We start from the raw sequence: 120,522 nt of genomic DNA, 5'->3' as shown, positions 1-120,522 counted from the left end.
TAAACGCTATCATGCTATTTAGTCGTGTAAAAGAACATTGAAAAAAGATAACATTATTTTTTTCTTTTTTACAATAAATACTAATTAAAATCCACATTATAAAATTAAAATAATATAATTTTTAAGGTAAAATTAAAACCACAAAAAGGTTAAAAAGGTTAAACTCAAGAGAAAGCAGTCCCAGTCAATATAGTCAATTTCACCGTCTCCTAAATCTAAACGACATTTCCTAGAATGTGTAGCATTGGATTGGATTTGGTTCCGTCTGTGAGCGCTGTTATAATGTCAGAGAAAATAAATGCAATCACGCGGCCGTTGTGCCTCAATTACTTTCGTGATTTGCTGCTACACTTATGTCCGGTCGGCATGAACGAAGCATTGGGGGTTTCAACTGTAACACAAAATGAAATATTGTTAATGGGTCCAGTGAACATAAGAAATGATGTGATGGTTATGGGTGTTTCTAATTGTTAATATCTCAATATTTCTTCCCAATTGCTATTTTTCTTTTATATATATATATAGGATATAAAATATTGTTTGAGGCTTATCTGTTCTGACATTTTCTCATGTCATTTATTAAGTTTTAAAACCCATAAAATCACTTCTTAAAATATATTTAATGTAGTTGTTAAATTACTTATTTTATTAGATTTTTTCTAACACTAAGCAATGATAAATGTGGTTTTCTCTCTTACAACTTTTTTCGAAAAAGAGAAAGTTTAAATCATATATCTTTGTTATATGTATAATTGTTTATTCAATGGCTGATTTTTGTAAAAATTTACAAAAAGTTTTAACAAAAAATTTACAAAAAAATGGAGAACGAGAGATCGAGAGAGAGAGAGAGAGAGCGAGAGAGGTGGTTGTGGGTATTTGGGAGGTGGTTTGCCACTCCTAGTGGCATTTGAGAGTTGTTTGACTACCACATTTGAAAAGAGATGGTTCGGCTACCTCAAATTGAGCATTTGGAAGTGGCAAAATAACCCTCCAAAAATCATTAGAGATGGTTCAACCACTCTCAATCGGGCTTTTGGAGTGACCGAATCAATTCTAAAAGTCATTGTAAATGGTTTGGCCAACACAAGAGCCAAGCTGAGGGTGGCCACCCTAATAGTCATTGGGAGGTGGTTTGGCCACCCCCAAATGCTCAATTGAGGTGGTTCCACCACTCCTCAGTCTCCAAAAGTGGTGGCTAAAAGTGATGTGCTGATGCTGACTCAAACATATGCACACATATCAAAATTTGATTAAATATGATATATCTATCCGCCTATGCATCATTGCTTACTATTAAAAAAGCTGGTTGAGAGAATGATTTGATAATGATGTATACTTTTGAAGAGTAATTTTATGCATTTTAAACCTTGTTATAGAGTGGTTTGAAATAAGGTCAAACCAAGTGAAACACTTTCCCCATTTTTTATCCCCATAAGAATAGAGTAGATTGTAGATTGTAGATTGTCAGACCTTGAATCAAGACTGATGAATGCTAATAAAACTAACAGTAAATAAAGGCAGGTTCTTGAATAATGGTTTAATGGTCACTATTAGGTCTTTGTTCTTGGGTCAGGCAGTAATAGATCCCTGAATACAGGAGTCTCTTACAATTCAACATTATGGGCCATGGAGAGAACCGCTTTTTTCTTTCAAAAAATGGATGCCAATCATGAAATATGGGGCCAGCTGAGTCCCATCTTCTTGATAAGCAAATGTGATTGAGAATTTTACCCCAACTTTTATATATATATATATTAAGAGACAGAGTCACTGTTTCTTGATGGGAGAGTCAAGTAAGAAAACGTACAAACTACAAATTTGCAAAGCTAGGGATATTTGAATACGTTGTTGCAACCAAGTGATTGATGAGAAAATATGATGAACAATCTGGACTTTTTTACCCTCACCAATTACACATTGAAGTTAAGTGTGACAATTTTTGACACAATTTGCCAATTCGATACGAACTCAACATAAAATTAAAAGGTTATGATTGAGGAGTTTGAACCATTTAATTAAATAAATCGAATTAGAGTTAACCTATATAGTCTTATATCCATACTTTGATACGATCCGAACCCACATACATACACGAATTACCACTCATAATTGAAGCCAATGATAAGACTTTTTGAAACATAAACTTTGGTAATAGACCCTTGAAATCCTAAGATGATCCTGTTAATAAAAAAATGTGGACTATTTTTGCCGAAAGATTGCTTTGAGGCTGCATATATGATGAATAAGAGGTTCATAAGAGACGTGGGGGTGGGGAGACTTTTCTTCCTTTCTCACTTCTTTTTCTTGGAGACTCTGATTTGATAATAGTGGGTAGGTAAGATATATGTATCTAGCTCTTCAATTGTTTTTCTCGTGTGTTGCCCACCCAGGTGACAAAACCGGGCCCGTCAAAAGCTTGCTGTTGACATATTACCCATCGTCTCTTAAATACAAATGTTTCTATACAATTTTTCTCACTTTAGTAGGTTTATAGCCTATTATTTCAAACAAAGAAAGAACTAAAGCATAATCCATTTAGCTTCATATTCCCACTCCGATCTCTTTTTTTCCACAACCCTTTTTCTTCCTCTAGTTAGATCTAGCTAGAGGGGCTAGCTATATGATACATCTAATACGTGAAAGGGAGTGACCGGGACAAAAAATAAATGACGGAATCACGTAAACAAAAGATTTGAACTCTCAAAAACTTTATATTGATATCGTGTTAAATCGTCAATTATTTTAAAAGTAAGAAATAATTTGAAATGATTAATTTAATAATTTAATTAATACACAAAACAATTTGTTAAAGTCAAAGTCTGGTAGAATTTACTGGTGAACTTCGTATTGGGTGTCTAAACTTTTTGGAGTAACGTAGATATTCAGCGACACATGTTTGAATAAAATGTAGTAATTTGTATATTTCTTTTGACTTAAGATTCAATGGCCATTACAAGTTGATCAGTTTTCACACATGAAATTCAACCTGCGTTTAGAAAACTAGAGAAAGAGTTAAATTAGTGACTGTGTCACGTACGTTGCAGAATCCTAAAGTAAAGTGGTCATCATTTCAAATATTTTCTTGGCATTAATATTCAAACAAAAATTGAAGGTCCATCATATAAATTTTAGACAGAATTCGCTATTAAAAATTTGCTTCTAATTTTTACTATGTGTATAGGATTCAAGGATCCTTGCAGACAAATTGGAGCATGCACACAAAAAGGTCATATAATTATAAACTGGTCCCTCATTTTAAATTGCCAAATAGAACAAATATGTTAATCAAATGATTAAATTAATTAATTTTTTATTAGTTTAAGTTTTTAAGATAAGTGAAGTTTAATTTAGTAGGAATAGAGGTTTTACTCTTATTTTAGTTAAATATTTTACGAATTGAACTTCACTTATCAAGAAAAATGTTAAAATTACTCGTTAAATGACTAAATTCATTATTTTTTATTAGCTTAATTTTTTTTTAAAAAAAAAAACAAAAAAAAAAAAGAAGAAAAAAAGGGAAGTGAGGATTTATCAAATTGATTGTGTGGGCTTATCATAAAACGTATGTATGTGGCACAAATTAAATATACAGAACCTATAATCATTGCACACTTTGTTGTCTCAAGCTACCACAGATTAATTATTTCATAATATTGGCCGGAAAATCGTTGCATGGAGATAAGATAAAGTGACGTCAGTTACATGATATGTTCAAAGTCTCAAACTTGGCCCGCCCAACACATTTTTAAAGCAATGAATCATTGCCTATTTCGGGGAAAAGGTCCCAAGGGATGAAATCAATGTCTTATTCATGAGTTTCGACATCCATGGAATTTGATTTGGAATATTAACTCTAAGACTATGTATAAGAAAGTAATGACAAATTCATCTGGCCGGGCAACCGCCACAAGATACTCATCGTTGGTTTTCTCCGCCGCCGGCCAACCCAAACGCCCCCAATTCTCTGATCAGTATGAGAAGGTGGAATCCAGTGTGGTGTTGTCGCCGGGCGGGGTTTATACATGTTGCGGTTAGAAATGAATTGGGGTTTGATTGTTTGTTGATTAAAGTATTGGGGTTGTACATATTTTCAATTGATTTCTAAGTTCTTCAATGAGCATAGAAAATTTAGACAGTTAACCGTCAAAAATACCTGAAAAACGAAATTTAGACCCATGCAAATGCAATATACCTGTTGGGGAGAAAATTGGCAATTAAGTTTAATTAAATTTTACGCATTATTAAGAGAGGTTTGGCGTTACAAATCGCGGTTGGAACGGTCCCCAAACTCCAAAGAGAGACAGTTGTCAAGGCTAATGGTCTGTCGCACGAGCATTTCTGCCTCAAAAGGCTCACCACTCCAAAACCCTTTGCACGTGACCCCACTAAGCAATAGAAGATGCCCGACCTCGTCTAGTTCGCCCCGGCGAGCCTCGCATGTCCCAACAACCTGCAATGTTGGATAACCACGATAATTACATTGTACGTGACATCCATTCAGGACGTCCCATCAGCCCAGAAAATGTGGGCACCATGTCCACTCGTGCAGAGGGTGGCCCACCTCCTGCAGAGGCCACACCGGACCGGCGTCCAACGGTACATGTGTCGAGACGAGAGCCAAACCCATCCAACACGGATCCCAAGGAAATCGAACGGTGGATAATTAGGGATCACTGAGGATTGTCCGATTGTGTGGCCCTATAAGCTCTTGATCATGTAAACGCATACGTATAAAATGAAGTAAATTTCAATGAGAACATAGAGCATATTCAGAAACAACTGTTCTTCTCCTTTTTTCATGCATTAACTAACTCTTTGTGTGCCCCTATTACACTTGCTTAGTTGCTTCCCGCGTTTTAGTCTTAATCCCTCCGTGATCAGAAACTGTGTTAACAATACCCATAATTATATGCAACAACCAACACAGTTATGCAGGAGAATAATATAATATTAAGATATCAAACCAATATGAAATTATTAATCCACTTAAAAAAAAAAATTAAAAAAAAAAACTGCAAAATTGATCTTACAATGCATCAATTATAAGTAGAAAGATCCTCCCATTTTAAATAAAACTGAGAGGATCAAGTTAGTGTAAAATGATGGGTAATATTGTCTTAACATTAAAATTGACGGATAATATTTACAATATTACTACTCCTTTTACGCTAAATGGATACTCTCCATTTATGAAGAGAATCTTATTTCCAATATAAGTAGAAGCACAATCTTGCAATGCGTTTAATGCTATGAAATTGAACATAATGCTATTGAATTAATTATCATTTAATAGTATCAATTTTCAATAAGATTTGGGTTTATCAGATAAAATCATAATTAAAGATATCAACTCCAACTATTTATGATAGTGAGGACAATTTTTTTTTAAAATTTTCTTTGACATATTCACACAAGAGAGTTTAGAGGGATTCGAATTAGTGAGGACAAATGTTTTTGAGAAATGATAGAGATACAACTTAGAGACATAACTTTGGCCAAATTTTTCTCTTATGTGGTCATTTAAAAAACAAAAAAAAACACAAAAAATATATATATATTTTTTGAAGTAATAACATCCAATGTTGTCCTTTTTTTATTTGGTATTTAAAAAAAAAAAAAAAAAAAATTGTCTTTTTCTTCAAAATAATGACCAATTTTTTATTTTTTTAATATCATACTATAATTGTAGGCCTTAATTAAGAGTATTAACTATAATTAAAGATTTATTTATTTTTTTACGAAATAAATCTTTATTATCCATTATTATTTGGTGGCCTTACACGGTTGTCTAATTGGCCTAATGATCTAGCCGGCCCTGAGAATAATTTATTTATTGGATAACTTTACTTAGGATTCCTAAACTACTACTCGTTTTGAGAAAACCCCTCAAATTTCAAAAACTCTCAATTTCATCCCCTAAACCCAATTTGATGCAACTGACCCCGTCAATTTTTTCCGTTAAAGACTTAAACCCCAATGGAAACCACTCAAAATATCAAATTACCCTTCAATTTTAGTGTTTTTTTTTTTTTCCCCCAATTTGAAATTAAGGGTAAATTTGAAATTTTATAAAAGTTTCAAGGGTATAAAATTCATTTCATCACTTTTAACATCTACAAATTGATGGAGGAAAATTGCATCAAATTGAAAGTTAAAGGGATGACATTTTGAGGCATTTCAAATTGTGTGGTAGTTTAAGGGTCCTTTGTGAATTTTCTCATTTATTTATTTAATGAGCAACTCCCTGCTCCTACCCTCACTCTCCTTTTTTTTTTTTTTTTTTTTTTAAAAAAAAATTATTATTATTATTATTATTATTATTATTTTATATTTGTAGGTGTTCTCCGACCAAATCAGCAACTTTGGCATTTCTGCTATGCGTCCGTCCACCTTCCACCATGTTATACCATTCAACTCCTACTTGGCTGCTACTGTTGCTGCTTGCTGGTTGTTTGTTTGTGTTTTTTTTTTGTTTGAATAAGATGTTTCTTCTCTCTAGATTTGCCCTCATAAGTGAGGAGGAATAATTAGGTGTGAGAAGTTATTTCTCACGGCTTGGATAATTAGGTGTGAGGGGTTATCTCTCATAGTCGGTTTAAATAAATTTTGTTAGAAAATTTGGCTACCAATATCTTAGATCTAGTCTGCTCGGAGCATATCTGTTCTTTAACTGTATTTATATATGGATTAGCGAAAAATTGAAGTCATAGATAGCACCTAATTGTAAAATGATATAATTTTTGAAGAGCTTTATGCTTTGTACTATAAAATTTTTTTGTTCTCGTGGCATCATTGTAATCCTTCATAATGCGAAGATTGTTAAAAGGTTCTATGTGGCTGGCTAGCAGTTGATACATGGGGACATGTTTTGAAGCTAAAGAGGATAACAATCTTTCTCTTGTGGAGTATGAACTACTTAATGTCTTTGAAGAATGATTGTATCTTATGGAAGTCAATGTTTTGACATTAGGGGTTTGATTCCTGTTTCCTGAAATTCTGTACAATCTTGTTGATTTTTTTTTTTAATATGTGATAAATGCAAGTAATTGTGAATTTGGGATGCATTTGGAGAAGTTGGTCAATGATGCAGCTTTGTCCTATCCATTGTTGTACTTTGAAAAGTAAATATCACATTTTCAACAGAATTGAGTGAAAGCAACTTTGACTACTTGTTTTATAATATTGTCGATTTGGGTTTATTAAACAGGTGAAAAAAAAAAAAAATTGGTATAATATTGAAATCCTAAATTCCCATAGAAGAGGAAAGAGTAGTAGTATTAACTCTTCATACTAGAAAGTAATTCACAAATTGATTTGATTGCAAAAGATAACACATCGATTATGATAATAACTTTATAAATTTATAAACTTTAAATTTATAAATTTATAAATTTTATTTATCGATTAAGAGAAAACATTTGCATATCAAGAACCCTTCCCTGACATATTAATTACCAGGGCCACCGAAACATAAACAAATGGTGTTGTGATTAGAGCAAGAAGCACTCGCATATTTTGCTTTAAGGATAGCCTGGCATGAAGCAATGCATTGAGGAAGAGCGCATGGATTCATCAACACGCCGAACACTGCTTCAGCTGTGTTGGGCCCAGCCGCCATGAACATCAAGCCCACAAGAAGTAGCACCATTCTCCATTGGATGCGTTCCATTGAAATTTGAAAGGGTTTGAAATCTGAATGATTTTCAATTAGTCTCCATGCAATGTATATATAGTAGTAAAAATTATAGGCTAACGACAATAAAATCGAAAAAGAATTAATAATAGTAAAGATATCAGGGTACCATATTTGGAAGGAAATCTTAACGAATCACCCTAGTAAATGAATAATTTACTTACCCAAAAGAAACGGTTGTCAGTTAGATTAGATTTATACCGGCTAATTTAATACATACATATCCCGGTAACAAATATGCTATTTACTTACCCTACGCATTATTTCTTTCTCACTCTCTCCTTTTGTTTTTGGGTTTTTCTCTAAAGCAAAATACTTACTTGACCATTAGAATCTGAATGTTTTTTCTTATTTTGCAGGCAACCCGTCGACCAAATATGGTCATTTGGTGGATGACGCCAAGAGTCTTCGCCAACGAATTCAGTTTTGGCGTTTTATTCATGTGAAGAGGGGGAGGCTAACAAAGCTACACACCGACTTGCGAAAATGGCGCTCTCCATCTCGGAATATATCAGCTGGAGGGAACATATACCCCTATGCATTATGGATATTGTAATCACAGACCAAGTCGGCTTGGAGTACTGAAATTTTGGAATCCCACCTCTAAAAAATAAAAAATGAAGAAGAAGAAGAAGAAGTAACCCGTCGACTGGTCCAGTTATCCAAAAATATGCTTCAACATACCCTTTATTTAGATCATAAAAAGGATTCCATCTCATATGACATGACAAAGAGACTTTGCTAGTTAAGCTAACTCATAAACAATTAAATTTAACAAAAAAATAAAAAATAAAAAACTGTTGTGATTCAATAAAAGGAAGAGATTCACTTTCAAGAGAAATATAAAATAAGTTCGCAATTTTAAAAGGTTTAAAACTGGGGATAGACTAGGATCACCTCTTACGTTAGGTAGAGGCCCAAAAAACCTCCAATGCACTGCAATTAAGTTTTTTAAAAATTTATTTCAGACAATCAAGTGGAATGCTATCAATAAGACGTTTGTTTCCCTTTTATCCCCTAAAGTAATGGGACTTTCAAAATCACTTTTAAATTTTAGCCCAATAATAATTTAAAAGTCACATCACTTTGTCAATGGGTGCCTATAACTTGTTAATAAATTTTATACGACATAGAATGGGAAGGAATGGATACATTTATAGCAATTCCCATGTTCAAATAATCCTAAACTTCTATGTTCTGGCATAGAAGCAACCAAAGAACATGCTAATACACCGAAAAAAAAAAACCATTTTCTTCCTTTCTGGATTATATTTGATCGTATCACTAATTTCACACTCTCCATCTCCCTTGGACTACATAAATTTGGCGCACCGTAACGAGCAAATAAGTAAAAAGTTTTATGCTCCCTCTTTCTTAGAGTCATTGATCTACACCAACATCACCCCACCGGACTTTGTATCTTGCTGCAAGATAGTGTGCACCGACAGGACCCCGACTCCCATGTGGATAATACTCCGGGATAATCTTCTTCTCTTCTAGCTCTTTTAACAGAGGTGTGAAGAGCGACCAAGCAGCATCCAGTTCATCACTCCGGATAAACAGCCTTCTTTCCCCTTCAACAGCATCGAGCAGAAGCCTCTCATAAGCATCTGGAATCTCCTTCGAATATCTACACATAATAAAGGAGTTCGGTTGAAATTGATAAGAACACTCATGAAGTAGCACTACAGTCGAAGCCCATAGTCAGAGCTGACTTTTTTCAAGATTTGTCAAATGAACAACAGAAAACAACAATTGACCAATTTAGATCTCTGGGTTGTCTCCAGTTCAGCATCAACAAAGACTAAACATTCAAACAGGAGTGACACTTGGGGAGAGACTTGAATAGAATAGTTTTGAAATATACAAGACAAAAGCAAAAACAAAAACCAAAAAAAGGTTGTACCTTGCTGCATAATGAAGATTCAGATTACTTCGGTCCAGTCTCATTCCCAAACCAGGAACCTTGTTATTGATCTTTAAATAAATAGCTTCATCAGGCTGCACTCTAATAACAAGCTCGTTTGTAGCTCGATCAAGATCTGTCCCAAAGTTTCGATTATATAAATTTCCCGGCACATGCCTAAACTGTACCCTTATCTCAGCCCTGTGGAAAGAGTAAGTAATAAATAATATAGAATGAAGAAGACCAAGACAAACAAAATATGACTAAGAGGTTCCTCCTGAATTCTGAATACCTCTTTGTATGTAATGCTTTCCCAGCCTTCATTAGAAAAGGCACCCCATCCCATCTTGCATTATCTATGAAGAGGGCAGCTGCTGCAAATGTTGGAGTTAAGCTGTCCTTGGGTACAGTCTTGTCATCGGTGTAGGCCGGGTAAGTAACACCACCTTTTGTGTGGCTCTTGTACTGCCCTGTGACCACGTTTTCTAGCTGTAATGGCCTCATTGAACGTAAAACTTTGACCTAGAAACCAGTAAAAGAAATCATTTTTCTAAGTAAAAAAGAACACAGAAGAACATCTTAGGAATTGCCAGAATTGAGGTTCATCTTTGGACCAGGGAAAACCTTTTCATTTCTGATATCTTCTGCGTCCAAAGTAACCGGCGTTTCCATGGCAAATAGGGCTAGTATCTGAAGCAGATGGTTCTGCATTATGTCTCTTATTATCCCATAATTATCAAAGTACCTAGATTCAGTCAAAGAAAAAAAAAATTGTAAGTTCTAAATCATAATTAAAATACAAACGTCTGTTAGAAAATTACCCTCCACGTCCTTCAGTGCCGAAGTCTTCAGAGAATATCAACTGTACATTCCTTATATACTGCCTTGACCATAATGGCTCAAAAATGAGGTTAGAAAACCGGAGTACGGATAGGTTTTCCACAAGCTCCTTTCCCAGATAGTGGTCTATCCTGCAAAGGAAATTGTCCATACAATCAGATTTATAGTCAATATATGCGTGATAAAAAACCAAACTTGGTTGGAAAAACTCACCTGAATATTTGATCCTCCTTAAGGTACTGTTTGAGACCTTTTGTCAACGCGGCTGAGGATTCCGAATCTCGACCAAAGGGTTTCTCCACAATGACCCTGGTCCAGCCATTACCAGATGAAGCTGACGAGCTTGCACATCTTACAGCATCTATGAATATATTTGGAGGTATTGACAGATAGAAGAGGCGATTTGAAACCCTTCCACCCTGCAGAAGCAGCTCCTCGTTGTCAAATAAATGTACTTAAATACATGTGCAAATCGTGGAAAGAGAAGAATTTCATTAGAGACAGAGAACAAAAGCTTCTTGTCCTATCTTGATCTTGAAGAAGAAACAAGACAGTCAACAAATGAAATATTTACAGCAGTGCCATTATGCTAAAAGTCCTGACAATTTTTACTACAATTGGATATAATGTAAAGGAATAATTCTTATGAGGGCTTATTTAGGGCCATTTCCTGATAAATATATCTCTCGTTTTGGAAGACCATAAATTGTGAGAAGACCAAAAGTGTGGTGAATGCATCACAGGGAAGTTAGGATCTTAACATCCAAGATAGACACTCCTATTGATGAAAGTGAAGTCAGTAAGCATCATCAGCAAGCCAGATTTTGCTATAACTTCCCTCTAAAATAATATAGCATCACCACTGTAAGTTAAATGACCATGTAACATTCTATCACGTGCAGCCACACACAAATTACCTCATGTTCCTTCAGCTTCTTGTCTAACTCTGCAAAGTTTTCTTGCGAATCATACTGCCCAGAATGGTAGAAACACCTTCTAAGAAATTGCTCCATCTTTTCACTGCAGTTCTCTCTGAAAATTCAGCAGAAAGAATATATATCACAACTGAAAAACTAAAAAAAAAATCCTAAAGCACAATAAAATACACCATGCATAGTATGGAATACTATATAACCAACTTCCAGTGGAGAAACTACATTGATACATGTATACCAACTACGCTTCAAGTGGCAAGCAAAATGCAGATTGATTTACCTCTTATCAATTCTGCAAGTAAGGGTCTTGCTAACCATGTTTCTGAGTTCAGCATCGGTCATCTTACTCCGAGCGTAACCACACACAGTAAAGTGCTGCGGAGAAATACTTCCATACTTTAATGTCAAGCAACAAAATATTGAAAATACAGTAATACGAACCTGACCATCAATAAAAGAACATCAGGAAAAGAAGTTAAAAAGAAAGAAAGTAGAAACCTTAGGAAGACAATCCTCATAATAGAGTGCAAAAAGTGCAGGAAATATCTTCTTCTTGGCAAGGTCCCCAGAGGCTCCAACCACAGTAATACTAACAGTGGAGTCATTTTCATTGATGCCAAATCCCACTGCATCTTTACATTCGTCCGGAGATGGAACCGACAACAGCCCATCTTTCAATTTCTTAAAAGGAGTCTCATTTTCAATTGGGGTTATTGTAGAGGCCACCGCACCTACACCCAATTTCCATCCAAGTTAACAAAAAATTGACAATTCCAACTCTTGAAATAGACAAAGTAGTGAACATGTTTAATCATATATTAAAATGGACCAAATGAGTCAGTAATTTGACAATTCCCATCTGGTTACTCAGAAAACTGAGAAATGGAAGTAAAGATATGAATCTTATGACTCTTCTTTGTTATGTTAACCATGCCATATCAATCAGGTTGAACTGAATAAAACAAGAAAAAATCTAAATATTCAAAAAAATTATTTCCAAATGTTTTTTCTTCGATTCTGATTATAATATTTAGACAAAACACAAGTCGTTTCAGAAATCAACAAGAATAATCGTAACTGAAACACTAAGATATATTCCTAAATGGGTATCAGCTAATTGAAAAGAAAGAGAGAAACCAACCATCTTGCATGCGGGCCACAGACTTCGTTTGGGACTGTAGGGAATAGACCTTGGCCGCGAGAAAGCGCTTAGGAACCGAAGAGACCGACACCCTTTGAAAATGGCCGAGATTAGACGATGACGATGACGATGAGGAAGACGAAGAAGAAGAAGGTCCAAAAGACGACGATTGTAATGGTGAATACGAACGGCAGTGTGTTGAAGAAAGGGCCGCCATCTCTGTCTCTCTCTTTGCTTCCTCTGTTGGCTAATGAAAGAATTTTTATATAAGAGTCAAGTCCAATGATGTTTCAGGGTGCGAAGAAAGAAGGCGAGGGTCACGGCAACTTAGGAAACACCGAGGGTTAGAAGGCCCTTGAGATCTCCGAAAGGCTGCTTTGTCCTGCCAACAAATTTTAAGAGATGGAAAATAGAGAGAGAGAGAGAGACAAAGACCAAGTGGAATTTGATTCTTGTTTTAGGTTAATTATGTAAATAACAATAATGTTTACCAGATTATAATGACTTGTTTTGTAGCCCGACTCTGTAACATGATAATGGGCCTAACATTATGCATGTTAAATGTGCCTCCATATAAGGTTTTGACTTTGTTTTTTTTTTTTTTTTTTGGTTTAAGCAATGGCAAGAAGAAAAGTTACAATTAATTAGGTGGGTTGATTAAATGGTTGAATGAGTCAATGACACTGTTATATTAATAATATGAAATAAAAATGTGATTTTTAGTATTACTCAATATAAAGAGTAACTGATCTGCTGTCACGTCAATATTATAAAATAAAAATATAATTTTTTAACATTTCTTTATCTATCTTGAGAACATGTAATTTTTTGTAGTAAAAAAAAAAAAGTAATTTTCATATAATTTTTTAATAAGATTAATAAATATTAATTTTAAAAATTTTGTTTAAAAGAATTTTGGAAGAGAATTTATACTTGTAAGTAAAATATGCACATTGCGGAGTGTGGAATAAAAACATCGAATTTGGTTTATATTTTTTTGTTTTTCTTCTTGCTTAGTAGTCAATTTAGTGGATACTTTTGAGGTGGAATATGCGCTAACCCAGAATAAAGTCTAGAAAAATAGAGTAGAACACTAGAACATCTTACATTCTATTTGCCTTTCTATGGAAGAGAATTCAGGTACGTGTCCTAGACACCCCCACTAAATGTCAAAGTTAGTCATGCTATACATCACATTTTTGTCTTTTTTTATTTTTATATTTTGTTGATGAATCAATTAGCCATTAAATTAATTATTATTTTAAAAAAATAATATAAAGTTTAATTAGCGATGTCACATTAACAAAGTAGGATAAAAATATTGTATATAGCATTACACCACACTTTTATTTCATTTTGTTGATATGATACTGTTAACCAATTATTTTTTAAAAAAATATATATAAAATAATTAACAATACTATATCAATAAAATAAATAAAAATATGGGTGTATAAGATTACTCAATGAGTTGGGTCAGAGCTCTTTTATCTTAAATCTAGTGGCTTAAATAGGAAGTTGGGCTGGGGAGGATTGATTTAAGAGTTGGGCTCTGGGCTTTAATATACTACTACATCGTGGAGCGCTATAGGGCCAACGAGCACACACTGAAGGGTTCACCATGAATCGGCCACTCTAGGAAAACCCAATTTGATTTTCATTACAAACAATTTAATAATTCAAAAATCAAGTTTGGCCCAGTTCGGTGAGGCCTTTACACACGTAATTTGCGGCAACAAACTTTCTCTTTACTCCAGACTCAACCCAAACATTGAAATGGGCTAATGCATGCCCTCTTTGGATAAAGTACACGTTCAAAATTGTCCGCCAAATAACAAATGTTAAAAAAAAAAAAAAAAAAAATCCCATATTGGAATGATAGGAATCTTTTATAATTGGGTGTCCAAATCATAGCTTACAAAGAATTTTGATTTCGAGTAATTTGTTGTAGTATTGTCAGTAATTTGAGTAACAAATATAAGAGAGTTTTTATAGAATCTATCTAGCTAAACATACAGACAGGTAATCCAAAACTTATTTGAGCATTTGGGTCTCATATTAGTTATTTCATTCTAAATTGTCCAAAACAAGTGAACTCTACAACCCCTATACTCTCGATTGCCCAAGATTCCAAGTCTCTTCCGGCTACGGCTGTGATTTTATACAGCAACATATTTAAATATTTAATGATTTAAAGTCACAAGAAAAACCTACTCTACCCTCCCCCAGTCCCACCAAAACCAAGAATTGGGTATACTCAATAAATAAGACTTGTGTACACAATTATTGAAGGATTTGAATTTTAACAATTTGTTGTTCAAACATTATGTGAGAAATCGCGTGAAATCTGCTAGCTAAAAAAAAATTTAGATTGTTCGGTCACTTAATCGGTTAGATAAATTCATGTATACTCTCTCAAATATGCTGATCAGATTGCTAGGCAATTGGGCGAAAATACTTATCAATGATTGAAAACCTCAAAACATATGGACAATTGACATTATTGTTGCCTGCAAGGCTGCACTCACTTAAAAAAGAGAAAGCTTTTTCCCTTTTGTTTTTTCTAGGTAGAAATACGGGCACGAGTTCGTTAAAGATGATCAATTTGGGCACGGAAATAATGCATTTTGTCACCAACTCATGTTCCTTGTTTTTAGCCCATCTCTTCGGTGCTAAGGAAGGAATTTTAGCAGTGAAGAGGTCAAAGGTCAATTTATACACGCTGGCCCATCTCAGTTGAACCTCCCGAATCCCTGGCAATAAATCTCCTTCCCATGCCCCACCGCACAAAGGGCTTCCAGCTTCCGAAACTAAGGAATCTCTTTAATTCCTTGTCACGGGTCACCAAAAGCAAGTGGCCATCAAATCTAATTGTAATATTGAAAAAAATAAAAAAATAAATCCTTTTTATATTTTCAGTCTAAAATCTAATTAATGATAATGTTAAAGTGTTTTTTTTTTTTTTTTTTAATAAGTAAGTAACGTTAAAGTGTTGATTAAATGATTAAATTTATATATTCCTATAAACTTAAACTCTTGAGGTAAGCGATGATTTGACATGATATTAGAGACAAAAGTCTCGAGTTTGAACCGTCACACCATCAATTCACCGCCAATTTTAATTACAAATTTGATGTGTTGGACCTCATATAAGTGTTATAATATAATTAAATTATTAAATTTACCTTTTCATGTAAGCTTAAATTTTTAAGACAAGTGGTGATTTAACATGGTATCTTACCTATTAAAAAATGTAAAAATATTTATTAAATGTTTAAATTTAACTCTTTCTATAAATTTAAACTAATGGGATAAGTGTGGATTTAATTTTTTCAAGCTATTCGGTGGCATTAAAATATTTAAACTATGGTCTCGACGTAGTGTACAGTGTATTTTTGAGTACATGTTTAATTATAATATTCATTGTGGGTCAGATATAGACCTCAGCATTCACTCTTCAAATTATTTAAGAATTCAAAGATTTTCACTATATATATATATATATATATATATATATATATCTCGGTTTATATCTCGGTTTAATTATAATATTCATGTGTTTAATTAATTCTATTATGTTTTAGTTTTAATGTGAAAGGGGATGTGATGTCACCATTTGTCACAATCTCATATATCAAAATTCAAAACTCAAAAGTGTACGAGTTTTTTTTTTTTTTTTTTTTTTTTTTTTTTTTTTTTTTTTTTCAGTTGTTCTTATACACCTCTATATGTACTCACAATCTCATATATCAGAAAGAGGATGATGGGGGAAGAAGATGATGAGTTGAGTTGGCATTTGGATGATGAAGATCATGAACTATGTCCCTTGTTTTTTGCATTTTGTGTATTACTTTCAAAAGAATGCACTGTGTACATATTTTTCAGGTTAATTATAACTTAATTGTTATATGATAACATGACATCAAGCTGTTCTTCAGAGCACACAAACTGAGCATCTTTCGAGATTTCTATACCTAAAAGAAATGATAATTCCACGGTTTATTATACTAATTTTCTCTTCTTTTTTGGCAGGGTGTTTATTATACTAATCGTGCATGCTTTAATTAGTACAAATTAACCAATCATTTGGGTTCAAGCCACATTTGTTTGTTGACCCTCGCAATAAACTCTTCAGCTCTTTTCTTCAGCTCCTCAGCAGGCAATCCAGCCTCTTCCTCTTCCTCTTCCTCTTCATCATCACCTTCTGCTTTAACAACTTCTTCTTCTTCTTCTTCTTCTTCTTCTTCTTCTTCTTTCAGTACTTCTTTTTCTTCAACCATATTCACACCGTCCTGATCAGTGAATTTCCTCTCTTCTTTTTGCTCAAGAAGTACTTGGGAGTCTCCATCATGATCAGCTTCAGAACTCCTCTCCTCTTTTCTCTCTTGAAGTTGAAGAGTAGTGGAGGAGTGTCCCCTGAGACTGCGACTCCTCTCGACATATTGGTCAAGAATTTCATTGACAGGGGATGAGTTTGAGCCCACAAGCTTTGATTCCCCCACGAGGAAGACGACAATGACATTGACTACTATGAACAAGCACTTGGGGTTGACGAAGAAAGCAGAAATATTTGGGAGAGAGATAAACAGAAAATGCTTCATTGAGCAGCATAGAGAAGGAAACCAGTACGGATATGAACATATTAAACTGCATGTTAATGCTGTGATAGAATGAAGAATTAGATCGTAAAGAAAATGACTTTTATTGTAACTATTCATGGCTCCATATTTTTCTGCCTTGATTGGATATTCCATATTGTGGAAGTGGGAAACAAGGAATTTTCTATGTATATATGGGTTCAAAAGCACTTTTGGCAAAAAAATACTGAGAAGAAAACTAGCTAAGGAGAGAAGAGTGGAGGGCTTGAAATTGCTGAGAGAGGCTAGCTTCACATGGCTGAAAATAGAGCAGTGGAAACAATGAGTTATATATAGTGAGAGAAAGCAGGAGGATATTTTGGTGGATTCCAGGAAAGCTAAGGTAGCTACTTTATAATTATTGTAATGCATGAAAGGGTTAGCTTTTTGAAAAGCCATGGCAGGTTGAGAATGTGTGTATGTTTAATTAGGTGCTTCTGTATTTTTTTTTTTTTTAGCCTCCATTTCCTTTCCACTCTCGCTGTTGATGGTTTTGAATTTTCCCCAAATGAGCATTTAATAAGAGACATTGAACATGCATGTATATAAAATAAAGTAAAAACATTCATATGGCACAAGAGATCAAGTAGTTTAATTTTTAAGCCCATATATATATATATATAACCAGCAGCGGAGCTAGGCGGGCTATGGCTCCCCTTCGCCCCTAGTTTTGTCCATGATTATAAATATCATTCTATATATGCATGATTGCATGTTGTTATTGGTCTTTTTTTTTTTTTTTTTGACATGTCCACACAAGAGAGGAAAGAGAGATTCGAACTAGTGACCTCCGCTTCATAAAGCGTGGTCTCTAGCCGATTGCATGTTGTTTTATTATAAGTTATATGTACATATATACAAAGACATATAAATCTTATATTCCATTTTCATGATAATTCAAAGAAAAAAAAAGTACCTAAAAAAAACTCAAAGAAAAAAAGTGTCAACCTTGTTCTAAATTGTGGTTTTAAATAATAATTTCAAACGAAAAGAGTGATTTTAAATAAAATGACAAAAATATGTTTTTTGAGAGTACCTTTTTTTTAAAAAAAAAAAAAAAAACTGTGGTTTGAAAACGTAAAAAAATTTATATTTTTAAATCGCAAGTAAATAGTGAATTTTAAAAAATAATATTTTCAAATCGTCCATTTTAAAATGCGCACATTTTAAAACCGTAAATTTAAACCACCCTATTTTAAGGTTAATAAGTTTAAAAAGTTACCAATAGAAAGCGCCGGCCATGTATTCCTACTTTTCTTGGGTGCATCATGCATGCGCATTGGAAGAGAAGCGGGTCCTCGTATTAAATATATGCCAAACGTTATTTCTATGCTTTTTCTAAGGCCCGTTATAATTGAAATGGCACGTGTGTTGGATTTAGAAAAAAGAGGTTGTAAAGTAAATGCACATTCGGTTTAAAAAATATTTAGTGTTGATGGAAACACCGAGAACAAGAACATCATGGTCATTGTCAAATAATATAGTTGGTTGCTTAGAACCAAAAATAAATAAATAAACTCGGTTTTCTTTTTCTTTTGCTGAGATAATCTAGTTAAGGGTTAAAGTAAATTTACTCACACACTTTTTAAATCCAACTTTTTATGCATGCCCATATATTCTTTTGGCTTGGCATGTTAATGTCCTCATGTTTAGATGGAAATAATGTTTAAACTCAAGATTTTTATTTTAATATATGGTTAAATTATGATTTATGTTAAAATTTCAAATTGATAAAAAAAATAATTAATATTCTAATATTTTCTTAGGTAATAAATTAGACTTGTTTGAGTAGCTAGCATGCATTATTTTGACTACTCAGGTTCAACGAATTGGCATATGCTTTTTGTAAAATGGACGGTTTATTTAGATTCCCCTCCAGAAGATGGCATCTTAGTAACGTGTTTGAAGCTGAAGGATGTTTCAAAGAAGGGACTTGAAAGTGACGTTGACATGAACAAAAAAAAAAAAAAAAAAAAAGGCATTACTTTCTTCTCCAAGTAGATTTGTCGCTATTTGTGGTGGTTTTAAAAAAGTATGGGTGGATGCGTTTCTTCGTCTGGGAAGAAAGTAAAAGAGAAATGGCGGTGGTATGATTTATGAGGGCGTGTTTCTATTCTATGTGCTACTCAAAAGAAAAGGACAGCTTCATTACTTTGACACTAGATATTTTTCTCCATATGATTTCTTTTTATTTGTTTATTTGTTGGGATTTTGGTCTAGAAATCGATCAACATAAGCTACATTTATTTTTATTTTGCTCGACTTTCCATAATAGTAGTAGGTCATCATCAATTCCTGTTCTTTTATACCGCCATTCTTATTGTTTTAGTTAATCAACAAATAGTACTTTTTTGTTAGAACAATTTTGCACCTGCAAAAAAAAAAAAAAAACAAAAAAACGAAATAAGCTATAAACCCTGTCAAGAGGGTAATAATTCCGATGCTGAAGAAAAAGAATGATATTTATCTTCAGAAAAATGGCAATTTAATAAAAAAAATAGTCATTATTACTTCAGGGTTTTTTATTTTTTATTTTGTTTTAAAAAAAAAAAAAAACCACATAAGAAAAAAATTGAGCCAAAATTTTGTGTCTATCATTTCTCAGTAATAAATGAGTAATGTTAGAGACTCTCTTTTAGTCTTTTTATCCTCTTAAAGCTGATGTGCTTTTAAAATTACCATTAAATTTTACATAAATCATACTTGAATTTTTGATTCAATGACGATTTTGAAAATCAAATCAGCTTTAGAAGGATAAGAAGATGGTTCTTAGCATTAATCGTAATAAATTGCAAAAATAAGCAAAATTTAGAGAAGAGACCACAAGTGCTAGTCAATTGCCCTTTATGGTGACTTAACTTTAGTTGCCTTGTATTGTGAGTTAACTTTAATTGCCTTTTATAGTGACTTAACTTCAATTGCCATGTGGTGCGGTAGTTATCACGTATTCGGTAGACCCGGGTTAGTGGAGCAATGCTTGATTTAAATGGGTTGGTGTTTCAGTCATATGGGCTTGTCAGCCCATAAACCCAACATTTAAATATATATATATATATATATATATATATATATATATATATATATATATATATTTCATACATGAGGAAAAATGTATAAACCGGACAAATATGAAGGATTAAAGGAAACCTTTGTTCAATTTAGAAAGAAAAGGATGACACCATAAGCAAGCTCTCAACAGTAAACCAGAACCTGGCAACCAGTCTTTAAAAACTGAAAAGGTTTTAGTACAATGCATTGTGCCTATTGGGCTTCCAGGCATGCAAATTAATATATAAGCCAAGTGTCCGCAATCGCAATGCGACTCACCAAGTCAGACAAATGTTTTACAATGGATCAGTCAATGGACTGACAAGAAAATGAGTCACTTCTATCAATACAACACAACGGCACTATTTTTCATCTTGGATAAAAATAGAACCTAGCTAGACGATACAAAGCACTCTAAAGAAAACTCAACAACAACAACATCAACAACAAAAGAAGCCCGCAAAAACATTACTACAGGTTGCTCAATTGCAGGCATAAGACCTGCTAGAGAGAGTCAAAGATGGTCGACTCTAGCTATTGCTAACAAAAAAGAAAAGAATTCTATGCAATGAAATTCTCCACCCAGAAAGGAATCAGGAGAACTAGATTGCGTGCGAAACATCACCGGGGAAAAAAAATAAATGAAACAACTACTTCTACTTAGCCTCTACCCCACAAAAATGTAGAACTAATATCCTCAAAGTACCACTGCAACCTTCTCCTGAGAAACATACGAAGAAGGATGGGCGATCAAGGGCTCGTAGTGATCTGCTCCAGCACCACACCAACCTGTAAGTAAAAATGCTCAGAAATGTAACTAAAGATCCTACTGGTTGGTTGTACCCCAAAGCATTCATGGGAAATTGAGATTTGTAAGTGAACAAAAGTTAATCGTCACCCAGTGCTTTTATATAAGCAGAAATGAAAAGCTCCATTACCTGTTCCTTTCATGAAAAGGAAAAAGGGAGGTTCACAAATTTGACTCCTTGGACGATGTGGGAGGAAGAAAACACAATTCTCTTCATCAACCATTGCATCTGATCCATGTGCTTGCACCTGTAAGAAATGTAACTAGGAAACTCAATGATACATCATTCTTAGTGTAAATGTCCAAAGACTTAACAAAGCAAAAATTCTTCTCCAAAGTTAAAAGAAGATATATTATTTACAACCAAAGAGTGGTTACCTACATCCAATCTACTAATTACCTCTCATTATATTATGGTTAATCACCTTTCGCATTGAGAAGTATATGCACCCCATAAAGAGCAGATTTAAAATAGAACATATTTTCCAAGATGACCAGCAATAGCTACTTAAAATGAAGACTTTTGCGAGACAAGTTGAACTAAACATTCCTTTTACTATTCATTAGGTTGTTTTCAGATGAAAAATTTTCAATGTTTGGATGAGTATATTCAAAATTAAGAAATTAAAGTATTAACAGTGGTTACAATGCTGATGGTAAATTAGTAATGGTGGTTATAATAGCATAGAGATGGTGGCAGCAGCCGATGGAGATGGTGATAATGATAAAGTGAAGTCATGGTGACAACAATGATGGTGATTGTGATATAAAGAGTAATGGTTGGTTCTTTGAGAACAGTAAAATTAGTAGAATTCGGACGTGTTACATGACCTTGGGATTTGGATGCTTAAAAATATTTAGTTCAAAAATTGCATAGAAATTTTGAAATGATACTCTTGTCAAGAGAAATCAATATTGGGATTCACAAAATATAGCTTCAAGAAAATCCAACCTCAACATTAGTAAGCATGAAAACTGATGCGTAAAACCCATAATAATGAAAGACAAGTTTATTACAATTACCAGATAATATCATACAAAATCTCAATATTATCAGATATACCCCAGTTAAAGTACACCTAAAAACAGTTATATAACCAACCACATTACCAAACTTTATTAATCAGACAAAGTATGAATATCCGAATCAAAATGCAATGAATCTAAGAAACAGTGTTGTGCTTACCACATATATCTCCCGCTTGAACTCCGTCGCAAGACACTCTATCGCTATATCGTCTCCGAAAGCCGCAGCATGGCCTTCTCTGTTCTCATCTACAGATAATAAACCCTCCTCAGTATACTGCAATGTGATGATATCAAATTCATCATCAGATGAACCAGAGATCGACATGTACTTGGCCCAACTCGGACCATCATCCACCAGAATACACCGCTCTTTGTATATAGACTCCGCCGCCGTTTCTCTTCAATCACAAAAATAAAAATACAAACCAAATAAACTACAAATCTACAATGCCACAAAAATCTGCAGTAACATTGGACCATTAAACCCTTAAAAAATTAAAAAATAAAAATAAAAATTGAAACCTTTCAGATCTGAGAATTTGTTAACAAAGAAACAGATCTAAGAATCAAAAAGAAAAAGAAAAAAAAAAAAAAACCTTTGCATGCCGAGAAGAACGAGCTCGTCAATGGCGGAATCCAAAGCCAAGCGATCGGATTTCTTGGCCAAGAGCTTGACTTCTTGGACGACGTGAATGCCCCACCCGCTCGTCAGATCGGGAGCGTACATGTGGCGGATCGCGTCGTCGATGGCCTCCCTCTCCCCCCCTCCGGACGATCCAAAGTCCTCCAGGAACCGCCACACCGTCCTCCGCCGCAGCTCCCGCGCGTCGAGCCCACGCGCTGCCATGGCCTTCTGCGACGCCGTGAAGAGGCAGTTCCCGTCGGCCGAAACCTCTCCGCCGTGGGAGAGCCGGAAGAGCAGCGAAGCCGAGGGGGACTCGTCCTGCGGGTGTTTCCACAGCACGCCCTTGGCGTGCAGCCTCTGCAGGCGGCTCCTCTGCTGCTCCTCCAGCCCGTGAACATCGTCCCAGGCGGCGGTCGTCGTCTGGTCAACGAGATCCACGGCCTCGATCGCATCAAGAGCGTCTGGCAGTGGCGCTGACTTTGTGTCCCTCCACGGAACGGTCGGTGATGAGGTTTGAAATGTCTCCGCAACGGTCGTCGAATCACAGAGTAATTTCCCCATTTCCAAAATCTTTTTTCTTTTTTTCTTTTCAATAAATCCTTTTTCTTTCTAATCTTGACTTTTTCTGTTCTTCTTCTTCTTCAACGGGGAGAGGACGAGTTGCAGAGAGAGAGAGAGGAGGGAGGAGGGAGAGAGAGAGAGAGAGAGAGAGAGTAGGGTTAACGGATAGATGCACGAAGCGGGAGAATTTAGACACGTGGCGAAATCTGTGGCGTTTAGTGTCTCTAGGACGCCCAGTCTGACCGTGTTGAGTCTGTGGACCATCACCAGCTAACCTGAGCCAAGATAATAAAATAAAAATAAAAATATAATTTAATAAATATTCTCAACTAGACGTTGCTGGTGTTAGATCTTAGTTGGCAATAATATGCTTTATGCCTTCAAAAACAATGTGGGGTTGGTCGACCAGTCTCTCCCCTCCAATAACATCTCGATTTAGTACGTACAATTACCAATCAGATCTTCACTGAAATATAAGGCCGGCGATGGTCGAACCCCATTTGACGACGTCCTATTGTTCCATTAAAAGATTAATTCCTGTAACCGTTGGAGAATAGAAAGCCATGGAAATTATGACAGTATTCTATTCAGATGAGATGACTCTCTCATTTGAGTTTTTTTTTTAAGGTAAAAATTTTATTTTGTTTTATTGGGTGAAAAGCGTTTTTAAGCTCTGGTTATTAAGAACGTAATTATGATTGTAAATTTTTGGGAAAACAATTCATAATTATCATTAATTACTAAACATTGATGATTATTTCCTATTCTCAGTTTCTCAAATAAGGAGACTATAATTAATACAGCATAACATCTCCAAAGTTGGTTGTTATATATATATATATATATATATAACATTCAATTCTTGCCCATGTCCCTCTCACTCCGTGGATTTGGGTTTGGATTTGGACCATTTGGTGATATATAGAAAGTGTAAAAGTCTAGTTTTGACGTGATTGCAATGGTTCTTTTTCAATGAACTATATATCCAAGTAATGTTCATGAAAATGAAATTTAATTTATCATGTTAAAAGAAATTGATTACATTATCCTCCATCAAATTGGAGGGAAGTAATTTCATTCAATTTAGTCTAAAAACATATATCAGTTTAATGCATTGGATTTTAAGCAATTTTTTCCAATTTAATTTAAAGGAAGACTTTGTTCACGAAAATCAACCTCTAATGGAAAGTAGCACTTCTTGCAATATTACATGTAGAAGAAAAAAAAGAAAAAATTGTGAGTTCATTATCCACCAAAACAAATGAAAAGAGAAATAGACAAAAAAAAAAAAATTGCCTTTCACACTCTCACTCTCTCATTAAATTATAGACTCATATATATATTTCACATTATTGAGCATGAAAAAACGTTTTCATCACTAAACATTTGGTTGGGATAAATATGTTGGGTTGAGTATTGGGGAGGATATTGGAAAACATTTCCCCCTTTTTCCCCTTCTGCATCTTTTTTGTTACTCTTGTCATGTGATCCTTTCTCTGCATGTTCTTGCTTCACAATCTCTACGTGTTTTCCAAGTCGCTTCTTGATGATTTCAACGAGTTTTGGTGGGTCGAACACTCCCCTCACCGTCACTCGTGAGGTTTCCATATTTGCTTCCACTGTTAGGATTCCTAATTTGCAAAATTTTCCGGGAAAAAAAAATAATTAAAATCTTATTTTCACTCTATCATATTCATTCCAAAGAAAAATTGAATCAAATATAGATTTACCTTTCATTCTCTCTATATTTTTCTTGATATCATTTGCACAACCTTCACAATGCATGTACATTTTGAGGGCCACAACCTTCACTTGGACCTGCAAAAAGAAAATCAAGAGTAAGAGAAAGATTTTAATTTGCTTTGTGCACAAAACGCAAGCTAGAGTGTAGCACAATCCCGAACTATTGATGTAACACCCTCAGTTTGCTTCCTGTGCGCACAAGACACAGGATGAATTTCTTTCTTTTTTTTTTTTTTTTAAAAAAAAAATGTTTTGTAGGTAATTGACCTCCTCTTTCTTCTTTTCGGGTTCTTTTTTCTTTTCATTATTGGATTTTGGCAGCGGAGAGATAAGCTCAACGTTTCTACTATACTTGTTCCGAAGCCTTTGCAAGGCTTTCTGTGGATCGGCTCTTTTGCCCTTCACAACCACCCTGTGATTTGCAATATCTATGGTGACATCTTCAACGCCTAATCATTCGAATGCACAAATTAATTTTATTATCAAAACAAATAAACTAACGAAGATATATAGACAGAAAAATTAATATAGATATCGTCAAGCATTACCATCAAGACTTTTCAAGCATTTGGAAACTTTTTTACAGCATCCTTCGCAGTGCATGTATGCTTTCAACACAATATCTTTGCCCGACTTATCTGTCTTCTTCTCTTCCTTTTGTTCCTCTTTTTTGGTATCAGCCTTCTCTTGCTTCTTCTCCCCATCACCCTGGTCGTTTTTCTCTTCCTTTTGGGCTCCATTTTGTGTCTTTTGATTGTTTTTTCCCTAGCGAAAAGAATAAGATTTAATAATACCGTTAAAATAAATGGTTTTTGAAGTATCTATGAGGTGTTTCAGTACCTTTCCCATGGCTTCTATCTCTTCAAGGTCAGGTTGGATTGATGAACAAAAATTGCCAAGTTTTACATGGAAGGTACGTACCTCAAAATGACATTTAAATGAGGTTGTCTCTGATCTCTCTCTGGTTCTATTTATCTCTTGAGGAATTGCTCCAATATTTGTCTACTCTAAGTTGTATCTCACAGATTTTATAAATATGTTATTGGACTAATTATTAGCAGTTCAAGCAGATGAAAAATTTCTAATTTTTTCATTAACTCTGTGACTGTAATTGCATTGGATATAGATGGGGTTACTATGTTACCTAATTAGCCAATATCGTTTATATGTGGTAGTTTTTTAATTCTCATTAATCTTTGACAAATTAATGCAATTCCAACTATGGATCGAGTTGATAATTCCAAACTGTTCATGAAACAAATGATTTTAACATCCGAAAATTGTCATTGAAATATAAGACCTCAAAAGTAATTTTGGGTTGCCCAAAGTTAAGGAAATTTATACAGCATTACCACTCATAGAGCCTTGGATTTATTGGTAATAAATTTGTAAGGAATAAAAGTTCAGTTACAAGAACATGTATACCTAGGCGTTAAGAAAAGTAAATTCTCAGCTTTAATTTGCACTTATTTCTGTTTTCTTATAATTATAATAATTGCACTTGTAAAAGAATTACTGCTTTTGGTTATTTTTTATTTACCTCCTCTTCTTCTCGTTGTGAAATTAATAGTGTAAATAATTCTTCTAGTTTTTTTTTAATATAATGGATTTCATTAATCAATCATTGACAGAGTAATTTTTCTATCAAAATAATATCACAGATACATTCAAGAGTTTCCTCCGGCCAAATTTTATCTAGTCTCCTTTGCGGACAAAGCAAAATAGGCAGTCATATTACACTTTCTACTAATAAAAACACACTGCCATCCTTGAAAGGTGTCGAGAGTCTTTCTGGTGCCATCCACAATGCGCACAAACCGAGTGCCATTGCCTTCGAGTCCCGCCACAACCTTCACTATAACTTGAGCATCTCCCTCCAAAATTAATCGTCGAATACCTATTTGTTGCTAGAAAGAAGCAGCGAATAGAGCTCCCATAGCTTCAGCAGATGTTGGGTCAGGAATCCCCGGTCTCGTTGTGCAACTGGCTATGACTATATCTCCCATCTGATCACGCACCACGACTCCCATTCCAAAACGCTCAGGTTGTTTGTCAAGGCCCAAGTCCCAGTTAGCCTTGCACCAACCAGGAGGTGGTACAATCCATCTCAATGGCATGCTACTTTCATATACTCTTTTTCCTTGCACAGTGGCATTTGCTTGACAGTATTCCTCTATCGCCTTCTTATTTTCACCAACAATTGCGTTCGGATGAGAGAACACTCCCCTGTGTATCACCTCATTTCTGCGGAACCATATTCGTCGAGCCGTGTCCACAAAAACAGTCAAAGCTTCCTTTCCATAATTATTTAAAAAACCCTCTACAACTCGTAATATGTCAGGGTCGTGCAGAGAACTTTTTTGGAAACATCTCTCACTAGCCCCCCAGACATCCACGGCTGATGGACATGTCCATAAAATATGAAGCACCGTTTCTTCCTCCATGTTGCAAATGGGGCACAATGAGTTCGAGACCACTTTGCGCCTGAACAAATTACCCTTGGTAGGCAGCAGATTATGGCAAGCCCGCCACATGAAGTTTGTTGCCGCATTTTGGAAGCTCCATTGCCATTATCATCCTCCATATCTCACTGTGTTCAACCCATGATGAGCTTCCTGGTTGATGCCTTTCCTCTCTTTCCTTAGCAAGATAGTATGCACTTCTAAATGAAAAAAAAAAAATACCCGAAGCCATTTTCCTCCAAATCTGAGTGTCAGGCTGGCTAGTGTAGGTAATGGGGATTGTTTTGATCGCTGCCACTTCATCAGGGCCCATGGAAGGGATTGTATCATGTATGTAGATGGTATAGGAACCCATTTTTCTCCCCAAATCCTCACCTTGCTGCCATCTCCAATTCTCCAGACAAGACCTTCCCTTCTTAGTTCTCACGCCACTTGAATACTTTTCCAAGCAAAAGAAGGGTGATTACCCTTTTGTGCCTCCAAAATGGAACATCCGGGATAGTATTTTGCTCTCAATATTTTTGAAGGTAAACTGTTCGGGTTTTGGAAAAGTCACTAACATTGTTTTGCTAACAAAGCCTTGTTAAAGCATTGGAGGTCCCGGAAACCCATCCCACCTCTATTTTTTGGAACTCTCATTCTCTTCCAACTCATCCAATTGATACTTTTTGCATTATCCTTTTGGGTCTACCAGAATTTCTGCATTAAAGAATTTATGTCCGAACATAGGCCCTTTGGAAGCATAAAGATGCTCATACTATACGTCGGGTTGGCTTGGATAATCACCTTTAGTAGGATTTCAGCTTCCGATCTTGCAACCTTTTCCATACACGATCTTTGATCCCATTAAAAGCTTGGCTCCTAGACTTTCCAACAAGAGCTAGGAGGCCCAGGTATTGATCGTAACTTTGAGACGCATATATCCTCGAACTCTCCAAAAAAAAATCTTCATTGCTTCAGTGGTATTTGATTCCGATTGAAAAAATGGGATGTTTTATCCTTGTTTAGTCTCTAACCCGAGATAGCCTCATAGATACTTAGGATTTTTGTCATCATTTTTCAATCCTTCCGCACAAATAATAAATAAGTATGGAGACAAAGGGTCCCATGCCTCATTCCCCTAGAAGGGGTGATCCTCCCGGTTGGGGTTCCGTTCACGCATAATTTGTCATGTTGGCACACATCATCATTAAATAATTCTTCTAGTTGGTTTATCTTTCATCTCTGGATGTCCAAGCTTGTCCATTATCGAAGCATTTGTATGATTTCTCAATAATATATAAAATGACACAAATATCATTTGTTTTATTGAGGCCATTATTCACATGTACTACATATTAATTCATTCTTTTCCAAAATTTCTTAGTCTTATAACTTGGATTAGTGATGACAACGAAAGCAGATTTCCCGAAATTAATCACAATTCCAATGGTTTCTTCTTTTCCCCCTTCGAATGATAGTAGAGTTTCATGGCTATGGAGGCATGGTTTATGATGTTATCACTTACCAGGAGAGAAGCTAGGGCAACAGAGGTAGACCTGCCCTGGCCTTGGGAGACGGTAATCCCCTCAAAATTATTATATATAAAAAAAAAAAATCTATAAAATTTTAAAATTCAACTAAATTTTATATTTTTAATGAGTTCATCCCTTTGAAAATAATTTTTTACTTTTTACTTTTTACTTTTTTATTTTTTATTTATTTATTTTTTAAGTTATGTTCAGTATCTTCTTCTCAAATATTGGTTCCACTATGACAAGCCCATCAATCCAACTCATTAATTTTGTGTTGAATTTGTATCAAGTTCACGAATTGTGTTAAAAATTGTCAGCCCTATTTAAAAAGAATTTTCCTAAGATAATTAAGTATGGTCTCTAGCTTCTTTAACATTGAATATTTCGTGATTCTATGTTAATCCTATTAAGAATATACGTGAGAAAAAATATATATATAATTTAAAGAAAAAATTTATTCATATTAAAAATTATTGTAAAAAATTGTTGAAATAATGATGATGCGAAAATAATTGCATATATTCTAACAAAAATCATATAAATGCAACTTTCAATACAATATATGGATCATTCACAAACGAAGTTTTCTTCATCCCATAATTATTTTATCTCCCCTCACAATAATCCAATATTTATTTGCTTTCCCTTCCTGTTTGTGCTTGTTCAACGTACGCTTCCTTCATTGCTTGTGTCAGTCAACCTCCTCTCCGTGATCTTGTTGAACTTCGCAATTATTCATCGATATCTCGGCGATCGGAGAAGAAAAGATCTCATCATCATCGTCGTCCTCCACCTTCTCTTCCTCCTCCTGTTCAACACCTCCTGCTGCTGCTGCTCCTCCTCCTATCTTTTCTTCCTCGACAATTCTTATCACTTTGTTGTATTGGTTCCAGAACCATTTCTTGAGTTTTGCTACGCTAAACACACCGGTCAAAGCTACTGTGCATTCCCTCTCATTAAGATCATCTACAAGATCGACTTTAGAAACACCTAAGAATTTATAGTAGCTCGTATTAGATATATTTAAGGCTCATAAAATATTTTCAACAAGAAATAAAATATATTTTTAGTCCTACCAAATACTGATAAATAAAAAATAAAAACATTTTTTGAAAATTATTTTGTGCCGAAACAAACCAAGCACAAATCTCAAAATACTTATATGAGAATCAATTGAGAAAAAGGATTGATTTGGATAAAGTTGTACCTGGCATAGCCTTACAGCGCTTCAAGAGACGACAAAAACAATCGTTACAACACTTGTTGACCCCGATGACCACTCTGATCCCCTGAAGCAAGAGGAATTAAGGGCACCAAAGTTAATAAGTTATTGAAGCCATATATGCAAAATGATGAACAAAAAACAGACAAACAAACAAAATGTTAACAAGCAAATTAAAATATGATTAGATTCTTGCACTTTGATCCTGTACATTAACATACATCTCGTTCTAATTCTTCCTCCGAGGGGGGTTTAGGATCATCAAGCGCTTTTTGTGCTTTTTCAATTTGTTTAAGTAGACACCGCTTGAAAGACATAGTTCAAACTTTTGACATTCGCTTATTCCTATTTTTTTTTTTGTTTTTTCTGTTCACTTATCTTTTATATATATATTAATTAAGCTTGCATGGTAGCCTTAAAATTAAGAAGGAAGGGAAACAACAAACAAACAAAAAATAGTGCATGCGAGATTTGATGGCAAGATCTAATTAGTATCGATGGTACAAGTACATGAACCCAAAGTTAATACCTATTTATTAGTTGTTTAGTATTATGCTATTCACTTCGATTTAAATTAAATTAAAAAAGAGTAGATTTTCCAAGTTGAAAAATTAACAAGTTAAGTTTTAATTGTCGTTATCAAAATATTAATTAAATTATTAAATTCATTATTTCCTTTAAGTTTAAACTTTTTAGATAATTAGTGATTTAACATGATATTATAACAAATGTTTTGATTTCAAACCTTTACTCTATAACTTACCCCTAATTTCAATTAAAAGTTGCATGTGCGTATCAAATCTTTTATTAAGTGATGAGTACCAAAATATTGTGTAACTTATAAGTCTACTAATAGTATAACATTTATTTTTATTGATCATCTTTAATAAATAAGCACTCCATCTATTGGTAAAAAATTTGGTACTTGCATTTCTCTAAATAAATAATTAAATTCACAATTTCTTATCAGCTTAAGCTTTTAGAATTCAAGATAAAAACAAAAAAAAAGCAAAAAAACAACTTTAAGATATAATAATTAATTTTGCTTTTGAATGATGTATCTTTTTAATATAGTACGTCGGATTATATGGAGATATCAAAAGGCATCCAATATATGTGGGTGTGGGTGTGGGAGTATCGTGCTCCCAATTTTCTATATGAACCGTGAACTCGAAAGGAACAAAATATGAAATTAGCATATTAGAGTCAAAATAGATCAAATCGACGACGATTGGACACAATTACTGAATTTCCTAATCTCGTGTTAGTTTGCATAACCTATATAAATTTAAATTACATTTCAATTCTATCTACTTCTCATTCTATTAATAATTAGTGTTAATGCATAGTGGGATGGTTTTATCATGTTATTTGTTACAATGTAGTATTAATTTTTTTTTTTTTTATTGCTATGAGAAGTTGGATTATTTTTATTAATTATGATTATATATAATTAGATATTGATTATTAATTGATTGTCATTAATCTAGTTATGAAAATGCATAATTAACATTATTTATGCTTCTTCTTTTTTTAAAATATAATTTATTCTTATCAAAACTTACTTCCAAACTTGTTTTAGTCGAATTTCAAGAGACTAAGCAGTTTCCAATTAAGGTAATGAGTTCCATTTTTTACAAACAGTTCATCTCTAAAAGAAATTGACCAGTCTTTCCCATCTTTAACGATCTCTTATATTTTCATGCAGCGATTTTGGTTAGATATTTTAGGCTTGGTAAAAACTTTGATCGAACATTACAAATTATTGAACTCTAAGTTAAAACAAAAAGGGGAAAGTCCACATAACCTCCTCAAACTACCACTCAATTTACAATGTCCCCCCCAAACTACCAAAAATTGTCAATATTCCTTCCAATGAAGAAATTATCCTTAGTAAAATTTAAAAAAAAAAAAAAAAGTAAATAAAACTTCTAGAAAAAACCTAAAACTAACCAAAAATAAAAAATAAAAAATAAACGATGGCCAATTTTTTTTTTTTTTAAAAAAAAAAAAAAAAAATTGAAAATTTTCGTTTTTTTTTTAAAAAATTTTGTTTTTATAATTTTATTTAAATAAAAATTTACGTTTAAAAAAAATAAAATTTTCGTTTAATAAAATGAAATTTTTTGTTTTTTAAAACTAAATAAAAAAATAGTTTTTTTTATTTAAATAAAATTTTTCGTTTTAAAAAAAAAATTAAAAATTTTTGTTTAATTTTTTTTTAAAATAAAAAATAAAAAAGGGAAAAAATATACTCTACCCTCTCAAAGTTTGGAGCGATTTTCAATTCAACATATTTATTTTTTCCCTTTTTTTATTTTTTTTATTTAAGGATATTTAACATTTAAAAATAAAATATTTCATCATATTTATCGAAATTTTTTTAATAACTATTAATATTTAACAAGCTTTTTTTTTTAATTTTTTAATTTTTTTTTTTAATTTTTATGGGGTTGCTTCCCGCTGCTATTTAAAGGCTTTTAGATACTGAGATCTCAAGATCTTGAGATCTAAAGTTCTCGTATCTTGAGTTCTCAATATCTCGTGATCTATAGATCTCAATTAAAACCAATAATGTCTATTAATATTTAAGAAGTTATAAGATATGTAATTTTGCTAATTTGGTCATACCAATAATTTAGATCAATTTAATCCATTAAATAGGCTAGAAAGGGTTTAAATGAGTAGTTTAGATGGACGTGTCAACAATATCCTTCATGATGCCGAGGATGTGCTTGATGAAATGGAGTACCAAGCTTTAGGGAATAAAGTGGTTGTCACGTACATGGGCACTTCTACAAAGGTACACCATTTCTTTTGCATCCACTATTATACGTACTTTCCCCTTTTAAATTGGCTCATAAAATCAAGGCCATTAGAGAGAGATTAGATGAGATTGCATCGGATAAATAGCAATTTAATGTTGTCAAAATAGGATGTGCATGTCATGCACCGGTTGACTCACTCTTTTGTTAATCCATTATTTGTAATCGGTAGATACGAGGACAAAGAATATATCATAAATCTTTTGATGCACCTAGACCCATATTGTAGCAAAAATGTCCATGTGATTTTAAAAAACGTGTGAAGAATTCCAAAATGCTTAGACAAGTTAACAAAGGTTTGCACCATTATGTTCACAGCCAAACAACCCATGTTCTCATTTCAAGCAAGCATTTCAATATTGAAGTATTTGCAAATGCTTAATTTAAGTAATTTGTCTTTTGAGGTGTTGTCAAATTTGATCGGTACTCTGAAACATTTAAGATATCTCAACCTATCTTAGAATAAATGAATCAAGAAACTTCTTAATTTCATATGCAAACTGCACAATTAGGAAATATTACTACTTGATGGATGTAGGGAACTTGAATAGTTGCCCAAAGATATAAGGAACATGATCAACCTAAGGTATTTGGAACTAACAACAAAGTATATGTGCTTGTTGGAGAATGGATCATTAAATTCGCTTTGGTTTTTGTCTGTATATGGTTATCTGAGACTATAAGATTTGTTTCAAGGAATGGACGGGTACCTCACCAACCTTCGGTCATTGGCTATAAGACAATGTAAAAGTTTGACCTCTTTGTCACTCAATATGAAGCACCTAACCACCTTAGACAACGGCAGAACTGTGTAATCCTTTAAGGGGACAAATTCCCCCCATAAAAACTAAATTTTTACCACTAAATTGTTATTTTTAAAATTTTGTCCCCCCACTCTTAATTGTTTAGTTCTGCCCCTCGCCTTTGATACTATGTAAATTGCTAATTGTCTAAAGCGTAGTTTGATGGATATTGATCTGGATCTCAAGCTAAGCCGTCAAAATTTGTTGATTGATAATTTACCAAAGTTAAAGGTTCTCCCCAATGATACAAGGATCTACTAATATTTTACAGTGGCTATGGATCAACCATTCTTTTCACTTTATGGCCTTGCCTCAGTGGCTTCTAACTTTCAAAGAATCATTATAGGGACAAGTATAATTATTGAATTAAAGACATGTAGCAACTAATAATATAAGGAAAACCTGATAACAACATGAAGATCTTAAAGCAAAATCTATAATGGCAACCGTACCACTCTTGGCTTCTAAAAACAAGGTCCCTATCAAAATAATAATCGCGTAAGTCTAATGACCTAGTAAGTAAACCTCACAATTGGGTATGACAAGAGCTCAACATTATTAGGTAGAAATAAACGTGCAATCATTGGTAAACTTTGAAATGAGGTGTTGTATCCGTTAATACATCTCGAAAATATTGTTTGGTTGATAAAAATGTGGTGTATTCCAGGTGGCAAGCGCCTAAGTATTTTAATGCAGAAAACTAATGCTTTATAGGACATAACTATCATATATGGTCTACCCGAGATATTACCCCTTCTCAGTAGGGTTGTTACTACCTCGAGGGACTTGTAATACAATGTCGGTGCCTCGACCATTGTACGCTATCATCCATAACACTAGCAACCCGATCGAATCCGACCTTGGGTGGCCCACGCTACTAATGATATACGTACTGTAGTGACCGCCCATTAAGACTGCGCCTATCACTAAACAACCATTAGATAGGCCCATATAACAACACACACATTTGACTATAGAATCAAGTATATATAGTAAGCTCATGACCATTATACTGCACGTACCGGTGTACTATGTCATATAATGCATCTTATCAACCAATTTTTAAAGTTGTTACCAAGTTATTACAAAAATGTAGACATGCTCATATCATACACGTAGTTAGTCAGCTGACATATCCCATATTTTTAAGGAAAATGTTGGTAAGTGTTTACTTACCTCGTTCGTTTGCTCAAATGCTTCGACATCACAAAACCCTACTATAACAAAATACGACACATTATTATGCGCAGTACTAGAGTACTTCTACGAGTATGGTACTAAGTCTTATCTAACAAAGAAAGGGGTTGCTGAACCCTAATATTGCACAAGTAGAGCCAAGGGGCAGACGGCTTGCTCCCTGGTCGTACGTACGGCCTCGAGAGCGTACGTTTGGCTAGTGAGTTAGGTGTTTCAGCCAAAAGCTCTAAACTGTGTTTTGAGACTTCTATCAAATCTATGGGCTAATTTACCTCCTTCTAGGCTACTAAATAAACATATGTAAAGCAAATATCATATTATCATGCAACTCAAAGCAATAAAAGAAGGGTTTAAAACTCTTTCAAACATACTTGGCTTTTGCAAAGAAATGGGTGTAAAGGCTTTACCAAAACATCTTTAAAACATAAAACATCAGAGTCACAACAAAAGATCATGGAATGGGTAAGAAGAATACCTTAGAAGGTGGCAAGAACGCCAAATTTTGTTCCTTCTCCCTCTCCAAGTCACTTCTCACATTAGGGTTAGAGTTCTCAAGGTTGGGGGAGGTTGAAGGTCGAAGTGAGGGGTTTTTATAGGGGTGGAGGTGTGCCATACTCTAAAAAAGTGGAGAATGGATTAAAATTGATTTTCAGGGTGTCAGCGTACGTACGAGTACTAGTACACAGTGGATAAAAGGGTTCAAGCGTACATTCTAGGGTATTACCTACTGGGTCAATGACTGGTCAACGTACGTACGGGTGGTCCCTTGGGCTTACGTTCTCACTAGAGGTCAGGTGTGTATGTATGGGTGGTTCCTTGGGCGTACATACGGTCAGAACCGAGGTGGGTCTGGGTTTTGCCTTAAAAGCTTTTAGGAGTTTTGGTTATGTGTAAGGGCTTAGGCCTTTTGTTTTAAAACTATGTTTTATGAAATCATTAATCGTTTTCGTAGTAAGTCATTAATCTTTTCATAAAAACAGTTGTTTTTATCGTGATATTACATACGCATCTCACTATGCTAAGAAAATTGACCATTGGAGATTATATTTATAACTTTTCTTTAGTAATAAAAAATTTGTACTCGTTTAATTCTCATATTATATTTATATGTCTCGAGTGTAAAATCCATACAACGAAATCCTTTTTACCTTATTCGAAATTGATGTATGGAACATAATATATAATATTTCCCATATCAAAAGCTTGTTATGTTTATTAACTTTTCTTTAGTAATCAAAAATTTTTACTCGTTTTATTCTCATATTATATTTATACATCTCGAGTGTAAAATCCCTACAACGAAATCCTTTTTGCCTTATTCGAATTTGATGTATAGAATATAATATATAATATTTCCCATCGTATCAAAAACTTGTTATGTTATATTTATTAACTTTTCTTTAGTAATCACAATTTTTTTTTTACTCATTTTATTCTCGTATTAGATTTATACGTATCTGCACATTTGTAGTAAGCATAAGACGCTAAAAGTGGAAGCCTGTATGTAACCAAGTTTAAAGTTATATGTTCCTCCATTCATTACACAATATCAAGAATACTAATTACTTTGAAAGCTTGAATTTAAGCATATTGTGTTTTATAGTTTGTTTGAATAATTGTTGTCTTAATTGGTCGTTGGAGATCTATGTTGATGCCTTTCTAAGTAGTTAATGGGGTGGCAATTCGTGTTCGTAAGTCGTGTATCAAGTTCAAGTCGTGTTGAAACATGTATATAAAATTATATTAGGTTGGTTTTAATATGAGTTATTTTCTTAGTGTAGTGAGAATGTGAGATGTTGTGTCCCTCCAAAAGAAATGACAAGTGACGGCAATTGCCAATCTCAAGTGTGTGAAGTGATTTGAGAGTTGACAACCACTCAGGTAAGGCCATGAGGTGAAAACAATAGTTGATGCGTAGCCAATGTAAAGTATTAGCAGATCCTTGTATCCATTGGGGCAGAAACTTTAACTTTGGCAAACTATCGATCAGCAAAATTTGAAAGCTCAACTTGAGATCCGGATCAATGTCTATCAAACTAAGCTTTGGACAATTAGCAATTAACATGGCCTCTAAGGTGGTTAGGCGCTTCATATTGAGTGACAAAGAAGTCAAACTTTTGCATTGTCTTATAACTAATGACCGAAGGTTGGTGAGGTACCCGTCTATTCCTTAAAACAAATCTTTTAATCTCGGACAACCATATGCAGACAAAAACAAATGAAAATTCAAGGATATGGAATTAGGGAGTTTCTTGATTCTTTTATCAATAGGCTGAGATATAGCTCATGATTCTTGATATAAGGCAAGCGAGCAGCGACAATGTAAATTTGTAATAAACTTACAACTAAGGAATAAAAGTTCATTTACAAGAACATATATAGCGTTAAGAAAAGTAAATTCCCAGCTTTAATTTGCACTCTTATCTCTTTTTTCTTTTCATTATAATAATTGCACTTGTAAATGAGCTAAATAGAAATGATAGACTCAAGAAACAAGTGCATGCGAGATTGATGGCAAAATCTTGCGTTTCGATGCTGCATGTGAACCCATGTTAATACCTACCTTAGCTACCTAATACCTACTGCATGTTTAGTATTAATTAAGCAATTTAAATTCGGTTTAATTTTTTTTTTTTTTTTTTTTTTTAAAAAAAGCTTTAAGTTATAATAATTAGTTTTGCTTTTGAATGCATGCATGTTATATATTTTGGTCCTTTGGATATATATATTAGCTCCGATTATATGGAATTACGTAAACCTCGTGTTAAGTAGTTGTTATAAATTTATAATTCACGAGTCGAAATGGGTCACCCAACCGGTACTCATCAAATTATTCATTGTTTTTAAACCTTTTAAGTAACAGATTTATGACATTGGTCCTATCCGGCCATATCTACCGTGGAAGTGTATTTAGGGATTACATTTATCGAGACATTCTAAGAAAGGAATAATTTGTGTATATATATATATATATATATATATTTTATCTCATCCTATAAATTCAATAATTAATCATTAGTTTTGTAAATTCACATGGGCTCTACACAAATTTAATAGCGAATTCATCCGTTTAATATTAAGATGGTTGAAAAATAAATAAATTCTCTTCAACAACCTATTAACAAAGCAAATTACAAATTACAAAATAATATATATATGCAAATTACAAATTACAAATTACAAAAAATATATATATATATATATATATATATATATATATATATATATTGCTTAAACTGACTCCACATAAATAAAATAGTTTGGGCCTAAATGAATTTGAACGAAAGCTGGGTCAAGATAGCCCATATACATAGTAAGCCGATTCGCTCTGGCCGTCTGGGAGTGTCCACGTGCACCTACAAACTAACGTTGGACTCCCAGCGGTTGAAGAGAAGCTGATAAGCCTGGGAGATAGCATTATAGCCAAGTGGGCGACACGTGTGGGACACATATGACCACACGTGGAACTTTACACACGTGTCAAACCGTTTATAGCACCACGTTCATATTAACTTCATAGCGGTGGTCGCCCCATCACCCGATTCTTTGCCGTCTTTTTTGGCAATTCAGGAGGTATCGGTTTTGAATGCATCATCTGTGTTCCCCCACTCCTACTTCTTCCCTTCTTTCCTCTTCATTTTGATAGCCAATCTTTTACTTTAATGAATATTTCCCTTAATTAAGGATACAAATGTGTTTTAACATAACATTGTTGTTTCTTTCTGATATGATGTTGCTAAATCTCTATTGAATGTTGCAGCCAATCGAATCAAGTACTGAATTAAAGACACAAGAAGCTAGTGAATTAATTAAGGAAGAGCTAGATGTCGGGAGTATCCCTTGCTGTGGCTCCTCGGTCGGAGCCAGACCAAACCAGCACTTCAGCCACAAAACCACCGCAACATGTACAGCAGGAGCAGCAGCCTGTGGTGGGTGGTGTGATGGGATCACTGCGCGTGATAGAGCTGCAGCTCGTGGCATTCATCATGGTTTTCTCAGCCAGCGGTCTCGTCCCACTCCTCGATCTACTCTTTCCTGCCTTGACCACTGTCTATCTTCTAGCCCTTGCGCGCTTCGCCTTCCCTTCCCATGGCACTACAGTCAGCTCCGGCTCACAGGAAATTTTCCATGGAAACAAATTATTTAGGTTCTACGTGGTCGTGGGAACAACAATAGGGCTCTTCTTGCCGCTGGCATACGTCCTGGGTGGGTTCGCCAGGGGAGACGACCAAGCAGTCCGGTCAGCCACACCTCACCTCTTCTTGCTCTCTTTTCAGATACTCACCGAAAACATTATTAGTGGGTTATCTTTGTTTTCCCCACCGGTGAGGGCATTGGTGCCATTGCTCTATACAGTTAGGAGGATCTTTGTTATCCTTGATTGGGTAAACGACGTGTGGGTTACCAAAACGCTGCCTCCAAATGCACTACTTAAGGTAAATATATATATACGTGGAAATTAATTAACTTTTTTTTTTTCCCCCCCTCGTGTGTGTTGATATATGATACGATTGATTGTGTGTTTTGTAGGACATTGCATGGTGTTGGTTTGGGAGGGGCCTTGCAGTTGCCAATCTAGTGTATTTCTCGATCAATCTGTTTGGATTTTTGATTCCAAAATTCCTTCCGAGGGCTTTTGAAAGGTACTTCAGGGAGAGGGATGAGATTCATGCCAAGACTGCAGAGGATAAACACACTGCTACTATTAACAACAAGTCCCAACCAAGAGATAAGAAGGCTGATTAGTTCCGCTGTTGTTTGTGCTCACCTAGTATGTTATCCATAGTTTTTGGTACTAGGACTTTGTTCTTGAAATGAACAAGGAACAACACTTTCTTTTCCACTGAATCTAAGCACTGTGTTTTATAGTTTGTTTCAATATGTGTTATGTCTTAATTGGTCGTTACAGACCTATCTTGCTTATAAACTTTCGTTCGTTTGATAAGTAATTACTAATTTTGGATAGTTTAAGATTTATTTGGGTAAATTGTTCCATATGAACTCTGGCGGGAGAGCCTTATCTTGGCCAAAACTAGGGCTGGCAATTTTGACACGACCCGCGAACCCGACACGAACACGACACGAAGTTAACAGGTATTGGGTTTGGGCTTATCGGGTTCGGGTCTTAATCAGGTCTACCCGGTTAAGACACGATTAAATTCGTGTCTGGCGGGTCAACCCGTCGGGTCCGCGGGTCGACCCGCCAGACACGTTTAATAAATGGGTCTGGCGGGTCAGTCGGGTCAACCGGGTCTGGCGGGTCAATCGGGTCTGGCGGGTCTCGGGTGACCCGCCAGACCCATTTAATTTTTTTATTATTTATTATTATTATTATTTTTAATAAAAAAACCTATGTCTAAGTTCTAACTAAGTTAACCCTAACACTTACTGACTCACTCACGGCTTCATTTCACTCTTCACTTCACGATTTCACAGTTTTCACTTCACTGGCCTATTCCTTGTTTTTCCGTTACTTTTTCTATGTGGGTCTATATATTAAAACATTATCTTTTAAATCATTATTTATATATTAAAACATTATCTTTTAAATTTTTTTATTCTTCTTGGATGGTTAGGATAAATTTGACTAGTTATTTGGCCTAAGAGATCCCTTTATTAAATTATTTTTTTCAATTTTGATTAAGGTTTTTTTTTTTTAAAAAAAAAAACGGGTCGGGTTGGGTCGTGTCGGGTCGTGTCGTGTCTACTCGATATGACCCGATTATGCTAAACGGGTTAAGCGGGTCGTGTCGGGTTACCCGGATATTTTTCGTGTTATAATCGTGTCAGACCCGCTAACCCGTTTAGCTAAACGGGTCGTGTTCATGTTTCGGGTAATCGGGTCGTGGGTCTTAACGGGTCCTAATCAGGTCTACCCGATTACCTGTTTTGCCAGCCCTAGCCAAAACAGAGCCCTTGCTGAAATTTTCATTCGTAGAGGAAATGTATAAGTTTAATCATAAATTGAGTGAGCTCTAAACATATTATACTAGATTTTTATTTCAAGACTTTTGCAGGTATTTATTATCTCCCCAGATAGGTAGTGAGGGAAGTGGATGCGGAAAAGCACGTGGGCAGCTGCTGCCGAAAGTATGTGTGTTTGGCAGAGGTACCCAACAGTGTGGCAACAAAAGACTCTTACCAACCATATGAACTTCCAAATTTAAAATTTTTTTTCTTTAATTGGACGTAATCTACTATTTTTATGTTAATCCCTAACAAAGACAAATAAAAATACCAAAATACCTTCTGAAAATTTTGAATCATCTTGTGACTCATTGACCCACGACTAGGTTACAGCCAAACTTAGCCATGGGTAGGTGCAACCCTAACTTATGCTAGGTCACGGCTAAGCCGTGTGGGTTAGCAGTTGTGTCCAAACTTAGGCCAAGTCTCATTTATTTACTTGTTTCTTACAAATAAATTCAAAACTCATTTTTCCTTTATATCACGTTAATCAATTTTTATTTTATTATCATACAAGTTAAAACTTTTGACTTCACATTATTTAACTTTTTTTTTTCATTTCTATCTTAAAAAAAAAAAGGAAAAATATAAAAAAGTCCTCCAAACTACCAGCCGTTTTTTATTTAACTCCCTAATGTTTTAAAAATGATAAAGTAGCCTCTCAAACTACCAAACTATTGCATTTTGGCCACTCCGTTAGTCAAAATCGTCAGTTTAGACTGAAACTGAAAAACGATGTCGTTTTGTTGGGGGTTACTTTATCACTTTCTGAACATTAGGGGGCTAAAATGAAAACAACTGGTAGTTTGTGGGGCTTTTTTATATTTTTCCCAAAATTTTTTTTTTTTCATAAAAGGGCATTATAGTACCTTACCCATAACAAAACAACATCGTTTTGCAGTTTCTGTCCAAATTGACGGTTTTGACTAACGGAGTGGCCAAAATGCAATAGCTTGGTAGTTTGGGGGGCTACTTTATCACTTTTGGAACATTAGGGGGCTAAATCGAAAATGGCTGATAGTTTGGGGGGTTTTTTTTATATTTTTCCCTAAAAAAAAGTTAAATAACTTTTTGCCCCTATGATTTTACAACTTTATTTTTTGTTTCATAGGATTTAGTTTTTATCACATGACATGAGGTACATCGGGGTATACATAAAGATGGAGATAATACCTCCGTCTAAATTTCGTCCAAAATTTGACGAAAAGCCACGTCAGCACTATTAAAAAATTGACATGTGTCCATATACTTAATTAAAAATAATAACTTTTTTAAAATTAAAACAATTAAAATTTTTCATTTAATTAAATTTTTTTAAAAAAAAAATCCATTTGGGCCACCCATTTTGGCCATGGGTAGCCTTTTTTTAATTTAATTAAATATAATTTTTTTATTTTTTTAAAAAAATTAATTAGGTATAGGGACATGTGTCAATTTTTTAATGATACTAACATGGTTTTCGTCAAATTTTGGACGGAATTTAAACAGAAGTACTATCTCAATTTTTATGTAAACCCAAAGTACCTCCTATGATAAAAACTAAACCCTATGTAACCAAAAATAAAATTGTTAAACTATAAGGACAAAAAGGTATTTAATCATAAAAAAAATTCAATACTATTTCCACTTTTATATGCTTGGTACAAAAAAATTCAAATCTATTTTCACTTTTATATCAAACACACCGTTAATTATTTTCAAAACACGTTCTCCAAATGGAGCCTTTCCGCAGTATCTAAAAACACACTTTTGCCTTGTAAAATGACGGGGTTGAATGCACTTTATAGTGATGCCTTTTACCATAAGGGTACAAAACTGCAGTTTCTTATATTAAAAAAAAATTCTTCTTTCCAGTCACAATTTCTTTTAGAAGTTGTTAAACAATTACTTGGGCTGAGAAGGCTCAAGAGTCAAGATTCCTACAAATCTTAAGTGAAAGTCATGACTCCTTGGCACCGTATGGAACTGTCTAGGAAGGATCCGACCAAAAACGCAGAAGAAGGAAAAGCACAACACCATATAACATAAATATATGGATATTAATATCAATTAAAATGTTCACACTTGATTACCTTTGACAGGAGCATTACTGTTCATATAATTACAACTTAGAAAATGGCAATCTTTTTGATTCTTTTGTGCCAAATAACGAAACAAGGACGCTCCAATTCAGCTACTTTTACATGTCAAGCACTTCTGACACCAGCGCCCATGGTTGTGCTTTATCAACAAAAAGGAGAGCTTATCGCAGGTAGCAGATACTATGTAATCTTTGTTGGAAAATAGGTGTGGGAAATTAGAAAAAAAAAATATATATATATATATATCCTAAGAAAATACGTACCCATTTCCAAGAAATCATTATATAAGCTTTATGAAGAAATGCAAAATAATTTTAATTTACTGATTTCATCAAAAGAAAACCAAGCCTAAAGTGATATAAAGGTGGATGATAATTGATTGATGGGGACCCTAACTATTAACAAAGGAGTTGACCATGACTAGAAAAATTAAAACGAAATGAGAAAGAAGAGTGATGCTTGCAAAATTGTTTCTAGTCTTTAGGGTCTTGATAATGGTATATTTGTAAAGAGGGCTTTTTAACCTACCCAGAAGTGACGTGGTAACCAATATTAGTTGGTTTGATAGGGTTGGATGACCTTCAACTGCAAGAGGAGAGGCTTCAAAGTCCATCACTTGGCGTTTTCATCCACGGGCAGAGATGGTTTTTTTATAACTCCCTTTTTATTTTTTTCTTATATATATATATATATATATATATATATTAACTACATTATATTACAACAATTCTTCAAATAAAAAAACCCTCTAAATAAAAATATTAACAAACGGAGTTGTCATGGATGTTTCACCACTTCAACACCAATTTCGCTTGTTTTTAAACTTTATATTAGTTGATTTTCAGTTAATTGAAAGTAACCCTACGTTTATAGAGCAAGATACTGAGTAATCTTTCTAATTGCTTTCATGCATTGAAAAGCAACTATTTTTTCAATATTAATTAAATAATTAAATAAATTGTTTCTTATCCACCTAACATTTGAAGCAAATGATAATTTAATATAGTATCATAATAAAACTTTTGGGGCATAAAAAATAAAATTAAAAATTAAAAAAAGAGAGAGAAGCTTTTAATCCTATGAGATAAACACAACAAAACAAAAATGATAAGGACAGTGATAGAATTAGGATTTTAGATGTGGGTGGACAAAAAAAAAAGGTTTAAAAACAAAATTATAAGAATATTTAAAATATATATATATTAAAAAATATTTTGAGGCTTGGAATACCAGTTCCGCCCCCTGAATAAAGATGATCCGAGTCTACTTGAGTTGCTTCCGTGCATTTGTTACATGTAATACAATATCAATAAGAAATCTCACTTGTAATTATAATAACACCCCAAAAAAAAAAGTAGTAAGTCAAAAATTGTAGGAGTGTCACTTTCAAAATTGCATCTACTTGTGGGCTGGCAAATGTAGGAATCTTTTATGTCGCTACAATTGACATTTGAGTACATTGGTCGTCAAATGAATGTGAGCTTTTCTATATTACTTCGGGTAATAAATGCCCCTCCATGAATTACAATATTCGTGGCCCAAATCTCCTGTTTCTAAAAATCATTCGTACTGAGAAGTAACTCATTTTTCAACACTCGTCCATATCACTTTCCCTATTAAGTTATAGAAAAGTTAATTCATTAGTGTTACAAGTGTTGAATCACTATTTTTTTTACTCTTAGAATAGGCAGTGATTTAACATTCTAACAATTTGATTGTGTTTCTCTTTGTGAAAATATTAGGCAATTTAAGTTAGTTGTGTGTGAAAAATGTTAAAAAGTATATTTGACCGGAATAGGATTCTCTTCGAAATTGAGAGAAATTATTTTATAATCTAAATTTTATTTTGTTACATTTAATAATGTACATGATATAAGGTCATTTAAATTTATTTTTATTCCACTTGAAGAAATTCTTATCCGATTATGATCTTTAGCAATTTGTAGGATTGCTTAAATAAATTTTAAATTATTCGGATGTTTAGTTGTGCACAAATAAATCTTATGTATTTTCAAGGGACACCTCAATTGATTATGAACATGTCAAAATAAATAAATAAATAAATCTTATGTAGACTTTTTTAAAAGCAAATTGTTAAGATTTCAATCAAGAATAGCGTGTATTATTATGCTTATATTAAATGAACTTTGTTACCAATACTAAATGCCAACGGTGTCCCATCATCCTCAATTGAAATTATAGAATGCAAATAAAAGATGCTTTTATCAAAATTGTCTTTTTTATAAAAGAAGGTTTAACAATGTGGTTGGTAACCCTGACATAATCAATCAGAAGTACCAAGAGCAAGAGTCAATTGGATTAATAAAAAAAAAAAAAAATCAAATTTTCTGTTTTCCCCTCTTAAACCAATGGTTTCATCGCATATCCTAAAGCTTATATATAATATATATATATATATAATTATTTTCACCCCACCTCAAATTTGACACCGCTTTCTGTGCTTTTGGTCGGTTGTCCTTATCCATGATGCCTTATGAAATGACAATATTAGATCTCAAAATCAATTTAATCCCGGGAACCGTACCTGTACAGTGCTGCACTCTGTCCATGATGTACTATCTCTGCCCTGCTCATCACTAAAGCAAACAGCCGCAGACCACTTGCAATAGGGCATTACAGACCTTTACTCCCTCCCTCCTCTCCTCCAATGTGCCCATCTCAACCAATTTTGCACCTTCCTCTCCTTAATTACGTCTCATTCTTCCTCTAATTTTAATTTAAAATTTCATCTTTTTTTCTTTTTTACCTCTTCACCTCTTGAAAACAGCAAAACATATATTTTCATTTTTGCTTCACATAATTATTTTTACTTTCATTTTATTAAAAATATTTCTAAATTTTTTTACACAATCTCAAACAAACACTTAATAATTAATAATATATTTGGTATATCTTTGGGTTAGTATTTTCAAACACAAATCATTTTTTCTCCTTTTTGTAGTTATGATGTTGTTTTTATTTAGTGACATCTTTCCCCAACGAAAGAGACTAATTGAAGGCATTAAATGTAAATTGCTATCATAGATTTTTTTTTGTTTTCTAAGTTTTTCATATGAGTAATTATAAATATTGAACTCCACCACACTCTTCTTTGACTGAGGACATCAGTTTCGTGAGATGTGAATTTAATATATATTATTATTTTTTTATATTATATTAAGATTTTAATTTTTTCTAAATTTTTTTAAATATATGGACGCATTGCATGCAATTGCACTGATTTCATCTAGGTAAAAAATAATTCTGATAATTAATTGGCATTTACTCATCAATTGATTATGTAATGCGTGCACCTATTTACAAATCAGGTTCTCATTGACGTAACAAAAGAGTTAGATGTCAAACACCGAACACGTTTACTGATCAATTAATTATGTTATGCATACCTAATTTATTGATCAATCTTAACTTGAGCACAAATGGTTTTAACGGAATAAAATAAAATCTCATGCGAAATTTATTATTATTGGATGATTGTGTGATTTTCTCAGTAAAATGACATGCCACTTAATTTTAAAAGTAGGTGAGATTTTTTCAACTGAGATGGTTTAAGATTTGACCATCAACAATAGGCTAGCGATTGAGACAGGTTAAATCTTATCAAATTCTCCTCTACCCGATTATTTGAGTGAAATTATTCACATATAGGCATAAATTAATAGATCAAGTAATGCTATTACTCTTTACATTTATTTTACATTAATTTGTGTGACTTATTTTAAATAGTTGATATTAAAAGTTACTTAAATTTTTTTTATAAGCATCCACAGGTTACTTGATTAGACGATGACACTAGTATATTCTTTCCTTTTTAATGGTTGGAACAATTTTTAAGGAAATATTTCAACCTAAAACACCTCTTCTGGGCATCTTTCAGACCCTGCCAAAACCTTACAAAAGAGGTAATTAGCACCAATCACCCTCACAAACCAGCTCACTGTGGCAAACACGCACCAATACCAGAGCGTGAGCCTCGTCCTCTGTAAGCAACGGTGACCCCTACGTACCCAGAAGCCTTGTCTGCCAAGCAAAATAAAAACCCTACCACTGTTCCTCTCTCTCTCTCTCTCCCAACAAAACCCACTCTTAATCCCTTCTCTCTTCCATCAAAACCTGTGAAGCAAAGCAAAGATGAAGATAAAGAAGAAAGGTAAAGTATACCCATCTCCATCATCATCATCATCATCATCATCTTCATCTTTTTCTTCCTCTTCTGCTGGGACTCAGTGCCCTTCCGATGGAGATTTTCTCGCGGTGTTGAAGCTCCTACCGGCGGCGATTCTGGCTCTAGCCTCTGTGCTCTCCCTGGAAGACCGTGAAGTCCTGGCCTACATGGTTACATGGTCGATGAAACCAACAAATCCTTCTCCGATTACCCACAAGAGAAAGCCGCCCCAGAAAAAGTTTTCTCCGAACAACAACACCCACAAGCCGGTGTTCGATTGTGACTGCTTCGCTTGCTACATGAGCTACTGGTTGCGGTGGGACTCCTCGCCCAACCGCGAGCTCATCCACCAGGCCATCGAGGCCTTCGAGGACCACTTGGCCCACGGCGAGCAGTCAAAGAAGGTCAACGGCCGAGGCAAGCGCAGGGAAAAACCCACGAACCGCCGTGTGCCGGAAAAACCCTCCGATTTCTCGGAGACTCCGGTGTTGCCAGCGGAGACCGAGGAAAGTTCACCTTTTTCTGTGACTTCGCCGGAGATCGACGCCGTTTCGGTGAGTTCGAGCGACAAGGTTGACGGGGTTCTGGAGGATAAAGCGTACGAGGTTGTGGTTGAGGAAGGTAAGGAAGAGAAGGAAGAGGAGGCTGAGTCGGTGGTTGGTCGGACAATGGTGGCGGCGAGCAACGACCACCACCATAAGGGTTTGGCCAGAAAGGTGCTGCCGGACGTGTTGGGCTTATTCAATTCTCGTTTATGGAGCCTTTGGAGTCCGAATGTGTAGGTCAAAAATTCAATGTCTTTTTTTTTTTTTTTTTTTTTTCTTTAATTTTTGGGGTTTAATTTTTATCTTGGTTCTAAGTTCTCGAGCCCCCAAAAGCAAATGTTAAGAGATAAAGAAAGGAGGAAATATATTTTTGGTGGTGGGTTTTATCTTTTATTCGTACTCGAATATAGATATTATGGTCCTCAATGAATCTCCTTTTCTTTTCTTTTTTCTTTCTTCTTCAACTTTTAAGGTTCTCTGTTTTTTGATGGCTCACTTCCCCTGGACTAGAAATACTGGCCGGCGGGAAGTCATTGTCTCTGCGGTGAGGTTGGAAAATTTTTAAATATCTTTTTTTATTTTATGATTAATAAGTTTTGCTTTGGAACTAAGTTTTGTGATTAGGTGAGGATAATTTCTGAAGTGGGCCTATCTATGAGAGCTCTGCTAGTTAAAGGGGATTTGATTATCTTTTTAAAGTTTAAATTGGGGGATATAATATAGTACTTTGCTTTAATTTATTCGGTTCTCCTTTTCTCGATGTCAATTGGATGCGATTTTCTATGCCTCTTTTGATTCCTTTTGGCTGGAATGCTCCCCGGTAATAATAATGTTTCTGTCTTTAATTTATAGGTTTTTTTCTTCGCAAGTCCACTAATTTGGGTTTGGGTACCCTATGTTTCTGTGACTTGTAGAGACAGTGCCCTAATCAATGGACAATTGTCCAATAAAGCTCGAGAAAACCCATGAGTGGCACAAACCCAAAAAGTGCCCTTCATATGGTCTGTGGGCTATGGTCACTAAATAATAGCAGCAGAGGGTTTTTGTCTGGGCTATGATGATTACCTTATCTCTATTGTTTTTGTCTGGGCTATGATAGATGGTAACTCATTACTGCCGTAATAGATTTCTTTTGCTGTTTGTACCTCCGGTACTTTGTGTGGGGTCCGGGGGAATGGTAAAGTTTATTTTTTGAGCTTTCTCCAACATTATGCAGTTCAAGAGATCATGCGTTTTGGTCCAATTTTTTTTACAAATTTAATAAATTAACCATTAGGTTTGTGAGATTTACCATTGACTTATGTAAGATTCACACAAGTTCACAAACTATTTAATGGTTGATTTGTATTAACCCTTATAATTTCTCGTTTTAGAAAGAGAAGTAATTTGGGTGAAGTGTGTTATGTGGATCATGGGTGTTTTCATGATGGTAATTTGTGTTCGCATATAACATGTTGGGTATAAAAGTTTATAAGTCAATTTTTACTAATTGAATAGGTCGAATTGCTTAATCACAATTCGTTAATTTTGTGTTGGATTATGTTGTGTGTTAAATTTAAGTCGTGTCAAGATATGGGTATAAGATTATATAGATTAATTTTAATTCAACTTAATTAATTATATAGGTCAAATCTTTTAACTTTATCTCGTTGAGTTCGTGTTTGTTAGTGTTGAGTTTCCAAGGTGTATAAAAAATTATTAACCTTAAATAGACATAACAAGTGTTCTATTAATTGTTACACAGTTTGTAAGTAACTTGTAAAAGCATATGCAACATTCAAACAGTTGGGGGGAGTTTTTATCTTTTAAAATTCCAATGCATCTAAGTCCATGCGTATGTCCAAGTGCATATTTTCTTTACATGATAAAAAAAAATCCCTAACCCTGTAAAACTTAAAAAGAAAATATAAAATAATCCAAAACTTTATCAATGCCATAATAGAAGCACAAGGCATTTAAGATCCGCTTTAAATTGTCAAAACATCTACAATTATTGCCATGGGGCCGATTTTTAAATGAGTGATTTATTTATTCAACCTAGTGGAAGCTAGCAAAGGTTAACACTGTAGTCTGTAGATGGAAAAAAAGAAATGGGGACCACTATAGCGAAAAATAAAGCATATTTGCAATTGCAATATATACATGAGTTGAGTTCTCATATATAATATAAGAGAGAGTGAAACTCCGCGATTTTGTTTGCCAAACGAACATTTTTAAGGGCCCCATTGATCCCATTTTCGTTTGGGCATTGGGGAATATTGCTGAAAAGCCTTGGTCTTATCCATGTAACAGGGTTACAGGGGGCAGCACAAACGCAAACGTTAAATTCCTATTGACATAAATTGTCTGGTTCCATTTTGTTGGCAATGCTATAGACAAAAACTAGGCCCATCAGCTTCAGCTACGTGTAGTGAGTCCGTGAGTGTGACAATGGCAGGACCATTATCGCGCTAGATCTGCAGGAGAATCTCAAGAATTTTGGGACCTGTAAATTCAATGAACCCCTTCCAATAACTTTGGTTTCACCTGCAAAGGATTTCTCAAGATGAAATAAAGTTACATTCAAAGTGTTAAATAATTATATTTTTATTTTTATTTTTTATCGGTTTAAATTTTTTAGTTAACTTACATGACACTACTGCTAGTCTGCTATTACTTTGAACAAGCCAATTTTTTCTTTTTTCTTTTTTCTTAAAAAGAAAAAAGAAAAAATCTATGTATAGGCATTCGAAAGAGATATGCTTTCGTTCGAATGAAGCTAAGTCAAACAAATTAAATACATGTCGAGTTAGCATCACATCACACCGAACAAATTTTGTCTCGTGGAGATGTTGCTTCGTTCGAACAACACATGTCATATGCGTCAAATTGGGCTGCATTTCACCTAACCCGAACAATGGTTGACAAGCGGAGATGTTCTGTTCGAACAACACTTTCTTCCATTCGAACACTATCAACTCAAATTTGATCTTGCTCATTTGTTTTCCCACGCTCGCCAGCAATTGACACGTTGAACTAGGTCTTGTTCAAACGAGACTACCTTCCATTTTTGGTTCTGAAAATTTTAGAAGTTTTAAAATTAGATCTCTATCCCTATTTGATTCAACTTCCCCTAGTGAGCATTTCAAATAAATTTAACATGGATATTTGATTGTATTACCTTTTAGCCGAATGGGTTATTTACCATGTTGATTTGACTTGGGCTACTAGGCTTGGCCTTTGTAAAGGCTGAGCTGCACCTTGGGGTTAATATGTGTAGCTTGGCCCAAAACGAGAGTTCAAGGCTGGGCTACTTTTCCACGTGGACTCCGACTAGGGAATACAAAAGAAAGAGAGGTAAAAGCAATTGGGAGGATAAATAGATGCCCAAGGCCGAAGCCCAACAACAACTCATTTCTCTTACAAAATTATTTAATTTGTCACTTATTCTCCTCCATTATTTTGTCTAGCAAAGTGTTTCTTTTTCGAATTAGGTTAAAAAAAAAAAAAAAAAAAAAATCAAATTTAACTTATATATCTACTTAAAAGCACATAATTCTTATAATTCTTATATGTATTTCGAATTAGGTTGAAACAAAGAGCACATCCTCGCTCATTATTTTAATCCAGTACATAAGTTGCCTTATCCGCCCATGACGTGGTGTTTAGTATTTAATATAAATTTTAGATAGAACTCACTATTAAAAACCACCTTACAAGAGAATGGTGTTCAAAAGTTTATATACACATATATAACACAATACTAACCTAACTAGCTATCTCAACTAATCATTAGATTAGCCTTTGTTAAAAAAAATTAAATAAAAAATTTAAGAATTGATTGAGAATATGGCGTTAACGGTGTAAGATAATTGAAAGATATAAAAGTAGTATATAGGATTACTAAAAAAAACAAAGAAAGTAAATCCAAGGATTAGTTCATAGTTGGGATTACCACATTATGGTTGTGGAATAACAATGTGATTTTTAGCAATTTTTTTTTCTTCAAAAAATATATATATATATATAGTGTTTGGGTGTGTGAGAATCACGTGGATTAATTAGATTAAAAAAGATTAAAAATGCATCTGGGAATCAGATTCTTGAAGAAGAACAGTGTAAAAGCAGATATGTTAGTGGATGGAGGGACAGGCCATTTGAGAGGTACATGCACTGAGGATGGAAAACCAGAGAGAAAGTGACAACAAATGGAGGAGAAAGGGTGGGTCGTACGTGGAGCGAAAAGTCATTCTCATAGCCATTGGTTTGGCGAGGTTTCTACATCTACCCATTTCATGACGAGTGGCGACCATACAATTATTGTGCGGTGTGAATTAATTAAGCACCACCCGGCCACTTTTATCCACAAGCAAATTAAGGCGGTGATGAATTGAAGGGGGTTGGTTTTTGCTGCAACGTAACTCCCGGGGCTGGGGCCCATTAATGGTCCTGGAAGAAACTGTAGTACTGTGCCTGGGTTAGTTTGTGCTGGCCGCTGCAACACAGAGTAGTTGTTGAGCGATGAGAAGCAAGAAATGAAGAAAGGGTAAAACTTAAAAGCCCAGCCCCCCACCCACCTCTTCAACTTCCAAGTCCCTTAAAAAGTAATGAGGATATATAGAAAGAGATCAGTTAAAGGGGTTGAGACAAAGAGCCCCAAATGCCCCCATAACATAAATGTCCAAAAAAACCAAGACGTAGTCAAATCATAGTGGGGGATCCAGTGCTTCCACGTTTAATTCATCGGTATAAAATCTTGGGTGTTCCCCGCAGAGTCGGCTCCCCTCATGTCAGTGGTAGAAAATGTCACATTACTTCGTATTTTAGTTTCATGTTTGCTTCCCAAAACAGGCCCACACGGCCTTAAGTTTATCACCATTCTCTCTTAATTCAATGTAACCTTCTTTTTATGGTCAAATGTCAGTGTAGCATCATTTACAGATCACCTTTGCTTTGCCGGCATATATATATATCTATAACTTAATTAATTAATTATATTCTTGTCTATCACCATTTTCATACAAGGCTTTTTCCTTTTTATTTTATTTTATTTTTAACAAGAACTCATCAGCAATGTGTGATTAATAACATTTACTAGTAGACTGTACGTAAATTGGTTAAATCTGTTTAGTGAATAGGTGGATTGAAATTACTCTCTGCTATAATACCGCATATTGATAATTAACTTACCAATTGTTCCAAAAATTGATGTTGATGAAACATAATTTAATTAAATTATTTAATTAATATTTTAACAGTTTCGAAAGGGAAAGTATAAGATCAAAACCTAGCTAGTTCATTTTCCATTTGTCTTTCTTCTGGTTTTGGCTAGATCATCGGACCTGTTTGTGTTTGTTTGATCATTTGATCAATTTCTATTGGACCTGAAGGCGAGAGGGGGTTAAAGAATCAACGTCGGTAGATAATATGTTATTCTTGGGATACTTGGACATTATCAAAGCTTGCCTAATTCGACAGGCTACACACGCCATCCATACTCATCACATGATGCAAAGTTTCATGGTATGTGGTCCAATTTAAAATATCAGCTGCCTCTTGCTATTTTATTAAATCATATCAACCAGGAAAGTAAACTATTTGTCAATCATATATAGCTGAAATCCGTAGGCCAATCTATCATATTTATGGGGATAAAAAAAATAATAAATAAATAAAATTAATTGGAGCAGGCCAATCTATGATCAGTACGTAGTACAATTATTAGTGTTGAAATCCGTCCTTTTTTAAGCACTATCTGTTTATCTTAAGCTCTTAAATTCTCATGCATGCCATAGGATATGGAATATATAGTTGAAAAAAAGGAAAAGTATCATTGAAATAGAAATTCATGATAAGCAGCTTCTACCGACCTTTGTGATTCATTTCTCTCTAAACCTTCGAGTGAAACATTCTTGATCTCTTTTCTCTCCCTTTTTTCTTTTTTTTTTTAATCAACTTCCTCTCAAAAATAGATAAGAAGCATTTGCTTCATACGTTGGAAGATCATCCTATCTCACTTGGGTTTTCTTAAGTTCAAGATATATATAAAGATTACTTTGGACTCGAAATTAGCTGATTAAAGTTAAAAAATTTGACTCATTTAATGAAATGTATTAAATTGTAATTTACTTATATAATATTATATGTATACGATCAGCACGATCCAAACATATATAGGACCCCCTACTTGAAATAAGTCTAATTAGAAACATGGCCTCCAAATTCCAGGGACCAAATATCATGGAGGCAAAGGAACTTTTAACAGGACCAGGTTTACATGCATCCAATGTACGTTATCCAGAGTGTATGTGTGTATGTGTTTGTTTGTAAATCATGAAGTTTTCTCATGGGACCAGTTTTACGTCCATTGTCTTTCCAAGCTGCATGTGTCTAAATCAAGATTGTTCATTGAAACGTGGGTTACTACGTGAGCTGTCTTTTCAATATAATTACTTTAATTTGCTTGAATCGCGTGGAAGTATATATATATGTTTCTCCTCGTCAAGGATACTGCCTGCGTCACCTTATTGTCTCTAAGCCTAGAACCCTTTTCTCTTTTGCTGTGCACTTTCTGTTGTTGAAGATGCTCGTGGGCACACTTGCTTAAGTTCTCAAGGCCAACAATCCTTCTCCACCAGATCAACGAACTCTTCACATAAAGAACATATTTCTGATGATAATGATGGCACTTGTACCATTTGAACATGAATAATGGCTATAACAAACGAAGACTGCTTCATCTCATCTAGCAACTTTAATTACAGTCCACCGCAGAAAGCTTTGTAATTTACAAATGCAGTAGATTGGGACAAATACAACTGTTAGCCAATTGACATGATATTAAACTCGAGATCTTAAGTTTGAACCTTGACTTCATAGCTTAGCCTGATATCAAAACCGTGTTGTCTCATTCTACATAACACGAAGAAGAGACAAATTGTAATTAAAAGTCTTCTTTAAAAAAGCACTAATCAATTTATATTGCATTCATGATTTACCAGTCAAAAATTGAGAATATTTTACAAGGAAAGTAAAAAAATATTAATTAAATAATTAAAATTTATCTTTTTTTTTTATATATATATATATATACAGCTTAAAATTAAAAATAAATAGTGATTTAACACGATATTTGAGTTCAATCGATCATCATCGATGCTTACACATACATTATATATAACAGATGAAATCAGTACCAGTTAATCTGCTGAAACAAAAGAATACCAGATATTCTGGGAGTTAACCGGCATCCAAATTGCTTGTGCAGGATTAAGATGGTTGCATACCGTCCAAAAATATAATAATTCAAAGAAATATTTAGATTTGACAAAACATAATCACAAGTGATTATTTTTAATCAAATGGGTTCCTTCGGTTAGAAGTACATGGTTGGACCTACTGGAAAAGCATGGGCAGTCAAATTCAAACTTTTGTGTCGACCCAAATGAGAAAAGATCTACTTCATTGTCGTCTGTTTATCGGCCCGACAAAATATTCTCTACGGTCCCCACAATCCAGTGTAGGATAGTACTCCCACCAAATACCCTACGAAATAATCGTCATTACCCCATACAGAAAGTGCATGTGCACCAACATGTTAAAATGGCAAGTTTTGGTCATATACATTACCTTACTTTAAAAAAATATCCACATTCAAACGTGCTTCCTACCTTTTCTTTTTCTATGCCAAGTTGTGAATAAATTAAAAAAAATATTTGAAAAATATTAGTGATATTCTTCGCTACTAATTACCAAAATGGGTCATAGTATATACTGCAATGCTAATATATTGTTACCATTCTAAGTGTTTCGAATGATCGTAGTATTAAGCTTTCATATCAAATTGTTGAGGTTTAATAATGTTTTTCTGCTCACAAATGATACAAATTTTTAGATGAGGTGATCAAAGGACCAATCCAACACAAATGATACAAATTTTTTTCTTAAAAACCAGTATAAAAGGGGATGGTATTCAAAAGCTTATATACACGTATTCAAGATTATATTTAAGTCATGTGGGTCACTTTAGTAGCATATATGCACTTGCTAAAAAAAAAAAAAACCTGATATTTGCACTTTTCGGTGCTTAATTGCATGTATATATATATATACAGAGAATGTGATAAATCTGAGTAATGCTACTGCATTCAAGAAACATTGCCACCAGGAATTTGACTGATGCTTCACCATGCATATTTGCAATATTCCTCAGATAGGATATATATGATGAGCAGCTTGGGGAAGGGGGTGGAGGACCCACAATGTATTTTTTGGCCACTTGATTTTATGATCTGGACAAAGCATTGCCACCAGGAATTTTGTAACCATCTGTGTGTTTCTCTCTACCCACCCCTTTGTCAGACCACTGGAGGCTTTCATCAATTGTTTGACATCTTATTCATTAACAAGCCTATTTCCTCATCACCCCTCTCTCATAACGAAAGTAGTGATCCAAACTCCAAGTTTCTGAGATACAAACCACTGGAAGATGAAGGTAAAGTAGTCCATTCTCTGTTATCCTTGGGAGAAGAAAAAACTTTCTCCATATTTTTACATGTGCTCTTCTTGCAGTTACTAGGTTGGATGCATCGTAAGTTCCGCCAAAATAGCTGCGACCCCCTCAAGGATTTTGTCACTGGTAAGAGTAATAAGAGTACTCTCTGATGACATCTTCCAGCTGTAACTTTGAATGATCTGCTACTTTCCACAATCATAAAAAGGAAAAACTCTAATAAAAAACGTGTACTATAATACTTCGGGAAGAAATGATAATGAAAACAATATAGCTAGCAGGGTAGTTCACGTACCTAATAACAGAATTTACTCCACAACTGCATGACACAAAATGCCCCAATAGAATCCAAAGCCAACATCATAGAAACAAACAAGTTGCTAGATCTACATTTGTTTTTTTTTTGTCTTTCAGGGCAGGCGTCGATTGAAGATCAACAGTTTAACCACCTAAAGCCAAACTATGGCACGAAACCCTTCAAACAAGGCCCAAAAGACCACCACCTTCGGAAGTCTTTCACTGGTCTAGAAGCAGCAATAGTAGAAGAAGAAGACTACGGAGAGGAAACATCAGCTGCAATATCTGAGCTGTTCCACGGCTTCCTCGCAATTGGTACTCTTGGAGCTGACCAAGCAATCGCTGATCCCTCGACACCAACATTCGCCATCTCTGTTGAGAACATAACTGAGAAAGAAACAGAGGTGACAGAGAACGATCTGAAGCTGATCAATGATGAGTTGGAGAAGGTTCTGGGAGCTGAAGTGAAGGACGATGGTTGCAATTTTTCATCTGGGAGAAACAGTCATGTTAGCACTGGAAGAAGTAGTCATGGAAGCACAATTACACTTAGCGGTAAGCCAATTGAAGGCGCAGATCAGGCAAATGCAGTCTGCCCACTCCAAGGATATCTTTTTGGGTCGGCAATTGAATTGTCGGAAACAACACCAGTAGCAAAGAAGGAACACAGGACATCTCTTGGTGAGCTGTTTCAGATGAGCAAAATGGCAGAGGAGAATTCCGGAACCAAGTGCGAGAGGGAGGAGAGACGATCGGAGAAGGAAGCAGATAAGTCTGCCATGCACTTGATGAAAAAGTTGCTCAAGAAAAAAATGCTCCATGCTTCTTCTCGAAGCTCAACAGATGCTGCTGGTGGACCTCTTGATTCTGCTTCAGCAGAGAAAAAGCTGCATAAGGTTCCTTTTAATTCTAAGCAATTTCATTCCAAATTAATGTGTGACTTTGAAACTTAATTAGCAGATGCATGTCAATGTGTTTTTTGGTTGAATTCTTAAATATCCTATAATAGTATAATGCGTGGCTTTTTGTAGATACTGCAAATGTTCCACAGGAAAGTTCACCCTGAAAACTCAACAGCAACCCAAAAGTCTAATAAGCCCTACAAGACTGAAAACAAGAAGAAGATAATCAACAATGGGGATTACAACTATGGAGATCAGGTGTTCCCAGATGAAGAAATCATTTCATATCCTAAACGAGCCCTTTTGAAGGAGAGCATACGACGCTACAAGAGCCAATCTAACCCGCCACAGTTCACACTTGGCAGCGGTGATTCGAATGGGAACAGGGAGCACTGGATCAAAACAGATGCAGATTGTAAGTACACATACATCCTCCTCCTCCAAACTCTCTATTGGGAACGCCAAATGGATCGATCCATGTTTCATAACTTTGGTGCTCTTATCATATCCGGTTCATTTGAAGTCGTTTATATCACAAGGCTATAATTGTCAATATATATATATATATATATATATATATATATATATATATATATAATGACAATTCTAAAAAAATGACGGTTTGAATAGCAATTTTAGAGGTCACATTGCAATTGTGCAAAATGCTTAATTAAGTTTTTAAAATTCGCGTGTCTATTAATTAAGGTGTGTTTGACATTGCGATTTTATAGACAAAAAATGTGAACTTTTTTTTTTAAAAAAAAAATGATTTGAAAACACAGAAAAATCACATTTTTTGCCAAATACTTGAAAACACAAAATTTTAAAGGCTAAACTGCAATTTTAAAAGTCAAGCCGAAATTTTGCCAAACACTTAATTACATTTTATTTAAATTACGTACTTTTTAAAATCACAAACCCAAACAGAGCTTTAGAAATCAAAATATGTCTTATATTGTGATGAGTAGCTATCCTGATTTTGAGTTATTTGTTTGCATTAATTGTAGATCTTGTGCTGGAGCTCTGAAAGGCAGAAGAAGCAATTGAGCGTGATTCGTCACCCCTGAGCAGTTAGCAGTGATATCGTCTTTGTAAGAATCTCCTTGTTGGGGATGGTTGCTAATAGCATAGCAATATGTGATAATGAGCTTGGGTTGAACAAATAAAATAAAAAGAGGCACACCTCTGGTATCCGTGAGTGGGCAATGTTAAATGTAAGGTACATCATGTGTTTTTTTTAGTAAGCAATCATAATTCCGCCTTTTTGGCATTATCCCTTGCATATTTCAGATGTTTATTAGAAACACCTCATTTACACATGAATTGGAGCTCCATTTTTTCCTAGGCAGAGATCATCAAAAAAAGACAATCAGGGCAGTCTAGCTTATAGATAATCTCCACCATGTGAATGACAATATTGATTATTTTCTATGAATTTTATTGATTCTTTTGGACATCATATCTAATATAGAAAGAACAAGCAAATTGAGCCAACCGTCATACCTGAAGATGAACCCATTAAAGATGGTAAATGGGTGTATAAAGGATCCATAATAATAGAGAAGCTAGACTGTCATTTTAACCTTATATTTTTTTTTTATTATTATTATTATTTATTTTAAGTTAAATATTTCATAGCATACCTCAAAACTCAAAACAACGAAGTTAAACAACATACTTTCAAGGATTTTTTTTTTAAAAAAAAAAAAAATCAGACGGCAGTTTTATGGATATTTAAAGGAACACGTATCATAAAGTGTATAGTTTTAGTCAAAGATCCAACTTTTCCATTATACTGTTTTATTTGATGTATTGTGGTTGAAGTATATTTATCTTAATTTTACGTCTTTGTAATTCTTTGATATTTGTTAGTTTTTAGTTTTTTACTAGAAAAATATAAAGAGTGCATAATATGTCTACAATGTTAGCCCAAATCCAACCAAACCACCTTGACCCACCGGGGATTACAAGCAAACCCAAACTCAACCCGAGCCCAAACTTTTTTACACTAACTGAGCTCGGGCAGAGTTCTTTGGGTTGAAGGCCTCTAATTTATGTCTGAAAGGTGCCTCAATTAGGCTCTAGCCCACACCATAGAATATGTTAGCAGTTAGCGCCACAAATACTTTTTCTTTTTTCGTAAGTACTAAAGCTTCTTCTTTTTTTTGGTGAGTTGTACTAAAGCCTTCGAGTCTATTTCGAATTGCGTTTAAAAAACAAAGCTTTTAAATCAAAATGAACTTTTGAACAAAAACTTTATTTTTAAGTTTTTGTCAAAAATATATTTTGACCATTTTTAAGCTCTTTAAACCCTTAAAAGCGCTTTTAATTTTTTTACCAAACAAGTATTTTTTTCTTCAAACGAATTTTTTGAGTATTAAAAGCACTTTTAGGCCTCTCAAATGCAATCCTAGACAAGCCCTTAGTTGCGCTATCTTCACACTATGCAGTACTGAAACAATACCGGATTCCCCCAAACTGATCAAAACATAGTGGATGTTTAAAATGTTACTCAAAATTACTGGATTCTGTGCCCACCTTGAACCCTTTTTTTTTTCTATTAAATATGGAAGAGGGGTAAATGAAAAATTACAACAAAACATAAATAAATAAATAAAACCACATAAAGGGTGAGAAACTCAAACAAAAGCCCCAAAGCAACTAAAAAACAAGGCAATAATCAATGAACAAAGAACAAGCGGGATTGATCAAAGAAATGACTCAACCTATTAAGAGAACATGAGCGGCCACAAAGGGCTGCTAGCAAAGGCAAAGCAAAGAGTTACAGAAGGGTAACGAATCTCAAAATGCCCAATACATCAACAGAACAAGCACTAAAAGAGGTTAAATCGGCGCCACTAACGAAGAACCACACCACAACGAACAAAACCAGCAACAAGATCTAAGAATCTCTATAGCCCAAAAGAGAAAATCAACTATGGAGAACACACTGGAAGCTGAGGCGCAGCCCAAAACAAGGTGGAGATGGAGGTGGGGTGTGCAACACACCCATGCCAAGGAGGCACGTGTAGAAGTGAAGAACATCTATTGGAGCGGAGGAGGTCAGTGGAGACGGAGAGACGACATGCGTGCTAAGAAGGAGAACAACACCCAGTAGATCTGACCAAGTTGCAGTCGAAACCCAAAGAAAAATAAATAAAGCAAAGAAATAAAAAACCAGGGAAGGAGACAGTAGGGAGAGGGAGGAGAAAGAGGGGGGAATGGAGACGAGCTCCGTACCTTCTCCCCCAAGAGTGACTTACAAAAGAGTAGAAAAATCTCACAAGAAGATGGAGAGAAAATCACAGAGGGTTTAATGAGAGCTTCTATATCTTAAAACCAGAGAGAAGTGCGCACACCTTAAACTTAAATTCATAGAAAGAATACCAAATAGTGAAAGTTTTATTATCATAATTTTTTTATACTTTGGCCAAGAAATTCTTGCGGAAACCAAGGTATAGGAAATGCCACTAGCATGTACTGTCCATGTAATTAACCAACAATTCCTGGACCATGACTCTATCTGGCATTCTGCCCGCAGCACCATATATGGGAGCTAGCCCTCCACTTACTGGACCTGGATTTTCTTTTACCTGAAAGATAACATGAAATTAAAAATTATAGTGAATACAAATTAGTGGGTGACACGAAACACATAATGGATACCGACCGCCCTCTCTCCCTGAGATCAGTAGATTCAGTACATCATGTGCTTACTCAATAATGGGCTCTGACCAAACGGCAGAGATGGTTGAGTATTTCTTTTTTTTTTTTCTTTTTTCTTTTTTTCAGGTAAGAACAACTTACAGTCTTCACAGATTGCGTCAAATCCCCGAGGAATTCCTCAGCTATTGGTACATGTTGAAGTGTCACACAGATATGAATGCTGATTCAAGCCAGAGTGATAAAGATTCAGTCTTTAGAAACAGATCGAACTCCAAGCTTATGGCATGCATCTACCCTATGCCTCAGTTTCATTCTTTTCCTGTGTTCAAAAAAAAAAAAACAACAACAAAAAAAATACGAACCTGTTGGGTCTTTGTAGTGCATTCAAATGCCAGCCTTTGGATGACATGATATCATTGACTTCAAATATATCTACAACATTAGATCCAAATGCAACAATTGTCATGTCTGGCCTTCCAATAATAAACAACTCCGGAATTTCCTCTATCCTGTACATAAAGAGGCTGTTACTTTCAGAATTGAGATAACTTCCTCCTCCAAAACCAGAGAGGAAAAAAAAGAGGTTTAAATCATGAAGACAACAGATACCCTTTCTGTATTCTCTTTGATACTTCCATGATCTCTTTTGTGCTCTCCAAGTACCCTAAAGAATGTTGAAACAATAATCAGTCCACGAGCTAAGCATTTAACATAATGTCTGGTTAGCAGTATTAAAAAGCATTACATCTCATAGTTTCAGTATTATTCTCTCACCTTCTTCCCCCAAAGACATCATTGCTGCCCAAGCCCCAGCAATCAAACCGCCAGGCCTGCTCCCTGCAATTGTTGGAGATACATACAGCCCTCCAGACCACTCAGTAACTGCAACATGGACAAAATAAAAAAGGAGATGAAACACGATAAGCACAAAATTCAGAACCAAATAATCAGTAAGGGCAGTTGTACTGGATTTATAAATTAATTCCACCAACCAAAAACATGTTTCCCTCCAGTACTATACACTCTTTGAAAGAAACATCAATAATGCTAAGGCCTGGTAAGTTCTCCACAATGTCTTTTGCTTCTGAAATGTACAAGGCCCTCATTCTTTTTTTTGTAACAAAATGGCCCTCAATATTTATTAAATTTGCATGTTATACTTATATAATCATGCAAAAGTAAAGAAAAAAATGCTTTTGGAACGCATGTATGATGGAGATACCATTACAGTGTAGTTTGCCATATTCACAAATTGTTTCCATATTATCATGCAAGCCAAAAGCATATGTCTAGTGTGATGCTGATCTAATCAGTACATGGCTGTGAGTCCTATTTCAACACAGATTGGTTCAGTCTTCCAAAGAGAAAAGCAGGAAAAAAGAAAGCAAAAAATATATTATTTATTGAATAAAGGAGCGTATACTAACCAGCAACAAATTGATGCTGTTGGAAAATAGGAAGCCACAAAAGCCAGCAACCCACCAACCAAGATGCCATGGAAGAAAAGTATATTAGAAAGATTTTAAACCAAGCAGTAAAAAAAAGAGTGACAGTACTCTTTCAAAATACGGGAAACTAGATACCTTTGAAATGTCACAAAATAATCTAATAAGGTAACTTTTAAATGTGCCATCTACATATACATCCTAGGAAAAAGTACAATTTGGAATTTCAAACCGAAAAAATGAGTGAAAAAACTCGGTCTACTTCCTGTTCCAGATGTAAAATATCATTAACTAGACAATTGATCAAAACCAACAGGTTACCTTTCTTATGTCATGATTTCTGTACAGAACTACACTTGTTCCTTTGGGAGCCAAGCCATATTTGTGCACATCCACTGATATTGAGGTCACTCCTTTGACAGAAAAATCATAAGGTGGAATTGAATACCTGAAATTTAGAGTTAAAAATGTGAACCCATTCCAGTCTGAAGAAACCCAACAAATACCAGACAATCATAGCCAGGCATTTTGAGAATATTAAACACAATCTTTTTAAGATCTCGTCCTCTGTGAAATATGTATAAACAAACATACACACATCACATCTTTGTGAGTAAAAAATGTGGGCATAAAAGAGAGTGAGATAGAGAGTTCACATTGCAGCATTATATGTGCAATAATTGCCCATAATATCAGTGGTATGTACGTGCCAACCTGGACAGATGAAATGATGAACATTGTTTGCTAGCAGGTACTCTATAGTTGAGTGTCAATTTTATGATATAATAGGTGGCAGCATAACAAGCAACCAAAAAGAATACTTCACAAATTAAAAAGAAAAGAAAGAAAGAAATAAAGAAATAGGCTGTCATACCCAAGTTTACGAGCAAAAGGTAATACAAAGCCACCAAGACAAAGGTCTACATGAAGACAAATTTGGAGGCTCGTAGCTAATTCACCAAGCTCCTATTAAAGAAATTGTCAAAAATTGTTTAATTATAGCAGTTACAAATTCAAAGAGACAGCAAATTTACATGAACGAGTTAAGGTCTCATGCCTTCCTCACCACATTACCCATAAAGAAAGTTACGATACCTCAATAGGGTCAATGATGCCATGAGGATACCCAGGTGCAGATCCAACAAGCTGCAGGATAAAAAATCTGGGTCAGTTCAAGTAATAAATGAAATTTTTTTAAGTTGGAATAAGCAGCCTCAACAACACAATAGGGTGAACCAAGATATTTTGTAATTTTGAGTTCTTTCTCTTTGTCAGAGTGCTGCCACCCGGGTTTTCGCCCGCGCGCGGGGGGGGGGGGGGGGGGTGGAGTTTGTTTTTTATTAAAATGTGCTACCAAAGATTTATGAAGGAACATGCAAGGACAAATGAAGTAAAATCAAAGCTTAGTAATACCAAAATGGTGTTTCTGTTAATACGTCGTCTAATTGCTTTAACATCTGCTTGAAAATCTTTATTTACAGGGACACGCCACAGCTTGATGTTAAAATATTGTGCAGCCTTGTCATATGCTGAGTGTGCAGATTCAGGTATTATCCTGAGCTCAGTAATAAATCACACATATAAATAACTTCCAGATCAATAATAAAGTAGCAAATACCAAAGAATTGAACTGTTGGGAATCAACATACATTTCAGGTTTTGCAATTCCCTTCTTGGTTTTCATGTAGTCACGTGATGATTTCACAGCTAATAATATGCTTTCAGTCCCACCTGATGTCATATTTCCACATATTTGTCCTCCTGAACCCTTTTCTTTACTGCCGAGCAGTGCAGCTGTCATTGCAACAACTTCTGCTTCAAACTGCGCTACACTCTTAAATACATCCAAATGCAATGGATTGGTGTGTGCAAACCTGAAAAGCAACTCAAACCAAGTTATGATGAGAGATAAAATATGTCTACGCAAAAAAATGGTGGGAAGAAATGGATATTATGAGGGTCATCAATGCAAATCATATGGAATCCTCCCTGTGAGGAAAAGAAAAAAGGGAAACACACCATTAACACATTTTATTGGGAAAAGTAACCAGGATGGTGTCAACATAAATGGCAATCCTGATTAAATCAAAATGTTTGAAAAATTCAATTTTATTTTTATATCCAAACTGCTTAAATTTTTCGTTTATACAAAAGAGAAAATCTGACTCGGCTTGTCCAAACACTTGCGAAAACCTGTAATGCCCTTGTGCAAACAAGAAGCCCGCTTTTACAGAGGCAACCACTCAACAAAAAGTGTGTTTGGATACATTCATCTAGCCAGCACACATTCCAAAGGTATAAACACAGTACATACAAACTATAGAGCCTGACAGTTGTACCATGCTTGATGTTTGAGTTCAAACCAATTCTTGGTATAGATTAGTCTCAAGACACTGGCATGACTGACAGCAGAGAAGTCACTCAGTTTTAATAAGTTAAGTAACAAGTATGAGTTATCACACCCACTGGAGACTCTCTAAAATTACATCCACCCTTGTTTGAAATTATCTATCAGTATTACCCATTAATATCTTGTCTAAAATAATTTGCAAATTATAAGGACTTTGCTTGTTCCTTCTTTATCAGGATCACCATAAGTGTAGCACATTACTTCCGTGCTCACCCTCTCACTTAGATTGAGAGAGAGAGAGAGAGAGAGAGACTTCAAAGATTTGTAAACTACAGATCACGGATGTGCAATATCTTACTAACATTGAACATGCCTCATTAATCAGAGAAAAATGCCCTTCCGATTCAGTTCCTCCAATGTAGCTGCAAAAGAACCCATAACTTATGAAGCACAAGACCAGCAGAAAACAAATTTTAACGTTGAATAGTTTTGTGTAAAAGACCCATGCCAATGGTTATTAACATACACTGTACCAGAGCATTTGCCTTGCCAAACTGCGTCGTTTCTTTTCTCATTCTTCAGTTTCTCTATGACTCCAACTCCTAACCCTGCCCTCGGCAACTCAGTTCTCCAACCCTCTCGCTTAGATTTACCACCAGAGTTCAACTTATCCACAACCTGCTCGTTCAACCAACCATAACATCCACAAAAATCAATGCAATTGTTTAACGTTTTATTATTCCAAAAAAAAAAGAACACAAGAAACGCTGCACAAAGCTACATATATGAATTAAAAATGCCTCTACATTGATTCACACACACATTGATGGTAGTCAATAGGGAAAAAAGTCAGACGGTCATTTCCGATCCACTCCTCCCGGCCCTACCACTATTACTTAAGAAGTTAGAAAATAGCTACACATCAATAACACCTAAACAAACAGCATTGAATGCTCATCTTGCGAACTTCTCATATCTCATAGTCGCACATCAAATTTCTTCTTGTTAACTGTCATTTCATCATCGCAGTAAAAAAATTTGTGTAATTTTCGTTTCAAAAACAAACTAAGACCGCGAATCCAAAATACACACGCTGACGGAAATTTGAATAGATATAAATGTAAGTATAAAACAAGTCAACAAATGACTTGGTTGATAAAAATTCTAATAATCCAAATAAATAATTCTCTGACCTTCTGTTTCTCGGCATCGATGTAATTCTGGACACCAGGAACCAACCTGTTAATGTATTCTATTTGAATCAATAAATATATAAATCAAAATCAACAGTGTCTCTATTATTAGATCAGCTTTATGTTGAAGTATTCGTAATGCTTAAAACAAAATTTCCAGAATTCGATGACAAATGAAGAAAGCGAAAATTACTTGATGAGGCTCATGAGGAACCCTAGGAAGGTCGCTTTGAGTCCCCGTTCATGAACGACACTGAGAAACGACTGAAGCGTCCGAGCGACGAGGAGAGCGAGGAGAGGAGCTAGAAGCAGAGCCAGAGGCTCATACTCCGATAAGAACAAGTTCGCCGAAGCTCTGAAATGAGTCAAGAACGACTTCACAGAAGAATCCATTGCCGGTGGTGAAGGATATCCGAAGGACGAAAGCAGCGCTTAAAACAATAGAGATTAGAGAGAGCGAAATTTATTGGGCCTTGCTTTTAATCATCGCGTGCAAGTTATGCATTGGATTTTGGCGGGGTGGGCTGCGTTGCGTTTGCGTTGCGTATCTTCATTCTTCACTGATCTTCTTATCAGTCAAGGCCGGGGGGGGGGGGGGGGGGGGGGGGGGGGGTGCATTTGCAAATTGCAAGTGTGAACGAGCATCTTCTATAATTTTTTAATTAAATAATTAATCGTATCAACACTTATTATATTTAGACAGATCTAGATCTAAATTCATATCTAATCTCTTTGACCTTATATCTAATTGTTTTCTTTGGCCAAAGCGTGTCTTCCGAAATGATGTTTACGATGACGTGCTCCTCCGCTCCTGCTTGTATTTTTTTTTTTTTTTTTTTTTTTTTTTTTTTTTTTTTTTTTGTCTTAGCCTTCAGACTGAGGATGGAGTAGATCGATGTAGGAGCTTAACTCTCAAAGCCGGATTTTTAGTTTTTAATTTTATTTTTTTATTTTTTTCGTATTTGGACTACCCATGTTCTAAATCTACTTTGCACGAAACAGATCAATTCTTTAAATGTAATTGTACATGGATTAGCAAGTTTGAAGTTATTTTTATGATTTTATAACCTTCATATGATTTTTTAGAGATTTGTGTTCTATGTTGTAAAAGCTCTATGCTCATAAAATTTCATCAATGGAAGTTTCATATTTTTCAAAAATATATATATATATTAAGTAATTTATATATAATGTTGGTTTCAAATTTTCAATTATTGCAATGGTCCTTCATAATATCATTCGGATTGCAATTTTTTTTTTTGTGCAAAAAAAAAAAATGACAAAAATATTCTTGCTAAAAAATTTAGAAAAAAAAAAAAAAAAAATTAAAGAAGACAAAATTTTCTGACAAAAAGCAAAAAATTCAGAATTTTGTCATCCGAACTAAAAGTGTAAATTAATGAAAATAATCAGTTTATTTATTTAATTATCATTTTTTTAAGATGTCATTTAATTATCATTTTAGTATTTTTTTTATGTGATTCGTGCTCTCTCTTAATGAATGACGCCAAAGTACTATATTAAATTACTATTTGTTTTATAAATTTAAACCGATTACAAATGATAATATTTGATAAATTATGAGCTAAGATGAATTAAAATTCCAAAAAAAATTATAAAATAATATTTAGAGTTGAGTTTTAAAATTTAAGGGAAAATTACAGCATTTTTTAATTTGAACACCAAAGTTTAAATTTTTGCAATCCACCCCCCTAAAGTTTCAATTTTTTGCAATTTGACTAATTATATCCAAAACTTCCTATATTGTCCTTAATTTTTATTTTTTTATATTTTTATAAAAAATTAAAATAAATAAATAAAAATCGAGGTGGCCGTAACCACCCCTTTGGCCATCTGACCATTTTTGCACCCCTAAATTTGTTTTTCTTTTTTTTTTCATAACAAATAAAAATTATGGGCAATATAAAAATTTTGGGATAATATTTGTTGAATTTAAAAAAAATGAAACTTTGTGGGGGATGAATTGCAAATATTGAAACTTTGGTGTTCGAATTAAAAAACACTATCAACTTTGGGGGGATAAACTGTAATTTTTCCAAAATTTAAACATGATAAACACTGAGATGAAAAATAATTAATTTTTTAATTCAATCATTAGGATCCTAGGAATCTTATTACATAATTAACTTAATAAAGGGAAAAATTATATTTAAGGCCTAGGTTTTTATTTGATATGGATCATTGGGTTTTTAATTTTAGAAATAAGATTCGTTAAGTTTTTTCAAAATTTTAAATAAGTTTTTTGTCACTTTACCATCAAAGTTAACAAATTGTCATTTACCACGTATCTTATTTAACACGTATTTTATATCATTACCTAATGTTAATGTCTCATCAACAAGTTTCAATTATGTTGAAAGCCTTTTTATTCTCTGATGGAGAATTGGAGCCAAAGGACATAGTAAGTAATACTACAAGTCTATATTGCGTTCCTTAAAAAATTATGTGACTCTTAAAATTACTATTGAACTTGTGATTGATCATTATTAGATTTTGATCAAATTGTAATTTTAAGAGATACGTCATTATTGGATGAATACAAGAGTGACACAAGATGAAGTTCTATAATTACTCGGCCATGGTTGATGGAACGGAATTACACGGTGGCTTAAGCCCCCAAGCGGGCCAAGCCCCATGTATTTTTTTTAAACAAGTGGTCCTATAAATTTTTTAAAATTAAATTTATACCCTCTCAATTTATTTAAAAATTTAAAAATTTTAATTTCTGTATAGCGTGCGGCTGCATGGTATCCCAATCCTTTTTAAGTTTTTAGTCTGATTGAATGCCGAGACAAAACTCCATGTGCGTACTTCTCACGTGCGAGAGCTTCTAGAAGGTAAAGAGGCTGATGAGGCCGGTTCAGTCGTGGTCACACGTCACACCTTCAGCGTTTTCCAAGTTCCCACACCAGACTGATAATCCCATCAAGTTCAACAAAGAATCCAACGGTGGTGATTCTTGAAAATGAACAGTCGCGGTCGCCACCTAAAATGAAAAAGACAACCACCATTCTAAATTTCTACATTAATGACTTTATTATTTTGATAGGAAATATCCAGCTTTAAAAATTAAGGCTGCAACAAGTGGGAAAACAAAAAAAAAAAATGCCATGCATTTTCAGCTTCATTCACACTTTTTGATATAATAATAAAAATTACCATTAAATTTTATATAAATTTTTATTATCACGTCAAAAACTTGCACTTAAACGTGCGATAATGAGAAGGGCAGCAATTCTCGTAAAATAAAACCAGGACCATTAAAAACAAACAATGGGCCGTTTGGTGATCTCCAGACCACCGCAACTAGGGCCAGTCCAATGGTTTTTAGGGCGTTAAATGAAACTTTTAAATGGAGTTTTATTTTTAAAAATATTTAAATATTAATTAAATAATATTTATTTTAATACTATTGTTATTATATTTTTATTTAAAAATCATTATTCTCTCCAAAATACTCTATCTAAATCTTTTGAATAAACTAGTCATTTTCTATTATGCTTCTCCTCATTTGATAATTTTTTGGTATAATATGTACTAAAAAAATGCTTAGAGTTCTCATCTTTAAGAAAATCTATATTACTATCTTATTGGACCCATTTTTTACTAATAAATCCCTTACTTTTGCATAAATATTTTTCTATTAGCCTGTGTCATAAATATTTGTAACAATAGAGCTTTTTTTTTTTTTTTTTTTTTTTATCCTATTCAAATGAGGAAAGGGATAGAGTTAGATACTATTCAAAATATTTGCACCAATAGACTTAGATATATCAATAGTATTTTCATTATCTTCTAATTCTTTTTGATGAATTTCTTGTTCATTTACAAATTTTTCACCTAAATTATCTTGAATATTTTGTTTATTGCTAATAACAAATTTATTTAAAGCTCATCTTTAAGATTCAATCAGCTTTTCTGCTTCTTTTTTTTTTTTTTTTTTTTTTAAGTTTTTCATATCCAGATGTATATTTTTTGGTTGAAATATTTGATTAAAAATATTAAAAAATTAAACAAACGAGATTTATATATAGAAAAAAAAATAGAACAACAAAACTGAGTTGTGGTTTTATTGTTCTATTTTTTACTGTACAGCCAATGAGGCATGTTGTAGGCCTTGTGAGTTGTGATTGTTGTGTAGCGAAAGCATGGTGAGGGCCTCAATATTATAAAAAAAATAAAATTATTTTTTTAAAGCATGTTGAGGGCCTCATTATTATAAACAAATAACATATATATATATATATATATTAACATATTGAGGGCCTTGTGGCCAATCTGCAGAAAGCATGCTAGGACCTCCAATTTATAAAAAAAATAATATTATTTTTTTAAAGCACGTTGAAGGCCTTAAGAAAGCATGTTAAGGGCCTCATTATTATAAACAAATAACATATATGTTTTTTTTAACATGCTGAGGGCCTTGTGGCCGTTCTGTAGAAAGCATGCTAGGACTTCCATATTATAAAAAAAATAATATTATTTTTTGAAAGCACGTCGAAGGCCTTAAGAAAGCATCTTGAGGCTTTGATATTATAAACAAGTAATAATATTTTTTTTTTAAGCATGTTGAAGGTCTTAAATTTTTATGCAATTTTTTTTTTTTTTTTTTTGGCCTTAGAAAAAATAAAAATAAAAATTGGGGCTTATGAAATCAGGGATCTAGGCGCCGACCTAACTCGCCTAGCAGCTGGGCCGGCCCTGGCTGCAACGTACATCAACTTTCGGGCCCATGATCTCTAAAAATTTTCTTTAATTTTCAGAAAATAGTTTATATTTTTGAAAATCGTAAACTATTTTTTGAATTTAAATACCTCATTCTCAAATTGACAAGCCTAGGCAGGACGTTGCCGAGACCTGCCCGAAACCCATGTGTGACCCGCCCAAGATTTGCCAAGGACCCTACCGGGACTGCCTGGACCCAACTGGGACCCCGCCCACACCCAAATTTCTGATTTGTTGTACACTCCAAATACTAAAAAAAAAAAAAAACAATTCAGAAAAATATTTTATGCTAAAATTATTTTTCGACGTTGGGTCCCATGGACCTATATACATAGTGAATTTTCGTGTAAAATGTTTTCTAAAAAATCATTTTGATAAAAAAAAAAAAAATGTTTTCGCTGAAAATATTTTTAGACGCCGGTTCCTTGACGAGTCCTGGATGGGTCCGTGCAGGGTCCTAAATGGGTTCTGGTCGATTGGCCGATACAATCAAACAATTGTGCGGCTGCATGTGAATTTTGCCCGCAGGCCACAAGCCCACAACTATGTTTTGCGGCAGATGTTACATCAAAAAAACAAGCACTTAAAAGTTAAAAATATAAAAATGAGAGTGTATAACATTCTCATAAAATAAAGCCATGATCATTAAAAACAAACAACAGGCCGTTTGGTGATCTCCAGTCCACCGCAACGTCAACTTTGGGCCCATGATTGTTGCCAAGCAGCAGCTTCTCAAGTCCATTAATATTGCTGGCCGCAATGTCAATAACTTTGCTGGCCCAAAGTTGGCAGCGTTTTATATTTTTTAGGAGAAAATTTTCTTTTAAATTATGTTGAATTTTTTTTTATATTAAATTGATATGTATTCAAAATATAAATTACATTCGTAGACTAAATTTGAAAAAAAATTCTTTCACAATTGAAAGAAAAAAAATTATCACGTTTTGTTTTGTTTTGATTTTTTTTTTTTTTTCTATAATAATTTATAATTAATTTTTATCAACCTACAAAATTACGAAATATTGTCAGGTTGTGAGGTAATTTGCATTTTTATTTTTGTATTAAAATCCTTTTTTTACACTCGTTTCAAAACTTCATTTATACGTTTAATCTATCGATCAGTCACTCTCATGGGCCGGGCACCACTGGATGAGGTCACAGAACTGTAGACCAATCTCATGGCACTGTAAATTGGATTGGGCTCCGAAGATAGTCTGAAAAAAAAAAAAGATTGATGTTGGTTGACAGGTAAAGATTTCAAACTTAACATTGTAGATAATTCCTATTTTGCCCCTTTAACATTGTAAATAATTTTTATTTTGTCCCTTCAAAACACCCACACAAATATACCAAAATTTGTCTTTTACTATCAATGGGCTTCTCCCATACATACGGTTTGCAGCATGGTCAGACTTCTTCAGTTGAAGAACAGTGTTGTGAATCTTGAAAAAAGTACTGTCACTTAACAAACAAAGCCGTAGAATCGTGTCATTTAGAAGATAAATGTTGCAAAGAGGATGGTAGCAGTAGCATGTAGCCTGTAGCCTGTAGGTGCAGTTTTCCCAACTGTTTTCCTAAGCAAATGTCGTTTTTACCCATAAGAGTTTTAGACCGGCAACTGTATATAAATATATAATATAATCTACCAGATGAACATCCCGAATAGCATTAGCCAGACACTGTTTTCCAGAAGTCTTGACTGGAATTGGTACGGTCGAAGCTTCCTGTGGAATCCATAGATATTAACAATAATATATTAGCCCAACCAAACAATATAAGGTGGTACGAAAGTTTGAACAAGGGAGAGGGATGACGCCACCAAATTTCTAGATGTTGACCAATATTCAGGCAATCACCATCTCTATAATGTACAAGCTAGCATCATATATTTGACTGCTAAATCAAACGTATATCTTTAAGACATAATTTTTCTAACTTCAAAGAATTCATGCGCCACGTTTGTTAACCGGGACGGAACAGAATTTTTTATGAGATGGGCCAAAGTGGCCAAACATGAATAAAAGACTAAACCTAATTTTTACAATACCAAATCTAATTATTAAGTTTAAGTATATATATATATAAAAGTAGGTGAAAGGGAGCATTCCTTTTACCTATATAGCCTATAGGGAGTATGCTTTAAATTTAGAGCACTAAAAGCTAAAAGTTTTTTTTTAGAAATGTTAGGTTTACAAATAATTTTTATAGAAAAAATTTTATAAATTGATGTGGCACAATATGATTGGATATAAAATAAGTTCAAATTTTGAAAAACCTAATCATATTATGTAACATCAGTTTGTAAAAATTTTTGTGTAATAAGCGTAGCACTCCTCTGTCTCTTTTATGTAATGTATTAAAGTTGTTAATGCCATGCTGTAGACTGGGTTACAAAGCTCCTCCTTGTTAGCCTTTTCTCAACTTATTCTTTGTCGCTCTCGCTCCCTCCTCTTCTCACCATTTTCCTTCTTTTTTACTTACTTACTTCGGGTGTGTTTAGTAAATATTTTTGTTGTGATTTTTTATTTTTTTAGTTTTAGAGTATTAATAAGAAATTATTGAAAGATGTTTCTTATTTTTGGGAGAAGTTAAAACAAGGGGAGTGAGACGTAGAATCATTTACCAAGCTGAACCTTCTATGTTTCTATTCCTTATTTCTATATATGATTTCTTGGATTTTTTTATAATTGGACTTGTGTTTTGATGGCATCCAAATCCTTCTAAATTTCCTTCTCTAATTATTTCATTGTTTGTTAACATGTTTTGAGGGGTTTTTAATATGAACAAAAAAAAAAAAAAAGTTATAACATGACATAAAAAAAGAAAAAAGAAATGGTAGGTGTTTTTCTAGTGTTCTCTTAATTGTGATGTGACTTTTAAAATTATGTTAAATTTGATATTATCATTATTGATTTTTAATTTATTAGTAATTTTAAAAGTTACATCACATTTAGAATGATACCAGAAGAATACCTAATTTTTTTCAAAATAAAATTTGTTTAAATTATTTGATAATATTTTTGTTTTAAAAAAATACCTGATTGGCAATTGATTTTGAATACCCAAAGGCAATCGAGTGGACATGGAGATGCATCGGATACCGTCATCTATTACGTAGAACACCAGGGGACAGCTGACCAGAATGCATTTGAATTGTACGTATGAAGTGTGTGATCCCTAGCTATATAGTTTAATTTACCCATTATTCTTAAATTTTTAATTCTGCAACCTAAATTCACAAACAATTGAAAGTAATTAACTTCGAATCTTCTAGAGTCGATCAAAATTGGTCCACCACTATATCCAATGCCCAGGCTATTTATTGGATTTTTATTTTATAATTATTGCTGCTAATAACTAATCTTTGAATTTGTTTCATTTTTTCTAAAGTTTGTTTAGCAATGATTGATCTAATGTTTGATTGAGGCTAACACATCAATATTGTGAGATAAAAATATAATTTTTACCGTTAATCTTATTTTAATTTTAGGAAAAATATTGGGTAATGCTATATTTATTATATTTTTATTTTACAATGTTAATGTGACACTCACAATAAATTTTTGATTTATTAAAAATGATTAATCAAATAATTATTTGCGCGTAATTGACATATCAACACAATAGAATAGTTGTGGAATAAAAATTTCAAAACGACTTTGTACATTTTTTGGATTTTGTGTTTTAAACTTCAGTTTTTAATTTAGTCAATTTAATAGAGAGTTCACAAATATTTAACTCTAAGACCTCCGATCAATTTTCTCCTTTTTTTTTTTTCTTGAATAAATGGAAAAAAAAAAACTATTATGTCATTTTTATTAAAAAAATAATAGGTGTAACTCGCAGGCACCCTTGGTCTGTAAGGGTGGTTGCAAGTCGTTGGAGTTGACCGCAAGCCACTCCTGTCCAATTTTTTCAATAAATTTAATAAGGACATCATAGAATTTTGATGTGTTTGACTGGAAAATGGTTAAAGGTTTTGAATTTAAAATCTCTGTAAATTTGGGTATTAAATTAAATAAATAAAAATTGAGGGCTAAAATGTAAAATCTTTAAAAATGCGGGAGGTTTTCAAATATGTTAACTTAGAACCAATTTAAGATTGCGTTAAGAAGCTTAAAAAATGCTTTTAATACTTAAAAAATTATTTTTAAGGTATTTTGCATTTTAATTGTATCCAAAGAGTCAAAGATAATGTTCTCAATGAGTAGTTCAATCGGTTAGAAATTACGCCTCATGAAGTAGAGGTCACTAATTCAAATTTTCATTCCCTCTTGTATGGACATGTTAAAAACGAGTTGAAGACAATGATTTGAATTGCAACAAACAATGCCATAGGAAAATACAAAAGCTATTAACTATACATTGATACAAATTAAAGCATGAAACACGATGAAGCTTCGAACTTTGAAACCTATTTTGTTCTTGCAGCTCCAAAAGCGACACGAAACCATGTTGTGCCTAGCTACGTAACAAAAACACACCTATATGTATAATATTCCAACTGTTCCCATGAGAAGCAACGTGATTATCGTCCATGTTCAATAAAAGTTATGCTGCATAACTGGGTGGATACACATCCTTGGTCAGCATTTGGGAACACTTATGTTTAGAAATTTTGTCAGGCCTCTTCATTTATTTCAAGGGCCGGCGACCATATCAGTGATATCACACACGTAGAAAGTCATGACCAGACCGTTTAAGGTTTTTGTGGTATCAATTCAATGTGGTGTACTGGTGTGTTTTAAAATTATTAATTAAAATTTAATAATGAATAATTATAAACTTAATAGCATTTTTAAAAGTCATATTATTCTTTGACCCACACAAGATGAAAGAATATTAGATATGACCCTACCTAAAGGACGGAACCTAAATTCTGATGGAGGGACAAATTTATTTATTTATTATTATTATTTTTTTTTAAAAAAAAGGGAATTTCTGATGGAGTCACATTATATATATATATAAAAGGGGAATTTCTAAAATTTTGGGAGGCTGTGCTGTAGCCCTCCCCCAACCTAATAAGTTAAAGCAATAGGCCTGTGGTCAAGTATGCGGTCTAAGGGTGGAATTAAATGTTTTTGTTTGAGGCCAAAATTCAATTGTTTGGGGGAGAAAATTAGTTTTGATAGGACACTTCGTAGGAAAATATGAAAACACTTTATCGTGTTTCGGATTATATATATATATATATATTTGAAAAGTTTTTTTTTTTAATTGTATAAGAAAAAAGGTTACAAGAAATTTGAAAAAGGGTTTTAATGTAACATAAAAATGAAAACGATTAATATTTTGTATTCTTTGTTAATGTTTAGAAAAATATATAGAACAACAATTTTAAACCAAAGATAACACAAAATATTTGGGGAAGCATATGATCTCTCCTATAGTACTCTATAATTTTTTTTCTTCAACAATTTAGATTTAACTTCAACATCTCCTATAATATTTTAAAGCACATAAGCTAAAAGACTTGAGAAATTGAGTAGACCGTAACTATAGCAGATTTGATTGATGTGAAAAAAAGTAAATATATTTTGTATGAAAAAAAAAAATAAACAAGTGATTGATGTAATGTAAAATGTAAAAATATCGATATTAATTTTGAGAGTAAGTCCGCCTTTCCAATCGTAGCCTAAAAGTCAGGTTTCTTGATCAGTACTCAATAATCTTGAATGGAAAACAATTCGGCGCAGACTTGTCTTATAGGGAACCATACCAGCAAAAGTTCCAAAAATAGGGGTACGTGGCAATGTTTGAGTGGCCACGGTTCTATCTACTCAAAAAGCAATTGAATGAGTTTGTTTGGCAGCAGAGGCTGCGGCAATCTAGTCACCATTCACCAACCAAAGTTCAAACCTCATGTTACGATGATGAGCTTTGAGAATATTATTCAAACTCACATGTTCATTATCTCATCCACCTTTATTGAAGCCATTTTAGTTGAATTTTGTTTTCTAGTAAATTGATTACGACCACAAGACGTCATCAGCCCATTCAAAATCAAATTCAAAACAAATTTTATGTTTCTTGGCTTGTGAAATTAGAATCCTGCCATGTTTCCTCTCTCTCTCTCTCTCTCATTTAGTCAAACACCATGGACTATGAATAGTATTAATTAATTAGCTTTATACTTTCCACATCCATTGAATCACGACATTCAATCTCAAAAGATTGGCTCAAATATGGAAGACATGTGAAAAGTTTTAGCTTTTCAGTTTCCACGTCAATTAAGTCCCATTAGATCTGGAAATAGTAACCCATTAGATCTGGAAATAGTAGCTCGATCAAAATATGTTGAATCCAACGCAGAAACACACACAGAAATTTGTCCAACCATTAGCATGTACGTTATGTGGGTTGGTAGTTGTAAAATTCCTTATTTCCAGCTTAGATGATCTAATGGCAAATGTTTTAGATCTCTCATCTCATGCAATATTAAATTAAATAAGGATTCATATATAATAATGTATTGAGTTGTTAGTAATTTGAAATGTTTCATAAGAGATGCACTTGTTAAATAAATTTTAGGTTGTACGGGATCTCTGTCAAAATTATGAACAATTGTTATGGATTTTAATCCAAATAAATCATCAATTGTCTTAAATACTTAATTAATAAAAAAATAATTCTTTAATTAACACTTTAAAATAATAAATAAATAATTTTATCGCAAACTAATCTAACAAGCCCTAATTAAACGAAGTGAAACGTATATGAGTATGACTGTCAGATGGAGTTTATCTATATGCATCGTCACAATCTCCAGCCGACATCGGCGACATGCGCAAATCGAACTACACGTGTACTCCATGGATACAACTTTTGTATGTCAGATGTTGAAGAATACATATATATATATATATATATATATATATATATATATATATATATATATATATATGTCATCCAACTATCCAAGCAATTGCACATGAAACACGCAAAAATTGTGAAGACATTCGAACACCATATATGCTCTATCAGAATTATGTGATACTTCCAATTCAATGCTATGGATTTAGCTTAGGTGATATAAAAAAAAAAAATAAAACATATTTGATGTAGTTTTCTGAACGATTGAGATTTAAATTTATTAATTTTTTTCTGGACTTTATCCAAATTCAAACGGTGGAACCCACTGAACACAGATGTCTTCCATTTTTCTAAAGCATTAATGCTTGTAGTATTCACACTCGGCAAGCCAAAAGTTATTTTGACTAGTGAGGATGAAAATTTAAGTAAAAATGTAGTCGAGAAATTGGTGAGCCTCCATTTATAATTAAAACAGGGTACGTAGACTAATACCTACCACATTAATTATTTCTCCAGATGACTTGACTATGATCATCATTTGGAAGGCCTTTTCCGTTTGTGCTATTGAACAGCTACATTTAACTTTTGACGATGCCGATCGAACAAAAGTTTGCATCCAATTGGTCTATGCGAAATGTTTCTCCCTTGTATCCAACAGCAAAATCACCAGCATTTTTATACTGATCACAAGTATTCCTTTCTGCGTTGGCCAATTTTATGCAAAACACCCTGATAGTCACAGCATGCTAGCTAGTGAGAGCGCACAGGTGGGTTGAACTTTGGCTTAATTCTTTGTTTTTTTTGCCAAGTAGTTTTTTTTTTTTTAAAAAAAAAAAGATAATAAAAGATAAATTTTATATGTATACTTAGAGCATGTTTGAGATTACGTTTGAGAAATAGAGTTTTTAAGTAAAAAATAACTTTTGGGCAAAAGCTTTATTTTTAAGCTTTTGTCAAAAGTGCGTTTTGACCATTTTAAAATTTTTTGAACCCTTAAAAGTGCTTTTCATTTTTTTTACTAAACAAGTACTTTTTATTCAAACGGATTTTTTTAGCATTTTTTTTTTTTGGATAAAATATTGGATTTCATTCTCATTCAATCAAGTGGTAGAGCTACACTGCTCAGCGACAATAATCGCAGCAATACATTCTGGGGGTACCCCAATCCATCTCCTCTCACTACCTTGCTTAATTAGCAGCAGCCCTTGCCAAAACATGGGCTGCTTTGTTCCGGCTAAAAAAATTGTTGTCTTGTTACTGTTCATCTCTTGCCCCGATGCCGCCTCATATGCTTGTAAAATATTCACCAAATGATTCCATTGTGTGGCACTCATCTTACAAAACAAAAGACTATCATCTGTGAAAAAAATATGACTTATTCGGAGGGCCTGCTTGAAAGTAGGAACCCCAGTTAAGTATCCATTATGATTAGCCTTTGTCAACATCGAACTTAGGGCCTCAACACATAAAATGAACAAATGTGGTGAAATGGGATCACTCTGCCTTATGCCCCTCGTAGAAATAATATTTCCGCACGAAACACCATTCACGAGAACTAAAAATTTCACCGAGGTAACACACATCATAATGAGCTTGATCCTCTACTCATTGAGACCCATTTGTATCATCACAACTTCTAGAAATTTTCACTCCATCCTATCATATGCTTTGTTCATGTCCAATTTTACTGCCATAAAACTCTTGTTTCCCCTCATCCCCGTATGCATAGTATGGAGAGTTTCATACGCCGCCAAAATGTTATCCGTGATCCACCATCCCGGAATAAATGCACTTTGGGTCGGGGATATTATATGGGGTAAAATCTTCTTAAGTCTGTTTGCTGAGACTTTAGAGATTATTTTATACAAAACATTGCAGAGTCTAATATGGCGAAATTCATTTACACACATCGGGTTTTTCTTCTTGGGGATAAGTACAATATGTGTCATATTCAAATTGGCAGGCATAACGCCAGTGTTTAAAATATCCAAGACAACACCATATATCTCAGTACTCGTGGTGGTCCAATGAGTTTGAAAAAAACAAGCATTTAATCCATCGGGTCCCGGAGCTTTGAGAGGGGGCATTTGGTAAAGAGCTGTGTTACCTGTGTACCTCGTCTACATTGAATTCCCTCAACAATTCGAAGTTCATATTCGGGGTAACTGGACATTTTTAAGCCATAATTCAAAAGCACACGTTTATCTCCTGTTTTTCTCTCTAGAAACACTAGGAGAGAAGGAAAAGTTTTCCATGTCTTTTTGTGGCGGTGGAAGATTAAACGTGTTCATCTCCTAGGTAACACTTTGCTAGACATTTTTTAGTGTTAAAAGCACTTTTAAGCCCCTAAAACGCAATCTCAAACATGCCCTTAATCCCTTGAAAAATATATATACTATATATGCTAACGCATTGATAAATTCCAAACACTAATTCGATCAAGAAAAATATCCACTTACCAACTAAAGGCCAGGGCGATCCTCAAGACAACTTACTTCTTATTACTGGAAGAAAAAAAAAAAAAAAATTGCATCAACTTTGAACAAGTTAAGCTTGAAATCATTTTGACAGTATTCACATATGATTGAACAAATTATCTTTATGTTTTAGTTAAAAAATTACATTTTTTATTTTAGCTAACCGTTTTTTTAAACAACTTACATTTAACCCTTTATTTCAGGCTTTTAGCTCTCAAGTTTCACTATTCTATTAAATTTTATTTTTCAAGAATTTCTTTACTTATTCTTGCTCACCAAAATTTTCTTTTAATTACTTAGCTGCAACTCTTTTTAATCACATTTTACCATTCTAATTAGCCACAATAATATATATATATATATATATATATATATATATATATATATATATATGGGAGAAGAACAGAAATCTGAGAACACATGGTTTGACCAAAGAAACAGCCCCACTAGGAGACAGAGTGGGCTATAACATTACGATACAGCCCACCATCTGAAAGGGGACCAGAGAAGGACATGGCTCATAACATACTCGTGTGGAGCTAGCATCTGTATGTGAATGAGCACCTGTTAAATTATAAAACCATAATTCAATTGTTCAAATTTCAAAGAAACTTCTGCTGCTATACGAAATCTGAGCGGGTCAAATAAACCAAATTATACTAAAATTATATTATTAAAATAATGATAATACAATTACTTTCCCCACCTCAATCATTATAGCCTCCACAATTTCCACCCTTTGTTGATATGGGAGTATATTCTTTGTTAAAATAATCAACACTAATTTACGTGCCGTTTACGACATCAAACATAGGATAAAGATGCTGGAGGCTAGCCATCACGCCGCCTCCCTGTTCAAACTTTAATCAAATTCCCCCACCTTTATAACCACATTAATCTACCTTTCCATAACCAAACATCCCTCTCTCTCTCTCTCTTTCTCTCTCTCTGTGATGGAGAACTACACAACATTATTTTCTTGTTCATCGTCTTCAACGCCACCGGTTTCTTCCTTGTCACTGAACATGGCAGATCATTCTCATGCTTACAATGAATTCCAAGGTAGCAAGTCAAATGGGTTCTTGGGACTGATGTCGGAGATGGATGCTCCTGTTTCAAACATGAATGTTCCTCATGGTAGAAGCTTTGTGGGGTCCGAAACTGATGCGAAACTAGGGAAGAAAAAGGGAGAGAAGAAGATAAGAAAACCAAGATATGCCTTTCAAACAAGGAGCCATGTCGATATACTTGATGACGGCTACAGATGGAGGAAATATGGACAAAAAGCTGTGAAGAACAACAAATTTCCGAGGTACAATATGGTTCAATTTCATTTCATATATGTATAATATCTAGTAATTAATTAAGAATACTACTTTGATCAGATCGGACATAAATTGTTGTTGCTATCATCTTTTTAATTCCTGCTTTGCCTGCAAATGTGACTGAGATAACTTCCAAACACAACTAAAACCCAGTTGAGGAAATATACTGCAAATTTTATAGTTATCCCATTATGTAAAAATATTTTAAAAAAATATGGAAGGAGAAAATTAAACAAAGGTATATATATTGCAAAATATTGCAATTACATCTTCACGCAAACTTGATGGTGGATTTATTTTATTTTATTATTATTATTATTATTATTTTATATATATGATTTATTTTATTTTATTATTATTATTATTATTATTTTATATATATATATATATAAAATAATAATAATAATAATAATAATAAAATAAAATAAATCCACCATATATATATATATACGACTAAACATGCAGTCTCATGATCAGTTGATCGATGCATGAGATCTTACAGTGAAAATGGAGCATTAAAGAATGCATGAGATCATCTACGTGCATGCCTAAACTAAGAAACGCAACTCTTAAAGCATACACCCTATATATCTGGAGTGCTCATACTGTGAGATGGGCTAGATGATTGCAATTGTGAATATTATGTGTGCGCTATATATATACATATATTTGTATTCATGAACAATATAAAGGTATCTTCCCTTTTGAAGAGGGAAATGTCTGGTTCATCATTGAGTGAAGGGAGGGATTTGGAGGGGAAGACTACGTATACGCGCTCCCAGCTAGTATTAATTGTTACTGTTTATGCTTCTTTATTAACGCTCCTTTTATATATATATATATATATATATATATATATATATAGTGAAACTAAACAGAAGGAACTTGGCGCAAGTGAAGATTGAGTGTCTATATATATGTGCTTGGGCTAAGAGATTGGTTGCCCATTTTCCACTTCAAATAGAAAATAAACAATGAGATTAAGGACCGTCTTCAATGTTCATCTATCACCAAAATAAAAAAAATAAAGTAAAAAATAAGAGGACAACAAAACTAGAGGTCTGTTGGAGTAATTTTTTACTCCTGCATGCAAACGGTTTGGATTCTCATTATATATAGGAGATCATCCAGGATCTAACTTTTTTCATATATATAAGCAACGGGGTGTGATACAACTACAACTTAATTAAATTCAACTTTGGTCTAACTTCTAGACCAAATTTTTCTCTCTTTAATTTAAAGCTCTCTCTCTCTTCCACAGACATTTTTTTTTTTTAAAAAAAAAAAAAAAACTTAAGAGAAAAGTTTGGCTAAAGTTGGGTTTAAGTTGTACTTTTATTATTTTCCATAAGCAACTGCCTCATTCTCATATTGTTTCAAATGTAGTATAATATTTTGTTTCATTTAAAGGTGTAAACAATATTACCACATGATCAATATATTATCGTATATATCAATTTAAATGACTATTGTCGGATCCATTTAGAGAATCTTCTTATACCTTCTCTGATATCTTTATCTATGTGTGAGGACGACTTTCTCAGGGTAAAAAATTATACAAAATCATCTTCAAATTAGTTCAATTAAATCGAAAATGATTAAGTTTAGATGTTATTGGAATCATAATGCATAAGATACAAGCATTGATGGTTTAACTTGTTACTTTTGTCCTCCATCGGATATCCACTCTAACGGGAGATTCCTACAAACAAGATCATACGTTCATATTCTATCAAGCTTGAGAGCTATTTATTTGAAGCATGGAACTAACCTTAAAATTGTTTTAGTATCTATACATAATGATTATGTGATATATAATATCGAGTTAACCTGTTGTTTTTTAATTATCTACAGAAGCTACTACCGGTGTACACACCAAGGTTGCAACGTCAAAAAGCAAGTTCAGAGACTAACTAAAGATGAAGGGACCGTCCTAACAACTTATGAAGGAATGCATTCGCATCCAATAGAGAAGTCTACTGATAACTTCGAGCACATCTTGACCCAGATGCAAATCTTCACATCCTCCTATTAAGGGCTTAATTAGAAACTGCAGAGACGATGACGAATCTTGTAAATTCTGTACTTTTAAATAAATATTGCTCGTAATAAGAAAGCCATCGATCGGGGATTACCGTTAGATCCTTTTTCTACTGTAGCTGAAGCACGTACAGGCGCCGTTGATGAAGTGAAGGACGACATACGTATTTGCATCATGAGGCCAGATTAGGTATTTGCACTTCCAAATCACATATATCAAAGTGTGGTAGTGCCTTTTAATCATCTCTTTTGTGAAAAAAACCTTTCCATTTTCTTTACAGTATCATGTGCTTGGTTTTTATTTATTACCACTGTACCCTCTCGGCCATGCCATAATATTTCAATGACAGTCAAGAACTGTACGTTTTACAATATTGTAATTTCGGCAAAATTCAAGAATGATTAATTCAAAATTTATTAGTATTTTTACTGTTAGGTCAGAAAACAAGCACTTGCATGAAAGTGCTTATAGTATTCTATCATGGAAGAAAAAGAAAGGAGTGAAAATTCTTCAAAAAACATGAAGGGAAAAAGCAGCCCATTTTAGTATAACTGTTTATAAATAATACCAAAATATTTTAATTAAGGTTATAAGTAGCTAGCCTAATTCCTCTCTAACTGATATTCAAACTCGATTGTAACGTGGTGCATGCTTTGGTACCAATTGTTAATAACCTAACAATTGATCCAAAAGTTTTATGACTATTAGATGTGTTGATCATTCAATTAATTAAACCCTTTAACTCTTGGGATCATAGCAGCTTCATTGATAAATGAAACTATAATTTCCAAAACCATTCAAATTTTACGATGAAATTGTGCTGTATGTATCTGTAGTAGTTTTACAAATTAAGAAGTATGTCTGAGCTAGGATGGATGCTTACAGTTAGAAAAAAGGCTTAGAATATTATGAGTTTTTAATGGAATTCATTTTGCAATCAATAGATTAATTACTCGTGAGACCACCCTTTTGTGGCCGCAACGGCGTGACCGCCAGAGTGCTAATGCTAGCTCAGCTCCTTGGCTGCTCAACGTGTCACGTTTGCTCCCACGAGAATGGTCAGAAGACTCGGAACGTGACAATGAGATTTAACTATCTATAGATATTTAGCCATGATAGATTATTTATCATTGCGTATGAAATTACACTTATTATCAATGATTTAGCTTGAATTTTTTAAGTATCAAATTATGATTTAAAAGGTTGCATTTTTTTAATCTAATACCTGTATTTGGTGTTGATTGACAAGTTTAATACATTAAAATTATAATGAGATTGGCATTATTATTATAATTTATAGCTATTTATAGCTCAATCGGCTGTGAACTATGCTTTATAAATTGGAGATCACCAGTTCAAATCCCCCTCCCTAATTCCTTGTGTGGACATGTCAAAAAAAAGAAAAAAAAAAAAAGAGAAAGAATATATGTGCAAATTAGGTGGAAAAGCATAAGTTGATAGAATTTCATGATATACGAATACTTCCTAGCTAGTAGCATTCGGAGAGGGAAAAAAAAATAAAAAAAAATTAAGTTTTAAGTACTGATGGGTAATGAATATAACGATCATACCTCTAAAATTTATTAAAAAAATATCTGTATTTAATACCAAAGTGTTTAATCTGTTGGCAAAAATGTCTAACAATTCAAGGAGCATTATATAATAGATATTGGATATATAGATATCGAAAATAATGATCCTGTTAAATTGGTCTATGTAATACAAGATTGAAGAAGTAAAAAGACTTTATATACAAGAGATCTGGCGCATATATATATATATAGAGAGAGAGAGAGAGTTCTTGTAATATTCACCCTATTAACAAATGGATTTTTGTTGTTATTTATAAAATCGATCGATTCCTTTCAAAAAAGAAAAAAGAAAAAGAGGTGAATTAATTTAAGATAACCAATAAGGGTTAATCACAAGATTATATCTTATTAATAATGTACGAATAAAACTTGAACAATTAATTAGAAAAAAAAAAAATTGAACAATTGAATTGTACTTCATCCAAATACTGTGTTACCAATTACGTGCTTGCATAAATTGCAAGAATGATGGGTATTAAAAGAGAAAATTCATGAAATTATTGTGTTACTGGCTGCGCTATATGTAAGGGTATAAACGAGCTAAACTTGGGCGAGCTTTGCCTGTCCAAGCTCGGCTCATATAAGTTTTAGTCGAGCTATATGGGTATTGAAAGAGAAAATTCATGAAATTTTAAGATTAGAAGGGGTAATTCTTGATAGGGTAATTGGAGAAAAGAAAAGGGCATTTGTGTAACTTTAATGAAGAAGAGAAAGCATATTCGTTAGTGCCAAGGTTCTACTGATATACACAACGCCACCAGGCTCGTTTTGCTACCAAATTCGCAAATAGGGTTGCTGTTGGGCTGCTAATTGCTAAATCTATTCACAGTTTAGAGAGAAAGAGAGTGAAACAGCGAACTTTTCTTGTCCAACAATCTTCCCTCAACTCGACGCTTGCCTCTACGATTTTCAGAGGAGGGTTCAATGCCGTGCCGTCGCTCTTAGCAGTCCCCAGCAAGACCATCTATATATCTCTCTATATATAGATATCGGCAGCGATGGCTCTCCCTATTGGGAAGCTGACCATCCTCGTCGGCGCAGGTCCGTCTCCGATTTTCCCCAATTTTATTTGAACTTCGAATTCGTTTCGATCCTTGTGTGTGTGTGTGTGTGTGTGTGACAATTGGTGTGTATTTATTTATTTGGGGCGGGGATATTGTAAGTGGAAAAAAGTTAGGGTTTATGATAAACCCTAGGCTCATTTTCAGTAAATTTGAGTATATGTTTTAAGTGGGTGATCCTATTGTGTCTCGTTGACTGTCGCATTGAACAAAATGCGTGTTACTGTGTTATTGCTTTGGTTGAGAACTGATGTTTCGCGGCAAGTTTTGTGCCTTCATAATATGGAGCAGTTACTGTACACTGCAATGAGTAGCGGTTTAGTTATTTTTGTTGGATATTGAACACCTGATTTGTCTATTTGAAACGCAATTAACAACTAAAATTTCCCAAAAGCATAATTCAAATGAGGTGTTTGGTAAATAGTTGTGTTCCCAATTGGAATGTTTGGGTTGGAATTAGTCCGATTGAAACTGAACTTTTTATTCTAGAAATAATCATACTGGTAATGATTTGGTTGGAATCTTATCGTTACTATAGAAATCTTAGGGTAGATGCGGTTCAGGCATTGTCGCTGTACTGAATATTGAACAGGAGGAAATTTTGAATTATTGTGGAACTCTAGCAGCATTAAGTGGTATTTGGATCGATTCATTTATAGTTGCATAAGCTCCTGAAGTGTACATATTCTGGAGGCAAAATAGAATGTCAGATGACTTTTTGCAGAATGGTGGTTCCGTTATTTTATGTTTTTGAAGGAACATACCCTAGATGTTCGTGGGGTTGGAGGTGTTTTACTCATAACTTGATGTATTTACATGCAAGTTTCAACAAATATCAGCTGGTAAGGCATTTGGCTCTGTGGGTTGTGAAGAAAAGTTTGTCAAACCTCGTGGCCAAACACATGGATGTGAAGGGATAGGAAATCATATGGGCATTAAAAGATAATAGTTTAGGAATTGATTGATTGTGTACGAGTATAAAATCATTTCAATTTTCACGTCCTGCTCTCTTGCGTGCCATTCCCTTTTTTATAGCAGATGTATGATCTTACCCAGAGGGTTGCTTTCATTTATGTGTTAGTGAATTATTTGAAGGTCTCATATGCTCTAGCCTCTGTGCACTTGGCGGTAAATAGTGAACTGAAGAATTGATGTACGATTAGCCATACTAGTTATATTTTTTTGTTCTAATATTTTCTTGTGACATTGCTTTCTTGAATTATTTAAGTGTTATTTTAGATTTATTTTAGCTCTGTCTGAAATGAAAGGAACTCCTTGTTAATCAAGTACTTTATCTTATGTCTTTTAGGTCTTCTTGGCTCAGTACTTGCAAAAGAAGGACGTGTGTCAACTGTATCTGATTTTGTCTCTGGTGCTTTTAAGGTATTTTCATGACTACAAATGTGCCAACTTCTTGTTTTTGTTCTATATCTTAGAAACTGCGCTGGGGTTGCTCAATTTAGATGTGACAGGGTGATGTACTTTTCTTCCTAATCAATTATGTTATTTTTTATTTTTTATTTTTAAATGACATTGAGACTGCTATCTTCCAAGTACATCTTCAAAGAATGCTATTCCATTTTTTTGTACTTTGCTTTCTTTGGGGGAGGATTGCACATATTTGCTAGATGAACTGACTTTTTAAAGCCCTTTCTTTGTTAGAGTATGTTTCGTGACATGTTGCATTCAAAGTATTATGTCTTGGTTCTGGTATCGGTATTTGATGCAGCCCTGGAATACATACAGATTTGGTGTACTTCAAAAAAAAAAGCAAATTTGGTGTAGGAAAATGGATCTTTTATAGTTGTTTGGTTCTAAGTTCGAATATTAACCCAGGTTAATACTTATCAAAAAAAAAATATTAACCCAGGTTAGCTGCGCTTGTAGGTGGAATATTAGTAGGGAATGTCCTAGGAGTTCACCTCCTTTATCTGACCTTGTCGGAGTATCTGATCCTGTATGTTCAATTTCTTGTCCTTCAATTGTTTGGAGTCTCACAATGAAGAAACAATTTTCCTGATAGGAAAACTGATCCTTTCCTTCTTAGGCTTAACTGCATTCAAGTAAGGCCTGTCAATTGTTTGGAACTCTTGGGACTTATACCAGACTAGCATGCATAGAACCTGAATTAAATGACTGTGGGTCTTAATAATCATACATAGACCGCTTAAATAATCATAGATATTCCAAAACCAATTGACTAGTCCTTAGACCTACTAATCTGAGGCCCAAGTCAACGAACCAGCTGCTTGCTTTACTCTTCTGAATTGGGATTTTTACTTCCAGGATCAGTAATGATGCCTCTAAATATTATGAGGGAATTTTGGAACATTCTGCGAAGCTAATCATAAAAATTCTACATTAGAATTTGAAAGTAGGCAAAGTTCTAGCCATGATAATATATGCTTGGTTGATGTTATGGTTTTTATATTAATGTTGGATTTCATAGAATTCCATAGTTTTCAGATGTGATTGAGATCCCATATACATGATGCTTATAGGTATTAGGATATTCCAGAGCCTGTCTTGTGGTCTCTGGAGGCACAGACGCTCCAGTTGTCAGTCTTGACCTTTGAAAGCCATTTTCCCTTTTCAAATAATGTCGTTTTTACCACTCTACATTTTTCTTTGTTGATGTCATTAAATCAACTTTTATGCAAATTATTCATTTTAAGGTTCTAATGATTTTCCTTTTTAATGCAGATTGTTTTGAGGCAAATTAGACAAGATGATTCTCCCCCCTCTGTTAATAAGCCACGAAGTGACTCTCTAATGGCTCAGGTTTGCACTTGAACTTCTATAAATGTAGTTGTTGAGTATAATGGGGCTCTTTTAAGCTCAAGAATGGCTCTTAACTTGTATATTCCTTATCAAAAAAATTCAGTACTCAAGTCATTTATATTGAACTTTCTCCCCTGAATATGATTTTCAACCAAAGTTATATTTCTGGCTGTTTCATCGCTACACCCGAGTAAACTTGGCTGGTGAAATTAAATAGAAAGTTACGTACAGATTGTCTTGTGTTATTAGAATGGTGTCTGGAATTGCGCCTAAAAAGGTGGAGAAAAAAGAACTCACCTACACTTATATTTTAGGGGAAACTTCACTTACCCCCTTATACTTTCGCGGTTTTTACAGACACCCCCCCATTGTTCAAAAACTCACTTTGATGTATCCAACTTTCGTTTCCTTCCACTTTGCCCCTTCCGTTAAGATTTTGTTGTTAAATCGAACGGTCAAATGAGTAAAAGTCCTTTATTCCCTTAATTTTTTTTTAAATTTCAAATTTACCCTTATTTATAAATAAAAATTATTATTATAATTATTATATTAAAAAAATAATAATAAATAAAAGATAAAAAAGTGACCCACCGGGAGCGGGTCACAAGGTGACCCCCGGTGGGTCTTGTGACCCCACGTGACCCGCCGGTGGGTCACAAGACCCCCGTTGGGTCACACCGGGGGTCACAATGGTGGGTCACACACGGCACACCGTCACTAATTTTTTTTTTTAATATATAATAATAATAATATGACCCGTGGATCACAATACGGGTGGGTTAGATCCACTAGTAAACCCACGGGTCAAGATTTTTTTTAATTTTTTTTTTTTAAATAAAAAATAAGGGCAATATTGGAATTTCACACTCCTCAGTTAGGATTTAACAGAAAATCCTAACGGAAGGGGCAAAGTGGAAGGAAACAAAAGTTAGATACATCAAAGTGAGAGTTTTTGAACAATGGGGGGGTGTCTGCAAAAATCGCGAAAGTATATGGGGGTAAGTGAAGTTTTCCCATAAATTTTACCTGTGACTAACATAGGGGGAAGGGAGCGAGAGAGATGAAAATAGATGGTCAACGCTACTTCTCGGGACCATGGAGATAGCAGTTGTTCTTGTTTCTTTGTAACAGGTCCTAATTGTATCCCCTTGAACAAGAATGGAGAAATTTGACTTATAAAAAAAAATGTTTGAAAGGAAATTTACTTTTTCAAAGTGCTTCCATTTTAATACATTATAGGAAGAAGCAGTTGCTCTTGTTTCTTTGTAAGAACTCCTAATGAGAATGGAGAAGTCTGCCTTTTCAAAGTGGTCAACTATCACTTGACCCACCTTCCCTCTTTTCTCTCTTCTTCCATTTTCCCCTCTTCTCTCTCTCTCTCTCTTTCTCCATCTTAAAAGAAACAAAAAATCACAGCTGTGCTGGAGGCATGTCTGCGCGTGTTGTGTTATTTGAGAGGCTAGTGTGTGTGTGTATACATACTGTTGTGTTCACGTCTTAGTTTTTTGAGCATTTTTGTTTGCACCCATGGCATCTATAGCATACAATTTGTGGTTAATTATGCTCAATTTGCTTTTGGATTTTAGCCATTTGATATATTTTTTTTTCCTGGTCTACCACCTAATAGATCCAAGGCTGTTTTTTTGTTGAACTGCTGGAGGACCTTATTCATTTTTTCTTGTACACTCTCTTCTCTTGGACTGCTGGTTGGCTAGCGCCTATAGTAATCAGCTTCCAAGATTTTCTTTTGATGTTCTCTTCTTCTTTCTCTTCCTCTTAGTCGCTCTCTTGTATACTCCCGGTGTACTAGGGTTGCGCCCCTCTGCGTTTTTCTATATATCTTTACTTATAAAAAAAAAAGGCTGTTTTTTTGTTGAACTAGCCTGCACACTTTCTGGCTTGATTTTACTGGTTCTATTTCCCTCAATGGGAGAGCTCCTGTCTGTAAATTTTGTGATTGTGCACATAGTTTGGGTTTCAACAGTATTTCTGATCTATTCTTTTCCCTTCATTTTGGTTTATGATTTTTGTAATTCACTTATTTTTTTTGCCATATCTAGTGCTCATTTCAACATATTAAAGTTTTTTTTGTACTCTATTTGTATTTTGTTGTGTACTTTCAGGAATTCCTACTGGGAAGACTGATAAGAATTTAAGTAATTTATAAATTTAAGAATTTCCATGTTTTTGTTGCAAATTGTATGGACACAACATGTTTATTATAATTGATATTTTTTCAGCTGGGTTTATTAAGCTCAATATGTTCTTCTTGTTTGTCAAATAGATTACCTTGTCCTTCTTGGATCCTTGTTTTTATAAATTGAATATGTGGTTCATGACCAAATATTTAATTTCTACAGGTTAACAGCTTGCGGCAGGAGTTGCAACTGTTGGCATCAAATACACCAATTACAATTGTAACTGCGAGCGGAAGAGGTTGCGGTTATACACCTTCTCATACATTCTAATAGAGATTGTTGTTATTTACCATCTAGACTGGCAACTTATATTTCAACTTAACTGTTGTCAAGATAATTTATGCCGCACATCTATATTATCTCTTATGCCATAAAATGAAGCACAATTATGGGGATGGACGATGAGTGTCAGATAGTATCTTTCTTGATAACCTAAACTGGAATTCCTTTTGTTGACGTGCATTAGTTTCCATGTTTCTTGAGTTGTCAGCTAAAAACTTCCAAAAAAAAGTTTGGTGGAAGTCTGAGTTAGCTGTATCTGGACCATCTGTCATATGATTGTGGTTACTGCATATTTTGAGTTTTAACTCTGTAGTAGTTCATGAGCATCATTTGACTTTTTTTTTACTATGTGCAGGTGGTGCCAAATATGGTGTAATTGTCGTTGTGGTAGTTTTAGGATATGGCTATGTTTGGTGGAAGGTAATATTTTTTGTTCATTGTATAAATATGGTAATAATGGTTATGATGCTGCAGCTATCTTACTATATGCCCGTGTAAAAAGAATCTTGATGTATCCTACTTTTTTAAGGATTGTCATATTGGCATATCTGTGCAGTATTGTACCATGTCCCCTTCTGTCCTCCCTCTTCTCATGAAATATTTGAATGCTATTTTGATTTGCATGTCTTCTGTTTCCTTGTAGTTACCAATGAAGTTATGAGTGCGTCTGTTGTATGATTGCAGGGCTGGAAACTCCCTGATATGATGTTCGCGTCAAGGCGTAGTTTATCTGATGCTTGCACTTCTATAGCTAAACAGCTTGAGACTGTTTATTCATCAATCTCGGCAAGTTTTGCACTTATATTCTTTTTGTTTTTCCTTCATAATAACGTCTAGACTTGTTCAATGAACATTAAGAATAGATGATTGTATTTTGTACATTGACAGAATCATGGAACTATATCATGTATAGGGAAAAAATGTCAAATTTTCATTGTTCCCGATAATAGTATAATCTATTTCTTTTGTCGATATTATTTTTATTTAAATGAAAATTTCTGTTCCTATGACCACAAAAAACTTGAGATGGGGAGCTTTGAGGGCTTTTTTTTATTTTTTATTTTTTTATGGTGATTGTTCTTAGTCATATATTTTTTGTTTGTTTGTTCATGGTACACTTGATGGTCCTCAACCTGGTTGGAAATTCTTTTGGACCACCAATGCCATCAAATAGGCTTGTTTTTTTGGCTTTTGATGACTGAATGAACTATTACATTTTACGTTATGCAAATCACAATGAGATTACCCCGGAACTCACTAATGCATTGAGGTCAGATTGTGAAGTTGTACTAGTACTCCTGGTTTAAATGATGGTTTTTCTTTTTTAAGTTTCTCTGCCAGAAAAATTTCTTCTGTTTTCTGCCTTTGTGGGGTTGATCATTGTCTTTGTACTTGGTTCAAACACATATTAAACGATACTTTTGCTGAACTATATTGCGAAGCCAAGTGTAACCTTTGAAAAGATTAAGTGGATTCTGTTGAACTTGATTATGCTGGTGGAGATACTTCTCATTTTCCTATTTTTCCCCTAAGCAATACTTCTCATTGTCAATGTAAGAAGTGTAGAACTTTCTTAATGGTTCTAAGTATTGTATTTAAGGAAATCCCTGAACCTGTCATGTATTTGGAATATCTTGTTAATTTCTTCTATTATGAGAAATAGAGACATGAAAAATTTCTTATATAGTGGTGATTTGTTTGTTTTCCAGGCCACCAAGAGGGGACTATCTTCAAGAATGGATGTCATGGATTCTACTATGGATGAATGTGCAGCGATTACTGCAGAGACACAAGAGGAGGTAGGCCCAGCTTAAAGAATTAGCTAGTAGTGTTTAGGTTGTCCTATGGTTTCTGTTTCAACTTTATTTACATGGCCATTTATTAATTAACTTAGGTTTCTGAACTACGAAAAAGAACGGATTTTGTTGGTGTGGATGTTATAAATATTCATGATGCAGTCCAAACGCTGGTGAGTCATCTTCACTATTATATTATATATATATATATAGAATCATGTCTGCCAGTTTACTACTGCATGTGAAATTGAAGTCTAATTCTTTTTGGTTCCTTTTTTTAATTCCGCAGGAAAATAAGATTAGTAGAATAGAAGGGAAGCAGGTAGTTACTGAGTGACCAAAATTAATTACATTCCCTTTATAAGTAATGTGTGTATACTGATGATTTGTAGCGAGTTATCTTATGCCAGCAAATCTGATTTATTGTGATGGTCATGGCTCTTGTGCTTAGGATCTTACAAATGAAGGAGTAAGGAGGTTGTGTAATTATGCCTGGAGCATGGAAAATGGCAGAATAACAGAAAGTATTCAGGCATGAATTGAACTTTTCCATATGATATTGACAGATCCATTTTCACATGTTTGGTGCTTCAACAATTATATGTCAAGACTTGCTCAAAGTCAAACCATGTCTGCATTGAATGTTCAGTATCTAAATTTTATTATTGTTAACCAGAATCTCTTTGCTTTTATGGTTTCAGAGTTAGCTTTTCAGCTGTATATTTCTGCCCCATATTAACTATGATCCTTAAAATCTACAGGCATCACCTTCAAGTTCCTCTAGGCCAGCTCTGGAACCACCCATTACTCCCTCTTCAAGGGTATATATTGTACCATCCGAGTTTATATACATTGGTTCATTGGTGCTTTCTTAGTATGTATGCATGTTTATGAACGTGTGTGTATTCCATATACACACAAAGACTCAAAGCTTGATTTTATTTCAGATTATATAATCCATTTGTCCCATATTGACTATTTTCTTAAAACTATGTAGGTGGCTCCATCCAGTTCTTTCAGGCCAGCTATTGAGCCACCACCAGTTACACCCTCATCAAGGGTAGAGTTTGTCTTCCACTCTCTTGATAAGAAAACTTTTAAAATAGTCTGATGCTTTAGAACTCATTTATGTCAAGTCTTATCTTAGACACGCATGAACACCCATGTTCATTTGTACATGGGAATGCTAACCTCCTGCTGTTTTTCTGGATATAAGCATTGCCCCAATTTTACTGGATACATCTTCTGTCATGGTAATTTTGCAAAACGAGGTTTAGAAGGGAGGTCTCCTTGGAAATCTCCTCCTTCTACTACTGCTTTTCTAGCCTACCGGCTACCACGACAGTTTTTGGTTTTCAATTTTGATCGAGCTGTATTTTTCATTGTCTTTGCTTCAATTTTAGAATTGCAAAAAGGTTTGTTTCACATGTTTTGATCTTTTCCTTTATTCTGGCTATAATAATAATGAAGAAGAAAGAACTTATCAAAAAAAAAAAAAAAAATGAAGAAGAAAGAAGAAGTAGAAAATCTGTTCAACAGATGTAAATATATGAAAATGATGTCAACTACATTGTTCACTTGTCTTGCCCTAGATACTGTTCAATCTTCAGCTGCTTGTTATGTTCTTGATATTAATCGTTCTGACTACATTCTATATGTGTGCTTTAGCAGGCTGGGTCTTTGCCTCCTGTTTTATCGCTCAATCCACTGTCCTCTGATTCTGGTGGATCTCAGCAGGTTTGTAAACTTTCTACTCGAGTATAAAGCAAAGGCTCAAAGAATGAAATTTTATTGTTAAGTTTCTGTCAGCCAAACGGCACCTCCAACCCCATAAGTATGGGGTGGTGGCGGTGGCGGGAACCGTCCGCTTAAGTGCGTGAGAGAATTTGCCAAGCAAAAGAAAAAAAAAAAGATAATAGAAAAGAAAAAGGAAATATCTTTAGTATTCTATAAAGTGGTCCTAGAAAAAGGTATGTATTTGATCATTTGGGTAGGCTGATTTTTAATTTTTAATTTAAAAAAAAAAAAAATAAAAAAAAAATTCAACTCATGTTTGGCTTTTCCTCTCCTTGGAATTGCTCAACAGAGAGTTGCCTCTGGCTTCCTATCGCCTTGTATGGAACTCCCAAGTGTTTCTTGAAGAAAGACTTCAGTTTTTGTTCAAGTCACTCAAAAGTGCCTTGAACAACAAAAAGAGTTTTTTAGCTCTTTCATGACTTAAGTTTCTGCACCCCTCACGAGTTGTGTTCCTTTACAGGTTAAACGGCCTTTGCAGAATGCTGTCTCATTACCGGGTCTACAGGTTAAACCTTGACTTCTATTTTTGGCTTTGCGTTCTTCTTTTCTTGATGCATCCACCGTCTAAATGTTTCCAATCGGTTTTCAGAATATTGATGGAATTTCAGAAGTGATTGAGGCCTCAAGCAGTGGTGAGGTTACTAAAGGGGTTCATACTCTCAAAGACACAAGTAATGGGGCTTCAAGTTCTGGTCTGTTCGGGCTCAGGCTTCCTGGCTTTAGTGCTTCATTTCTAACAAGAACACGCTCAGCAACAAGTGCAGTAGTAGAACAATCTCGCTCACGTACTCAACAGTCGTGAGGGTGAGGATCATTCGTGTCGATCGCAATTAGAATATCTATATAATATCATTGGACTCTGCTTTGGGATAAAGCTTTCAGAGATTAGTTATGGCTGGCCTCAGGCCCTCCAGTAAATATAGGTTGTGCCCATGCCAAATTAATGGATACCGGACTGGGTACTGAATTTTGTAGCGCTGCTATTTCTGTTGTATACCATTTAGTTACGAGTATTTTTTGATGTGTAACTAAAATTATATTGGGGATTTTTTTCTTTTTTCCTTTTTCGTCTATAGAATCCATTGGTCGCTGCGAAAGATGGGTTTTGGCAAATAAAGAGAGGTTTCTAGAATTAAGCATAACTTGTCTGTTAATGTAATTTTGACCCCCTGGGATAATGATAGTAGCCTGTTACAATTGGTCTCAGTTTGATGTGAGGACTACGTAGGGTACGAAACCAAATAATAGGTTAACTGTCGCAATGTTTGTTAATGCGTTTGCTTTGCGGGGTGTTTTGTTTTTTGTTTGAAATTGTGTTTTTGATGTGGTATAAAAGATGAAAACTATTTGTGTTTTTAGGAGTATTTTGGTGTTTACGTCATTTATTGATGTTTTTGTAAACAAATTTTTTAACAAGACACCAAGTTAAAACAAAGGGACAAAGAAGGAATGATAGACAAACTCTCAACTCTCTTAAACCTGGATGTCCATAGACTTGAGGTCATGACTCACTATAATATATTTGATGGCGGAAAAATGTTGTACACTACAACTTTATTTTACTATAGTGATGTGGCAGGTGTAGTAGATGGTAGTCCTTGGATCAGTCTTTCTTGAAAAAAAAAATTTAATGGTTTCAACACCTACCACGTTAGCAGATAAAAAGTACGATAAAAATGTGGTGAAACAAAGAATCCTTGTCTTGAATATGAATGAGATTAAACCGATAAAAATGTAGTGAAACCAAGAATCCTTCTCTTGAATATGAATGAGATTAAACTATGTACAACCTTTGTACCTATCATAATTATGGATGGTTTTACCGAAATTGAGTTGTGGGGAAATTTTTTCATTCTCAACCCAATTTGCAAGAAAACTTTATCTCATAATTATTCCACAGTATAGTACTTAATCCCTTATAGATTCATCAACTTTGTAATATTTTCTATAGTCGTCAACTTCTGTAATACTTGTGCTATATTCCTACACACCCAGTCCAGGCCCAACTTTGGTGAGTCCTGGGCCTTACGTTGAGCCCAAATATCGGAATGGTTTCCCGCCATTTTGTCTTCCCCCTTCTTTAGCGCGCGTCGTGTGGAGATCTGAAACTATCGTCGCTCCGTGCTCACTTTGCGCGCTCGAGACTCAGAGAGGGTCTAAAATGGAAATCTATGGATATCAGAGAAAAGCTCTACACAGCGACGCCATTTCGACCCTCCCTCTCTACCGCTCCGCTCCTCCGCTCGATGTCAGGCTCGAGGATTTCGAGCTCTTCGCCATCGATCGCCTTCGCGGTAATCGATTTCTCTTCGTCCTTTTTTATTTATTTTTATTTTTTTAATAACTTGTCCACTTCTTTAGAATCTCTGAAATTCGTCTCCGAGTGATTCTCGTATGGAAATTTGAGGAAATATGTTTTATTCAGATTTATTCCGTGTGGATTAGGCTTCGTTTCTTTCGTGAGCAGCTGTCGTAGAAGCAACAGATCAATTTGTCGAATTTCAAACTTTTCCTCTTCACTAACTAAGCAATTGATTGAGATTCTGGGTTTTGTTCTTTGACCTGTATTTCTAGGCTTGGTTCTTTTGTAAGCTTCTCAGTCAGGGTTTCATTTTTTTTTTTGCTTAAAAAGTTCACCGATACGTTTGGCTGCTAAGAACGTGTAGGAACTTCCAACGGCTATTTGGCTCAGTTTTGTTAAGTTCTCATCCTTTGTAAAAGCAAACAACAGAAATATAAATATCAAAATCAGTGTTACTTTTATTTTTATTCAATTTTTCTTGTTTGCCTTCTCATCTGCGTTTAAATTTTCAAGATGCATTCTTCAAATTTTGTGGTAATTTTCGGCTATTGTTTTTGGATGCAGTACTGAAAGGGATTTCTGACGGTTTATCCCGTGGGAAGAAACCGGAAGAAATAGATAATTTGGTAATTTTATCGTTTAAAATTGATGATTTCTCCATTATAGACCTTGTATCGATTTAACTTAGATGCTTTGCACAGGCAAAAGATCTGTGGAAAGCAAATATGAGGCATCCGGAGGCATCCGAGGTTGTCAACAAGGATATAATATCCCACTTTGTTCTACGTCTTGTGTACTGCAGAACGTGAGACTTTTATTTTTCCTTTCATTTTCTTTTTTTCCTTGGTTGTTATTTTATGTTTGTATAGTTTCGACCTTTTTATTGTAATTTTCTTTTGTGGGTCTTAGGGAGGACTTGAGAAAATGGTTTCTTTCCATGGAGACTGCCCTATTTCGTTACCGTTTCCGGCTTGAAAGTGCTGAGGCGCAGGTAGGATCTGCTTATTCTACATAGCACTGAGTTCTTTATTCAAGTCCGTTAGTGATCCTTTGCTGGATTACAGAGAGCACTCATGGCAGAATTTGACCTTCCTTACAAAGCAGTTAGCAATTCAGAATTCGAGGTAATTACGTTAAATGACTTGCTTTCTCAAAGAAAACTTTGCAACACATGCAATCGCTTGTGAAAGTAAGATATCCTTGTGATTCGTAAGATAATGTCCTAAGCCCATACTGCCTCTCATATCAATAGTTCCCTAGCCTTTTAGAGTTTCAACTATCTTTTAATGATCATCTTAACAATTTTGTTCCACAGAGTATGAAGGACAATTTGGGCCAAGTTGCACGTTCCATTGGTCAGCCTTTAACACCTGGTACTGACATCAGTACCCTTTAATCTTCTTAATAAACATTTTATTTCTCTGTTTTGTTCCTAATTATGAGGATTTCCACCATTTCCTTGAGTGAATGTAATTTTCATCACTTCAATAATGATTCTATTATTTTCAGTTTGAGTCAGTGTTGTAAGTTCTATTTTCTGGGTCCTGGGATCTGGAAGTAAATCCTCTTTTGTATGGTCAGTAAGCCTTCACCAATTGGATGGTTTGAAAGTTTATTTTGGTGGTAATTTTGGTAAACTTTAAATTAATCTTGTTGAAAAGAATTCAATTTGCCTGCTTGTTTGAGAGTACAAATATTGAGGTTGAAAATACTTGTTATTTATCTTGCCACTTCAATTCTTGTTTTGCTACATGGACACTGGTTGCTTAGAAAGAAACAAAATTTATTATTCTGGTGAATTGTAGTCCTCCATATTGAGGTTGAAGTCTAGGTTCTGACCATGAAAGTTTTAGTTTTTGCAGTTATTATTCACTTCCTTTGTCCTTTTTTGTTTCATTCTAATGCAACCCCTCTTTGTTTGTGCCCCTTCTTTTGCAGCTGATACGAAATTCTACACGGTTAGTTTATCTTTGCTTTCTTACTTCTCATTAGCTCATTTTTTTATAGATATCCTGGGATAGGATAAATAAGCCTCCTTACTGCCTTGTGTCTGGTATGATCCATAGTGGTTATGACTTCTCTTCAGATGGTTTTGACCATTGCCTGTGTTGCTTCACTGATGGCTAAGATTAACAAAAAAGATATTGTAGTTTTCAGAAGAATTAAATACAAATTCTTGCCATTGTGCAAATGTGGTTGTATGCTTGAAATATTTGTTGATGATTTTCACTTTATTAAACACAACTATCGAGCATTGTTTCAGATTAGTATCTAATCTGTTGTTTGCTAGTTTTATTTGGCTTATGTATATTTGTCTTTGCCCTAACCCCAATGAAGGTACCATTTGAAGAAGTACCAGAACTTGTAGCTGGTCGTAGAGTATTTGTCCATAAAGGGCATGCATACGTTGCCATGAATCAGGTTATTAATGATTTTTGTTATTAATTCTCTCACTTGCACAAAATAAAGGCCATCAGCCATCTTATGATGTTTATTGGCTCTTCTCTCCTAACCTGTCTCTTCATAGGTGGTTTCCCTTGTTGCCACACAATTCCGTAGTCATCTATCGAAGGCACTCATTCTGACCAACAGGTTGTTAGCTATTTAAAGTTCAGAAAGCCTTTTAATACTATATATTTGCAATATCTACATTGATCTTTGTTTACCAGTGAATGGTTTTGCAATGTTGATAGGATATCTAGAGTCACATTATAAAAATGAGCTGCATAACCTTTTTGCTTCCATCAGGAGAACAGTTTTGAATATGCATAGTTAGGACAGAATCATTGTGTATAGATAGTTTTACTGGAAGAACAGTTCTCAACTTCTGGACTATTTGTACATATTTTAGTTGTGCGTACTTTTGTTTGATCCATATCAATTGTTAATCTTTTGACTATTATATGTGGGCAAGAGATGCATTTCAGTTCTGTATTCTATTTTTAATTTGATTTTGTAGAATCAATGCAAGATCTTTCTGAATCTTTACTCCATGCCAGGATGGTAAATTTCTTCAAAATTCTGGCTTATATCAATTTCACCAATAAGACAGGAATTTTTTTTTTTTTTTTTTTTTTTGAATAAGAAGACAGGAATTGAAGCACTTTGATAGTTGTGCCTTTCCTATTTTGGAAACATCTCCTTTATTTCCTAAATTTGTCCACATCATGGCCATGGTTTGGTTGATGAACTAGTCATATATTTCCATAGCATTTTTCTTTATTGTGAAAACAAGGGTCTAGATTTTCAGATTGATAGGACTTGCAGTTTCTGCTTGCAGAAAGTGGACATCGTCCATCAGAGAACAAGAGAAGGATCGGTTGACCCCTGTAAGTATTGGATTGTAAACCTTTTAGGTTGAATAAGGGCTCTTTGTTTCAAGCATGATACTTGACATTTTTTGTGATAATGTCTAGATTGTAGAAGCCCTATGCACAAGCTACTTGGGCCCTGACTATTCTGAGGTACTTTATTAACTATATTAGCTTGTCCCATTACTCTCAAATTACATACTTCTGAATTGATTGTGACTAAATTTTGTTAAATACCACTTTAGCCAAGAGAATTTGCTGAGATATCAATTAGGGACATTGACCAAATAGCTATGAGTTCGTTTCCTCTATGTATGCGCCACCTATTTGAAAAGGTAAGGCAATTGTTTATAGAATCGGGCTTATTATTTTTCCTAATTAGTTATTTATCATTTCTATCCTTCATCTCTTTTTTTCTTTAATGTCCTTTTCATGTGGTTTATTTATGCCACTTATGTGCAGCTGAGAGAGGATCATCATTTAAAGCATGGAGGGAGGATGCAGTTAGGCCTCTTTCTCAAGGTTGTATTTCAAACCTGTATGAATGTGCATTTCTAACTTTCCAGTCTATGTTGTTACACATGTATTAGCAGTTCAATCAGGTGAGGCTATGGATTTCAGATGCATGATTCATGAAACTCCTTTTTTTTTTTTTGATAAGTAATGAAGTTTATATTATTAAAAAGCGTAAGGCACTCCTAAGTACACAAGCAGTATACACAAGAGGCTCCAAACGAGCAAGAAACCCAAACGAAACAGCAAGACTACCCACAAAACAACAGAGCCCAACGCCCCCGGAGGCGCTCATCACTAGAAAGTGTGTTTCATGAAACTCCTGTTATAGCATGTTTTGTCTTGCTGCACATGCAATGCATATGCATGTTGCACGCATCATGCATAATCACCTGTGTGCAGCCCTGCCTTGTCAGTCACAAACACTTGATCTTTTTTTCTTCCTTTTTTTTTTTTTTTTTTTTTTTTTTTTTTCTCTCTCTCTTTTAATCTTTTAATTTCATGCATGTACAAAATATAGGTGTCTATGTACACATGTCATTAGGTTAGATTGGTTCTGTTATTGCTTTCTCTCTCTCTCTCTCTCTCTCTCTCTCTCTATATATATATATATATATATAATCACATCCAATCTATCATATTGCGTGCATAATGTTTTGCATATTTGGATTGCCGGTTGCGTGCATCTAAGATATGCAAGAAAAGTACTTCCGTTTATTATGGTGAAGATTTAGGAACTCTAAATAATTACTTTTGGTAAAATTACATCTGTTGCTGGACCTTCTAGTTACTAGTTGTTATACTTCTTTCAACATGTGTGTTTTTTTCTTCCGAAAAATGTTCCCCATGTACAGGGTGTTGGGTTGAAGCTGGATGATGCCCTCGCATTTTGGAAAGCTGAGTTCTCCCAAAAGGTAAGCATGGTGCTGTAGAAGTACTTTGTCAATATGTTTTCATTTTCCTTCAGTTCATATGCATATTCTCTGCATCATCAATTACAAGTTGGAAAAGAACATCAATTCCATTTATAATTAATCACCAAAAACTTGTACATGGTTTTCATCTATGTACAGATATTTTGGTATGTCATTAATGAGTTTATGTTTTGGCATACAGTGCCAAGGTCCTCCCGAACACTATTTCATAGTCATCGTCTCTCTCTCTCATATGTGTATAGAAATTTTGGTATACAACTAGTTATATGATGCTTTGGTATGTAGTACCTTGTTCCTTGCAAATACTATTCAATCTAATGCTTAGTGCTTAATCTTTCCATTATAGGTTGGTGCTGAAAGGTTTGACAAAGAATATGCATACAGCATTCGACATAATTATGGAAGAGAAGGGAAGAGAACTGTAAGACATCAAACTTAGCCCCATAAAGAGAGTAATTTTAAATGCTATATTCTTGATAGCTTTTAAGATTTTCAGAATGAGGATTAAATATTTCCTCAGTAGAGTGTTTGACATCAGATCCATTGATAGGATCAGGATAAATAAAAAAGCAGTGTAACATCTAATGAAGAAATAAATTGCTAGAGATATAACAAGTCTTAAGATAGTTTCTCGCTGATGTTATTATTAAGTACTGACCTCTTGTCAGAAAAGTTCCTGATAGGAAGTTGTACTTCCTCTACTTGCTTGTATGAATGTGTTTATGACACATCTAAATGTTGTTTATGTATGGATGTATGCAGGATTATACGCCTTTTTCTTGTCAAAAGATCATCTCTTCAACTCCTGGTGTAGGAGATCATCACGGGTGCCCCTATCGACATTTCAGGTTACTTCTATAAACAATTCTGGTCATCTTAAAAGCATGTTCAAGCCAGGAATGATAGAATCAAGTCTCTAAACTTGAATAGTAACTGAAGTTACTAAACTATACAGAAACATTTTGCAACTCACAACCTTGTTCACATCCTGTTTGGACTTCTTCACTATATCCTCCTAGTCCCTGCTACTATGAATGCATTTCTTACGTGCTACGCATGACTGAAGTATTTAAATGAGTTGTTTTAATCTTTTTAATAATTTGTGGGTTTGTTCTTTTTTTTTTTCTCCTTTTTAACTTCTCAAGAATCCATCACCTAATTCCATATGGAGTTTCATATGACACTGATGAGTGATGACTGTTTACAGTGTGCTATCACCATGCAGTTATTCTACAAAGATGCCTCAAATATACCAGAAATTTTACTCTTTGTGGTTTATAAGGTTTTGTGGATCTCAAAATCCACACCGCTTTAAAAATACTTGTGAATGAACTCTATTTGATGATTCCTATTGGCTTATTAATTATGTAACAGTGAAGAGAATCTAAGAGCTGCCCTTGGTAAAATGAGAGTAAATAGCAGGGCAGTTGAAGATGTAATGGACAAAGTTCGAAATAGACATTATCAGGTTGGGATACTAGCGGCTGCCTATAAGTTTTCTTCCAAGTGGTTTTCTATTTTTCTGACACGGTGTTTTAACATTTGTGAACAACTTGCTAAAACATATGCAGTTGGCATGCACCTTGACATTTGAAGCTGTACATGGGACATCATGTGATGCAGGGATTAACCATCCAAATCAATACTTCAGTGAGAGCCAAAAGGTCGTGCAATCGAAGGTAGACCCTGTTGTGTGAATCCTAATCCTCTCTGATAGTCATAATATGACTGTATGGTCACTGTTGCAGGAATACTTAAATAAAAGATCTGCATGAACAATCCTTGTTAAGTGTCCAGATCCATTTCTGCAGCACAATTAGTGCTACCACGAAGAACCTTATATCCCACTATTCACTTGGGTCTAATTGTTGAAACTGGTCAAGTACTCCCATCATTCTCCTGTTCCTTCTGCAGGCTTAGTGTAGCAGGGTCATAGCGAAAAGCACAGAGTTAGGACCAATCTATAAGTTCTTCCACTTAATTCCAACATGCGTTTCTGTGATCTCACGTCCCAAAATTAATGGGGCTGCAATATAGGTTAAGTTCAGTTCGGACCCAAAACCCTGGCTTGAGTTTTCCCAACCCATTCTTATCTCTTGATCACCACTCATCTTGTTTCTGAGGAATGAATTTTAGGAAATTTAAATCTGAGGCAGCTTTGATACTTTTTTTGGGTCCTGGAATGGCTTCAATACTTGTGACCTTGGATATCAATTCTACACTAATTGGCCATATAATTTATTTTTTATATGTAGCATTCACGTTGAATGAACTTGTTGCACCTGCCCATACTTTTTCATGACCTCAACTGTGAGACCAAAATCATACCTGAGTTCCAGCCTAAAGTAGTGATAATCCACTCAGTTTGGTCCAAAGTGTATAAGTTTGGATTGAGCAAGATTAATAAGTTGGAAGACCTCTTTTCTTTTGTTTACTCTTATTAACAGGATTTGCTGTTTGTTTTCGGCCTTTAGCAGGTAGAAGATGTGTAAAAAATATTGGAGGCACCCAACATATTAGTTTTTGGAAAATGCTACATATTCAGAGTTGTTTAACAAATGCAAATCAACTGATGTAGCGTTTGAGTTACTTTAGCATGCGTATCCTTTGTGAATTGGCAAGCGTGAGTTGTCACATTAAAACTGAATGGCTTAAGTCATTATTTTTAAGTGCGGTTTAAATTTTTAGTACCTGAAAATCTTAGATAAATACTCAGTAAGTAATAGGAACACAATTTTGGGCATCTCTTCTTTGGTTTCTTTTTTCTCTTTAAGCCATGCATTTGCATGGGGTCGTTGCTTGTACTTTTGTATGTATTTATCCATTTTTTTCCTTTTGCAGAGCCACTCTACAGTATAAAGAGAATTTAGGGCACACTAGGGAGTGAAAGATGGGGGTCCTCAGGTTCGCCTTTTTTTAAAAATAAAATAATAATAATAAAATAAAAAATTGTACCAAAGCCCACATCAATCACTCTTTCTCAAAATAGTTTATATGGTGATGTGGTTGTGTTAGGCAAGGTACAGACCCTCTTAGTTCTAATAATTGAGCATTTGGCTGAACTGAATAATTAATCATTTTTATCCATATGTATTCAAGGAACCATAGCTTTTGAATGTGCTTCTCTGCCCCCAAGTAAAAGATGCCAGGGGCATTTCTACTTGTGGCAACGCTACTTTGTCGCTCTACTTTATACCTGCCTTAAAATGTGCTTATGTTTGACTTTGAAAAGCATGTGGCTTTATTTTACTCAATTTTATAATCTCTTGTTCATAATTGAAAATTGACCAATTGGGTAACAATGGCACACTGGTGTTGAACCTCCTTTTTCTCAAAAAATTGGTTGGTTGATGGGAAAATATCTCATCTGGTCGCACCTGGATTGTAGTTATAGATAATCCAAAATGGAAAAATTTTCATTGATGAGGGGTTAGCAACTTGAGACCAGCTCTCAAATTCATCAATCTGGTTGGTGTTCATCTTGGAAAATATTGTAGGTTAATTAATCAGATTGGTTGGGCTGATCTGAGGTTTGTTGTTAATAGGACCAAAGAAGCACCGAGGCATTCCCTTTATTTACGAACTAACATTTTCTCATTTCAAAATATTGCTTATACTGAGTAATTATTTTAAATGGCTTTACCAAAAAGAAGGAAACAAATCAATTGCATGCTATGGAAGAGAAACACCATGTCGGTTTATTCTAATTCTTGGTGATATTGTACCATGGATTAACTGGTTTTAAATTTCCATTGCAATGCCAAATTAGTTTTGTTTTCTCATTATCCACATTGATTATCAGTCTTTTATTGCTCATATATATAACAGGTGGTTTGGCAAGTGGTAATATGCGGTAATATATGTTAATCATAATGGAGGCTTTCTATTTCTATGCACATCTCTTTAAAAATTGTAATGACATTAAAAGTAATAGAGTTTGTGGACCATTTTACATGTTATTTTAAATTGTTGATCTTTTTTTTTTTTTTTTTTCCCCCTGTTCAGGTAAGTATTTAGGAGCATGCAATCATTATATCCACATGGAGGTATTAAAACTTATTCTGTTGTATTAATTGTGTATATGTATGTATGTAGCTAAGCGTGAGTTCCATGGACAATTATAAAACGTGAAAATTGATAAAGATTCTGTATTGCAGTATGAGAATTTTGATGTGGTTTCTAGCATTTGTTCTCGCTGTCTTTTTTTTAATGTGAAATTTGGGGAAAAAGAAAATACCCTCCGGCTCCGGGGTTTGAAAAATTAGTAAAGATGTGATGAAATCATTGAAATGCCTGGTACTGGTATAGAAAAGTACGTTAATGTTTTTTCCACATCAGTATAGCGTCTACTTCTGTTTACATAATCTTTTTGTAGGTCTTAAAGCCTAGAAACTAGAATATATTTTTTTTCTTCTTTTGGAAGCTTGTTTCATGCAAAACATTGAAAATACGATATTATAATGGATGATACTTGTATAGAAAGGGTACTAAATTAAAAAGCTGTGGTGTTTGGAAATGGGAGGCTCATCTCATGAGGTTAGGGAAAAGGAGCACTTTTGAGACAGGAATCGTTATTATTTAATGATAATCTAATATTTTAGTGAGATGATCATTATGAAGCATAAGACATAACATAATTTAATGGAGTAAGTGAAAGTATCATTGGAATATTCCTTCTAAAAGTCGAAAAATGAAGGTGTGGCGCTATTATGTCTATAAAGCAACTTTCCGCACACTTGAGGAAATAGCGGATGGCTGTCATGCCTCATGAAAGTGTTGAGAGTATTTTTAGGGCCTATTTTACTCTTCCCTAGGGGCGGCCATTGCCTTTTTGTAGGGATAGTGGGCACTGGAATTAAAGTTTGGTGTTTTTCTTGGCTTTTTGCTCCCAAAAATTTTGGGTGGGGACGCCCAAGATTCCTTCAAGTCCCGATTCCATTAGCATTAGCTCGTCAAAAATAAAAGAAACGTGTTTTTTTTTTTTTTTTTTTTTTCAATTATTAGAACTATATTTATCTTTTATATATAAGGAGAACTATATTTATCTTCTTCAATCTATAATCTCTATTGCAATTTTTTTTTTTTTTTTTTTAAAAAAATTATTTAAAATATCCTAATGCAAAATGACAAAAATACTTTTTATAAGATACAGATTTTGAAAAAAACTTCAGTCTATTTTGATTTTACTTTTTTATTTTAATTTTAATGCAGTGTGTTTTTGTCATGTTGAGGGCTAAAGGGGGACATTACAATTCTAATGATAAATTGATACATTAATTAAATTTAAAAAGTTGGGAGAACATTACAAATTGAATGGTAGATCTAAGAGGATAAGAGCACTTTTGCTTTCTATATCAGCTAGTGGAGATGGACTTGCTATGCTGGACCATTAACCAAGTTTCCATTTATGTACCTCAATGTCATCGGCATTCCATGATAGGACTCCATATTGAAAAAACTGAGAAGAAAAGTACAAAAAGATAAGTTATATCATGTTGAATAAGAAGAAAAAAAATGCCTTACTAACGGTATTTTGGACGACAGGTCATCATTCATCGCAGTGTTGGGAGTATTCATTCCTAGGCTACTCTATTGGAGGGATAGTACAGTGACTAAGGACTTCCAAAGACAGATTTTTAACTTGAGATTGGAACTGTCGAAGTGATAGTTACGTGTGTGCCTCCCAAAGTTAAGAATAATAGTATGTTTTCAAATAAGTTCCCATTTATTTTTGGTCAGTTACGTAGGTGTTCTAATGATTGTTGAAACTCAATTCCAACCATTACTTTATAACTTTGCTATTGATCTTGTCCTATCGGTCACTCTGGGTAACTACTCCCCCAATTCCATATCCTTCAAGGGTAGATTTTACAAATTTACTAGTATATATATTTTATAATTTTAAATAATGTGACATTATGTACTCTAAAGTAATATTATATACATCAATAAATACAATAAAATAAAATTTAATGTAAAATAGATCATTTTCATTTCACTAAAAATGGATAACATCCTATTGCAACTAGTGCCCACCCAACCCTCTAAATGAAGATTGGAACATTTATTGGCAGCCCACAACTACCAGATTGAGATCTCAAGCAATACTTAAGGTATTGTATGGGGTGCAATATATATATATATATATATATATATATATATATATATATATATATTTGGACCATTCATTTAAATGATGATATTGCAAAAAGAAAGAGGAAAAAAAAAAAAAAATGAAATGTGGCATTTTGGTGTCAATTGGGATTGGGTAGTTCGGCCACCCCAAAAAGAATGGTTTTGGGTTGGTCACAGCCATCTCCGAATCCATCGAGGGTGGCAACGATTGCTCTCATTCTCATTGGAGTGATCACACCACTCCTGAAACATCGTTTGAAGGATACTTCGACCACTCCCAACCTACATTTTGTGCTATCGCCCTTTTTCCTTCTTCAACCTTCTATTAACCAATTAAATTAAAATTAATGCTATCAAATACTGAATTTCACTTTCACGTCATTTCAGTAATCTGGAAATTGTATAATAATGCATTTCTCTTTAAATTAAAGTTTTTTTTGTTTTTTTAAATGTTCGCACAAAAAGAGGAAAATGAAGAAAATAGATTCGAATTAGTGACTTCCGCTTTATGAGGGTACGGCCTTAAGCAGATTAAGCTATTCCTTGAAAGCCACTTTCAATTGAAGTTGAGCAAAGGCCTAGAGAGAGTTTTATCAACAACAATTAATGATGAGGTGACAAATACTAAGAAAGGAGGCGCAACTGGAAAATGATCCTCTCTATTTCAAAATCCATCAATTTTTCTCTATTTAGTGTATTTTGAAGTATAAGGACTCAATAATCTAACGCTATTACTTATTTTTACGTCAATCGAAATTTATTTCCCTAAACTATAATCGGTTAGAATGTTCCCCGATTAACTTTTTATTTTTATTTTTTAAATCACTCTTCAATTACAAGATGTGACAAGCTGTACCATAAACCTTAACTAGGACAATTATCTGTAGAATGTCTCCTGGGTGGATGCAAAACAAAATGGAATGACACATCAACCAATACTGCTTAATGGGAAGGGGTTGCAAACTTGCAACTAGCGAAAGGAGACGAAATTTGAGAGATAAATAAAAGAATTCGGAGTGTCAACAATTGCAAAAGGCTAAAAGAGGTCGTGGCAGGCCATGGTCCATACAAGTACGAGTAAGGTAACAAAATAAATTTTTCTTCTCCTATTTTGGTATTTAAAGTGACTTCGCCTTATCTTCAGTGAAAATATTACTGAAGATGTCAATATTGTTTTAATGAACAAATAATTAGAATTCTCTCACAATAACCCTTATTTTGCAAAGATCTCTAGTAATTTTTTGTACTCGAGGTAAGCCAAGCTCAAATTTCACAAGTTTTGAAAGCCATAGAGTGGTAAATTAAACAACTTTATTAGATAATTAAGTTTGTGTAATATTAATTTGTTTTCAGTAATTTTACTGTTTAGTTTGGTAATAATTTAAACAGTAATTTTTTTTAAAAAAAAATCTTTACTGGGTTTATCAATTCAAACAAATTTCAGATAACACATTTATCTGTTTGGACAAGTAATTCTTGGTGCTAGCAATCAAGACAATAAATAACTGAGAGTTTAAATCTAAATTTGTGACTCATGTTATAAGTGCCGATTAATTATGTATCCACATTATACCCGTGAAACACCACTAACATGATCATAAAATTCACAATCGTTATTGTAGGAAAACTGTGGCCACCGGTTATTAGCAAGTAGAAAAATACATATACCCTATCTCATTCTCTTTTATACTGTTCCCCCATCTCATTCATTCTTAAAGCACTTGCATCTTATCTTGACTTGTATCTTTGATATGGGTTGACTTGGGATCCTTCAAATTCTCTTATACACTCGAGATCCAATGAATACTTCTTCTTCTTTTTTTTTTTTCTTTTTTTTTAGGAAATAATTTTTATAATTATGATATTTTAAAAAAATTAGTCAAAATCTGATTTAAAAAAATTTAATCATTTTCTTATTGTCACTAAAGAATGATACATGTTATATAAATTGATATACCGTATTTTAAATGGTTTGTACTTTATTTTTTTTAAAATAGTTAATATTGTAAATTACTTAAAATATTTTATATCAATAAGTAAGAAAATAGTGTTAAATGAGAGTGAAGGGTACCATTATTGTTGTTGGTAATAAATAATAATACCTATTTCCTTAGTATCAAACGTAGCCATAGAGAAAATCTCATTCTCTTTTATACCCCAATATCATTCGTTAATGGAGGCACTCCGCACTCTTATCTTATCTTGACTGGGTATCTTGATATGGGTTGACTTTGAGATCCTTAAAAAAAATGAGTACAATGGAAATCCAACGGATAAGAAAAGGAGTGTAAGTGGAGAGTGTGGCACAATAATAGAGTTGGAAAACCCAATGAGGAATTGAAAGAACATCTCTTTCTTGGTAGGTAGTGAAGGACGACCATGGAATGTGAAACACGAGAGACTCTTACCTCCCATGTCGTTTCCACTCCTTTGTACTTCCAAAAGTTGAAAGCAACTACACCCTGTCCCTTCCCTCACCACTCGTTTTTTCTATTTCTTTTTTTACTTTTTCTCTTTTTCTTTATCGTTATTTTACGTATTTTTCTTCTCTTCATACAGTGCAGCAAAGCCTAAAAAGGAAGGAAAGACACTCGGGAAGAACAACTTCTACACTTTCATGCTCTCTCTCTTTACCATATTCAGTCTCTCTCTGTGTCTCTTTTCCGGAGTTCAATACATTATCTATTCTCTTTGTTATTACTCGCGATAATTCCACGCGAACAGTTTCATTCTCTCTCTCTCTCTGTCTTGCTCTGTCCCTGCTGCTAGGCACAAAGAAAGCTCACTCTCTCTCTAGACCCTTTTTGTAGAACTGTGTGTCAGAGAGTTTAATGGCTGGGAAGCCCATACCAGGCATCTTCCCGTTTATTTTTCGCAAAGTGTCTACAGAAGTTTTCTAGTTTACCATTTTTCTTGCTTCACTATACTCTCAACTTTGCAATTTTTTTCCCGCCTCTTCTGAAAGATTATCTGCAATCGGACAGCTTCGAAGTTACCAAAAGACAAGATTTTTGCCTCTTCAGTGCTTGTTTTCTGGGTTTTCTCTGAGGTACCGGTTATTTTACTTTAGCCTTTTTCACACCTTTTTTTTTAAAAAAAAAAAAAATCTTTTTGTCTTTTTTTTTTTTTTGGGGGGGGGGGGGGGGGGGTGGGGGGGGAAGCTCATCTCTGCAGTTTTATGAAATGGGCTTGTAATTTCTTGTGTTGTTTACCCTGTATGTTGCAATTTGCAAAGAAAGTAGAAAACCATCCCCTTCTTTCTTTTTCTGTCTTGGTTTTGGGGGTAATGGTTATTATAATATTTGTTAAGCTTATCTTTAGAAAGAAAGTACAAAATTTTGTGGACTGGGTATATTGTTACTGGTTTCTTTACCCTGTATGTTGCAATGAAAATCATTTCATGGGAAAGAGGCTTTACTGGGAAAGTGGCTGCACAACAGTAATAATTGTAGTGATCATGTGATTCTCGATCTGTCCCTTGGAAAAAAATGGTGGCAAGTTGGCAACTTGTCATCTTTTTTTATTCCAGGCTTTCTATTAAAAATAGAAAAAAAAAAATTATTTTGATAGCGAAGATAAGCTTGTTTAAGGATCTTGAAGATTGAATAATTATGGAGGAAATTGAAAAAAAGAAAAAAGAAAAGAGAATTCTTCACGCGGCTGCCTGTGCTTGAGACGAGATTGCTGACTGCTGTGACGTGACAGTTTATGAGCGTTTGAATAAGCTTTGGTTTCACTTTAATTGCCATAACTATTAACACAGTATATATATATATATATAGATATATATCTGTGTGGAAATTTTGTAATTTAACTTGACGTATACGATGGCTGTTCAATTCAATTTCAGGGGAAAAATAAGAGAGAAATCTCAATATTGCTCTTGAACTCTTTTTTATCTTTTTTCTAGGTTTGAAGACCTTGATTTGATTCTTGGATGAATAGTAATTTTCAAGATAATTGTGACTTGCAAAAGGAAAATTTTCCATGCCTTAGGAATTTGCTGAGTTGAGGTAAGAAGTTGTTCCTCACATTGCTTCAATTATTGGTTGTGGCAGCTCAGGAGTGTGTAGACCATAGAGGCTGGCTCTCTGTATGATGGAGTCATCATCATCATCAGGATCGACGAAGAGGGCTCGAGCCACGAGCACTGGAGCCCTAGCCCCTTCATGCTTGGTTGATGGCTGCACTTCAGACCTTACTAAATGTAGGGATTATCACCGACGCCATAAAGTATGCGAAAACCACTCTAAGACCCCAAAGGTTACAATTAGGGGTCAGGAACAACGTTTCTGCCAGCAGTGCAGCAGGTAAGAATTACAATGCTCCTTTGTGTTTTGCTTATTACCTTTCTGTGACTTTTACATGGTATGTTGTTTCATTCATTGTGGTGATCAAACTAAATTTTCTAAGCTTATATTATGTATTCTTAAAAAAATTGTTACTAATTAGATGTTTAGGATAGTGTGAGATGTATGTAGCATCTGAATCTATCTCCAACTTCACACCACATTTCAAAGTCTTTGTAGTCAATTTGAGCTATTTTCAATCCTCTGAAGAATCAGATGGGGTAGTTTTGGGTTAGTACATGCTCTGTCCTTTCCATGTATGCTTGGTTTATTACAATCTCTTCAACACAATATTTAGGTTCCATTCCCTGGGAGAATTCGATGATGGAAAGCGCAGCTGCAGGAAACGTCTTGACGGACACAATCGACGCCGTAGGAAGCCTCAACCGGATTCTCGGCCCTCAAATTCAGGAAGGTTCCTCTCCGGTTATCAAGGTTTAAATTCTTGATTTGGTGCTGTGCTTGTACAATTTCTTCCATTCCCTTGAGTAGTACTTTTATGTTTTGAAGTATATGAAAAACTTCATAATTATCCCAGGCACCACAATCTTAACATTCAGTAGTCCACAAATACTTCCGCAAGCTGCTGTAATGAGCTCTGCTTGGCTTGGACCTGTCAAAGCTGACACTGATGCTGCTGTGATTTGCAACAGCTATTCGCAGATGAACTTTTGTGACAGAAAAAACTCGGTTAATCCTGGCTCTTTATCCCACAATTACAAAGGAGGAAAGCAGTTCCAATTCTCACAAGCCTCTAGTTCCTCCCTCCCCGGAGCTTCTGTCAGCTGCCAACCTCTTCCAGAAGCTAATTTTGCATACAGCAATGCCGGCAGCAGTCAGAAAGTGTTTTCTATTGATCGAGGCATCGACGACTCTGACTGTGCTCTCTCTCTTCTGTCATCAACACCAGCTGAGGCTCGGCAGGTTGGTAATTTGGGCCACATGGTGCAGTACTTCAACCCCATCACCCCACCTCAGTCCTTAGTCCCCAGTCTGCACTACAACAATGGCTTGAGAATGGAGGGTAAGCCAGTTTCTTCTGCATTAGTTATTGATAGCAGCAGCAGCAATGCCAACCTCCATTGCCAGGATATGTTTTCCATTTGGCCTGATGGGTCGTCTGCAACCGGGCCTCATCACCATACACATTCCTTCTTGTGGGAGTAGTATTATGCCATATCCACCTCCTAGCTCTCCCTTTGGTTGAGCTTTATTTTTAGCAGATGAAAGCAACTGTGAGATATCAAACGTGTTTAGTAAATGCAAGAATTTATGGTCGCTTAAAGAAGGAGCTACTCTATCTTTATTGCTATGTGTGATGAAATAAATCTATATATTGAGTTTGGGGAGCTGTCCAATATTGACAAATGATATATAACTCACACAACCACATGTGACAATACAATCAATATCCATCAAAATGTTGGCTAATAACGATATTATTTTTTCCAAAGTTTATTATATCTCATCTAATAATAAATATTGAGGTCATAAAATCTTAAAAATTAGTGGTCAATACTTTACCCTAAAAAATGAATAGCAACTTGATCGAGAAAAAATATTGCTTTTTCTACTATGATCACGTTCAAGTAAGATCTTTATTACTGATTCTCCTCGCTCCCTACACTTTTTGTTTATGTGTTGTAGATTTTTTAACGACCCATATCTAAATGCACATGTTAAATTTAAAATTAAGGAAAAACATCATACAACGCATTTTGAGAAGATCTCTCAAATTTCATAAACTCTCAATTTCACCCCTCAAACTTTTAATTTGATGCAATTTACCTATTTTGTTAATTTTTTCCGTTAAACCCTAACGAAAACCCTTAAAAGACCAAATTACCCTTCGTTTTTTTTTTTAATAAAAGAAAAAGGAAAAAAAGGGTCACAAGGTGACCCAACCGTGGGTAACCTTGTGATTTTTTTTTAATAATAACTTTTATTGTTTTTAATTTTTTAATTTGAAATTAAGGATAAATTTGAAAAAAAAATTTTAAAAAAAAAATCAGGGGTACAATGGTCATTTTATCACTTTTAACGTTTAAAAACTAATGGATGAGGTACATTGCATCAAATTAAAAGTTCAGAAGATGAAATTAAAATTTTTTAAAATTAAGAGTTTAAAGTGAAGTTTTTCCTAAAATTAAATATAAGGGTTAAAAAACTATGGCCCAAATTCATTCCGTACGACCGCATCCACGATTGGACTAAGGGGTCATCCTTTAATAATCGTGGCCCAATACCTGTTGGCCGGACCCGCTACGCACAAGGGCTGTGCCATTACTAGCTCTACGCCGCCCGTACATCGTGATCCGAGACACACAGACATAAATACACACTCACTCTAGGCGTCTCTGCCTCAACAATGGCGACGGTTTGCAGAAAATCAAAGATATCGAAGATGAGGTAATTGTTTCCTATACCTCAAGCACTTCTTACATTTTGTATAACCCTAGAACCATCTTCTCAGTTTGTTTGGTTACTGAGTAATCAGAGGAAAAGTGAGACGATAGAAGAGAAAATTTCTGAGCAGTTTATTTCGATTTGTTTTTGCTATAAGCAGTTTATTTCGATTTAGCATTCAAGTGGTTGTGGTAGAATTTGGCCTCAGCGGTTAGAATCCGTTTGGTTTCTGAGATAACCGAGAGAAATGGCGGAAAGCATAATTTTGAGTCTATTTATAATCAAAATTCATGTAATTGGATAACTTGAATGGCTTTACTATCCTGGTTTTTCCCTATATTCCTCCTAGTAATGAGAAAATGGAAAAGGACTAGAAGAGAAAATCAAGTTCTGTATCCTGTGGCTCGTGTTTTTCAATGGTCAAGTTCCATAATTTAAGTTGAACTGTGGTTTTGATATGTCCAAAACAATTAGCAATTGTGAGAATTTTTTTCTTTGAATAGTGAATCTCATTTCTAATTCGCTGCACTTGCATGCGCTCAGAAATGCAGATGGAGAGTTGTGCTCTATCATTTTCTTTTCATAAGTATTGAATTTATGGAGAGTGCTTGGGAAGTGTAAAATAGAAAAACTAACACCTCAAAGTTAAAATATCATGAAAATTGGAAGAAGTATAAATAAAAACAGATGGAAGCCCTTGTTTAAAATCTAGAAGCGTATGAAAGAACATTAACTTTAGCTTATTTTATGAGAGCACAAAGGCCTTCGAACTTTGATAATGTCTCTCCCATGAAATAAACCAAAAGAAGCCAAGTGAAGTGATGCTGCTATTGTGATTCCCGAGTCTTCCTTCTCATCTGAAACAATGAAAATTTTCATAGACCGTAAGCTCCCTTGCAACAGAGACGAAGCAGTAAATGCACAGTTGTCTCTCTACTATCCTAGCATATAGACACGAGTCCATAATGATATTTTTCCTCTTAATATGATTCGGGCCATTAGGTGAATAGATAGATGATCTTGTTAGCTGTTCAGGGAATAAAGGTGACAATTGTTTGATTAACTAAAACGTGCACGTGGCTTTTCTGTTCATTGCAGATGGCAAAGACTCAAAAGCAAGAAGCTCGTACTGCCTTTCTTCACAATGTCTTCCTACTTCCTTTCTTTTCTGGATGAATTTGCTTCCGAAAATTTTCCATGCAAGTAAAGCAAGAAGGAAATTTGAGAATGCATTATTTGTAGAATGAGAAACCAGCGCCTATTAACGTACCACGTATTACGTTGTCACAAAATTGCTAAGCAACAAGCTCTCAACTCCTCCACCTTAGCATTTCCATTTGCACATAAACAATCTCTTCCACCCTGTCAGCTCCGAACCAAGAGCCGCGAATTCGCCAACCTCTTGCAAATACCCATATCAGACAACCCCATATTGTATTATAAGAGGATTCATGGCCAAATTGTTGTGTGGGGTTTTCGAAACGATGTGTTTCTTGCCAATACTCTCTTGAAGTTGTACTCGGAAAATGGCTGTCTACTTGACGCACGGATGTTGTTTGATAAAATGTCTGAAAGAAACTTAATTACTTGGTCTTCAACAGTATCTATGTATAGCAAACACGGTTATAATAAAGAAGCCTTATCGGTGTTCTCAGAATTTATGAGAAGTTGTGATGAGAATCCAAATGAGTATATTTTAGCTAGTGTTATTCGCGCTTGTACGCAATTGGGTGGAGTTGATCAAGGTGCCCAGATGCATGGTTTTGTTGTTAAGACTTGTTTTTATCAAGATGTATATGTGGGTACCTCACTGATTGATTTTTATGCAAAGAATGGTGAGATGGATGAAGCAAGATTGCTTTTTGATAGTTTGGTAGAGAAAACTGCAGTTACTTGGACTACAGTCATAACGGGGTACACAAAAAGTGGAAGAAGTGAAGTTTCTTTGCAGTTGTTTAACCAAATGAGAGAAATTGATGTTACTCCTGATAAATACGTGCTCTCTAGTGTTTTGAGTGCTTGTTCAATGCTTGAGTTTCTTGAAGGAGGAAAGCAAGTTCATGCTTATGTGTTGAGGAGGGGAACGGAGATGGATATTTCAGTGAGTAATGTGCTTCTGGATTTCTATGCAAAATGTGGTAAAGTGCATGTGGCACGAAAACTATTTGATCTGGTGGTCGTCAAGAATATTATATCGTGGACCACAATGATTGCAGGGTACATGCAAAATTCATTTAATTTTGAAGCCATCAAACTGTTTGCTGAAATGGCTAGACTGGGCTGGAAACCTGATGGATTTGCTTGCACTAGTGTTCTTACGTCCTGTGGTTCACTTGAGGCTCAGGAACATGGGAGACAAGTGCATGCTTACACTATCAAGGCAAACCTTGAGTATGATGATTTTGTGAAAAATGGTCTGATTGATATGTATGCAAAATGTGGTTCGTTGAATGATGCTAGAAGAGTTTTTGATGTTATGGCTGATCATAATGTGGTCTCTTTCAATGCTATGATTGAAGGGTACTCAAGAGAAGAGAAGCTGAATGAGGCAGTGGACCTTTTCCGGGAAATGAGACTTAGATTATTCCCACCAAGCCTCTTGACATTTGTTAGCCTTCTTGGTGCATCAGCTGCATCATTCACCTTAGAATTGAGTAAGCAAATTCACTGCCTGATAATCAAGTTTGGGGTTTCCCTGGATGTATTTGCTGGCAGTGCTCTAATAGATGTTTATTCCAAGTGTTCTTGTATAAGGGATGCAAGGCTTGTATTTGAGGAGATAAATAAAAAAGATATTGTAGTATGGAATGCAATGTTTTTTGGATATACTCAACAGTTGGAAAATGAAGAGGCTCTCAAACTTTATGTAGAATTACAGTTGTCAAGACAAAGACCTAATGAATTCACTTTTGCTGCCTTGATCACTGCATCCAGTAACCTAGCAAGCCTCCAACATGGTCAACAGTTCCATAACCAGGTAATAAAGATGGGAGTAGAATGTGACCCTTTTGTCATTAATTCCCTTGTGGATATGTATGCTAAGTGTGGAAGCATGGAAGAGGCCCACAAAGCGTTTACTTCCACATTTTCGAGAGATGTTGTTTGTTGGAATTCCATGATCTCAACGTATGCACAGCATGGGGAGGCAGATGAAGCCCTTCAGATGTTTGAATTGATGATAAAGGAGGGAATAAAACCAAACTATGTCACATTTGTGGCTGTGCTATCTGCGTGTAGCCATGCAGGACGTGTAGAAAATGGACTTCATCACTTCGAATCAATGGTGCATTTTGGAATCGAACCAGGAACGGATCATTATGCTTGCATAGTTTCTCTTTTGGGCCGAGCAGGTAAACTCTCTGAAGCAAGTGAATTTATTGAGAAAATGCCAATAAAACCAGCAGCAGTAGTATGGAGGAGCTTGCTCAGTGCATGTAGAGTTGCTGGTAATGTTGAACTGGGGAGATATGCTGCAGAGATGGCAATTTCAATTGATCCAATAGATAGTGGATCGTATATTTTACTTTCCAATATTTTTGCATCTAAAGGTATGTGGATAGATGTCAAAAGGCTGAGGGAAAGAATGGAATTTAATGGGGTGCTAAAAGAGCCTGGAAGCAGTTGGATCGAATTGAATAAAGATGTTCATGCGTTCATTGCAAGAGACAGAGTGCATGCTGAGGCTGATCTTATTTACTCAGTTTTGGACAACTTAATTCTGCAGATTAAAGGGGTTGGTTATGTGCCTGACACTACTGCACTTCTCATGAATGATTGAGGAGAAGCATGGTGGTAGTAATACCACATAAACCTGGGCTTTGATCCCCTGACCTATTTCAAGATGAATTTCTCCATCATCCAGCTTGTCTGAGTGATCTTGAGCTTCAAGGGATCTGCACCTGGAAGTTATATTTATTTTGGACTCTTTATTGACTATCCTAGTGGAAACCTGGATGTTTAAGCTGTTGGATGTGAACATGCAGTCACTTCCTTATCGCTTTGATTGCAAAGCAGGTACTTGTCTCAGCTGAGGTACAAATTTGAGGCCATTATATATGTTTGCCCATTTGTTTTTATATATATCAAATTACATGTACATTTATTTATTATCTGTTTCTTCTTGTTTTTTTTTTGGGGGGCAGGGCGGGGGAGGGGGTGTTTCTCTCCTTTTATTTGTTCGGATTGATAAATTCATTGCCCAATAGTTCTTATCTCGAAGGCAAAGGCAGAAAATTTGCAAGTATGCACAGCTGAAGGGAATCAGAATATCCGGTGACATGGCTCTATGTAGGTCACCACGGTGCAGATGTTTCGGTAAATTGAAAAAGAAAAAGAAAGAGAAAAAAAAAAAAAGTTTTGCTGGCGAGTAGTTCCTTGGTGAATAATGGTCATTGTTGATATTATTTATTTGTTTGGAAGAACAGGAATGGTTTCCTCTTCCAGTTGGCTGTGCTTCCCCTGATGCTTTCAGTGAAACTGGCCAGCTGTGGGGCTGGTTCGTACTACAGTAGAGACTGCCAAGGCAAAAAGTTATTGACATACTAGTTGTGCTTGAACTTATTTTTCAAAGACTTCCCTTTACATATATTGAAGACCACCAATTTAGTTTGTCCAAGGAATAAAGTTCCTAATTTCATGGCATTATCTCAACCTGCTGCACTTGATAATTCCTCTCTCTCTCTCTCTCTCTCTCTCTATATATATATATATATTGCATAAACTCTTTTTGAATTGGGCTATGATGTGTGTGATTTTAACTACCTAGCTTATGTTCTTTCCAGAGTTGGTTGCTGAGCACAAGGAAATATACTGTGTATTGTAACTGAAACATTGGATACTTCCTTAGTTCGTGTATGGTAGAATGGCCGCATGCTTATTTAGGTCTCCCAGCATATTGTTAGTATCACATGCAAGAGTGAGTCTGCTATAACTACAACTTCCTGGGATGCTGATTGCCCAAGTTCCAATAACCTTTCTTCCATTCATGTTCTTGCTACTTCAACTTGTTTTAAACGTTCTTGTAGACCACTTTGGATTTATTGAAATCAAGGATAGGTATGAATTAACTGAAGCATTTTCTTTGTCTGCAGTTGCCTGTCTTTAGTACAAGCCAACCAATGCTACAAGAGGATGATATGATATTCTTACAAGGAGCTGATGTTGATGTAATACCAGCAGTTTTAAAATTTTCGACTTGTCAAGAAAATTGTACGGTCAAATTTCTAAATTTTTCAATTTGAATGGTTTATTTCCGAAGTTTTTGCTAATTGCTAGAAAAATGAGGACATGTCAAATATATATATATATATATATATAAGAAATTTTACCATTGATGGGTAAGCACGTAAAATTTGACATTGAAAAAAAAAAAAAAATAAAGAGAAGTTGGATTTATTTTATAAAATATCGTAATATTGCAGATAAATTGTGACACCAATTAAAGTATTTGAGAAAATGGCCTAGGCATTATACATGTTTAGACATCACCCAAACCAAGAGGATTTTGGGTCCATTTATATAAGTTAACTACTCGCTCAGTTTTTTTTT

At 34.5% G+C, this 120,522-nt stretch overlaps 14 protein-coding genes across 20 annotated transcripts; 8 read left to right on the top strand and 6 right to left on the bottom strand.

Annotated features, from left to right (window-relative positions):
• Nucleotides 1–8,828: 8,828 nt before the first annotated feature.
• G6PD2 (glucose-6-phosphate dehydrogenase 2) lies at nucleotides 8,829–12,943 on the bottom strand. The gene is made up of 10 exons (XM_059591949.2): nucleotides 12,516–12,943; nucleotides 11,873–12,105; nucleotides 11,655–11,749; nucleotides 11,357–11,471; nucleotides 10,653–10,858; nucleotides 10,421–10,570; nucleotides 10,224–10,344; nucleotides 9,892–10,121; nucleotides 9,600–9,800; nucleotides 8,829–9,323 (listed from the first exon to the last, which is right to left on the bottom strand). The coding sequence occupies exons 1-10, from the start codon at nucleotides 12,730–12,732 to the stop codon at nucleotides 9,074–9,076; spliced, it is 1,818 nt and encodes a 605-aa protein (XP_059447932.2). The 5' UTR covers nucleotides 12,733–12,943; the 3' UTR covers nucleotides 8,829–9,073.
• Nucleotides 12,944–16,528: 3,585 nt separating this feature from the next.
• LOC148586651 (uncharacterized) lies at nucleotides 16,529–17,314 on the bottom strand. The gene has a single exon (XM_088516147.1). It carries the CDS (start codon nucleotides 17,267–17,269, stop codon nucleotides 16,598–16,600), a length of 672 nt encoding a protein of 223 aa, XP_088372273.1. The 5' UTR covers nucleotides 17,270–17,314; the 3' UTR covers nucleotides 16,529–16,597.
• Nucleotides 17,315–20,344: 3,030 nt separating this feature from the next.
• On the bottom strand, nucleotides 20,345–23,434 carry LOC132177841 (Gap junction beta-4 protein). Its single transcript, XM_059590310.2, has 4 exons — nucleotides 22,634–23,434; nucleotides 22,195–22,435; nucleotides 21,139–21,256; nucleotides 20,345–20,989 (listed from the first exon to the last, which is right to left on the bottom strand). The coding sequence occupies exons 1-4, from the start codon at nucleotides 23,221–23,223 to the stop codon at nucleotides 20,898–20,900; spliced, it is 1,041 nt and encodes a 346-aa protein (XP_059446293.1). The 5' UTR covers nucleotides 23,224–23,434; the 3' UTR covers nucleotides 20,345–20,897.
• Nucleotides 23,435–24,567: 1,133 nt separating this feature from the next.
• LOC132177023 (Heavy metal transport/detoxification superfamily protein) lies at nucleotides 24,568–25,815 on the bottom strand. The gene is made up of 5 exons (XM_059589218.2): nucleotides 25,807–25,815; nucleotides 25,515–25,731; nucleotides 25,234–25,415; nucleotides 24,954–25,041; nucleotides 24,568–24,854 (listed from the first exon to the last, which is right to left on the bottom strand). Exons 1-5 carry the CDS (start codon nucleotides 25,813–25,815, stop codon nucleotides 24,568–24,570), a joined length of 783 nt encoding a protein of 260 aa, XP_059445201.2.
• A 1,058-nt stretch (nucleotides 25,816–26,873) lies between these two features.
• On the bottom strand, nucleotides 26,874–27,410 carry LOC132178490 (uncharacterized). The gene has a single exon (XM_059590918.2). It carries the CDS (start codon nucleotides 27,408–27,410, stop codon nucleotides 26,874–26,876), a length of 537 nt encoding a protein of 178 aa, XP_059446901.2.
• Nucleotides 27,411–38,513: 11,103 nt separating this feature from the next.
• On the top strand, nucleotides 38,514–39,939 carry LOC132179133 (uncharacterized). Of its 2 annotated transcripts, XM_059591777.2 has the most exons (3): nucleotides 38,514–38,562; nucleotides 38,750–39,425; nucleotides 39,520–39,939. In XM_059591777.2, exons 2-3 carry the CDS (start codon nucleotides 38,814–38,816, stop codon nucleotides 39,733–39,735), a joined length of 828 nt encoding a protein of 275 aa, XP_059447760.1. In that variant the 5' UTR covers nucleotides 38,514–38,562; nucleotides 38,750–38,813; the 3' UTR covers nucleotides 39,736–39,939. The 2 variants fall into 2 exon arrangements, with proteins under 2 accessions (XP_059447760.1, XP_059447759.1); XM_059591776.2 differs by lacking the exon at nucleotides 38,514–38,562 and having other exon boundaries at nucleotides 38,571–39,425.
• A 6,983-nt stretch (nucleotides 39,940–46,922) lies between these two features.
• Nucleotides 46,923–48,218, top strand: LOC132178775 (uncharacterized). Its single transcript, XM_059591322.2, has one exon. It carries the CDS (start codon nucleotides 47,190–47,192, stop codon nucleotides 48,003–48,005), a length of 816 nt encoding a protein of 271 aa, XP_059447305.2. The 5' UTR covers nucleotides 46,923–47,189; the 3' UTR covers nucleotides 48,006–48,218.
• An 8,100-nt stretch (nucleotides 48,219–56,318) lies between these two features.
• LOC132178488 (protein LAZY 1-like) lies at nucleotides 56,319–58,624 on the top strand. Its single transcript, XM_059590916.2, has 4 exons — nucleotides 56,319–56,385; nucleotides 56,674–57,452; nucleotides 57,588–57,873; nucleotides 58,466–58,624. The coding sequence occupies exons 1-4, from the start codon at nucleotides 56,331–56,333 to the stop codon at nucleotides 58,483–58,485; spliced, it is 1,140 nt and encodes a 379-aa protein (XP_059446899.2). The 5' UTR covers nucleotides 56,319–56,330; the 3' UTR covers nucleotides 58,486–58,624.
• A 2,188-nt stretch (nucleotides 58,625–60,812) lies between these two features.
• Nucleotides 60,813–66,697, bottom strand: DPL1 (dihydrosphingosine phosphate lyase). Its single transcript, XM_059592662.2, has 15 exons — nucleotides 66,306–66,697; nucleotides 66,113–66,158; nucleotides 65,446–65,597; nucleotides 65,282–65,341; nucleotides 64,219–64,443; nucleotides 63,983–64,124; nucleotides 63,665–63,715; nucleotides 63,444–63,535; nucleotides 62,891–63,017; nucleotides 62,552–62,567; nucleotides 61,899–62,006; nucleotides 61,734–61,788; nucleotides 61,487–61,633; nucleotides 61,266–61,344; nucleotides 60,813–61,051 (listed from the first exon to the last, which is right to left on the bottom strand). The coding sequence occupies exons 1-15, from the start codon at nucleotides 66,503–66,505 to the stop codon at nucleotides 60,929–60,931; spliced, it is 1,623 nt and encodes a 540-aa protein (XP_059448645.2). The 5' UTR covers nucleotides 66,506–66,697; the 3' UTR covers nucleotides 60,813–60,928.
• Nucleotides 66,698–81,018: 14,321 nt separating this feature from the next.
• Nucleotides 81,019–83,624, top strand: LOC132179070 (putative WRKY transcription factor 75). The gene is made up of 2 exons (XM_059591697.2): nucleotides 81,019–81,463; nucleotides 83,331–83,624. The coding sequence occupies exons 1-2, from the start codon at nucleotides 81,105–81,107 to the stop codon at nucleotides 83,509–83,511; spliced, it is 540 nt and encodes a 179-aa protein (XP_059447680.1). The 5' UTR covers nucleotides 81,019–81,104; the 3' UTR covers nucleotides 83,512–83,624.
• Nucleotides 83,625–85,855: 2,231 nt separating this feature from the next.
• On the top strand, nucleotides 85,856–96,166 carry LOC132179409 (bZIP transcription factor, putative (DUF1664)). The gene is made up of 15 exons (XM_059592137.2): nucleotides 85,856–86,150; nucleotides 87,480–87,553; nucleotides 88,874–88,951; nucleotides 91,312–91,387; nucleotides 91,787–91,851; nucleotides 92,116–92,217; nucleotides 93,141–93,230; nucleotides 93,326–93,400; nucleotides 93,517–93,549; nucleotides 93,679–93,759; nucleotides 93,989–94,048; nucleotides 94,225–94,287; nucleotides 94,899–94,964; nucleotides 95,485–95,529; nucleotides 95,614–96,166. Exons 1-15 carry the CDS (start codon nucleotides 86,108–86,110, stop codon nucleotides 95,824–95,826), a joined length of 1,164 nt encoding a protein of 387 aa, XP_059448120.2. The 5' UTR covers nucleotides 85,856–86,107; the 3' UTR covers nucleotides 95,827–96,166.
• A 969-nt stretch (nucleotides 96,167–97,135) lies between these two features.
• On the top strand, nucleotides 97,136–107,823 carry EMB2813 (DNA primase, large subunit family). 2 transcript variants are annotated; one of them, XM_088515394.1, is made up of 21 exons: nucleotides 97,136–97,318; nucleotides 97,891–97,952; nucleotides 98,028–98,131; nucleotides 98,236–98,317; nucleotides 98,391–98,450; nucleotides 98,642–98,699; nucleotides 99,265–99,284; nucleotides 99,664–99,747; nucleotides 99,854–99,918; nucleotides 100,607–100,655; nucleotides 100,743–100,790; nucleotides 100,883–100,972; nucleotides 101,100–101,159; nucleotides 102,005–102,064; nucleotides 102,432–102,506; nucleotides 102,848–102,933; nucleotides 103,460–103,553; nucleotides 103,657–103,764; nucleotides 104,927–104,989; nucleotides 106,091–106,131; nucleotides 107,630–107,823. In XM_088515394.1, the coding sequence occupies exons 1-19, from the start codon at nucleotides 97,186–97,188 to the stop codon at nucleotides 104,942–104,944; spliced, it is 1,356 nt and encodes a 451-aa protein (XP_088371520.1). In that variant the 5' UTR covers nucleotides 97,136–97,185; the 3' UTR covers nucleotides 104,945–104,989; nucleotides 106,091–106,131; nucleotides 107,630–107,823. The 2 variants fall into 2 exon arrangements, with proteins under 2 accessions (XP_088371520.1, XP_059446970.1); XM_059590987.2 differs by lacking the exon at nucleotides 104,927–104,989.
• Nucleotides 107,824–110,751: 2,928 nt separating this feature from the next.
• Nucleotides 110,752–113,912, top strand: LOC132178732 (squamosa promoter-binding-like protein 13A). Of its 2 annotated transcripts, none has more exons than XM_059591251.2 (4): nucleotides 110,752–111,269; nucleotides 112,279–112,530; nucleotides 112,868–113,004; nucleotides 113,108–113,912. In XM_059591251.2, the coding sequence occupies exons 2-4, from the start codon at nucleotides 112,316–112,318 to the stop codon at nucleotides 113,734–113,736; spliced, it is 981 nt and encodes a 326-aa protein (XP_059447234.2). In that variant the 5' UTR covers nucleotides 110,752–111,269; nucleotides 112,279–112,315; the 3' UTR covers nucleotides 113,737–113,912. The 2 variants fall into 2 exon arrangements, with proteins under 2 accessions (XP_059447234.2, XP_059447233.2); XM_059591250.2 differs by having other exon boundaries at nucleotides 112,131–112,530.
• Nucleotides 113,913–114,883: 971 nt separating this feature from the next.
• Nucleotides 114,884–120,231, top strand: LOC132179957 (Tetratricopeptide repeat (TPR)-like superfamily protein). Of its 4 annotated transcripts, none has more exons than XM_059592778.2 (5): nucleotides 114,884–114,978; nucleotides 116,074–118,989; nucleotides 119,118–119,289; nucleotides 119,400–119,890; nucleotides 120,066–120,231. In XM_059592778.2, the coding sequence occupies exon 2, from the start codon at nucleotides 116,219–116,221 to the stop codon at nucleotides 118,751–118,753; it is 2,535 nt and encodes an 844-aa protein (XP_059448761.2). In that variant the 5' UTR covers nucleotides 114,884–114,978; nucleotides 116,074–116,218; the 3' UTR covers nucleotides 118,754–118,989; nucleotides 119,118–119,289; nucleotides 119,400–119,890; nucleotides 120,066–120,231. The 4 variants fall into 4 exon arrangements, with proteins under 4 accessions (XP_059448761.2, XP_059448762.2, XP_059448760.2 ...); XM_059592779.2 differs by having other exon boundaries at nucleotides 116,074–119,007; nucleotides 119,118–119,262; XM_059592777.2 differs by having other exon boundaries at nucleotides 116,074–119,007.
• Nucleotides 120,232–120,522: the final 291 nt, after the last annotated feature.

The sequence above is a fragment of the Corylus avellana genome, chromosome 4, assembly GCF_965113065.1.
Source record: "Corylus avellana chromosome 4, dhCorAvel1.hap1.2, whole genome shotgun sequence".
In the NCBI taxonomy this organism is placed as follows: domain Eukaryota; kingdom Viridiplantae; phylum Streptophyta; class Magnoliopsida; order Fagales; family Betulaceae; genus Corylus; species Corylus avellana.
The sequence above is the reverse complement of the archived record's forward strand: the minus strand, read 5'-3'. Positions and strand labels throughout refer to the sequence as shown.

Excerpts from the sequence above, each read along its gene's own strand:
- G6PD2 (XM_059591949.2), bottom strand. The coding sequence starts at position 12,732 with ATGGCGGCCCTTTCTTCAACACACTGCCGTTCGTATTCACCATTACAA. Across the intron at positions 10,859-11,356 it reads AGAAGCTGAAGGAACATGAG|GGTGGAAGGGTTTCAAATCG; the intron begins GTAATTTGTGTG and ends CTGCTTCTGCAG. Across the intron at positions 10,345-10,420 it reads GGCACTGAAGGACGTGGAGG|GTACTTTGATAATTATGGGA; the intron begins GTAATTTTCTAA and ends GACTGAATCTAG.
- LOC148586651 (XM_088516147.1), bottom strand. The coding sequence starts at position 17,269 with ATGGAATATCCAATCAAGGCAGAAAAATATGGAGCCATGAATAGTTAC.
- LOC132177841 (XM_059590310.2), bottom strand. The coding sequence starts at position 23,223 with ATGGGGAAATTACTCTGTGATTCGACGACCGTTGCGGAGACATTTCAA. Across the intron at positions 21,257-22,194 it reads TCAAGCGGGAGATATATGTG|GTGCAAGCACATGGATCAGA; the intron begins GTAAGCACAACA and ends CATTTCTTACAG. Across the intron at positions 20,990-21,138 it reads CCTTTTCATGAAAGGAACAG|GTTGGTGTGGTGCTGGAGCA; the intron begins GTAATGGAGCTT and ends TTTTACTTACAG.
- LOC132177023 (XM_059589218.2), bottom strand. Across the intron at positions 25,416-25,514 it reads ATGCTTGAAAAGTCTTGATG|GCGTTGAAGATGTCACCATA; the intron begins GTAATGCTTGAC and ends TCGAATGATTAG. Across the intron at positions 24,855-24,953 it reads AAATATAGAGAGAATGAAAG|GAATCCTAACAGTGGAAGCA; the intron begins GTAAATCTATAT and ends TTTGCAAATTAG.
- LOC132178490 (XM_059590918.2), bottom strand. The coding sequence starts at position 27,410 with ATGGAGGAAGAAACGGTGCTTCATATTTTATGGACATGTCCATCAGCC.
- LOC132179133 (XM_059591777.2), top strand. The coding sequence starts at position 38,814 with ATGTCGGGAGTATCCCTTGCTGTGGCTCCTCGGTCGGAGCCAGACCAA. Across the intron at positions 39,426-39,519 it reads CTCCAAATGCACTACTTAAG|GACATTGCATGGTGTTGGTT; the intron begins GTAAATATATAT and ends TGTGTTTTGTAG.
- LOC132178775 (XM_059591322.2), top strand. The coding sequence starts at position 47,190 with ATGAAGATAAAGAAGAAAGGTAAAGTATACCCATCTCCATCATCATCA.
- LOC132178488 (XM_059590916.2), top strand. The coding sequence starts at position 56,331 with ATGCATCGTAAGTTCCGCCAAAATAGCTGCGACCCCCTCAAGGATTTT. Across the intron at positions 56,386-56,673 it reads CCTCAAGGATTTTGTCACTG|GGCAGGCGTCGATTGAAGAT; the intron begins GTAAGAGTAATA and ends TTTGTCTTTCAG. Across the intron at positions 57,453-57,587 it reads CAGAGAAAAAGCTGCATAAG|ATACTGCAAATGTTCCACAG; the intron begins GTTCCTTTTAAT and ends GGCTTTTTGTAG.
- DPL1 (XM_059592662.2), bottom strand. The coding sequence starts at position 66,505 with ATGGATTCTTCTGTGAAGTCGTTCTTGACTCATTTCAGAGCTTCGGCG. Across the intron at positions 63,536-63,664 it reads GCATCATTGACCCTATTGAG|GAGCTTGGTGAATTAGCTAC; the intron begins GTATCGTAACTT and ends TTTCTTTAATAG. Across the intron at positions 63,018-63,443 it reads CCTTTTGCTCGTAAACTTGG|GTATTCAATTCCACCTTATG; the intron begins GTATGACAGCCT and ends TCTAAATTTCAG.
- LOC132179070 (XM_059591697.2), top strand. The coding sequence starts at position 81,105 with ATGGAGAACTACACAACATTATTTTCTTGTTCATCGTCTTCAACGCCA. Across the intron at positions 81,464-83,330 it reads AAGAACAACAAATTTCCGAG|AAGCTACTACCGGTGTACAC; the intron begins GTACAATATGGT and ends AATTATCTACAG.
- LOC132179409 (XM_059592137.2), top strand. The coding sequence starts at position 86,108 with ATGGCTCTCCCTATTGGGAAGCTGACCATCCTCGTCGGCGCAG. Across the intron at positions 92,218-93,140 it reads CTGTTTATTCATCAATCTCG|GCCACCAAGAGGGGACTATC; the intron begins GCAAGTTTTGCA and ends TTTGTTTTCCAG. Across the intron at positions 93,760-93,988 it reads GAATAACAGAAAGTATTCAG|GCATCACCTTCAAGTTCCTC; the intron begins GCATGAATTGAA and ends TAAAATCTACAG.
- EMB2813 (XM_088515394.1), top strand. The coding sequence starts at position 97,186 with ATGGAAATCTATGGATATCAGAGAAAAGCTCTACACAGCGACGCCATT. Across the intron at positions 97,319-97,890 it reads CGCCATCGATCGCCTTCGCG|TACTGAAAGGGATTTCTGAC; the intron begins GTAATCGATTTC and ends TTTTGGATGCAG. Across the intron at positions 97,953-98,027 it reads CGGAAGAAATAGATAATTTG|GCAAAAGATCTGTGGAAAGC; the intron begins GTAATTTTATCG and ends TGCTTTGCACAG.
- LOC132178732 (XM_059591251.2), top strand. The coding sequence starts at position 112,316 with ATGATGGAGTCATCATCATCATCAGGATCGACGAAGAGGGCTCGAGCC. Across the intron at positions 112,531-112,867 it reads TTCTGCCAGCAGTGCAGCAG|GTTCCATTCCCTGGGAGAAT; the intron begins GTAAGAATTACA and ends CACAATATTTAG. Across the intron at positions 113,005-113,107 it reads GTTCCTCTCCGGTTATCAAG|GCACCACAATCTTAACATTC; the intron begins GTTTAAATTCTT and ends TAATTATCCCAG.
- LOC132179957 (XM_059592780.2), top strand. The coding sequence starts at position 116,219 with ATGAGAAACCAGCGCCTATTAACGTACCACGTATTACGTTGTCACAAA.